Source organism: Ovis aries, chromosome 9 (assembly GCF_016772045.2).
Source record: "Ovis aries strain OAR_USU_Benz2616 breed Rambouillet chromosome 9, ARS-UI_Ramb_v3.0, whole genome shotgun sequence".
Lineage (NCBI taxonomy): Eukaryota > Metazoa > Chordata > Mammalia > Artiodactyla > Bovidae > Ovis > Ovis aries.
Window position 1 is genome coordinate 82,633,027 of NC_056062.1, and position 133,864 is coordinate 82,766,890.

Genomic DNA, 133,864 nt, shown 5'->3' on the forward strand with positions numbered 1-133,864 from the left:
AGCTAGTGAGATTTCAGTCATCAGTTTACTAACAGAGGAGAATTTCTTCACTGCTGTCCTAAAAAAAATCCTCCCTCGATTTTCACAGAGGCCACCCCTTTTCTCTGCCTGTACTTGTTTCTGGATTCCTTCCAACTCTCCTGGGAGGTTCCCTCTGAAGACTGTTCCTCTCTAGTTGGGACCCCCAGCCCTCAACCCCACTTAATATATGTTTAAGTGTCCAGGCTTAGAGATTCTAGTGTGCAGCAGCTATACCTTGGGTCCCCTTATCAGAGGCACTGCCAGGCTCTGCAGATGGGTTGGGCCCTTCTCACCCTGCCTCTCAGCAGTGTTCAGCAGCCCGCTGCCACCTCAGCGTTATGCTCCCGGTCCATCCACACCCTCGTATCCACCTACCAGCTCTGCTGAACCCATATTTCCTGTGCGTTTTCTGGCCTCTCCTTTTTCTTGCTTTTACGCTGGCGAGATGCCTAGGTCGTCCTCCAGCCTCTCCATTTCTGGAAACGTTCAGCCATTGCTGCTGCTCTAACTCTGCCCCCTAGTAGCTGAAACTTGCAAACACGCATCTCTGATGGCAGCGACAACACTCAAAATCTCCCTTCCTCCTCGGCTTCTGTTCCCAGAGGGACCCACGCCCTGGCGACTCTCCCTGGGGCCGGGTTGAGGGGACCTGGCTTTCTCTGTGGGGTGGTGAAGCCAAGGTGTTTCTTTGTTCAGTTCCGCTCTCCCTTCACCGCTTTGAGGGCACGTGGCCTTTTTCCCCTCCATGCTCCTTATTCGTGATACAGAGGGCAGTTACTCCCAGAGCTGGGCTGAGAATTTGGTATCCTTTCAAATAACAGATATTTTGCAAATGTTCAACCTTTATTTAGTGAAGGTGGAGAGAAACTAGTTTTCTATTAATAAGAATGACTCAAACTAAAGAATTCATAATATGCGTGATTTTCCAAACTTCTGGGCGAGAAGAGTTTCTTTGCCCTTCTGAGATCATATCATACGTTAGATTTGACTGTTGTTGAACTTCATATAAACGGAATCAGACAATGTGCGCTTTATTTTGGGGAGGGGGAGGGTCTGGCTTCTTTCACGCAGCATGTTTTTGAGGTTTATCCATGCAGTAGCATGAAGTCCTCTTTACTGTTGAATGGTATTTCATTGTATGGATATACCACGTTTGTTTACCTCCACCCCACCTCGCTCTTTTTTTTGGCCATGTGACATGGCTAGCAGGATCTCAGTTCCCTTACGGGGATGGAAGCATGGAATTCTAACCACTGGACCACCAGGGAATTCCTCCATTCCCTATTGATGGACATTTAGACTGTTTCCAGATCTCTTCAGGCTATTATGAAGGAAGCTACTCTAAACACTTGTATACAGCTCTTCATGGAAGTATGTTTTAATTTCTTCTGGGGTGTTACTAAGAAGCAGAATTGCTGGGTCATAAGGCATATATGCGGAGAAGGCAATGGCACCCCACTCCAGTACTCTTGCCTGGAAAATCCCATGGACGGAGGAGCCTGGTGGGCTGTAGTCCATGGAGTCGCTAAAAGTCAGACACAACCGAGTGACCTCACTTTCACTTTTCCTTTCATGCATTGGAGAAGGAAATGGCAACCCACTCCAGTGTTCTTGCCTGGAGAATCCCAGGGACGGGGGAGCCTGGTGGACACGACTGAAGCGACTTAGCAGCAGCAGCAGCAGGGCATATATGTAATTTTATTAGAAACTGTCCATTTTCCAAAGTAGTTGTGTCATGTTAACATGTTGGGAGTCGTATGAAACCATTTAAACTTTAGATAATAAAATAACTTGTTCTCAGTGACTATCCCTACAATATGCTTTGTTCAGTATAAGAATTTTGTCAGTTGTGACTGCTAGACTCCAGGAAACTGTCTTGGAATATCTTGGAACTGGAGGCTTCTCTTTCAGTTGCATCAAACAAATCATGCATTCAGGTCACAAAATTAACCACCCAAGATTAGTCAAGTAAATTGAAAAAAAAAAAAAAGATTCGTCAATTCTAACAAGGCTTGGCTTTTTGGTTCTCTTGAAAAGTACTGTTTATCTGTTATCAGTTCTGTAAGGATTCAAGTGGAAAAACCAAGTTAACTGATAATATTTCAGATTTACTCTAGTGAATAAATGCGTTTCGTGCTCCGTACAAATCACTGCTTGGAAAATTCAGGGCATATGGGTATCTTTCTGTTATTATTATTACTATTTTAGGAGAAGTAAATGGAACATCTTTACTGCACCATCTAAAACCTAAAATCTTAAGCAAACATAATTTTAAAACATTTTAAAAAGCAAAACATAATATGTATTTTAATAAATTTTAAACAGCAAAACATAATATGTATTTTAATATTTTAAAAAGCAAAAGCAAAACATAATATGTATTTTAATAAATTGTTGTAAGGCAAATGCCCTATAACTGCCCTCCATGAGAGAAGACACTTGGCCAGTCACTCCAGAAGCCATTCCTATGCGCAAACCGCACACAAGTCCCCCACCCCCACCCCCCCAACCCAGATCCACAAGGAATGACCACCGCCTTCTGACTTTCATGTTCACTGTTACTTTCTCTTATTTGCAGTTTGATTATCCAACTCTGCATGCCTAAACATTGTAGTGTGTGTGGTAGGGTTGGTTTTTTTTTGTTGTAAAATATATGTCTTTTAAGTCTCGATTGATTCCCTTTTTATCTTTTCCCTCCTGGCAACTTATTTGTTGAAGAAACTGGATCGTTTGTCAGATAGGTTTCCCAGAGTCACAATTTTGTTGACTGCAACCTTATAACATAGTTTATCATTATGCCCTGTCCTCTGTACTTCCTGCAAATTGATGGTTGAATCTAGAGGCTTTATCAGATTCAGGTTTGACTGGCTGACAGTGGGGAGACTGCTTTGCCGATGGTGTTGTCTTCTTCCTCAAGAAGCACTTGGTGTCCAGGTGGCTCTTTTTGTGTTACTAGAAGCCACTGCAGCTCAGTTCATTACGGGTTGCAAAATGATGACATCCCAATTTGAGCATTCATTCCACGTGTATCTTTGAAATGCTTCTGTAAGGAGCAATTCTTCATCAGTAATTTGGCTACCTTGTGGTATAGAATTGATGCTTTTGAACTGTGGCGTTGGAGAAGACTCTTGAGAGTCCCTTGGACTGCAAGGAGATCCAACCAGTCATTCCTAAAGGAAATCAGTCCTGAATATTCATTAGAAGGACTGATGCTGAAGCTGAAACTCCAATACTTTGGCCACTTGATGAGAAGAGCCAAGTTACTAGGAAAGACTCATGCTACGAAAGGTTGAACACAAAAGGAGAAGGCGACAGCAGAGGATAAGACGGTTGGATGGCATCACCGACTCAATGCATATGAGTTTGAGTGAGCTCCAGGAGATGGTGAAGGACAGAGAAGCCTGGCGTGCTGCAGTCCATGGGGTCGCACAGAGTTGGACACGACTGAGCGACTGAACAACAGCAAATAGTAAGATTCATCTATTTTAGGTGTACAGTCTGATGTGTTTTGACAGATGTGTGTAGCTGTGTAGCTATGGCAACAGTCAAGGTACAGAGCTTGCCAACGCAGACTGGCTGCGAGCAAGGACTATACACGGGCGGGGATAATGGGAGGCGTCACTCACTGCGGCCATCTTTGGAGACTTACTCTACATCAGACTTGTGTTGGGGGCCCTCCTCTGCCCTTCTCACGCCACGTGCTCTCCCAGGCAATTTCGTCTATTTCCATATCTTTAATTACTGGTTTGTGATGACTCCCACATTCACGCATCCTGAACTTTAGACCTGACATGCCGACTTAGCCTGGCGAAGGTGCCTCATCACCGCTGCCCCTGCTCCTCCCATGCGCTTTATCTAACTTGTTGTTACCAGTTACCCAGGGATTTATCCTTTATCTTAGACCGGCCTACCTCACCCTCAGCTCTCAATTCCCACAGCCCATAGGTTTCAAGTCTGTCAAGTCCCTTTTGAAATGTCTCGACTCATTCCTTACCACTATAATTTTTAGACTTGGAGCCCTTGTCATCTCTCATCTAAATAACCTTTTTTAATTTCTGTAGGCTATTTTTCCTTCTAGGCTAATGCTTCCCTCCTCTCCAACCCAGCCCTTCTGCTCACACTGCACACTTCTTCCTTCTTCTCATTTCTTACCCTAATCTCAATGTTCTTCAGAGTTCTATGTGTAAATATAAATCAGGTCATTTAATTCTACTGCTTACAATTTCTTGAGTGCCTTGTCCCTTTTTCTAGGATAAAATGCAAACGTTTTTTGCATCCTCTAAAATATACTTGTAGGGAAATCCCTGTAGTTCCCCCAAGGAAGCCATGATTCTTCCTTCCTGCATAAGGTTCTCTTTTCTTGGTATGTCTTTCCACACTTCTCTATCCATAAATTCCTTCCTCTCCTTCAAAAGATGGAGGAGGAACTTCCTTTTCTGTGAGGTCAGCCTTGATTTTCCCAGATAGATGTAGGGTGGCTCTCCTATGCTCTCATTGTATCTTTTCCATAATTCAATTACATTTGTTTATATAATCCTCACCAGAACCCCAACCCCATTCTGAACAACATGCTTCTTCAGAATAAGAACCACCAATATTTAGCTGTACATTGTCACTGCTAATACAGGGACTGGCTGTATCAGCTGAGTCTTCTGCTATTTAATCAGAGGATATTTCCTGAAGGGATATCACTCACAGAATCAATGGGAAGGATGGGGAGCCAGATTTGGAAGTAGGAACTGTCCAGGGCTGTTCTTGAGAAAGAGGAAACAGAAGTGGACAGAACAGTCTTGTAGCTGGAGCAAACTAGATGAACATCAGCCATTCTCTGTCTCTTTGGCTGGGCAATATTCGAGAAAGGAATATCCAATTTTTCTAGCTATGCCCATCCCTAGTCACGAAAGCAGGGCCCCCGGTGAAGTACCATGGAACTGGTGAATGGGGATGAGGTAATTTGAAAGGAGATATGATGATTTGGGGAAAGGAAAATGGATACCTTGCTAAAAAAGACAACAACCATTCATTATACTAGCACATAGCAAGCACTTAATAAATATTTTAGTGTGAATCAATGAATACTTGACAATTTTATTTCCTTCCATATGAAACAGCAGCCACTCAACTGGACACCTCAGATAAACTCTCACTTCCCCTTTTCACCTTCGCAGTCACTGCCACCTCCATTGGGATGGTCCTTTCTCTTCCTCTCTCTGGAAATGTGTCTGTCTTCCAAGATTCACTTTAGATGAAACAACCTCTTGGGATCTTTTCGAATCCTTTCTCCATCGTGTGCTCTTATAGTCCACTCTGTTCCTCCGTCATATGCTTCATTGATTATGATTCTTTTTTTTTTTTTTAGATTTTAAAAATGTAAATATTTTCCAGAATCTTCATTGAATTTGTTACAATATTTCTTCTGGTCTTAGTATATTGGCCCTGAGGCAGTTCGGATCTTAGCTCCCCACCCGGAGATCAAACCCACAGCCCCTGCTTTCAAGGCTAAATCTCAGCCTCTGGACTGCTGCGAAGTCCCTGATTAGGATTCTTTACACTCCAGCCTCCCTAGAGTTGATTCATGTTCCTTTGTAGCAAAAGTATCCTTAATGATACACCAAGATAGACCCATTTCCTGCTGTCCTACCCCTTACATTCTAGAAGGCAGACCTATATTATATCAAAATTCAGCTTCTAGTATTGTGGGTTTGGCCACGGAACTCCCATTTTTAACACTTTGATCATTGAACCACCAATTTGAAAAGTTTCAAGCTTCCCTGGTGGTCCAGTGGTTAAGAATCTGCCTTGTAATGCCGGTGACACCGGTTCGATCCACCACCTGGGACGATCCCACGCGCCACGGAGCAACTAAACCCCTGCACCACAACTACCAAGCCTGTGCTCTGGAGCCTGCAAGCCGCAACTGCCGAGCGCGCGCTGCCACTCCTGAAGCCACGTGACCTAGAGCGCATGCTCGGCAGCAAGAGAAGCCCCTGCAATGAGAAGGCTGCGCCCTGACACCAGACAGCGTCCGCCACTCGCGGCAGCCAGAGGAAGCCCGCGCGGCAAGGAAGACCCAGCGCAGCCGGAAGACCCAGCGCAGCCGTCCATAAAGAAAAAGTTAAACATAACAAAATTTCCAAAAATAAATAAAAGTATCTCCAGGAAATCTTGTGCTGAGTTCCTGAAACTAATAAGTTAGTTAACTAATAAGTCCCTGAAACTAACTAATAACTAACTAATAAGCTATGGATGGCATCACTGACTCGACGGACGCGAGTCTGAGTGAACTCCGGGAGTTGGTGATGGACAGGGAGGCCTGGCGTGCTGTGGTTCATGGGGTCGCAAAGAGTCGGACACGACTGAGCGACTGAACTGAACTGAACTGAACTGAATAAGCTATAGAAGGGCTCTTCCCTGATGGCTCAGATGGTAAAGCGTCTGCCTACAATGTGGGACACCTGGGTTTGATCCCTGGATTGGGAAGATCTTCTGGAGAAGGAAATGGCAACCCACTCCAGTACTCTTACCTGGAAAATCCTATGGACACAGGAGCCTGGTAGGCTACTGTCCATGGGGTCACAAAGAGTCAGACACGACTGAGTGACTTCACTCACTCACTCAAGCTATAGAAACGCATGGTATTGTAAATAGTGGCCTATCTGTTTATATATGTCAATAAATATTTATTGCACTGTGGTGGATCTATGAAAGAATAAAGCCTGGTTCCTGGATAGTTTTTATTCCTATCTTCAGAAAGTTACATGTAGAGTCCATTGGGAGAGACAGATATCTAAATAGCTGATGATGCCAGAAGGGAAAACATACATACACAAACACAGGGCACACAGCTCTTGGGAAATGTTAAAAAAAAGTCACTTCTAAGGACCAAGAATTATGCTTTACTACATTTCTGTCTCTCATGATGTCTACTACTGTGGTGTACACGAAAGAGACTAATAAACTGTGTTTGATTGTTTCTCTGGTATACAGAAATTGAATGATAGTATAAAAAAGGAACCTCATCAGAGATTAAGACAAAGAAGATGAGTTGTGAATAAATATGTTCTTGAAATGACATATAGTAATAGATGAGAAAATACCTACTTGGTACCTTAAAATTTCAGCTGGAGATTCCTGTCTATGCCTTACATGTCATTTTAAAAAAATCTTAAAATTAAAAATAATACTTTTAAAAATTAAAATTAAATTTAAAATTAAAAACAAAACAAAAACAATTCCTGTCTATGCCTTACATATCATTTTATGTAGAAACAATTTTGTCCCAGTGCAGACTCAGGAGGAAATTTTGTTTACTGAATCACCTATATTGTGTTCCTGAGCACATGAGGTTTACCCTGAAGGTCTCCAGTGGTGTCCAGTTAGTCCTTCCTAGAAATGAAATTAGTTGGGAAGAGTAGCATAATAGATAAGGATCCATTTAGAATTTTTCTGTTTTTCATTTATCGCTTTTTTTTTCCCTATGGCAAACATTTCAAGAGAATTAAAATATTTTTCAGGAAGAGTATTTCTCGAAAGCATTGTTTTTAATTTTAAGATTTCTTTAAAAATATCTCTTTTCAGGTAAGAGATGGAGGAAATGAGTCATTAGGGATACAAGTCAATTATTGCAACCAAAAATACTTATACATGAAAATGTTTTATTGGAGGGTTATAAGCTCATTCTTTAGAGTTAAAATAGAAGGTTTCTCTTAAAATCTAACAATTCTAGCAAAAAAAAAGATATAAATAATTTTAGAAATCTTTTAAAATATAAAGTATATTGTTGATCTTCAAAATGCTCTTGTGCGATAGGATGGTGAATGAGACATGCAAGCTTGGTAATTTACCTGACTGCACACACCCAGGCATCTATTTTTGAAAGCTGGTGAAAGGAGTTTCACTGCAGATGCTTGAATAATTTTTTAATTATGTCATGCCCAGGTTAATTTCAGAAAACACTTAAATCAGGGTGGCGATTAACAAAGTAACCCAAAAAGATAAAAATGTAGAAGGGTCATGTCCAGATATGTTTCTTAGCACGCAATTCAGAAGCTTTGATTCTCACCCTCTCTTTTCTTCAAGCTGCCAAACTGGCTTTTCTGGAAACCTGCTTGATCCAGATGAGTGGCAGTTGGTGATATTTCTGTTCCGGTAAAATCGCCTTTGAATTTTTGGTCTCTCACTGCCTCCCTTTAATTCTTTAGTCTTTCTTTTCCTTTTGTCTCTTTGTTGTGCGCCTCTGGCTTTGCTTGGTTTGCTGGGCTTCGGCTGCCTCTCCAGTATTCCCCTCAGACCCTCTCCTGTCCCCGATAGTCCTGGGCGGTTTCTGGGGGCAGTCTAGTCCTGTGCCTGTTTTCCGACACACTGAGGATGGAACAGTAAACAACAAATTTTGCTTTTCAACTGTCCTGGGTCAATCATTAAGTTCTGTGACAAATCTTGTCGTTGTTGTTCAGTGGCTCAGTCGTGTCTGACTCTTTGCAACCCCACAGACTGCAGCACACCAAGCTTCCCTGTTCTTTTCTATCTCCCAGAGTTTTCTGAAACTCATGTCCATTGAGTCGCTGATGCCATCCAAACATCTCATACTCTGTTGTCCCTTTCTCCTCCCGCCTTCAATCTTTCCCAGCGTCAGGGTCTTTCTCAATGTGTTGGCTCTTCTCATCAGGTAGACAATGTATTGGAGCTTCAGCCTCAGTCCTTTCAGTGAATATTTAGGGTTGATTTCCTTTAGGATGGACTGGTTTGATCTCCTTGCTGTCCAAGGGACTCTCAAGAGTCCTCTAACACCACAATTCGAAAACATCAATTATTCGACGCTCAGCCTTCTTTATGGTCCAGCTCTCACATCTGTACATGGCTACTAGAAAAGCCGTAGCTTTGACTATATGGACCTTTGTTGGCAAAGTGATGTCTCTGCTTTTTAATATGCTCTGTAGGTTTGTCATAGCTTTTCTTCCAAGTAGCAAGCATCTTTTAATTTCATGGCTGCAGTCACCATCTGCAGTGATTTTGGAGCCCAAGAAAAGAAAATCCACCACTGTTTCCACTTTTTCCCCATCCATTTGTCATGAAGTGATGGGATCAGATGCCATGATCTTAGGTTTTTGAATGTTGAGTTTTAAGCCATGTTTTTCATTCTCCTCTTTCATCCTCATTGAGAGGCTCTTTGGTTCCTCTTCACTTTCTGCTATAGGGTGGTTTTTTATCATAGTTTATCATGCATGTCCGAGGTTGTTGATATTCCTCCTGGCAGTCTTGATTCCAGCTTGTGAGTCATCCAGCCCAGCATTTCACATAATTTGCTCTGCATAAAAGTTAAATAAGCAGGGAGTCAATATATACAGCTTTGTCATACTCCTTTCCCAATTTTGAGCCAGTCCATTGTTCCACATCCGGTTCTAACTGTTGCTTTTGGACCTGCTTGCAGGTTTCTCAGGAGACAGGTAAGGTCGTCTGGTATTCTCATCTTTTAAGAATTTTCCAGAGTTTGTTTCAATCCACACAAGTCAAAAGCTTTCGTGTATTCAATGAAGCAGATGTTTTCCTGGAATTCTATTGCTTTTTCTATGATCCAGTAAATGTTGTCAATTTGATCTCTGGTTCCTCTGCCTTTTCTAAATCCAGCTTGTGCATCTGAAAGTTCTCAGTTCATGTTGCTGAAGCCTGGCTTGAAGGATTTTGAGCATTACTGTGCTAGCATGTGAAATGAGAGCAACTGACAAATCTTAACAAACTGTAATTGTTTGTTAGTAGTGTGCTTACTAAGAATGCACAGGACATATAAAATGGGGTGACTTTTATACTAAGTAGGATGACTATGATAAAACAAAACAGGGACTTCCCTGGTGGTCCAGAAGCTAAGATTCAATCCCGGGGGCCTGGGTTTGATCCCTGATCAGGGAACTAGGTCCTGCATGCCACATCTAACAGTCTGTATGTCACAACTAAACATCCTCCTGCATGCTGCAACTAAGACCTGGAGCAGCCAAATAAAGAAATAATAATTTTTTACCAAACAAGAAAGAAAGTAAAAACAGTGTTGCCATGGACTGGGAGTAAAGAGATGTGAAGATTTCGTGTTTAATGGGTGTTTGATTTCTGTTTGGGATGATGAAAAAGTTCTGGAAATAGATAGTGGTTTTGATTACACAGCATTGCCAATGGACTTACCTGATGCCACTGAATTGTATAGTTAAAAAAGATTATAATGGTAAGTTTTATGTTATGTAAAAAACTAGTACTTTTTCCCAATGAGACCCATATTTGGGCTTTCTGACTCAGCTCTGTAGCTGCTCTGACTGGAAAGACCTAGAGGAAATTTAATCTGCCTTCCCTAACTTTTGCTTGTAGTGAAATTACTGTCATTAAGTGGAACATTTCTTAGAAAGCACTATTTAATAAGAATTAGAACTTTGAAAAAAGCCCAGAGCCGTGCATTACAACTGGCCATGATAAGGCACCTCTTTAGAGTTATACTGGAGAATATTAATTTGGAAAAAAAAAAACAATAAAAAACTCTTTCATTACTAAAATAACACCTATTTATTACAGAAAATTTAAAAAATAAAGGTGACCAGGGAATAAAAACCACTTATAATCCCATCTTCCGAAGAGAGATAACTGTAACATTTACTATACGTGTATCTTTTTGCTTACTTATACGTCATTTATAGTATACATATAGAACTGTTTTAAGTCTCCTTTTTTAAAAAATTTGACAATAAAAAAATTTTTTTGGTGGAAATGTTTCAAGTGTTTTATGGCTATTTAATTTAACTTGTTCTATTAAGCTTTTTTACTTTAAAATAAACGTTTATTCAGGAATTACTTTATTTCCTTTTAGTTTTAAATTTTAATTAATTTATATATTTTTGGCCATGCTGGGTCTTCATTTCTTTGAGTGGGCTTTCTTCAGCTGTGGCGAGCAGGGGCCTTGTCTTCGTTAGGGTGCTCAAGCTTCTGATTAGTGGTGAGAAGAACCACCTCTCATTTGTGGTGGCTTCTGTTGGTGTGGAGCAAGGCTCCAGGGTGCTCAGGCTCAGTTGTTGTGGGCTTGACAGGGCTTAGCTGCTCCTTGGCATGTGGAATCTTCCCAGACGAGGGATCGAACCTGTGTCCTCTGCAATGGCAGATGGATTCTTATCCTCTGTGTCACCAGGGAAGTCCTGGAGTAATTTTAGATTTACAGAAAAGTTACAAAGTACAGAGAGCTCCTGTATACCCTTCACCCAGCTTCCATTTTCCCTAACCTTGACACATTTGTCGGAAATAATGAATTCAGCTTGATATGTTACTAAGCTTCAGACTTAATTTGAATTTCACTGGCTTGTCAGTTAATCTTTCTATTCCAGAATCTGATCTGGGATACCATATTGCCTTTAGAACAAGTGCCATCTATCACATTCAAAACATTGTAGAGGATGCAAGTAAGTTGAAGGCTTGCCCCCAAAGAGTTTTTTGTCAACTGGGAGGGATTGGAGGCAGGAGGAGAAGGGGACGACAGAGGATGAGATGGCTGGATGGCATCACAGACTCGATGGACGTGAGTCTGAGTGAACTCCGGGAGTTGGTGATGGACAGGGAGGCCTGGCGTGCTGCGATTCATGGGGTCGCAAAGAGTCGGACACGACTGAGCAACTGAACTGAACTGAACTGAAGAGGTAATGTGTGTGCAGGTTCGGTCCCATCCGACTCTGCGACTCCATGGACTGCATTAGCAGGCACATCCTTTACCACCAGCACCACCTGGGGAGCCCACTAGGAGGTAATACAGGCACAATAGTTCAGGGCAGCTCACAGTAGTTGTATAAGAGGATAGCAAAGGGCTATAATGAGTCCATTTGGGAGGTCAGAAATGTTGAGTGAAAGAAGTGGGCTAGGCTTGGACCAGGCCATGGATGTGGGAGTTGGAAGGTTTGTAGAGACTGTGTCTTTGTGTAGAGCAGGCCATTGTGTCAGCCCCCTGTCACCTTTGCCCAGGCCTGATCATGAATCAAACTCATCTCTACTGCTTTTAAAAAATGCAGATATCTGAGCCCAGTTCCCCCATCTATTGAACCTAAAATTAAGAAGGCAGTGCCAAACCATGTTTTTTAAGAGTTCACGAGTGGGACTTCCAAGGTGGTCCTGCGGCTAAGACTCCGAGCTCTCAATGAAGGGAGCCTGGGTTCAATTTCTGGGGAATAAGATCCCACATGCTGGAACTAAAGTTTCCTCAGACTGTAAGGAACATCACAGATCCCGTGTGCTGCAACTAAGACTCCTCGCAGCCAAATAAATAGGTTAAAAATAAATAAATATTTTTTGAAAAGAGTCCACAAATGATTGGGGCATTAAGAGAGAATCCAGAAGACATGGCTAAAACAATTCATTGATTCACTAAAATTGAATTGACTCTATCAGTTTTTTGATAAATTTGAGCACAACCCTTTTAATAAATTCATCAACAGAGATATAAATAGAGGCACTGCGCCATGAAATCGGTTAGCCGATCATTATAAAATGACCTGTCAGCCTTACTTCTACCTGCTGGAATGAGTCCCGCTGCCTGTCAGGGGTCATCGAGGGCAATACTATCTGGAACTTCAGTACTTGAGACTGTATGCCCAAACGCCTCCCCTGTGAAGTGGCGGGGAGCCCTCAGAAGACGTTGGACTTGTCATTTTATGATTTAGTGTTGATGTTAGCATGGCTGAGGCACTATTACCTTCTCAGTATCCAGAGTCCCTAATTTTTTTTTTTTTCCCCAGCCGCTTTTGAGAGCGCTATCTGAAGTATAAAAGACGCACACATCGGTGTGGAAAGCTGAGTTCACGTTGATTCTCTGCCACAGGATCTGCTGGGGTACGCGTGCACACCGCAGTGGTTAGGAGTTGGATCCTCAGGACCTTGCTTGCGTTTAGAAAACTCACTTTGTCACATGGGCCCCGTAACCGTTTTGGTGGAGCAGTATGTACACTGATAAGGCTCCCAGGCAGTATATAAATAGATAAGGCTCTCCTTAAATTATATGAGGAGAACAGGACTCGGCTGCCGTATGCAATCTGGATACGTGTTTGCTTTGAGACAAGTCAGAGGCAGATTACAGCTCAAGAAAAACACCGTGTAAACTCTGGAGATAAAATAGAGCTTCCATAGTTTTGTCTCCCCCTGGTGGCCATATGGAGTCAGAACAGCAATTTGAAGAATTCAACTGCCTTCCCTCCCTGTCCTTTGCTCAGTTCAGTTCAGTTCAGTCGCTCAGTCGTGTCCGATTCTGCGACCCCATGAACCGCAGCATGGCAAGCCTCCCTGTCCATCACCAACTCCCGGAGTTCACTCAGACTCGCGTCCATCGAGTCAGTGATGCCATCCAGCCATCTCATCCTCTGTCGTCCCCTTCTTCTCCTGCCCCCAGTCCCTCCCAGCAGTAGAGTCTTTTCCAGTGAGTCAACTCTTCCCATGAGGTGGCCAAAGTACTGGAGTTTCAGCTCTAGCATCATTCCTTCCAAAGTAATCCCAGGGCTGATCTCCTTCAGAATGGACTGGTTGGATCTCCTTGCAGTCCAAGGGACTCTCAAGAGTCTTCTCCAACAGCACAGTTCAAAAGTTGCTTAAAACAGACATTCCTACCAAAGAGTTCTCCATAACCGGAGACAATAGAGCTCCTTAAAGCTTTTGTTTTTGAGTTCAAGAATTCTGTCCTGAAGGTGGGAATAATGTCAGCTACAAGGATATATTGTACAACACAGGGACTATTTTGTAGTAACTGTAAACAGTACACAAGCTTTAAAAATTGTGGACGGCTATATTGTACATCAGTAATGTACATGATATTGTACACCAACTGTATTTTATTTAAAATTAAAAAAAGGGAATACCTTAATTTGAAAACAGGACAATAACAATAGACAAATTATAGGTTCTAGTGAGTAAAATGTAGTTAACAGTTGAGGACAATGACTATTAATCAAATATGAAATATAGAGCAAAACAGAAACAGCAGTTCTGAAAGAGGAAAAAAAACTACTACTACATTTTCAAATATTCAGCAGATAGGTAAAACTACCTTCTTTTATTTAGGTAAAGCGCATCTGTTTAGGTGTCAATATGTGTAACAGATTCATGGGGAGAGAACATAGTTGCTCTTTTTTCTAATATTTATTTAACTGTCTGTGTTGGCTCATGGGATCTCCGTTCATTGTGTCACGTGGGATCTTTTGTTGCAGCACATCGAGGCTAGTTGTGGCACGGTGGCTTAGTTGTTCCATAGCATACGGGAATCTTAGTTCCCTGACCAGGGATCAAACCGGCGAACCCTGCACTGCAAGCCGGATTCTTAACCACTGGACCACCAGGGAAGTCCTTAATTGCTATTTTAAAATAGAATGCCATTCTAACATGTATACTATCATGTGAATTGAATTGCCAGTCTATGTCTGACGCAGGATGCAGCATGCTTGGGGCTGGTGCATGGGGATGACCCAGAAAGATGTTATGGGGAGGGAGGTGGGAGGGGGGTTCATGTTTGGGAATACATGTAAGAATTAAAGATTTTAAAATTTAAAAAAAATAAAAAATAAAAAAAGAAATAAATTAAAAAAAATAATAATAAATCTACTTGTCTAGAATGTTGTATACCCCTGAACTAACATGCAAGTCCAGTTTTTCCCTCCTACGTAGAAAAATAGACTGTGGAAAGACTCTGACCAAACTTGAGTGTTGCAGTCTGGCAACCTGGACAGGTGACGACTGAGAGCAAAGGCTCCCTTCTAATAGCCTTCCGCACTAGATGGATCTCTTCGAAGGGTGTGGCCTGGGTCATGGCCAAGTTGGGACAGGGGTTGGCCGTAGGTAAATACAGTCACCGCGGCAAGTCCTTTGTGGGAAAGGGAGCTTTATTCAGAGACTCAGTGGACCTCCAGGAAGCAGTCTGGGGTTGCCACAGCCTTCTCTCTCAGCGCTAGTCAATGCTGGCTCCACGTATGCTCTTAGTCTGGCCTTGGAGCCTGCTCACACAGAGGCCTCTGGCTGGTAACATCTTCCCCACCCCATCACAGCACCGGTTCCCGCTTCCTCAAGTCTCAGCTTCAGTGTTGCCTTCTTTTAAAAAAAACCAGTTAATTAATTTACTTTTGACTGTGCTAGGTCTTTTTGTCTGCATGCAGGCTTTCTCTAGGCAAGTCGGGCTCCGCTTGAACTGCGGTACTCGGGCTTATTTGGTCAGAAGCACGTGGGATCTAAGTTCCTGGACCAGGAATTAAACCCATGTCTGCTATGCTGGCGCGTGAATTCTTAACCACTGTATCACAAGGGAAGTTTTCAGTGTTATTTTCTTACCCACGGCTTCCCTGACCATCACACTTCTTCTCTATCAGGACGCTGTTTGTTTCCTTCCTAGCATCCTTCTCATTTTTAAAAAATTGCATTTATTGGTTTCCTTACTTGGCCAGTATCTCTCTTCCTCCATAGACTCTGACGTCCACTAGCGCAGGGTCTGCATCCATTTTCATCAACATTTGTCTAGCACGACACATAGCTCATAGGAAAAATTTTATAAATATACCTTGAATAATTGCATAAATGTAGCATTGACTGAGCTACTTCACTTTCATTGACTGAGCTGCTTCACTTTCACTTTTCACTTTCATGCATTGGAGAAGGAAATGGCAACCCACTCCAGTGTTCTTGCCTGGAGAATCCCAGGGACAGGGGAGCCTGGTGGGCTGCCGTCTATGGGGTCGCACAGAGTCAGACAGGACTGAAGCGACTTAGCAGCAGCAGCATCCGCTAAGAGGGGAATGGGCTTCCTTGGTGGCTCAACGGTACTGAATCTGCCTGCAGTGTGGGAGATGCAGGAGACTTGGGTTACATCCCTGGGTCGGGAATAGCCCCTGAAGGAGGGCATGGCAACCCATTCCAGTATTCTTGCATGGAAAATCTCCTAGGCAGAGGAACACGGTGGGCTACGGTCCATGGGGTTGCAGAGAATCGGACATGACAGAAATGACTGAGTACACACTCATGCAAAGATAGGAATATCGGTTTTATCTTCTCCTGACTTAGCCCTCTTGCTGTGAAGTCTTGTGTTAGGGACCTGACACCAAGTAAGACACTCAGTAAGAACTGAAAGATTGGCTGAATAGCAGCCTGAAAACAAATTATTTCTGGTATCTTCTGAATCTTGAGATGGAGAAAAATAGTATTTTTCAGGTCAGCAAATGTATTCCTAGATAGCATATTAAAAAGCAGAGGCATTACTTTGCCAACAAAGGTCTGTCTAGTCAAAGCTATGGTTTTTCCAGTAGTCAGGTATGGATGTGAGAGTTGGACTATAAAGAAAGCTGAGCACCAAAGAACTGATGCTTTTGAACTGTGGTGTTGGAGAAGACTCTTCAGAATCCCTCGGACTGTAAGGAGATCCAAACAGTCCATCCTAAAGGAGATCAGTCCTGAATATTCAGAAGAACTGATGCTGAAGCTGAAACTCCAATACTTTGGCCACCTGATGCGAAGAACTGACTCATTAGAAAAGACCCTGATGCTGGGAAAGATTGAAGTTGGGAGGACAAGGGAATGACAGAGGATGAGATGGTTGGATGGCATCAGTGACTCAATGGACATGAGTCTGAGTAAACTCTGGGAGTTGGTGATGGACAGGGAGGCCTGGTGTGCTGCCGTCCATGGGGGTCGCAAAGAGTTGGACACAACTGAGCAACTGAACTGAGATATATCTCAGGTGCTGAGATCTGTATAGATTTGCTCCAGTAAGTACACCACGTCTCAATGCCAGCTGTTAATGGGGTCAAAACCTTATTGACCGGGAGTTCCCTGGCGGTCCAGGGGTTAGGACTCAGTGATTTTCCTGCGGTGGCCCCGGGCTCAATCCCTGGCTGGGGAACTAAGATCCACAAGCTGCTCAGCAAACCTTATCGACTTTATGACAATTCACAGGTATTCTTCAAAATCAGTCCCTTTTCTGCACCTGCCACCCTGAAGTTTTAGTGGGAATGAGCTAAGTCTCCCCACTTCTTACCAGTTATTGACAATGTCATTGATTCTTCGGGAGATATGTTTGTTTGTTGTTAATTTGGAAACATTTTAAAATAGATAACACACTCATAAATACAAAGATTTAAAAGGTCCAAGAGGCAATACCATCACAGCCCTTCCCTCATCACCCAGTTTCTCTCCTCAGAGGATAGCAGTGTTTTCAATCCATTGGATATTCTCCCCCCAAATGTCTAATGTTTCAACCTCTATATATTCTTTTTTTCCTTAACTTTTTAGAAGATCAGCTTTGTTGAGACGTAATTTACATACAATAAAATGGACCCATGTTTGGTTTGATGAGTTTGACAAATGTAGACATTCATGTAAGTGTCACCCCAATCAAGATGGATAACATCTGCATGGCCTCCAAAAGTGTCCTCAAGTCTCCCTCATCTCCAGCTTCTGATTTCTGTCTCTGTAGGTGCGGTCTGCATAGTTTAGTTCTTTGCATCAGTGGAATAATACAGTATGCACTCTTTTGTTCTGATTTTTTTCATCTAGCTTATGTTTTTGAGATTCGTCTGTATTGTTCGTAAGAGCAGTTTGTACCTTTTTATTGTCAAGGACCTACTCTATTGAGGTGGCTCACAGAATACACCGGAATGCTGCTGCAGAGCCAGGCTCAGGGTAATACCAAGGCAAAGGAAGCATAGCTCAGTTCCTACTATAGGAATGGTCTTTTGGAGTTACTGCTGCTATCACACAGCTACAGGACACTCGCCACTAGACTGGTGGAGTCCACCTCCGTGGACAACCTCCCTGAGCCAACCTCTGTGGACAACCTCCCTGAGCCCCTGGATTCCTGACTCTGCAGGAGCTACTTGAATCTCTATCTCTATGTGACCCAGAGACTCTGGGTCATTCCCTCAAGAGTCAGAGCCCAAGCACTTAATCACATGCCCATACTTTCACGGCCAGGAGACAACAGCAGGGCCCTCTTTAGGTTCCATATTTGGCAGTGAAGCCCTGCTTCTCATTGGTCTTAAGATTGCTTCCAAGTAGGAAGGGTATTTAGAAGCTGGGCAACCAAAACGAATGAATGTCCATTACAGAATCTGTCCATCTTTCCTTTGAAATAGCGATTGTATTATGTTAGATTTATGTGTGTCTGTTTCCCCACTAAACCATCAGTTCCTTGCGGACAGTGAACTTGTGTTTCCACTTCTATGTTCATACCACCTAGCACTTTGGTTGGCACAAGTCTCTATAAAAGAATATTTATTCAATTTCATAATTGTGGAAAATGGAATATTTTGTTCTTTGTATGCCCTTCATAATTTCTTCCCTAGTGGTTAGTTTAATTAAATCGAGTCAGACCTAAACCTCTGCCACTTTCCTTTTAAGATCCTGTAGGTGTCTATCCCTTGAATAAAACTTTAATATTACTAAAGAAAGAATATTTGTTCAACAGGTCACTTAATGGATATGAACTATACTCTTATCTGACAATATGTTACATTACCTGCTTAGTGGAGTGTTGGATGTAGCCTTTCCTGTAAGCTGAAATATACATATATTTTAAAATACGCATATACTTTTAACCACTTTGACTCATAAGAATTTGCAACAAACAATTGGGTGAATGCATATGAGTTCCTATATGCATTCAAACAACTTCTCCCAATGATGATAAATGTAATAACTTTTTGAAAACCAGTTTTATTTGTTTACTCCTTTTGGGCTGGGCTGGGTCTTTGTCACGGTGCGGGCTTTTCTCTAGCTGCGGGGTGAGGGCTCCTCATTGCGGTGGCTCCTCTTGTCGCGGAGCACGGTCTCTAGGACACTCTGGCTTTAGTGGTTGTGACTCCCGGGCTCTTGAGCACAGACTCAGTGGTTGTGGCCCACAGGCTTAGTTGCTCTGTGGCACATCGGATCTTGCTGGATCAGGGCACAAACCCATGTCTCCTGCATTGGCAGGCGGATTCTTTACCACTGAAGCGGTAGCCCTGGGGAAGCCCTGGAGTAACTACTTTTAAAAATTTATTTCTTGACCCTGTTGACTCTTTAGTCACTTCTCATGTTGCGAGCTGATGTGAGTGCAGGGAACTCCCGCCGTGAATCAGTGTTTCCTCCACCATTTAGTCCTATCTTCCGATTTCCTCCTTTTTCTTTCTCGATACCTCTTTCTCTGTTTGCTATTTATGGTTATTGTCTTTAATCCTTCCCTTTTTGTTCTTCTCTTACTTTAATCTATAAAAATCTTGATTCCAGAGATACTTGGAATCATAATAAAGATATGCATGAGCATGAGTATGTTCACACACAGCTGAGCTGGTCATTGCTTGGGGGTGAAAGGAAAAGTGGTGTCAAAGCACAGGAGTTGGCCTCACGTGTCTCTCTTCTCCCTGGAGTCCCTTTACCAAGTCCACAGCCTCTCCAGTCTGGGCGTTCTAAGGCCCTAAAAGTTCTTCATCTGCTTGCCACGGCTTAAATATCCTCCTTGATTACAGACACATCTTCAGCAACTCCTGCTGGAGCAAGGTGCAGTTCACTACAAAGAGCAGTGTATTAGTCTGGTTGAGTGTCATAACAAAGTACCCTAGTTGGGTGTCTTAAGCAACAGAAGTTCATTTCTCACAGAGAACTTACTCTTGAAGTGATTGCATAGAGCTGAGTCCCTGTGTGACTGGAGACAACTATTTAACTGGGGATTCTCCCAATTCACTGCTAGCTGGAAAGCCCCATTGAGGTACCCCCAGTTTGGTCTTGGTGAGAGCGCTGTTGCTGGCTTGCAGATGGCTGTCTTGACATGTCATCCCATGGTCCTTTCTCAGCTTGTGAATGCAGAGAGAGAGAATGTGTCTTCCTCTTACTTCCCTTTTTTGGCCATGCCACTTGGGATCTCAGCTTCCCAACCAGGGACTGAACCTGGGCTCTGGCAGTGAAAGCACAGAGTCCTGACCTCTAAACCACCAGGGAATTTCCCATGTCTTCAGTTCAGTTCAGTTCACTCAGTCATGTCCGACTCTTTGTGACCCCATGGACTGCAGCACGCCAGGCCTCCCTGTCCATCACCAACTCCTGGAGTTTACTCAAACTCATGTCCATTGAGTCACTGATGCCATCCAACCATCTCATCCTCTGTCATCCCCTTCTCCTCCCGACTTGAATCTTTCCCAGCATCAGGGTCTTTTCCAATAAGCCAGCTCTTCGCATCAGGTGGCCAAAGTATTGGAGTTTCAGCATCAGTCCTTCCAATGAGTATTCAGGACTGATTTCCTTTAGCATGGATTGGTTGGATCTCTGGTGTCCAAGAGATTCTGAAGAATCTCCAACACCACAGTTCAAAAGCATCAGTTCTTCAGTGCTCAGCTTTCTTCATAGTCCAACTCTCACATCCATACACGACTACTGGAAAAACTATAGCCTTGACTAGACAGACCTTTGTTGGCAAAGTAATGTCTCTGCTTTTTAATATGCTGTCTAGGTTGGTCATAACTTTTCTTCCAAGGAGCAAGCGTCTTTTAATTTCATGGCTGCAGTCACCGTCTGCAATGATTTTGGAGTCCAAAAAAAAAAAAACGTCTGTCACTGTTTCCACTGTTTCCTCATTTATTTGCCATGAAGTGATGGGACTGGATGCCATGATCTTAGTCTTCTGAATGTTGAGTTTTAAGCCAACTTTTTCACTCTTCTCTTTCACTTTCATCAGGAGGCTCTTTAGTTCTTCACATTCTGCCATAAGGGACTCTAATAAGGCCACCAATCCTATTGAATTGGGACGCCAACCCATATGACCTCATTTAATCTTAATTACCTCCTAAAAGCCCTAGCTCCAGATACAATTACATTGGGAGTCGGGGCTTTAACATATGAATTTAGTGGGGTGGGGGTCACACAGTTCAGGCCATAGCAGGCAGAGTATGAGCTGGATAGTCGTATGCTGTGCACTTCAGAGATTGTTTAACATCACATTCTCTAGCTGTATTTTTGTTTATTTTCCCAATTGTTTTCTTGACTCTTTGGTAAAGACTTTGTCATGAATAGCAAGCTCAACAACAGAGCAAAGAAGCTGAAATTGTATTATTAATAATTCTTTGCAATAAGGGGGTGGGGTCCATTGCCTGTGTTTTTAAAACCAAAAATGAAATTTGATTGGAGTTTTGTTATCCCTGCTGCTGCTAAGTCACTTCAGTCATATCTGACTCTGTGCGACCCCATAGATGGCAGCCCACCAGGCTCCCCTGTCCCTGGGATTCTCCAGGCAAGAACACTGGAGTGGGTTGCCACTTCCTTCTTCAATGCATGAAAGTGAAAAGTGAAAGTGAAGTCACTTGGTCATGTCTGACTCTTCGCGACCCCATGGATTGCAGCCCACGAGGCTCCTCTGTCCATGGGATTTTCCAGGCAAGAGTACTAGAGTGGGGTGCCATTGCCTTCTCCTTGTTATCCCTATGTGCTAGTAATTTTAAACAATGTAAGCCATAACATACTCTTCTAAAAAATCTCTTGCTGCTCTAAATTTTAGTCTTGCTGCAGTTAATGTCAGGAGTTTTAACAGCTTCAAACTGAAACGTTACTATTAGTTATATTTTAATAGACATGGTATTCTACAAGGAAGTGAATCGGGAGAACTCCCAGGGAAATAGTTGGCTTCTGTAAAGCATACACTCAGCTCTGCCAGTTAATTTCAAGAGTAAGTTCATAGGAGTTTCCTGGAGGTTCAGTGGTTGGGACTCAGCGTTTTCCCTGCTGGAACTCTGGTCAGGGAACTAGGACCCCAGGAGCCATGTGATGTGGCCGACAAAACAAAAAAAAACAGAGTAAGTTCCTAAAGGATCAGAATGATCTGAGCTTACTCTGAGCTCAGTTCATGTTTCCAGGCCTTGTGTTATTACATGTTTTTGTGTTTAAAAAATATATTTAAAATAAATGATGATAGTACAGTAATTATACAAAGAATTTGAATTACTTCATTTCTGCCATTCCCTGTGATCCCTTGAGCTTATTATTTGTGTTTAATATTTAAAACAGTAAAATAGAGTGTAACCAAAGGATCAAAATGAAAACTGATAGGTAGATATCATCTTTGAATAAGCAGTTCTGCTTTTCCCCCTTTTTACTATAACATTAATGTTTTATTTGGCTTCCTTGGTGGCTCAGACAGGAAGGAATATGCCTGCAATTTGGGAGACCCAGGTTCGATCCCTAGGTTGGGAAGATCCCCTGGAGAAGGGAATGACAACCCACTCCAGTATTCCTGCCTGGAGAATTCCATGGACAGAGGAGACTGGTGGGCTACAGTCCGTCAGGTTACAAACAGTCGGACAGGACTGAACAACTAATACACTGGGCTAGAACAAGGACTTTAGAGTTCTGTCCCGTCTTGGCTTCCCAAAGACATCCCTAAGTACCTGATGAGGAACGTGAAGAGAGGCTGGGGATTTAGCAAGTTCTCTGCTGGCATGGGCTTCCTTGGTGGCTCAGCTGGTAAAGAATCCGCTTGCAATGTGGGAGACCTGGGTTCGATCCCTGGGTTGGAAAGATCCCCTGGAGAAGGGAAAGGTTGCCCACTCCAGTATTCTGGCCTGGAGAATTCCTGCAAAGAGTCGGACACGACTGAGCAACTTTCACCCACTCACTCACTGCTAGCGTGAGGCAGTCCTGGGGACCTTCAGTGCCCGTCATTCCCTGTCCTCAGGAACAGGCGTTATGATTCGAGGTAGACTTCTCTGGTGGCTCAGACGGTAAAGCATCTGCCTACAATGTGGTGACTTAGGTTTGATCCCTGGGTCTGGAGAAGGAAATGGCAACCCACTCCGGTACTCTTGCCTGGAAAATCCCATGGACAGAGGAGCCGGGTGGGCAGAGGCCATGGGGCTGCAAAGAGTTGGACACACAGAGGAGCCTGGTGGCTACAGTCCATGGGGCTGCAAAGAATCGCACGCGACTGAGTGGCACTCTCCACTGTGGTGCTGCCAGCAGTGGCACAAGGATTAAACTGCTGGTTGTGTCATGGGTGGGTTTGGGGATAAGCCTGGAGGGACCAAACTAAAATGACTAACGAAGGAGAAAAGAAATAAGACTGATGGGAGGTGGGGGATAATACGGACTGGTCAGTAGGGATAAAGCACATACCTACTTATAGGGACGTAGAAAAGGCACGGTAATCAGTGGATCAAACTGAAGGCTTACCCTGGGAAGGGAGACAAAACCCCTCCTTCTTGCTTGACTCCTCTTTACTTCCCTTCTTTGGCCTACACTATCTTGAGATAGCTCTCCAGTTGCTCAGTTAGTCCCCCAGGAAAGGCTAAGTGAAAGTTGCTCAACTGTGTCCGACTCTTTGCGACCCCATGGACTGTAGCCCGCCAGGCTCCTCCATCCGTGGAATTTTCCAGGCCAGAATACTGGAGTGGGTTGCCATGCCCTCTAGGGGATCTTCCCGACCCAGGGATCGAACCCAGGTTTCCTGCATTGCAGGCGGATTCTTTACCATCCGAGCCACCAGGGAAGCCCCTGGTGGGGTAAACCTCTGCCCGAAAGCGGGGTTGGCAAGAATACTGGTGGAGTAGGCATGGAACTGGAGGAAGCTGATGGTGGAGGCGGGACTAGAGCGCCTGCAGCTGGTGCTGTTCTCTACGGGCTCCCCCCGCCCCAAACCTCGTTTACACTTTGGATTCCATATATTAAAAAGGTAAGAGGGCAGGGAAATCGACCGAAACCTTCATAAAGCAACTATCACAACTGAACTACCATTAATTAAAGGACAAGGTGTAGGGGGACTAAGTGACAGGGGCTGAGGCCATCTGAAAGTCACAGGGGGAAAATGCTCCTGTGTGGATCAGCGTGAGCACCAGAAACTTGTCCTTCCTCCAACGAGATCCCAGCAGAGCCAGAGGTACAGGCAACCAGTGAAGATTCTCTGGAGGACTGTGGGGTCCACAGTCTTCCTCATTACGGGGGAAAGCTATGTAAGAGGCTGAGTGAGGGGAAACTAGGCCTTGGAAGATGTCCAGGGCACCCAGGACACTGCTTCTTCACCTCTTACACCTCTGCCCAGTTCTAACAACACGACTCCCACCTGGGGCCTGAGATCTTTCCTTCCCGGCTCACCCACACTTAGAAACACCCTCCACAAGGCCAACTCATAAATACTGCAGTGTTTTCAAATATGAGAAGCTAAAACCAAATAAAAGCAAAAAGGAAATGTTTCCTTACTGGCTCTGAGCTTTACTTCCCCCTGGGGTCTTCCTCAGTTCCTGGGTTTACCACCTTCTCCATCCCAGAAAGAGGAGGAAAAGGGGATCAGAATTGACCAAAAGGAGAAAGGGAAGGGGCCGGAGACAAAAGATATTTTCTAAAGAAATGAGGAGGAGGAGGAGGAAAGATAAGTAGATCACTGTCTTGTTCCTATCATGCAAAGTAAAGAAAGTTTGTTTTAGACGGTGAGTGCTGGGAGATCTGAACCCCAGGCCCCAGAGTATGGGTTGGAGGCCAGTGGCGACCGCCCTCTGGAGTTGTTGCTGAAGTGGTAGACAGTGCCACGATGGAGCGATCAGGAGGGCCGCCCTTGGAGTCAGGGCCTAGGGCACAACTAGCGCGGGGGCTGTGTGCTGAGGGGTGGGGATGGAACTAACCAGGTTAGTTCCTGGTTCTCAGGCTAGCTCGACACTTGCTTGCTGCTAGGACTCAACACTTTCCCTGCCGGGGCCTGGGTTCAAACCCTGGTCCTCCCACAAGATCCCAAAAGCCATGTGGTGTGACCAAAAAAAAAATAATATGTATGTGCGTGTGTATATATATACACACACATATACATATATAGGGATCTTCCCTTGTAGCTCAGTCGGTAAAGAGTCTGCCTGCAATGCAGGAGACCTGGGTTCAATACCTGGTCAGGAAGATCCCCTGCAGAAGGAAATGGCAACCCACTCCAGTATTCTTACCTGGAGAATCCCATGGACAGAGGAGCCTGGCAGGCTACAGTCCATGGGATCACAAGAGTCGGACACAAGTTATATATATATATAAAACTTTCTCAATTTTAAGACCATTGCAAACTAAATATTTTGTGAACTTTCTGGTCAAAATAGCCCCCTTATCCTAGTGAAGACACAGCCATATCAGAAAAAAAATGTAAAATAATAATTTAATTTTTAAAAAGTCATGTTCTCGTTTTATTAGTAAATCAAAAGGAAAAAAGATTAGGACATGCTAATACATGTTTTGAAAGATGTAGTTACTTTCATTCAGTTTTGTAATTTGATCAGTCACTAAAAATTCCTTAAAATTTATAGTTTCCATCTTTCTTTGGATTTTTTCGGGTATTTTAAAATAATCAGTGAATTATTTAAATTCCAGAATTAATTACAATTATTGTGTAGCATTATGCTTATGATATAAATGATAGTGTGGATCACAATAAACTGTGGAAAATTCTGAAAGAGATGGGAATACCAGACCACCTGACCTGCCTTTTGAGAAACCTGTCTGCAGGTCATGAAGCAACAGTTAGAACTGGACATGGAACAACAGACTGGTTCCAAATAGGAAAAGGAGTACATCAAGGCTGTATATTGTCACCCTGCTTATTTAACTGGAAGAAACACAAGCTGGAATCAAGATTACTGGGAGAAATATCAATAACCTCAGATATGCAGATGACACCACCCTTATGGCAGAAAGTGAAGAGGAACTCAAAAGCCTCTTGATGAAAGTGAAAGAGGAGAGCGAAAAAGTTGGCCTAAAGCTCAACATTCAGAAAATGAAGATCATGGCATCCGGTCCCATCACTTCATGGGAAATAGATGGGGAAACAGTGGAAACAGCGTCAGACTTTATTTTTTTGGGCTCCAAAATCACTGCAGATGGTGACTGCAGCCATGAAATTAAAAGACGCTTACTCCTTGGAAGAAAAGTTATGACCAACCTAGATGGTATATTCAAAAGCAGAGACATTACTTTGCCGACTAAGGTCCGTCTAGTCAAGGCTATGGTTTTTCCTGTGGTCACGTATGGATGTGAGAGTTGGACTGTGAAGAAGGCTGAGCGCCAAAGAATTGATGCGTTTGAACTGTGGTGTTGGAGAAGACTCTTGAGAGTCCCTTGGACTGCAAAGAGATCCAACCAGTCCATTCTGAAGGAGATCAACCCTGGGATTTCTTTGGAAGGAATGATGCTAAAGCTGAAGCTCCAGTACTTTGGCCATATCATGCGAAGAGTTGACTCATTGGAAAAGACTCTGATGCTAGGGAGGGATTGGGGGCAGGAGGAGAAGGGGACGACAGAGGATGAGATGGCTGGATGGCATCACCAACCCAATGGACGTGAGTCTGAGTGAACTCTGGAAGTTGGTGATGGACAGGGAGGCCTGGCGTGCTGCGATTCATGGGGTCGCAAAGAGTCGGACACGACTGAGCGACTAAACTGAACTGAACTGAACTGAGATGTATATTGAGCTATTGTGTGCTAAGAAAACCTACATTCATCAAATAATTAAAATTTTAGCATCTGAAACTGTTCACTAACTGATAAATAAGCCAGGATTTTTCGAGCCTTTATATGTGCTCAAAACGTCAAATAAGTGGCAGGTCTTTCCTGTTAAACTTGTGATTCAAGTTATGAAATATTATTAAGAGGTGTTTTGCTTACAGTTATAAAATATTGCAAGAGTTTGTTTAGTTAAAAGTCCAGAAGTCTGGATGTGTTTATAGTTAAAATGTTATATAAAGTTGTTTTGCTTACAATTATGAAGTATTTTAATGTTATTAAGTGTGGAAGGTTGGTTGTGTGCACAGTTATAAAATGGAGAAGGTTGTTTTGCTGACTATATCGTCTTTGGAAATAGTCTACTAAATACTCTAGATTGTTGTATTAGACAAAAGTTTTTCATTGCAAGTGATAGCAGTTCAGTTTGTTAGCCACTGAGCTCCTCCGTGTCACGTGCTTCCGGCTTCTCTGCCTCCTAGGAATGGGTAGTCATGGGCAGGGCTGTGGCTCTCCCTGGTTGAGCTGTGAACTTAGCTCTGAAGCAATCGTTGTTGCCGTGTGAATGAGTTAATCCAAAGGCATCCCTTAGGGGGTGGGGTTCAATGATTGCTTCCCACCTGGACCATAAGGAGGGGAGAATGGGTGGTTCCCAAAGGCAGGCATATTGGGCAAATAAATCACATTTGTCCACTCAAGTTTCCTTTCAAAATGATTTGTCATCTGTGAACAGCCTTGTGGGGCCTATGTTTGAATTATCCTCATTTGGAAAATGACAATATTGCGGAACTTATTCATTATTTTTGTGGAATCATAGAAAGAATAAAGTAGTATTTTGTATTATTATAGATCTTAGGGTTTGCAATGAAACTGAAGAGATTTTCTTACAGAATAACATTTATGTTTGGTAGGAATGGTATCTCCAACATTAATTATGCTTGTTATCTTATGTAGAAAGAGTGTATCTGGCTTTTTAACAGAAGAAAATCATAGTGAATTTATATAATGCTCTGCTATGTAAAAATTCTTGTCTGGAGTCTGTTAAGTTTTATTAGTTCCTATAAAAAGTTACTTGCAAAGTTTAATTTCATTTAGCAAATGTAACATTTTAAATTTAATTGTTTTATGATGATCAATCTCATAACCGACCAATGTTCTTGACCTTCCCGAACCAATAAAAATTGACTAGAGGCCAGACAAGAAATTCAGGCAAGGCTTTACTGGGGCCCTGCTGCAGCCAAGGGGAACGAAAACATAAAACAGATTCCCTTGATTGCTTGCTTGCTTGCTTGCTGGCTGAGGAGGGGGTGAGCTTGTACCTTGTATGGACAGGGTAGGGGTGTGTTCCAGCTTCCCTGGTAGCTCAGCTGGTAAAGTATTTGCCTGCAATGCGGGAGACCTCAGTTCAATTCCTGGGTCAGGAAGACCCCCTGGAGAAGGGATAGGCTACCCATTCCAGTATTCCTGGGCTTGCCTGGTGGCTCAGAAGCCACCTGCAATGTGGGAGACCTGGGTTTGAGCTCTGGGTTGGGAAGATCCCCTGGAGGAGGGCCTGGCCACACTCTAGTATTCTTGCCTAGAGAATCCCCATGGACAGAGGAGCCTGGCAGGCTGAAGTCTATGGGCTCGCAAAGAGTCAGACGTGACTGAACAACTAAGCACAGCACTGCACGGGAGTATGTCCAAGAGTCAGGCCAGAGGGGTGGCTTAGGAGGTTTGCCCACCCTTGGCAGTGTGAGCGCAGTGGGCACGCTCAGTGTCCTGCTTTTGGTCCTGCTTAAGGTCCATGTTCCTTAAAATTTCCTGGTTTTGCTCCATCCTCTTCAAAAGTGGCAGTTGAGTTTATTTATTTATTTTTGGTCTCTTTGTATCTTTTGTCCATAATTAGCCCCAACTGTGAATGCACACAATTATTTTAGTCCCATACAGTTTCTCTGTATTTTGTGCCTCATGGAGAGGTGTGTCTAGGCACAGCCCTGCAGCAAAGAGTCCCAAGTCCCAGCTGGTCTCAAATCTAGCTCTATTTTATCCATAAGCAATAGTTGAGGGTCAACTACAGGCCAGGGATGGTGCTGAATGCCGGCAGCACAAAGATGAACAGGGCGCAGTCTCTCCCATCAAGGAGCCAATGGTGAGAGGGAAGAAATGTACCCATAATTTTAATACTCTAGGTACAGTGCTAGAAGAATGCCCAGACATAGCGGAGAACTTAGACTACCCAGCACATTCAGCAAAGTCTTCGTGGAAGTAGTGAGCTGAACCTGGAGGAAAGAAAAAAGTTGACTAGAAGAAGATGCTGAGAAAGGCAAGCGTGGCAGAGCTTCGGACCCTGAACAACGACTCAGAGGTTTAAATTAATGTGATACATGCAGAAAGCCCAAGGGATGGGATCCAGTTAGAACATATAAACATCAAGGTAAAGAGTGATAGGAGACAAAGAGAGAGGAGTGTCTTGATCTTATTGACTATGATACCAAAGAATTTGGACTTAATGCAGGTTCGAGTGACCCTTGAGCATTAGGCAGTACTCTGTGCTGCAGTGTCTGAGGACTTAAAGAGGGGCAAGACTGGAGGGAGGGGTCTTCTAGTCAGAGTACAAACGTGACAGTCCGGTGAAAAGACGACCAGGGACTGAACTGGGTGAGACAAAATACATTTCTTATTCATCTTTGACTCTCTAGCGCCTGGTATAATTCCTGCTACATGGAACGTGTGTGAAAGTTGCCCAGTCGTGTCCGACTCTTTGCGACCCCAAGGACTATGCAGTCCCTGGGATTCTCCAGGCCAGGATACTGGAGTGGGTAGGTGTTCCCTTCTCCCAGGGATCTTCCCAACCCAGGGATCAAATCCAGGTCTCCTGCATTGCAGATGGTTTCTTTACCAGCTGAGCTACTAGGGAAGCCCCATATGGAATATATGGGGCCCCATAATATTTACTAATAGAGCTAAATTTATTTTTCTTCTTCTGCATTCCCACAAGAGCTCTATCTTTTGGCTTTAGAACCACATTTCTAGTGACCATCATAATACAAACTGGAGTTCTAAAAGCTAACTCCACAAATTGTAGTTCAGGTGCTAAGTTGTGTCCAACTCTTTGCGACGTCATGGGCTGGAGCCTGCATGAACAGCCTGAGCAGCCTCCTCTGTTCATGAGATTTCCCATGCAAGAATACTGGAGTGGGTTGCCGTTTCCTTCTCCAGGGGATCTAACCTTCATTTTCTGCATTGGCAGGCTGATTCTTTGCCACTGAGCCACCAGGGAAGCCCAATTTTACAAATACATCATGCAAAATACAGCAAGAATATATATGCTACTAAAGAAAATCTAAAAGGTCTTGTAGGTCTTCATAGAACCGTTCAACTTCAGCTTCTCCAGTGTTACTGGTTGGGGCATAGGCTTGGATTACCGTGATATTTAATGGTTTGCCTTGGAAACGAATAGAGATCATTCTGTCGTTTTTGAGATTGCATCCAAGTACTGCATTTCGGACTCTCTTGTTGACCATCATGGCTACTCCATTTCTTCTAAGGGACTCCTGCCCACAGTAGTAGATATAATGGTCATCTGAGTTAAATTCACCCATTCCAGTCCATTTTAGTCCGCTGATTCCTAGAATGTTGACGTTCACTCTTGCCGTCTCCTGTTTGACCACTTTCAATTTGCCTTGATTCATGGACCTGACATTCCAGGTTCCTATGCAATATTGCTCTTTACAGCATCGGACCTTTCAGTCACATCCACATCTGGGTATTGTTTTTGCTTTGGCTCCATCCCTTCATTCTTTCTGGAGTTATTTCTCCACTGATCTCCAGTAGCATATTGGACACCTACCGACCCAGGGAGTTCCTCTTTCAGTATCCTATCATTTTGCCTTTTCATTCTGTTCATGGGGTTCTGAAGGCAAGAATACTGAAGTGGCTTGCGATTCCCTTCTCCAGTGGCCCACATTCTGTCAGACCTCTCCACCATGACCTGCCCGTCCTGGGTGGCCCCACACGAAATGGCTTAGTTTCATTGAGTTAGACAAGGCTGTGGTCCGTGTGATCAGATTGGCTAGTTTTCTGTGATTATGGTTTCAGTGTGTCTGCCCTCTGATGCCCTCTCACAACACCTACCATCTTACTTGGGTTTCTCTTACCTTGGACGTGGGGTATCCCTTCACGGCTGCTCCAGCAAAGCGCAGCTGCTGCTCTTTACCTTGGACAAGGGGTATCTCCACACAGCTGCCCCTCCTGACCTTGAATGTGGAGTAGCTCCTCTAGGCCCTCCTGAGCCTGCCCAGCCACCACTCCTTGGACGTGGGGTTGCTCCTCTTGGCCGCCTCCCTGACCTCGGGTGTGTGGTAGCTCCTCTCGGCCGCCTCCCTTGACCTTGGACATAGGGTAGCTCCTCTAGGCCACTCTTGTGCCAACGCAGCCTGACATTCTCAGTTGCCGCCCCTGACCTTGGGCGAGGGGTAGCTCCTCTCGGCTGCACTTGTGTGCAGTCCATCTCAGCCAGCACTTGCCCACCTCATGCAAAGAGCTGACTCATTGGAAAAGACCCTGATGCTGGGAGGGATTGGGGGCAGGAGGAGAAGGGGATGACCGAGGATGAGATGGCTGGATGGCATCACCAACCCAATGGACGTAAGTTTGAGTAAACTCTGGGAGTTGGTGGTGGACAGGGAGGCCTGGTGTGCTGCGATTCATGGGGTCGCAAAGAGTCGGACACGACTGAGCGACTGAACTGAACTGAACTGAAAGAAAATCTGCTTAACATGACTCTAATTAATTCCTCTACATCATGCTTAACTTTGTTTTCCCTGAACCACAGGGGTTGTGGATAAGAATACAGATTTAGGACTGCTTAAATTATCATTGCAATTTAAAAAAAGCCAAATAGCCTATCAACTAAGCAATACTTTGTGCAGAAATAAGTAAATCTGCAGCTTTGTTGCCTATCAGTTCAGTTCAGTTCAGTCGCTCAGTTGTGTCCAACTCTTTGCGACCCCGTGGACTGCAGCACGCCAGGCCTCCCTGTCCATCACCAACTCCCAGAGTTTATTCAAACTCATGCCCATTGGGTCGGTGATGCCATCCAACCATCTCATCCTCTGTCATTCCCTTCTCCTCCTGCCCTCAATCTTTCCAGCATCAGGGTCTTTTCAAATGAGTTAGTTCTATGAATCAGGTGGCCAAAGTATTGGAGTCTCAGCTTCAACATCAGTTCTTCCAATGAATATTCGGGACTGATTTACTTTAGGATGGACTGGTTGGACCTCCTTGCTGTCCATGTTGCCTATAAAAGACCCTATTCCTTGCTGGGCACTTGACTGTTGCAATGCTTTGAAAAGTCTCTGAAATCAGAGTTTAGTCTGGTATTGGGCATTTTATAGAAATATATTACTGAAGACTGAGGTATCAAAATGAGGAGAACTATAGCTAGTGAGTGAGGGCAGGAAAGGAATAAAGAATCGTATGAGGCCCTAAGCAGGTTAGGTTATTAACCACTGAGAATCCAGCACCAGAATGGGTAGCCTTTCCCTTCTCCAGCGGATCTTCCCATCTCCTGCATTGCAGGTGGATTCTTTACCAACTGAGCTATCAGGGAAGCCCTCAGCCCCTACACTGCATATCAAAGGGAATTTCATCTGTGCCCACACTTCTACTTTTTGATAAAGAATCAAAGTTTTTGCATTTTTTTACATTACTCACTTTCAGACTTTTTTTTTCTCCAGTGCCCTCCAAATCCACGAGATATTTTAGGAGAAAGTTTGCAAATGGTAATGGCATATTTAGCACCTTTTTTTTTTTTTTAAAGGAGACATTCCCACAAAATGTTTTACCAAGTCATGGGTAAAATCTCTTCACTTTGTGAAATAGGGATGGGGTGGAGCAAGGGGAGTTATAAACAGGAAACTTTATGGGAATACGGGAAGGTCTGGGTGTCATTTTCCTGTAAAGCTCTTGTGATTGTAGAGTCTAAAATTGACCCTGTGACAGTGCCCTTAACAGGTTGCCATTCCCAGAGATAACTATTTAATGTTGTTTCATTTCTTTCTAACCACAGTGTCATAAACAAGATACAAGAGATTAAACATGGCAAATATTGGTAGACAATTTGTAAAATTATGACACTATAATCTCATATTGCTAAAAAAAATTGTAACACGACATTACATCCTCTGGTTGCAAAATCACTTCTGGCTCTGTGATTGTTGAGTTTGTGACTAAGTAGAAAGCAGTTGCAGCCACCAAAGACAGAGCCAAGTCTGAAGACATCGGACTTTTGCAATGACATGGTCTTTTCCAAAATATGTCGTATTGTTCCATGGCTGTTGATAGGTGTTACTCAAAAAGTTTTCTTCAGTTATATAAGCTTGTGAAACAGTTGACTAGGCAAAAGTTCATCAGCCTCTATGCTGAAGCATTTCTCAAAGCCTTTGCTATACTAATGCACAATGGGAACCTCTGAAGAGGGGGTTACAGTATTTATTATTTGCCAACTTTGATCTGAGGACTTTTTCTTTGAAGGACTAACATAGCATAACTGAGTGTGGGCTTTAGACCACAAAAATGAGATGGATTTCATAATGAGACTTTAAGATTAGTTTATGTAGTAGACTTTTGTCAGTTGCCTTCCCAGCAACATCCTCATCCTCTGTGTTCAGTCACTCAGTCATGTTTGATCCTTTGTGATCCCATGGACTGCAGCACACCAGGCCTCCCTGTCCATCACCAACTCCTGGAGTTTACTCAAACTCATGTCCATTGAGTTGGGGATGCCATCCAACCATCTCATCCTTTCTGTCCCCCTCTCCTCCTGCTCTCAATCTTTCCTAGCATCACGGTCTTCTCTAATGAGTCAGTTCTTTGCATCAGGTGGCCAAAATTTGGAGTTTCAGCTTCAGCTTCAGTCCTTCCATTGAATATTCAGGGTTGATTTCCTTACGGATTGACTGGTTTGATCTCCTTGCAGTTCAAGGGACTCTCAAGAGTCTTCTCCAACACCACAGTTCAAAAGCATCAATCCTTCCGTACTCAGCTTTCTTTATAGTCCAACTCTCACATCCATACATGACTACTGGACAAACCATAGTTTTGATTAGACAGACCTTTATTAGCAAAGGGATGTCTCTGCTTTTTAATACACTGTCTAGGTTTGTCATATCTTTTCTTCCAAGGAGCAAAGGTCTTTTAATTTCATGGCTACAGTCACCTTCTAAAGTGATTTTGGAGCCCCCCAAAATGAAATCTGTCATTGTTTCCATTGTTTCCCCATCTATTTTCCATGAAGTGATGGGACTGGATGCCATGCTGTTTGTTTTTTGAATGTTGAGTTTTAAGTCATGTTTTTTCACTCTCCTCTTTCACCTTCATCAATAAGTTCTTTAGTTCCTCTTTGGTGTCTGCCATTAGGGTGGTGTCATCTGCATATCTGAGATTATTGCTATTTCTTCTGATGATCTTGATTCCAGCTTATGCTTCATCCAACCTGGCATTTTGCGTGACATACTCTGCATATAAGTTAAATAAGCAAGGTGACAATATACAGCCTTGACCTACTCATTTCCCAATTTGGAACCAGTCCATTGTTCCACATCTGGTTTCAACTGTTGCTTCTTAAACCGCATACAGGTTCCTCAGGAAGCAGGTAAGGTGGTCTGGTACTCCCATCTCTTTCAGAATTTTCCAGTTTGCAGTGATCCACACAGTCAAAGGCTTTAGCATAGTCAATGAAGAAGAAATAAATTCTTTCCTGGAATTCTCTTGCTTTTTTGATGATCCAATGGATGTTGGCAGTTTGATCTCTGCTTTTTGTGTCTTTTCTAAATCCTGAACATCTGAATGAACATCTGAATGTTCACAGTTCACATACTGTTGATGCCTCACTTGAAGGACTTTAAGCATGACCTTGCTAACATGTGAGATAAGCATAACTGATGGTAGTTTGAACATTCTTTGGCATTGCCCTTCTTTGAGATTGGAATGAAAACTGACCTCCAGTCCTGTGGCCACTGCTGAGTTTTCCAAATCTGCTGGCAGACTGAGTACAGCGTCATCTTTTAGGATTTGAAATAGCTCAGCTGGAATTCCATCACCTCCACTAGTTTTGTTCATAGTGATGCTTCCTAAGGCCCACTTGACTTCACATTCCAAGATGTCTGGCTCTAGGTGAGTGATCACACCATTGTGATTATCTGGGTTATGAAGATCTTTTTTGTATAGTTCTTCTGTGTATTCTTGCCACCTCTTCTTAATATCTTCTGCTCCTTAGGTCCATACCGTTTCTGTCCTTTGTTGTGATCATCTTTGCACAAAATATTCCCTCGGTATCTCTAATTTTCTTGAAGAGATCTCTAGTCTTTCCAGTTCTATTGTTTTCTTCTATTTCTTTGCATTGTTTGCTTAAGAAGGCTTTCTTATCTCTCCTTGCTATTCTTTGGAACTCTGCATTCAAATGGGTATATGTTTCCTTTTCTCCTTTGCCTTTTTGATTCTCTTCTTTTTTCAGCTATTTGTAAGGCTTCATCAAGACAACCATTTTGCCTTTTTGCATTTCTTTCTCTTGGGGTTGGTTGATCACTGCCTCTTGTACAATGTTATGAACCTCTGTCCATAGTTCTTCAGGCACTCCATCTATCAGATCTAGTCCCTTGAATCTATTTGTTACTTCCACTGTGTAACCATAAGGGATTTGATTTAGATCATACCTGAATGGTCTAGTGGTTTGCCCTACTTCTTGCAATTTAAGTCTGAATTTTGCAATAAGGAGCTCACAATCTGAGCCACAGTCAACTCTTGGTCTTGTTTTTGCTGACTGTATAGAGCTTCTCCATCTTCGTCTGCAAAGAATATAATCAATTTGATTTTGGTGTTTTGGGCATCACCATCTGGTGACGTCCACCTGTAGAGTTGTCTCTTGTGTTGTTGGAAAAGGGTGCTTGCCCTGACCAGTGCGTTCTCTTGCAAAACTCTGTTAACCATTGCCTGCTTTATTTTGTACTCCAAGGTCAAACTTGCCTGTTACTCCAGGTATCTCTTGATTTCCTACTTTTGCATTCCAGTTCCCTATGATGAAAAGGACATCTTTTGGCCTTAGTTCTAGAGGTCTCGTAGGTCTTCATAGGACTGTTCAGCTACATTTTCTTCAGCATTGGTGGTTGGGGCATAGACTTGGATTACTGTGATATTAAATGATTTGCCTTGGAAACAAAAAACTCATTTTTGAGTTTGCACCCAAGCACTGCATTTCAGACTGTGAGGGCTATTCCATTTCTTCTAAGAGACTCTTGCCCACAGTAGTAGATATAAAGGTCATCTGAATTAAATTTGCTCTTGCCATCTCCTGTTTGACCACTTCCAATTTACCTTGATTCATGGACCTAACATTCCAGGTTCCTATGCAATATTGTCCTTTGCAACTTCAGATTTTACTTTCACCACTAGACACATCCACAGCTGGGAGTTGTTTCTGCTTGGCTCAGCCTCTTAATCCCTCCTGGAGCTATTTCTCCACTCTTCTCCAGTAGTGTATTGCACACCTACCAACCTGGGGTGGGGGTGTAGTTTGTCTTTCTGTATCATATCTTTTTTGCCTTTTCATACTGTTCATGGAGTTCTCAAGGCAAGAATTACATTTTGGGGTCCCAAGGTTCTGGGGAAACTGATCCTGCCCTGAATCCAGGGATGAAACATACGACCTAGGGAAAACCTGGAAATGTTTCCTCCCATAGGCTACAGTGATTGGTTTTGGGGTGGACAGGTATCAGAACTAGTCCAAACAACATTTTTCCTGAAAATGCTGATGGGAGAACTGTATTGGCTTCTTCCTGCTGGATGTAAGAAGGTAAGCTATCCCAGAAACTTTAGGCTACCATTCTGGAAATGCAAGGAGAGCCAGCTCTTCAAAGAAGGCAGTGTACAAATGAAACTGGTGCTTCCTGCTTCCTGATAGAGTTTGCCTACCACAGTAAGATATGTACTGTCTTATATACTATCAACATAAGGGATTACCACCGCTTTTAATAAAGCAAATATTGATTTAATCATAGAAGATTTTACTCCTCTTTTCCTTCCAGTTGAATTTCAGGGTCTCACTTTCCCTTGTGATCTGCAACTGTTTACCGCTGCCACGACAAAGATATTCCCGAAAAGTGTGCTGTTCCCATTTTTATGCTCCTACACAAGTGTAACCAAAACCTCCTGCTCTAATTTCACCAAAATCAGCAATTCTAGAACCCACTGCATACCAGGTCCAAAGGGTTCAAAGATATGACAGTTTTTGCTCTTCAAGAAACTCACAGTCTAAGTTTTCCAAATTGTACAAATAACTTTACTTGAAATTGTGGGAAATAAATACAGAAATTTGTAGCACTGTAAACAATCTGTTTTACAGAAATTTCCACATTTAACACAGCTAATCTCTTTCCATTCTGTCTGCTCTTTCAAGACATGCTCACTTTAGCTCCAAGAGTTGGCCCAAAGCAGCCTTGTTACCTCCCCTCCTGGCTTCTCACTTTTATCCCCATGGAAGAAGCCATCCTCATTTAATACCCGGAAGTAGCTTCCTAGGCATCCTGGTTTGATTTATTTCATTATTTTATTTTTTGAGGTAAAATTCAAATCACATAAACTAATCATTTTAAAGTGAACAATTCAGTGACTTCTAGTTTATTTACAATGTTGTACAACCATAACTTTTTCATCACTCCCAAAATTTTTCATCATCCCCTATCTAGTTCCAAAACATTTTCATCCCCTCTCAAAACACTTTGGACCTGGGAATTCCATGGCTGTCCAGTAGTTAGGAGTCCGCTGCAAAGGGGGACAGGTTTGATCCCTGGCCGGGGAACTAAGATCCCCCAAGCCATGCAATGTGGCCAAACCGCACCCCCCCCAAAACACTGTACCCATTAAGCAAGCATCCCTCTCTCCCTCTCCCCTCAGTCCTTGACAACCACCAGTCTGCTTCCTAACTCTGTGGATTTACCTACTCTGGATAGTTAATATAAGTGGCATCACGTGTGGTCTTTTGTGTGTGGCTTCTTTCACTTAGCATGTTTTCAAGATTCATTCATATTGTGGCATATAGTAGTACTTTTTTCCTTTTTAAGGCTGAGTTATATTCCCTTGCATGTAGGTACTATATATATATATATATATATATATATATATATATTTTTTTTTTTTTTTTGGTCACGCTGCACAGCTTGTGGGTTATAGTTCCCCAACCAGGGAATGAACCAGGGCCATGGCAGTGAAAGCTCTGAATCCTAACCACTAGACCACCAAGGAACTCCCTATAATTTGTTTATCAGTACATCAATTGATAGACATTTGGATTGTTTCCACTCTTGAGCTATTTAATAATGCTGCTGTGATCATGTGTACACAAGTATTTGAGTATCTATTTTTACTTCCTCGGGTATATACCTGGGAGTGGAATTTCTGGATCATATGGTAATTCAGGGCTTAACTTTTGGAGGAACCTCTGAACTGTCTCCCACAGTAGATGCACCGTTTTGCATTACTACCCGCAACCTATAAAGGTTCTAGTTTCTCCACCTCCTCACTTCATCGTACACGTGTTTTTTTTTTGATTATAGCCATATTATTAAGTGTGACGTGGCATTTCATTCTCTTTTTATTTGCATTTCTTAAGAGTCAGTGATGTTGAGTATCTTTTCATGTGCCGGTTGACCATTTGCATATCTTCAAAGAAATGTCTTTGCTCACGTTTTATTTGAACTGTTTTTGTTGTTGTTGCTGAGCTTTAAAAGTTCTTCATTTATTCTGGATAGTAGACCCATATTGGATATATGACTTGCAAATTATTTTCTCCTGTTCCGTAGATTGCCCTTTCACGTTCTTGATGATGTCCTAGGCATTTGACCCTTCATTCATCAAAACCACATTAAGGATTTATCTTGGATTGCCCTCTTTGCTTCAAGCTTCTGACTGAAAGCAGACTTCTTTCTTCATTATCTAACATCAGAAATGACCTCACCCTTCCTGGGGGACCTGCAAAAGAATGTAGTTTCATCCCTATTGTGTAATACTGCCTTAATATAAGAAAGCACAATAATTACAAGATTCACATAAGAGGGATTGCACATACAGACTGGTTCCAAATAGGACAAGGAGTACGTCAAGGCTGTATATTGTCGCCCTGCTTATTTAACTTCTATGCAGAGTACATCATGAGAAACGCTGGACTGGAAGAAACATAAGCTGGAATCAAGATTGCTGGGAGAAATATCAATAACCTCAGACATGCAGATGACACCACCCTTATGGCAGAAAGTGAAGAGGAACTAAAAAGCCTCTTGATGAAAGTGAAAGTGAAGAGTGAAAAAGTTGGCTTAAAGCTCAACATTCAGAAAACGAAGATCATGGCATCTGGTCCCATCACTTCATGGGAAATAGAGGGGGAAACAGTGGAAACAGTGTCAAACTTTATTTTTTGGGGGCTCCAAAATCACGGCAGATGGTGACTGCAGCCATGAAATTAAAAGACGCTTACTCCTTGGAAGAAAAGTTAGGACCAACCTAGATAGCATATTCAAAAACAGAAACATTACTTTGCCGACTAAGGTCTGTCTAGTCAAGGCTATGGTTTTTCCAGTGGTCATGTATGGATGTGAGAGTTGGACTGTGAAGAAGGCTGAGCACCGAAGAATTGATGCGTTTGAACTGTGGTGTTGGAGAAGACTCTTGAGAGTCCCTTGGACTGCAAGGAGATCCAACCAGTCCATTCTGAAGGAGATCAACCCTGGGATTTCTTTGGAAGGAATGATGCTAAAGCTGAAGCTCCAGTACTTTGGCCACCTCATGAGAAGAGTTGACTCATTGGAAAAGATTTTGATGCTGGGAGGGATTGGGGGCAGGAGGAGAAGGGGACGACAGAGGATGAGATGGCTGGATGGCATCATGGACTCGATGGACGTGAGTCTGAGTGAACTCCGGGAGTTAGTGATGGACAGGGAGGCCTGGCGTGCTGCAATTTATGGGGTCTCAAAGAGTCGGACATGACTGAGCAACTGAACTGAGCTGAACTGATAACAGAAGTTAAAATGGAGGTTATCTGTTTTTTCTTGCAGACCTCCTCAGGCAATAGCCATGGGTGGGTGGGGGGTTGCGGGAAACTATTGATCTGGAATCCTAGCATCTTACAGCTAGAAATCTTGAAAACTGTAGTGGGTGAGGAGGTGATATTGTGGTAATACAAGTTTCTAATATTTCATGAGGGCTTAGATAAGGAAAGTTCGTCATTGTAGCCCTATCCCTGCCTGGGGAATATGGTGTGCTGGCTGACAGACCACAATGTTACTGTATCTGTTAAGATGTTTCAGTTGCGAATAACAGAAAACCCAACTCAGAAGGACTTAAACAAAAAGGATAATGTAGTATCTTGTAAAACGAGATGTCTGGAAGAATAGCAGTATCAAGGCTCCTTAATTCAGGGACTTAACCATGTCATCAAAGAGCCCAGGCTCTGTCTTTCTGCTCTGCTCCTTTCAGAGTGTTGGGTAGTTCCCTCACGGTTGCAAGATGGTTACTGGAACTCCAGCAGCTCCGGGCATCACTCTACAGAAACAACTGGAGTTAGAAAAGAAACTGTTTCATCCCTGGGTCTTCTCTATCTTTTAAAAAATTGTGGCAAAATACATATAACATAAAATTCACCATCTTAACCACTTTTAAGTATAAGTTCAGTTGCATTGGGACTTCCCTGGTGGCTCAGATGGTAAAGCATCTGTCTACAATGTGGGAGACCTGGGTTCAATCCCTGGGTCGGGAAGATTCCCTGGAGGAGGAAATGGCAACCCACTCCAGTACTCTTGCCTGGAAAATCCCATGGACGGAGGAGCTTGGTGCAGGCTACTGTCCATGGGGTTGAAAAGAGTCGGGCATGGCTGAGCGACTTCACTTTCACTTTCATTACATACACTTCACTTTCACTTTGCGTTACATACACTCACATTTTGTGCAAACGTCATTACCATTCATCTCCAGAACTCCTTTCATCTTGCCAAACTGGAACTCTGTACGCTTTAAAAATTGAGGTATAGTTGCTGTACATTATTTCATAAGTTTCAGGGAGGACTTCCCTGGTGGCCCAGTGGTTAAGAATCTGCCTTCCTGTTCAGGAGATGTGGGTTTGATCCCTGGTTGGGGAACTAAGATCCCACATGCTGCAGGGCACTAAGCCCTTAGTGGCTACTGAGCCCACCTGTCACAACTAGAGAAGCCTGCTCACTACAATGAAGAGCCCACTCACTGCAGCAAAGACTCAGCATATCCCCTCAAAGTTAAAGAAAAGTTCAGGTATGCAACATAATGATTCACAATTCTTACAGGTTATACTCCATATTCAGAGAAGGCAATGGCACCCCACTCCAATACTCTTGCCTAGAAAATCCCATGGACGGAAGAGCCTGGTGGGCTGCCGTCTATGGGGTCGCTAAGAGTCGGACACGACTGAGTGACTTCACTTTCACTTTTCACTTTCATACATTGGAGAAGGAAATGGCAACCCACTCCAGTGTTCTTGCCTGGAGAATCCCAGGGATGGGGGGGCCTGGTGGGCTGCCGTCTATGGGGTCGCACAGAGTCGGACACGACTGAAGTGACTTAGCAGCATACTCCATATTATAGTTATTATAAAATATTGCCTATATTCCCTGGACTGTACAATATGTCCTTGTAGCTTACTTATTTTATATTTAGCACTTTGTACTTTTTTATCCCCTATCCCAATATTGCCCTTCCCCTCTTCCCACTGGTAACCAGGAGTTTATTCTCTTATATATGTGAATCTTTTTTGTTGTTTTTATATTCAGTAGTTTATTTTTTAGATTCCACATATAAGTAATGTCATACAGTATCTATCTGTCTTTATTTCACTAAGCATAATATCCTCCAAGGCCATTGGTGCTTTTGCAAATGACAGATTTCATTATTTTCTATGGCTGAGTAGTATTCCATTGTATGTATCTGTATACATGTGTGAGTGTATATATATATCTCATACCCTCATTATCTATTAATCTGTTGATGGACACATAAATTACTTCCATATCTTGGCTATTGTAAGTAATGCTGCTATGAACATTGGGGTGCATGCATCTTTTTGAATTAGTATTTTCACTTTTTCAGGTTTATATCCAGGAGGGGGATTGCTGGATCATATGGTAGTTCTATTTTTAGTTTCTTAAGGCACCTCCATGCTGTTTTCCATAGTGACTGTACCAATTTACATTCCCACCAACAGTGTAGAAGGTTCCTTTTTCCCCACATTCTTATCGATGTTTGTTACTTGCGGTCTTTTTTTTACAGTTATTTTATTTTGAAGGATAGCTTTATTAAGTAATACTGTTTCCTGTCTGCCCTCGTCATGCAGCATGTGGGATCTTAGTTCCTCACCCAGGCTGGACCCGTGCCCCCCTGCAGTGGAAGTGCAGAGACTTAACCACTGGACCACCCTTGCGGCCTTTTTGATAATAGGTATTCTGACAAGGGTGAGGTGGTACCTTGCTGTGGTTTTGATTTGCATTTCTTTGATAATTAATGATGGTGAGCATATTTTCAAGTACCTTTTTTCCCATTTTAAAATTGTGGTTTCGGTGGCTGTTAAATTGTATGTAGCTCCTTTTATATTCTGGATACTATTTAAAGATGCTTACTCCTTGGAAGAAAAGTTATGACCAACCTAGGTAGTATATTCAAAAGCAGAGACATTACTTTTCCGACTAAGGTCTGTCTAGTCAAGGCTATGGTTTTTCCAGTGGTCATGTATGGATGTGAGAGTTGGGCTGTGAAGAAGGCTGAGCGCCGAAGAATTGATGCGTTTGAACTGTGGTGTTGGAGAAGACTCTTGAGAGTCCCTTGGACTGCAAGGAGATCCAACCAGTCCATTCTGAAGGAGATCAGCCCTGGGATTTCTCTGGAAGGAATGATGCTAAAGCTGAAGCTCCAGTACTTTGGCCACCTCATGAGAAGAGTTGACTCATTGGAAAAGACCCTGATGCTGGGAGGGATTGGGGGCAGGAGGAGAAGGGGACGACCCAGGATGAGATGGCTGGATGGCATCACGGACTCGATGGACGTGAGTCTGAGTGAACTCCAGGAGACGGTGATAGACAGGGAGGCCTGGCATGCTGCGATTTATGGGGTTGCAAAGAGTTGGACATGACTGAGCGACTGAACTGAACTGAACTGAACTGAACCCTATTGGATGTAATGATACACAGAAATTTTAAATTTTGATGTAGTTCAGTTATCTATTTTTGTTCTTTTGTTACTTCTGCACTGGTGTTTTATCCAAGGAATCATTGCCAAATCCAAAATCATAAAGCTTTCCCTCCATATTTTCTTCTAAAAGTTTTATAAATATAGCTAAGACATCTTTTGGAATCCCACTTAGTCAACTTCTGAGCATGTCTCAAGGTTGATACTTTTGAAATGTGATGTTGGAGAAGACTCTTGAGAGTCCATTGAACTGCAAGGAGATCAAACCAGTCAATCCTAAAGAAAATTAACCCTGAATATTAATTGGAAGGAGTGATGCTGAAGCTGAAGCTCCAACACTTTGGCTACCTGATGCGAAGAACTGGCTCATTAGAAAGACCCTGATGCTGGGAAAGATTGAAGGCAGGAGGAGAAGGGGACAACAGAGGATGAGACGATTAGATGGCATCACTGACTTGATGGACATGAGTTTGAGCAAGTTCCGGGAGCTGGTGATGGACAGGGAAGCCTGGCGTGCTGCAGTCCATGGGGTTGCAAACAGTCGGAAATGACTGAGTGACTGAACTAAACAGCATGTCTCATTGGCCTGAGTGGAACCATATGCTTCTCCCTCAGTCAGTCACTAGCATGAAGAATGTGGCAGCCACAAAAGGAAATTAGGCCAAACAAGATGCATTCTCTTAGGCTAGAACTAATGCCAGCTTTCCTAAAATTCATGGTTTAAGGGGAGTGAGGAGCTGTATCCTAAACAAATCAGAATTCTCAGCACAAGAAGAAGCAATCATGGGAATTCCTTGGCAGTGCAGTGGCTAGGAAATTTTGTGCTTCCATGGCATGGGGCACAAGTTCAATTCCTGGCGGGGGAACTAATATACCACAAGCCACACAGCTCAGTAAAAAGAAAAGAAGGAACAATCATCTATTTCCACTACAGTCGTCAGCTCCCTTACTAGATACATCCCGACAGAGGAAAAGGGCATTTGGAGGTAGCTCATTCACACGGGGCGTTGGAGTTTCCTAAGTTCATTCATCACCTCCCACAACTGTGATTCCAGTGAGTTAACACATATGTGCCAGTTTTGCAATAAAAAATTAAAAACTCAAGATTTACTTATCAGTTTATTTGTGGGTGCGATGTTTTGCATTTTTATTTATTTACTTGCTTTTGGCTGTACTGGGTCTTGGTTGCAGCTCACAGGCTTCTCACCACTGTGGGGGCTTCTCTTCGTGCAGAGACTAGACTGTAGGCGCTTGGGCTTCATAGCTGCAGCTCACAGGGTCTAGGGTCCGGGCTCAGTAGTTGTGGCACACGGTCTCAGGTGTGTCTCAGGATGTGGGGTCCCTGACCAGGGATCGAACCCACATGTGAGAATGACTTAAACGGCTCTATGCTGATCATTCCTAAGGAAAACAGTCAACAAGAGTTGCTAATCCTACGAGGTCAAAGTTCAGTTCCTGACTGCAGATCAAGGATCTAGACCATGATCATGCTAAGATACTGCACATCACCGTGACTCTGGCCTCAAACGGCCACACCTGTTTACATTCTCACGTGTTCATGGCTAATATTCTGGCACAGACTCAGAGTACATGGTCTTATCTGGGAATATCACATAATGGAAAGATTATTCCTTAACTTGGTAAAATAAAAATATAAAGCAATATACGAAATCTCTCGCCACCCCCAGGAGCGGGTAGGTAGAAGAAAGAAAGAAAGAAATACTTACTGAATACATAACATTTGTTAAGCATCCATCTGGGATTTTAGTAATTCATGGAGAATAGTTGACTAGAATATAATAATAATTTTACAAAATTTTATGTGTATTTTAACACAGTAAAAAAGGAAACAAAATGATAGTCATAGTCAAGTATGACCCTTGGTATGTTGCTTTCTAGTCTTTATGTTAGTTAGTTGCACAGTTGTGTCCAACTCTTTGTGATCCCATGGACTGTAGCCCTCCAGGCTCCTCTGTCCTTGGATTTCTCCAGACAAGAATACTGGAGTGGGTTGCCATTTCCTTCTCAAGGGGATCTTCCCCACCCAGAGATCAAAACCAGGTCTCCTCCACTGCAGGCAGATTCTTTACCTAAATTTTATTTCATAGTTTGTAATCATAACACTTCTGCATTTTTCTAAACAAGTAATAAAATTTTCCCATGTAATTCTAAGTTATTCATGAATATCATTTTGATGACTGTAAAATATTTTGTTCTACAATCATAGCATTGTTTACAATTACTGTTTTATTAAATATGTATATCATTTCCAATTTCTTGTGATTATAAATGATGCAATACATGTTTTGTAAATAAAGGTATTTCACTATTTTGTGATTACTTCCTTAAGTTTCCAAAATGAAAAGATTTGGATCAAAGGGCATGAGTATTTTAAGAATATGTGTGTGGATCCAGTATTATCAGTACTAACATATCAATATTCATTTAAATGTAGACTCCTTCCATTAGGTTTTAAAGCATATTGGTACCATATGGCAAAAATAAAAATGTTACGGTATTGAATAAAAATCTTTTAAAATTTAAATAAAAATTGGAATATCATTTTGTAAAACCAATCTGATGCCTGGTACAAATAAGAGTATCTTTACCTTTCAACAAGTTTTTCTGTATTCTTTCTTACAATAACCTTATAAAAGCAACCAGAAAATTTTGCTGTTTCAAATCTTTGAAGTGAGGAAACTGTGGTTTAGCTGCTCAGTCCTGTCCTACTCTTTGTGACCCAATGGACTGTAGCCTGCCAGGCTCCTCTGTCCATGGAGTTTTCCAGGCAAGAACACTGGAGTGGGTTGCCATTTCCTTCTCCAGGGGATCTTCCCCACCCAGAGATCAAAACCGGGTCTCCTGCATTGCAGGCAGATTCTTTACCTACTGAGCCACCAGGATAAACCTAAGGAAATCCTAAATACCACACTGTAAATCAACCATGCTCCAATAAAAACTGATTAAAAAGAAACCAACGTAAGGAAATCCTAAAACCACTCAGCAATAGTGGAATTAAAATGGGATAAGACACCAAGCTTGACCAGCCAGTGGTAAGTTCCTGAGGCCCTTGATCTGATAGTAACACAACAATTAGAGTGTACAGTAAAGAACAGAAACAACTGTTATCATCCAGCCGCTTGACATTTAGATGACTGCTTAACGTTGTGACTTGAGTTTGCAGGTTTGCAACTAAGAGATTATCATCACTTCTCTGCCAGAAGGTGGCAGTAGATATTGTAACAGGGCCTTGGAGTCCAAAGTGTAAAACCTTTGCCGAAATCATACATTTTCAACATGACTTTTTAAATGTAAGTAATAACAATAATCCTTATTAAAATAGCTCATTTTGCATCCTCTTTATTTCTATCACTAGTAATGACCAGAATTTTAGAGTGTCAATAATCAGTAAACGCTGCTGCTGCTGCTCCTAAGTCGCTTCAGTCGTGTCCGACTCTGTGTGACCCCATAGACGGCAGCCCACCCAGGCTCCCTCATCCCTGGGATTCTCCAAGCAAGAACACTGGAGTGGGTTGCCATTTCCTTTTCCAATGCATGAAAGTGAAAAGTGAAAGTGAAGTCATGTCCAACTCTTAGTGACCCCACGGATTGCAGCCCACGAGGCTCCTCTGTCCATGGGATTTTCCAGGCAAGAGTACTGGAGTGGGGTGCCATTGCCTTCTCCAGTAAACACTGAATTCCATGCATTTATGTTAGGCCTTAAACACCATTATTTTAAGAAAATTTTATAACTTCTTTATAATGTCTCTTCTCATTTGTTTCCTTTCCATATACACTGCCAGCAATCTATATCCAGGCTTTTAACCCCCTCATGTCAATTCTTTTAAGAAATTTTCTTAATGACTTTTTACTTCTAATCTTTTATTTCAAATCATTGTAAACACCCCAGGAAGAGTAATCTTCGTGACACATCTTTTGAATAATTTCATCATCTTTTTTAAAAAGGTCACTACTCAACCTCAACTCCTCAGTTCACTGCCAGTTTAAAAACCAAATTCCAATATGGAATTCATGGCAATCTTCCACTGGACCTCAACCAACCTCCCATCTTTAGCTCCTACATTCAAACTCAACTAGTCACTAATTATACTGATATTTCTGCCTTGACTCAGATTGTTAAACCTACCAAGAACTCCCTCCCCTCCTCTGTGGCCATCTTAATCTTATCCATTCTTTAGAAACTACTTAGTTCAAATTCCATTTTCATAAAGAGTTAACTGACCATCCCAATTTTCATTTACTCCACAACCCATTCAATAAATATACAGAGAAGGTACTAATTGTGTTCAGGTACTATTAGGCAAGGAAATACAACCATGAAGACTGTGTAGCTCCTTCCTTCAAGGGGTTGCTGCTGCTGCTGTTGCTAAGTCACTTCAGTTGTGTCCGACTCTGTGCAACCCCATAGATGGCAGCCCACCAGGCTCCCCTGTCCCTGGGATTCTTCAGGCAAGAGTACTGGAGTGGGTTGCCATTTCCTTCTCCAATGTATGAAAGTGAAAAGTGAAAGTGGAGTCGCTCAGTTGTGTTCAACTCTTAGTGACCCCATGGACTGCAACCCACCAGGCTCCTCTGTCCATGGGATTCTCCAGGCAAGAGTACTGGAGTGGGTTGCCATTGCCTTCTCCCTTCAAGTGGTTAGCAGTTTCTAAAAGAAGTTGAATTATAATGCAGGAATAAGTGAAGTACTAAAGTGTAGGATCAGAGCATTTAAGAGCCCCTGCCTGTGATGAGTGTGGGAGTCAGAGAGAGTTCCCCAAGTCCTGAAAAATGAATAGGGAGTTAGCTGGCAAAGAAGGGACAAGGGCATTTCAAAGAGAGGAAAGGAAAGGAGCCTGACTAGAAGCACAAGAAAACTTTTATAATCTGAAGACCAAAATAAAAACAGAATAAAACCACTTAAGCATTCAAAACACTAAAGTAGTTTTAAATGCTCACTCTCCAATTCTCTACTGAAGCTAGGAAATCAGTTGGCTAAATCTTTTTTTTTTTTTTGGCTGCACTGTGTCTTACTTGCGGCATGTGAAATCTAGTTCCCTGACCAAGGATCGAACCTGGGCCCCCCTGAATTAGAAGCTTGGAGTCTTAGCCACTGGACCACGGGTAAAGTCCCCCAAATCTGTATTTTGAAAGATCCCTCGGGTGTCATTCTGGCAGGTGGATTGGATGAGAGCTCAGGCAGGAAGGCTGAGGTGAGCAGTATAATGGACAAAGGCGGAGGAGCTCAGCTCAGGCCCGGCAGTAAAGAGAGGAGGGGCCACGTGTGAATGTCATCATGGGGGTGAGAGGCTCAGGACTGACTCGGGGGGATCTGAAGGGCTACCTGGTCTCTGGATTAAGCAAGTGAATGAAGAGTGGTGGAACAAGTGGTTGGTGGTCTAAGAATCTCCATTATATGACACGGTGGGGCGTGGGTGCTGAAGATCACTGAGACGGAGTAACTCTCCCAAGATCACAGGGCGAATGAGTGTCGCGGCCCACAGCACAGCTAATTTTCTGTTTGCTGCTGCAGACCCATTTTCTGCCCTTCTCTGCCCTGCTCTGTGACCTGGCTGCCTGCCTGCTTTATTACCTGGACCTTTCTGCCCTCTGGCTTCTAACTGGCTTTGGTCCAAGGGAGAAACAGAGATCAGAGTGTGGGAGAAAAGAGAGACTGCTGAATGCATGTTCCCTAGCTCTCTCCTGAAGCGAGGGAAAGCTGAAGGTTTTTTTTTCAGAAGTTGGATTCCTCCAGATCAGTATTTCTCAAACTATCAGTGGTGAATGATCTTTTAAAAAAATCACCACCTACAACTGGTCAACAACTGAAAAAAAAAAAAAAAAGAATTACTAAAAAAGAGAAATTTAAAAGCCCCAAAGATATACAAAATATAAACCCTGGGTTTTATATTATTTGATTTGACAAATGTAACATTGGTCTGTTACATTGTTATGCGTGTGTGTGTGTGTGTGTGTGTGTGTGTGCGTGCGTGTGCTAAGTCGCTGTAATCAGATCTGACTCTTTAAGACTCTATGGGCTGTAACCCGCCAACCAGGCTCCTTTGTCTGTGGGGATCTCCAGCCAAGAATACTGGAGCGGTTGTCATACCCTCCTGCAGGGATCCAACGTCTCCTGCATTGGTGGGCAGGTTTTTTTTAACCACTAGCGTCACCTGGGAAGCTTCTATTAATATACTTACCTCCTTGGATGGTAACAATATTAATAGTTTGTGGACTGCTGGCCTCAAGTTTATGACTACAGCCCTGAAAAGTCTCTTTCCCTTGCTTCCTTAGCCCTGGGGCTGTAATTACATCTCAGGGCTGCTTGCCCATGAGTGTTTTACCCTTGATTCTGCTTATACCTGTGTAAATAGTTCTTTCATTAAAATTCTTTTTTCTTTTCTTGCTTTATGGAGCCATAATACATTCAATAAACTGGATATATTTAAAGTGTGTAATTTATTGAATTTTTTGGCTGCTGTATTTACTTATTTTAACTTTTAATTCTGTATTGGAGTGTGGTTGATTAGCAATGTTGTGATAGTTTCAGGGGTATAGCAAAGTGATTCACTGATACATATACATGTATCTATTCTTTTTAAAATTCTTCTCCCATTTAGGTTGTTACATCATATTGAACAGAGTTCCCTGTGCTATACATTAGGTCTTTGTTTAAAAACAAAATGGATAACCATTGGACTGTAGCCCACCAGGCTCCTCTGTCCATGGGATTCTCCAGGCAGGAATACTGGAGTGAGTTGCCACGCCCTTCTCCAGGGGACCTTCCTGACCCAGGGACTGAACCCAGGTCTTCAGTATTGCAGGCAGATTCTCTACCATTTGAGCTACCTGGGAAGCCCATTATTTTATTGTTATTATTTAAACTTTTTATTTTGTATTGGAGTACAGCCGATTAACAAACACTGTTGTGATAGATTCAGGTGAACAGTGAAGGGACTTAGCCATACATATATATGTATCCATTCTCCCGCAAACTTCCCTCCCATCCAGACTGCCACATAACATTGAGCAGAGTTCCAACAGTAGGTCCCTGTTGGTAATCCATTTTAAATATAGCACTGTATATATGTCCATCCCAACCCCTAACTATCCCTTCTCCCTATCCTTCCCCTCCCCCTACCCCCGGTAACCACAAGTTCCTTCTCTAAGTCTGTGAGTCTGTCTTGTAAGTAAATTCGTTTGTATTTCTTTTTAGATTCCTCTTATACGCAGTATCATATTGTCTGACTTACTTCACTCAGTATGACCATCTCTAGGTCCGTCCATGTTTCTGTACAATTTACTAATTTTTGACAATGTACACTGTGCAGCTATCACCACAATTCATATAATGATCATATTCATTACCCAAAGGTTTCAAACATTCTTTACCTTTTCAGTTTATTACTAAACATCCATGAACTAATCTTTTGAATGTTCCGTCTCTTTCCAAAACCCTGAGCCTCAGGTCTCAAGAACTCATGTAATCTCCTTATACCATACTCTACAGCTTTACAAAGTCATCTTTCTAATATTTGTTTCTTATTTCTACAACTCTATTAGGAATTCATTGAAGGTCATGACCATGTTTTATGTTGCTGCATATGTCCTACCAAATTCAGAAGAACACTTTTAGAGAAGGTATTTAAATTTAGAATTGTTTGATTGCAAGAAACAGAGACCCACTTAAGCTATTTAAATTCAAGGGGATTACAGTAAGAAAAACTAATCTCAAATAAGAGACATGGCTGGTCCTCCCTCAGTGAACCTGCTTCTGGACTCAAAGCAGCTCTAGGACCTCAGCAGAGCGGATCAACTCTCACTCTAGTTTAGTCCTTTGTCATGAACTTGACTCAGTGCCACTCCGTGAGTCTGAGCCCTTCTGTCGCCTACTAGCTGGGAGTTACACTCAAGTCTCTCACCTTTGGAGTCAGGCCACGTAAGTCAGAGGTTGCTGCCAACTGACGACTCCCCACGACCCACCTCATGCCTGGTGACTATCCTTGGCCAAGTCAGCTGGAGCTCGGAGAACAGGTTACAGCCACTGCACAATCCGAGGAAGATTTAGATAGGGGTGGAATCTCTGATGTGGAAACATGAGGGGCTCCAGGGAGAGAAAGAGAGAGAAGGAGAAAGGGAAGAGGGGAGGGAGAGAGGAATCTAAGTAACACTGGCTCATTGATTAACATAAAATTCTTACATAAAAGCAAGTTTCTAGCCAAGTCAATTCATTCAAACAATCATCTTCAAATTCACCTCACATTGTGCTTATGCCCTCGCTTAATTGCTAAAAGAAAGAGCAGCCCATAAGGCTGATGTCCTTTTAATAAATGGACGCTTAATAATCATGTCCATTATTTCTGTACTTTTCACAGAAATAATGAAAGATGTTAAGGTTCTAGTTCAGGATGACAACTTGCAATAATAGGGTCCTGAACTCAACTCCTCCCACAAACACATCAAATCTAGAGCTACATATAGAACAAATTCCTCTGAAATAAACCTAAAGTTGTCAAGACCAAGTTTGGATTAAACTGCAATGGCTGGTGAGTGAAGTGAAAGTCGCTCAGTTGTGTCCGACTCTTTGCAACTCCATGGACTACACAGACCATGGAATTCTCCAGGCCAGAATGCTGGAGCGGGTAGTCTTTCCCTTCCCCAGGGGACCCAACCCAGGAATCCAACCAGGGTCTCCTGCATTGCAGGCAGATTCTTTACCAACTGAGCTGTCAGGGAAGCCCTGATAAGTAGTTAAGTTTGAAGGTTAGAGAAGTTTCTTTTCTACATATACCTCACAGCTTCTAACACGCGTAGTAAAGCTATAAGAGAGGACTAGGGCATACAGAATTTCCCAAATTCTTTTTGATCACAGGAATCCTGTTCCATGAAGCTTCTTGAGGAAACATGCTTTGAGAGATTTTGGATTTGCTAAATACAGTACAGCAATTACAAAAAAGGAAAAAAAAAAAGTGCCGTATGTAAGGCTTATGGTCTACACAATGCCAGCTCTGTGCAACTGAACCACAGAGTTTTGGCTATTTGCCTGTTTTCAGAATAGACAGGATCCCAGAATGTTATGCCTTCATGGGGTCGGAAAAGCATCGGAGAATAGCTGGGGTCACTGAATCTTTCTGAACAACAGGCACTATTGGGTGTGCTTATTTGGAGATAGTTTGTGTAGGTAGCAGTTTGCAATCCGTGCTTCTCAAATCTTTAGGTAATCGCCAGAGCACATTTTGAGAAATGAGGTAGAAGTTTCACAGCAAGCCCTCGGCAGTAGGGAATTATCATGATAAAGTCTTGTGGAGAAAGGGCAGCAGCTGTTACTTTTAATCAGGGTGCCCAGAGAGGGAGGAAAATGAAGGCTTTTTGTGTTTCCACTGGCGGACGGATGTTGTGCAGTTGGCAGTTTGCCAGACTGCCAAACTGGTTGTTCTCCACATCCTTGATCTCTGGAGAGGCTGAAAAGCTTTGACAGTTCACTCCAATTCTCCCCCTGCTCTGTGTACTGATATGCATGTCCAAAACCTTGGAAAAGAGCTCCTCTGTTACCAAACATGCCCTTGTGGGCTGCCTGGCTCTCTCCCACCATCTCTGCCTTTTTGTCACGTTGTCCCTGGCAGGCGTTCAGATTCGCATAAAATGCTTTTTACGTTAGAGGCAATTCCTGTTTTCCTTCAGATGGCTCTTTTCACAGCAGGGTGGTGAAAATCAAAGAAGGAAAGACACTGTGGCGTGTCAAACAAAAATAGCTGTTGTGGGCTATTTACAGGTAGAAACCAGACAAGTTTCTAAATCTGATAACCAAAAGAGATAAAAATGAAAGAAAAAGAAAAGTACAATCTGAGCATTTGATATATAAAACAGGCATAATATATAATTTTATGTGTGATTTGAAATAGAGAAAAAAAAATCAATTCATTCTATAAACATGTTTGAGTACTCAGGGTATTATCACTACTTTGGAAGAAGCTCATAGGCTAAAAGGAGGACACTAACCTATGAAGAAATAAAGGCTAAAGCTGGTTGGGATCTAGAACTTAGTCTGTTGAATATACTCCAAAGTACAGATTTAAAAAAAGCAAGTCTGAGGAGTGGGGGAGCTGTGTGGCACATCCTTGTCTCTGCTAAACCCTAAATTCCAATCCTTTCCTCCTCTACCTTCCCCTTGGCAACCACAACTCTTTTCTCTATATCAGGGAGTCTGTTTTTTTTTTTTTTTTTTGTAGATATATTGATTTGTGTCATATTTTAGATTCCACATATAAGTGATACGGTATTTTTCTTTCTGACTTACTCAGTGTGACAATTCTTAGGTCCAGCCATGTTTTTGCAAATGGCATCATTTCACTTTTTTTTATGGATGAGTGACATTCCATACTGGGCTTCCGTGGTGGCTCAGTGGCAAAGAACCTGCCTGCCAATGTAGGAGACACAGGTTCAATCCATGGATCGGTAAGATCCTCTCATTACTCTTGCCTTGGAAACCCCATGGACAGAGGAGCCTGGCAGGCTACAGTCCATGGGGTTGCAAAAACAGTCAGATACGACTTAGAAACTAAACAATATTCCACCTGTTTGTTGGACATAGCACTGCTATGAACATAGGGGTGCGTGTATCTTTTTGCATCGTATTAGTTTTGTCTGGGTATATGCCCAGGAGTGGGATTCCCGGATCATATGGCAACTTTATTTTTAGTTTTTTGAGGAACCTCCATCCTGTTTTCCACAGTGGCTACACTAATTTACATTCCCACGAACAGTGTAATAGGATTCTCTTTTCTCCATACCCTCTCCAGCATTTGTTACTTGTAGACTTCTTAATCACGGCCATTGTGACTGTTGTGAAGTGGTACCTCCTTGTAGTTTTGATTTCTATTCCTTTAAAAGTTAGTGCTGTTGAGTATCTTTTCATTTCTGACTCAGTTCTATTCCATTGGTCTATATGTTTATCCTTATGCCATTACCACATTTATAATTAATTACTCTAGTTTTGCAGTAAGTTTTAAAATAAGGAAGTGAATATCCTCAAAATTGGCTCTTTTTTCCAAAGACTGTTTTGTCTATTTGGTACCCCTTGCAATTCCATATGAATCTGAGGAGCAGATTTTCCACTTCAGGAGAAAAAAGCCTGTTAGACTTTGATAGGGATTGCATTGAATTTCTAGATTGCTTTGGGTAATGTCATCTTAACAATATTAAGTCTTCCAATCCATGAACACGGAATGTTTTTCCAGTTATTTAAGTCCTCTTTAATTTTCTCAGCAATATTCTGTATCTTCCATTGTACAAGCTAGTCACCTCATTGGTAAAATTCATTCGTTAGGTATTTCATTCTTTTAGATGCTATTGTAACTGTACACAGGTTTTTGAAAGTCATATTGAGGAGGTCATATTGAAAGTAGAGGAAAACATGTAAGCAAGGGCACAGAGATGTAAAACACCTTTGGATTAAGGGAGCCATATCTGGATGGGAATTGTTGAATCATCAAAGCCGGACAAGGTGAAAGAGTGAGCGAGGAAAACTGAATTTGGGATCCTTCACACTGTGAGAAGTGATGGATGGCCAATCAGGGATTCTGGGCTCTCCCAGAAGTCTGGCTAATATATCTCACTGTTTTGACCTCCTATATATCTTTCATGCTCTCTCAGTTGTAGCTGATGATCACACCAAGACAGTAAAAATCATAAAAAAGGAACTCTCTTGCTTCCCCATACTAAACTATTACTCCCATCTGTTGTGAACCCATGGACTCCTTTTTGCCCCTGGTTCCCAGGGAGCAGGTATCCTATTAATAACAAAGGTTGCTTTCTACTTGTCTACCAGATACCATCCCTCCCATCCATGCAATACATTGTCCCCTCTCTCTTCACCATCAATGTTTCTCCACTGCTTCATATTATACTCCATCCTAAAAATACTCTTTGATTCCGTTTCCCTCCAACAATTACCTCATTTCTTTGTCCTATGAAACAAAAGTTCTCAAAAGAGTTGTTTATACCAGTTTTTTTACACTCCTTAATACATATTCATCTTGAAAATTTTTATTTTTTATTAGGAAATAAGTTCTATTTCTTGGTCATCAAGTTCCCCTCCCTGGAGGCAAAAATAATTATGTTTCTTGCATAATTATTTCAGAGATAATCTATAAATTCAAATACACACAGTGGTATATTCCTGTAACACAAAGATGGAAACATAAGGTAACAATGGACTTTAATTTATAATAATGTATCAATACTGGCTCATCAATTGTAATCAATGTACAGTCCTGGGAATTCCCTGGTGGTCCAGTGTATCCAGTGTTTAGGACTCAGCACTTTCACTGCTGTGGTGTCCTGGTTAGTGATAGGGGAATCCTTGATTAGTGAGGAGGTGATATATAGAGATAGGAACTCTCCAGGTAAGAATACTGGAGTGGGGAGCCATTCCCTTCTCCAGGGGATCTTTACAACCAAGGGAATAAACCCAGGTCTCCTGCATTGCAGGTGGATTCTTTACCGTCTGAGCCACCAGGGAAGCCCATAGATAGGAACTCTGTACTGCTTACTCAATTTCCCATAAAAGTAAGGCTGTTATAAAAAATAATTTATTATTATTAGGCCATATTGCTTGTGGGATTTTAGTTTTTCAACCAGGGATTGAATCCACATCCTTGTTGTGAAAGTGTGGAGTCCTAACCACTGGACAGCCAGACAATTTGCCAGATATTATTATATTTTTAAATCTACCTCACATTACTCTTAGGTCAAAAAGAGAATTAAAGTTAAGAAAACCAGACTACGTAAAAAATACCAATAATAAAACCATTATAAGGTATTAATATACTCAGTTCAGTTTAGTTACTCAGTCGTGTCTGACTCTTTGTGACCCCATGGACTGCAGCACACCAGGCTTCCCTGTCCATCATCAACCCCTGGAGCTTACTCAAACTCATATCCATTGAGTTGGTGATGCTGTCCAACCATTTTAACATCTGTCATCCCTTCTCCTGCCTTCAATCTTTCCCAGCATGAGGGTCTTTTTCAATGAGTCAGCTCTTCTCATCAGGTGGCCAAAGTATTGGAGTTTCAGCTTCAGTATCAGTCCTTCCAAGGAATATTTGGGACTGATCTCTTTCAGAATGGACTGATTGGATCTCCTTGAAGTCCAAGGGACGCTCAAGAGTCTTCTCCAACATCACCATTCAAAAGCATCAATTCTTCAGTGCTCAGCTTTCTTTGGTCCAATTCTCACATCCATACATGACTACTGGAAAAGCCATAGCTCTGAGTAGATGGATTTTGTCAGCAAAGTAATTAATATATTAGTGAAAGTGAAGTTGCTCAGTCTTGTCTGACTCTTTGCGACTCCATGGACTGTAGCTTACCAGTCTCCTCAGTCCTTGGAATTTTCCAGGCAAGAATACTGGAGTGGGTAGCCATTTCCTTCTCCAGGGGATCTTCCCAACCCAGGGATTGAACCCAGGTATACTGCATTGCAGGTAGACGCTTTACTGTCTTAGCCACAGGGAAGCCCAATTAATATATTAGTTACAGTTAAAGCAGAGCTTAGGAGGGGTTGATGGACATATAAAAGTAATACATATAAATGCAACAATTGACTCTCTGAAAGAAACAAATAGTAAAAGAGCTATCAGCAGAAACTGGATGGCTGAGGAAGGGAGTGGATAGGAGATTTACTTTAAAAACTTAAAAAAATAATTTCTTGTTAAATGTTTCAGACACATCAAAAAACATCAGCCTAAAAAATAAAATATCAAAGCTGATGAAGCTCATCAATTACATCTTTCTGTGGTTCACTGCTATCTTGAAATTTTAGTGTTTATCATTCCAGTGCTTTTCTTTTTAATTTTGTAACATATATATGCTCCTAAAAATTTGTTATTTTATATGTTTAGAACTATTTAAATGCTGTATACTTTTCTACATGTGAATGGGTATTTGCTTAACCATTTTTTAGATTATCCAAGTTAGTACACTCCAAGGAGCAGTGGCTGCCTGGGTGCAGGAGGACCTAGAGGAGCCATCCCACGTTGAAGGTCAGGAAGGGCGGCGGTGAGGAGACACCCCTCATCCAAGGTAAGGAGCAGCGGCTGTGCTTTGCTGGAGCAGCTGTGAAGAGATACCCAATGCCCAAGGTAAGAGAAACCCAAGTAAGATGGTAGGTGTTGCAAGAGGGCATCAGAGGGCAGACACACTGAAACCATAATCACAGAAAACTAGTAAATCTAATCACACTAGGACCATAGCCTTGTCTAGCTCAATGAAACTAACCCATGCCCGTGGGGTAACACAAGATGGGCAGGTCATCGTGGAGAGGTCTGACAGAACGTGGTCCACTGGAGAAGGGAATGGCAAGCCACTTCAGTATTCTTGCCTTGAGAACCCCATGAACAGTATGAAAAGACAAAATGATAGGAAACTGAAAGAGGAACTCCCCAGGTCAGTAGGTGCCCAATATGCTACTGGAGATCAGTGGAGAAATAACTCCAGAAAGAATGAAGGGATGGAGCCAAAGCAAAAACAATACCCAGATGTGGATGTGACTGGTGATAGAAGCAAGGTCCGATGCTGTAAAGAGCAATATTGCATAGGAACCTGGAATGTCAGGTCCATGAATCAAGGCAAATTGGAAGTGGTCAAACAAGAGATGGCAAGAGTGAACATTGACATTCTAGCAATCAGCGAACTAAAATGGACTGGAATGGGTGAATTTAACTCAGATGACCATTATATCTACTATTGCGGGCAGGAATCCCTCAGAAGAAATGGAGTAGCCATCATGGTCAACAAAAGAGTTCAAAATGCAGTACTTGGATGCAATCTCAAAAATGACAGAATGATCTCTGTTTGTCTCCAAGGCAAACCATTAAATATCATGGTAATCCAAGTCTATGCCCCAACCAGTAATGCTGAAGAAGCTGAAGTTGAACGGTTCTATGAAGACCTACAAGACCTGTTAGAACTAACACCCAAAAAAGATGTCCTTTTCATTATAGGGGACTGGAATGCAAAAGTAGGAAGTCAAGAAACACCTGGAGTAACAGGCCAATTTGGCCTTGGAATGCAGAATGAAGCAGGGTAAAGACTAATAGAATTTTGCCAAGAAAATGCACTGGTCATAGCAAACACCCTCTTCCAACAACACAAGACTCTACACATAGACATCACAGATGGTCAACACTGAAATCAGATTGATTATATTCTTTGCAGCCAAAGATGGAGAAGTTTTATACAGTCAACAAAAACAAGGCCAGGAGCTGACTGTGGCTCAGATCATGAACTCCTTATTACCAAATTCAGACTCAAATTGAAGAAAGTAGGGAAAACCGCTAGACCATTCAGGTATGACCTAAATCAAATCCCTTATGATTATACAGTGGAAGTGAGAAATAGATTTAAGGACCTAGATCCAATAGATAGAGTGCCTGATGAACTATGGAATGAGGTTCTTGACATTGTACAGGAGACAGGGATTAAGACCATCCCCATGGAAAAGAAATGCAAAAAAGCAAAATGGCTGTCTGGGAAGGCCTTACAAATAGCTGTGAAAAGAAGAGAAGTGAAAAGCAAAGGAGAAAAGGAAAGATATAAGCATCTGAATGCAGAGTTCCAGAGAGTAGCAAGAAGAGATAAGAAAGCCTTCTTCAGCAATCAATGCAAAGAAATAGAGGAAAAGAACAGAATGGGAAAGACTAGAGATCTCTTCAAGAAAATTAGAGATACCAAGGGAACATTTCATGCAAAGATGGGCTCGATGAAGGACAGAAATGGTATGGACCTAACAGAAGCAGAAGATATTAAGAAGAGGTGACAAGAATACATGGAAGAACTGTACAAAAAAGATCTTCACGACCCAGATAATCACGATGGTGTGATCACTCACCTAGAGCCAGACATCCTGGAATGTGAAGTCAAGTGGGCCTTAGAATGCATCACTACGAACAGCTAGTGGAGGTGATGGCATTCCAGTTGAGCTATTTCAAATCCTGCAAGATGATGCTGTGAAAGTGCTGCACTCAATATGCCAACAAATTTGGAAAACTCAGCAGTGGCCACAGGACTGGAAAAGGTCAGTTTTCATTCCAATCCCAAAGAAAGGCAATGCCAAAGAATGCTCAAACTACCGCACAATTGCACTCATCTCACATGCTAGTAAGGTAATGCTCAAAATTCTCCAAGTCAGGCTTCAGCAATACATGAACCATGAACTTCCTGGTGTTCAGGCTGCTTTTAGAAAAGGCAGAGGAGCCAGAGATCAAATTATCAACATCCGCTGGATCATGGAAAAAGCAAGAGAGTTCCAGAAAAACATCTATTTCTGCTTTATGGACTGTGCCAAAGCCTTTGACTGTGTGGATAAGAATAAACTGTGGAAAATTCTGAGAGATGGGAATACCAGACCACCTAACCTGCCTCTTGAGAAATCTGTATGCAGGTCAGGAAGCAACAGTTAGAACTGGACATGGAACAACAGACTAGTTCCAAATAGGAAAAGGAGTACATCAAGGCTGTATATTGTCACCCTGTTTATTTAACTTCTATGCAGAGTACATCATGAGAAACGCTGGACTGGAAGAAACACAAGCTGGAATCAAGATTGCTGGGAGAAATATCAATAACCTCAGATATGCAAATGATACCACGCTTATGGCAGAAAGTGAAGAGGAACTCAAAAGCCTCTTGATGAAAGTGAAAGAGGAGAGTGAAAAGTTTGGCTTAAGGCTCAACATTCAGAAAACGAAGATCATGGCATCTGGTCCCATCACTTCATGGGAAATAGATGGGGAAACAGTGGAAACAGTGTCAGACTTTACTTTTGGGGGCTCCAAAATCACTGTAGATGGTGACTGCAGCCATGAAATTAAATGATGCTTATTCTTTGGAAGAAAAGTTATGACCAACCTAGATATCATATTCAAAAGCAGAAGACATTACTTTGCTGACTAAGGTCCGTCTAGTCAAGGCTACGGTATTTCCAGTAATCATGTATGGATATGAGAGTTGGACTGTGAACAAGGCTGAGAACTGAAGAACTGATGCTTTTGAACTGTGGTGTTGGATAAGACTCTTGAGAGTCCCTTGGACTGCAAGGAGATCCAACCAGTCCATTCTGAAGGAGATCAGCCCTGGGATTTCTTTGGAAGGAATGATGCTAAAGCTGAAGCTCTAGTACTTTGGCCACCTCATGCGAAGAGTTGATTCATTGGAAAAGACTCTGATGCTGGGAGGGATTGGGGGCAGGAGGAGAAGGGGACAACCAAGGATGAGATGGCTGGATGGCATCACTGACTCGATGGCCGCGAGTCTGAGTGAACTCCGGGAGTTGGTAATGGACAGGGAGGCCTGGCGTGCTGTGATTCATGGGGTCGCAACGAGTCGCACACGACTGAGTGACTGAACTGAACTGAACTGATGTTCGTACATATAGCACTGGATATAGCATTAAATAAAGCATTCTTTCTGGAGAAGGAAATGGCAAGCCACACCAGTATTCTTGCCTAGAGAATTCTGTGGACAGAGGAGCCTGGTGGGCTGCTGTCCATAGGGTCGCCCAGAGTTGGACACGGCTGAAGCGACTTAGTGTGCATGCATGCATTGGAGAAGGAAATGGCAACCTACTCCCATTATTCTTGCCTGGATAATCCCAGGGACGAGGAGCCTGGTGGGTTGCTGTCTATGGGGTCGCACAGAGTCGGACACGACTGAAGCGACTTAGCAGCAGCCCCATAGCATTCTTTGTGCTTTATATATCCCATGGCATAAATATAACAGAATTTACTGATTTTTTTTCTTTTTGATTATTTCATATTAATGACAATTAAGCTTGCAGTTTTTTAAAAGTAAAAAGTGTTGCCATGAATACTCTTGTATCTGTACGTATTTCTCTGGGCACATGTGCAAGAAGTTTCCTAAAAGTGGGGTGTGTGGGTATGCATGCTCAGTCTCCGACTCTGCCACGGATGGACTGCAGCCTACCAGGCTCCTCTGTCCATAGAATTTTTCCAGGCAAGAATACTGGAGTGGGTTGCCATTTCCTGTTCCAGAGGATCTTCCTGACCCAGGGGTCTAACCGGAGTCTCTGGCGTTTCCTCTGTTGACAGGTGGATTCTTTACCACTGAGCCACCTGGGAAACTAGAAGTGGGGTGCGTAGGAGTGATTTTACTAAATAATTGCTAATTGCTCTATCCAGCAGTGGTGCCACTGTAGACTACTAAACAGTTCCAGTCGCTGCAGTGTTCATCAACAGGGAGCCAGGGAGGCTTCCTTTTCACTCTACGTGGTAACCGCTCATGGCATTTCACGTTTCACAATTTTTTGAAATTTATTTTTTAACAAATTCCACAATAAGCCAGTGGATTAGGTATTATGATTGACAACGGACAGTTTTCCAGATGAGAAAACGAAAACAAAAAACCTCTTCGTTTTGAAACAGTTTCATCTTTAAGAAGAAAAATGCCTTAGTTTTCACCCGCGCTGACTACACCTTGTTCTGCCAGCGCTGGAAAAGTTACTTGCTGGCCGTTCACCGGGACCGGGTATACTGACTTGGCAGGGCTCCCTAACTTTCCTCCGCCTCTGCGAAGCCCGCTCGGCACTCGGTCACCCCGAGGCCGTCGTGGCTCTGAAACGCGATGGGACGACGCGCTTTGGACCACCTGAGACCCCGTAGTACTCTCCCCGCCCACTCCTTCCCCCCCCCCCCCCCCCCAACTTCTTACTGCCCCCCCCCCCCCCCCCCCGCCCACATCTCTCGGCGCACGGAGAGCGCTCCCCACCGCCCCGAAGAAGGCTGGGCAGGCGACTTCCGGCAGCGCGACGCGTAGCGATAGGTCCAGGCTTCCGGCGCCAGCGCTCTGGTCACAGGAAGTACCGTCGTCTCTCCTTCTCCTCAGCCGCTGTCGCCTAGCTTGGAGGGCTGCCCCGGAAGTCCTCCCCCTTCCGCCGCCCGCGGCAAACATGGCGGTGGACTCGGCGATGGAGCTGCTATTTTTAGACACTTTCAAGCACCCGAGCGCCGAGGTACGTCTTCGCGACGTGATTCCGACCCTGTTTTTCGACTTGGGGACCCTTACCAAAAAAAAAAAAAAATCGTTAGGCGTGCCTCGACTTTTCCTTGTACCGATTGCCGCTTTAATTCATCGCACACTGTCCTCTCAGCCTGGGTGTGGGCGCCGCGTCTGCGGAGGGTGGCGGGAGCTCTCCCACCCCCTCCTCATTTCCCTGAGTTGCTTGAGGCCCCGCGTCGTCTTTGGTTAAGTTGGCTGCTCTACTTGGCTTTGCTTCCCCTCACCCTGCCACCAGTCCCCCCGGGTCCGCTGTGGGCCTTGAAAAGGATCCTGTCAGGTTTACTGCAAGTGGTGTTTCGAAAGGGGTCTCGGACAGCTTGTGTTTGACAGTAGTGTCGGTAACTCAGCGGGTCACGTTGGTTTTCTGGTTTCCAAATTCATGCTTCTAGGTCCCTTTTCTAACGGGAGTCATGCCACTCAGGTGTGACACTCATTCGGTTGAAGACTGCAGCGTTCTCCAGTTTGCTCTGAAAGTACTTATCTCTTGGAAAGATTTCACACGTAAGGACAAGAAGTACTCACACAGAACGTCCCTTGCATGAATACTTGTGAAGAGGAGAGATTTGTAGTCAGACTGTAGAGGACAATTGTGTTGTCTTGAGGGGTGAGAGTGGGCTGTTGTAATCGTTCTGTATTAACTTGAGTGCCCTTGAATGTATGACTGGCTCTGCCATATGTAAATTGAATAGTTAACCAAAAGTTCGCGAAAACCGGCCAACAACGAACAATGAACAATGAAGTCCGTAGAGAAACTCCAGAGCTCACATTTCTCTTTCAATGTAGACGTAATTTAGAGAACTTTTTTACAGAATTGGGGTATAGTTGATTTACATTATTAGTTTCAAAAGTACAACATAGTGCTTTACAATTTTTATAGATTATATTGCGTTTAGAGATATTATAAAGTATTGGCTGTATTCCCAGTGCTGTACAATATATCCTTGTGTGCGCTTCGCTGTATCTTACTCTGCGACCCCATGGATTATAGACCGCCAGGCTCCTCTGTCTGTGGGATTTTACCGGCAAGAATACTGGAGTGGATTGCCATTTTCTCCTCCAGGGGATCTTTTCCATTCAGGGATCAAACCTGCGTCGGCTGTGTCTCCTGTATTGGCAGTCGGATTCTTTTCCACTGCGGCCACCTGGGAAGCCCTTATCCTTGTAGCTTATTTATTCTATATGTAGAGTCGTTTGTGGACTTCCCAAGGGGCCTAGTGATAAAGAACCTGCCTGCCAATGCAGAAGACATAAGAGTCGCTTGGAGGAGGGCATGGCAACCCATTCCAGCAGTATTCTTGCCTGCAGAATCCCATGGGCAGAGGAGCCTGGCTGGCCACAGTCCACAGGGTTACAAAGAGTCGAACTCTGCTGAAGCGACTTAGCATGCCCACATGCACAGTCATTTGTACCTTGAGGGAAAACTTTTATTTCTTCAGATAGAGATGGTAGTGGGTAGCAGATGTACTTTGGAACTTGATAAAATAAAATCTTTGACAGCTTTGGTCTTACAGCATATCATGTGCTGTGTGTATGCTAAGTTGCCTCGGTCCTGTCCAGCTCTTTGTGACCCTATAGACTGTATAGCCTGTCAGGCTTCTCTGTCCATGAGACTCTCCAGGCAAGAATACCAGAGTGGGTTGCCAATGTCTTCGAGGGGATCTTCCTGACCCAGGAGTGGAAACTGTCTTTTATGTCTCCTGCATTGGCAGGTGGGCTGTTTACTACTAGTGCCACCTGGAAAGCCTCTTAGCATATCATACTAACAGTGAATTGATAGTGGTCTTTCATTTCATGTGGGTCAAATAGCTCTGTTTGTTCAAAGACCATACGTCTCTGAATATGGTTCCAGCTATGCTTTAGAAAACTCACAGTAGAGGCAGTAGTTGGATAAGAACAAACCTATCATGAACATAGAAATAGAGAACAGTTAAAAATGAAAGAAAAGAGTATGATGAATTAGCTTAGTAGTGTTCTAGTTTAGGAAAGTTAGCATCCATTCACTTAAGATATATTTAGAAATGTAGTCTTCATTCATTCTTAAGCAAGCATTGAAGACCATGGAGAGGATAGGACTACCAGAAGGTAATAAATACCTTTTGGCAATGATAGAGGAAGACTTAGTAGAGATCACATTTGAACTGAGTCTTGAAGGAGGAGTAGGGGTTTTGGAGGGTAGATGTTTGTCCTCAAGGAGTTTATAACTAGCATTGGAGATGAGACCCACAAAATTATGACTCAAGTTAAATAATGATGAGCACCTGAAGAGACAGAATGGAAATGCCTTGAGATTTCTTTCCTTTATTTCCAAAATAGCCATCAGTGTCTGGTATATTAGGACTCCAGCCAATATTTATTTAGATCCCTTTGATGGTACAAATAAAGGCTGTGTGATTTCAGGGGAGGGACAGATCACTTTCCATTTGAGAGTATCAGGGAAGACTTCATCAAGGTACGTGGCATTTGAACTTGATCTTTGGTGGATTTGTTGGAGAGGATATGTTGCACAGTTGTAGATAGGAAAGAAGGGTATTCTGGAGTAGTCATTCCTTGAGGAAGGTATGTTGAAGTAGCAGTTTGTAGTGGCCCCTGATGGACAGTTTGAAGCCATATCATGGAGTTCCTTAAATGGTCAGCAAAGGGGCATGGGCTTTATTTTGTAAGAAATAATTAGTTTTTGAGCAGGAGAATGTTGTGATTAGTAAAATTAAGGTAGACTTGTACATTAGTGGGCTTCCCAGGTGACTCAGTGGTAAAGAATCCGCCTGCAGTTCAGGTGACTTGGGTTCAATTGGAAAGATCCCCTGGAGAAGGAAATGGCAAACCACTCCAGTATTCTTGCTGGTAAAATCCCATGGACAGAGGAGCTTGGTGGGCTACAGTCTGTGAGATCACAAAAGAGTTGGACACAGCTTCATGACTAAGCAACAGCAAGTAACTTCAGTACATTGGTACATCAATCATGCCTAAAATGGTTCAGAATAATCAGAGGTGGCAAATCAAGAAGAAAAAGTGAGACATAATGAAAACTTGAGTTAATAGATGGCCAGTAATCATTGCTAGCATTTATTGAATGTTTATTTTGTGCAAGACTACTCCTTTGGTAATACAAATTTAAATACATTTAAAATTTAAATACAGTCCTTTTAAATACATTATCTCTAATCCACCCATCCTTTTGAAAGATAATTGTCCCCATTTGATAGAAAGGAAACTGAGCATGAGACTTAGCAAAGTTAGGTGACTTTCCTAATGTGGCATAGCTGAATTAAGACATGCCAACGCACATTTCCTGACTCTAAAGCTGTGCAATGCTGTGTCCCACTGGGACTAAGAAGGAAGGAATAGGTACATGATCAATTTTGGTTATAGAATTGACAGGATGGGAACTTCCCTGATGGTCCAGTTGTTAAGAATCCACCTTGCAATGCAGGGGATGAGCATTTGATCATTAGTCCAGTAACTAAGATCTCACATGCCAGTAACTAAGATCTCACATGCCTCGGTGCAACTAAGCCTGTGAGCCGAGACTACTGAGCCCGTGTGCTCTGGAGCCCTCATGTCACAGCTGGAGAGGCTATGCACTGCTGTGAGAGATCTTGAGAGCTGCAGCCAGGACTCAACACAGCCAAAATAAATAAATACGTAAATAAATATTAAAAAAAAAAAGAATTGCCAGGATTGCACCTCATCATGTAAGAGTAGCCAAAAATTCTCAATAACTGGAGAATTCTAGTTATAGAGAACTGGTAGAACTAGAGAATTGGTGGGCCTTGTTAGTCACAGAAAGACTTCAACACAGAAGTACTTCTTCCTTAGATAAATGTGGCTGAGTTGTGGAATCTAACTAGTCTGTTCTTCAGTTTCCTGTTACCTCTCTAGTCATAAACCTTCTGTGATTTCCCACTGTCAACCTGTCTTCCTAGGTATATGTACTCTTCTGGATATTTTAAGTGCCTACTACTTCACTGTAATATTTTTAGCTTTAAAAACACAATTCAGTCAACTTTTATTAAGCACCTGTTAAACGTCTTTCTTTCATTATGCTAAGCACTGTGAAGATGGTGATTGCAGCCATGAAATTAAAAGACGCTTACTCCTTGGAAGGAAAGTTATGACCAACGTAGATAGCATATTAAAAAGCAGAGACATTACTTTGCCAACAAAGGTCCGTCTAGTCAAGGCTACAGTTTTTCCAGTATTCATGTATGGATGTGAGAGTTGGACTGTGAACAAGGCTGAGCGCCGAAGACTTGATGCTTTTGAATTGTGGTGTTGAAGAAGACTCTTGATAGTCCCTTGGACTCCAAGGAGGTCCAACCAGTCCATTCTAAAGGAGATCAGCCCTGGGTGTTCTTTGGAAGGAATGATGCTAAAGCTGAAACTCCAGTGCTTTGGTCACCTCATGTGAAGAGTTACTCATTGGAAAAGACTCTGATGCTGGGAGGAATAGGGGGCAGGAAGAGAAGGGGGTGACAGAGTGAGATGGCTGGATGGCATCACCGACTCGATGGCCGTGAGTCTGAGTGAACTCCAGGAGTTGGTGATGGACAGGGAGGCCTGGCATGCTGCGATTTATGGGGTCGCAAAGAGTCGGACATGACTGAGCGACTGAACTGAAGACTTGTTTCTTGTCTTTTTGAAATACCACTGTAACAGGAAAGTTAAAAGAAGCAATTAGTTCAGTTAGAATTAAAAGAAGCAATTAGTTCATTGCGGCACTATTTACAATAGCCAGGATGTGGAAGCAACCTAGGTGTCCATTGAAGATGAATGGACAAAGAAATTGTGGTACATATATACAATAGAATATTATTCAGCCATTAAAAGGAATGAATTTGAGTCAGTTGAACTGAGGTGGATGAACTTAGAGCCTGTTAAACAGAGGCTCTGGCCAACATTGTAGGCCAGAAAGAGAAAAACAAGTATATATTTTTAACGCATATATATGGCATCTAGAAAAATGCTAGTGATAAACTTATTTGTAGGGTAGGAATAGAGATGCAGACATAGAGAACAGACTTGGGGACACAGTGGGGGAAGACGAATTGAGAGAGTAGCATTGAATGTATACATTATCATATGTGAAATAGCTTCTCACTAACTAGTGGGAAGTTGCTTTGTAACACAGGGACCTCAGCCTGGTGCTCTGTGACAACCTAGAGGGGTAGGATGGGGCCATGTGGTTCAAGAGGGGGAGAATATATGTATACTTATAGCTGATTCACATCGTTGTACGGCAGAAACCAACACAACATTGTAAAACAGTTATTCTCCAATTAATAAATTTTAAAAAGTGTGATCTACTATACAGTGCTTATTGGATGAATAAACATATAATATTTCTTCAAAAACAATTTGAACTTAGTTTGATAAGCACTCATCTAGACTTGATCTGACTTGGTTTTTAAGGGAAGGTTGACATCTGAATAGAGTTGGGAGAGGAATGTGGGAGAGTTCTAAGCAGAGACAGTGGCATGGATGAGGACATACAGATGAGGAATACCAGGGCATTTTGAGGCTGTACGTTTGGAGTGATAATACTTGTCTATAAGACCAAGGAATTTGGCCTAGTGTGTAGAATTAGAGAAGTGACCACTGAAAAGAAGGGAAATATTAGGTTGGTGCAAATATAATTGTGGTTTTGGACCTTGAATTTTAAATTATTATTAATAATTAGGCCCAAACAAATCTTTATTAATCAAAATAGGAACCATTAAAATCAACACTTTTTTGCCAATGAGAATTAAGTTTTGTTTATTCCTGTAGCATAAAAAAATCCATGCTTTGCAATTCTGTGAACTCTTGGAAAGCATTTTCTGGGTCCTACTGGTCATGGAAGCTTTTTCTTTGCAGAAAATTGAGATGCTTGGTAGTTGGTGAGAGGTCAGGTGAATATGGCAGATGAGGCAAAACTTTATTCAACTTTTGGTGTTGGTTGTGCAAAGTACAGTCAGGTGTTGTTGTGGAGAATTGGGCCCTTTCTGTTGACCAATGCTGACTGCAGGCATTGGCAGTTTTTCAGTGTAACTCATTGATTTGCTGAGCATACTTCTCAGATGTAATGATTTCGTCAGTATTCAGAAAGCTGTGGTGGATCAGACAGGCAGCAGACCACCAGACAGTGACCTTGACCTTTTTCTGGTACAGAGTTGGCTTTGGGAAGTGCTTTGGAGCATCTCAGTCCAGCCACTGAGCTGGCCATCGCTGGTTATCATATACAATCCACTTTTCATTGCACAACACAATTTGATCAAGAAATGGTTCCTTGTTGTTGCATATAGTGAGAGAAGATGGGACTTCAAAGTGACGATTTTTTTGATTTTTGATCAGCTCATGAGGCATCCACTTAAAGAGCTTTTTCACCTTTCCAGTCTGCTTCAAATGCTGAACAGCCGTAGAATGATTGATGTTGAGTTCTTTACCAGCTTGTCATGTTGTTGTAAGAGGATCAGCTTTGATGATGACTCTCAGTTGTTGTTGTCAGCTTCCAATGGCCAACCACTGTTCTTCTCTTCTTCAAGGCTCTGGTCTCCTTCGCACAACTTGTTGAAACATCACTGCACTGTATGTTCATTAGCAGTTCCTGAGCCAAATGTGTTGTTAATGTTACAATTTGTCCCCACTGCTTTATGACCCATTTTGAACTTGTAAGAAAATTGCTTGAATTTGTGTTTTGTCTAACATCATTTCCATAGTCTAAAATAAATACAAAATAAACAGCAAGTAATAAGTCAGCAAAAAGAAAAAGCCAGAAATGCACATTAAAACGATAACATACCCACATTATTAACAATGTATTCCAAAATCAAGCAGCAAATTTCAACAGTGCAAAAACTGCAGTTACTTTTGCACCAACCTAATACATAGATTTGAGAGCTGTTTAGAGGTTTAATCAATAGAACTTGATGTTTAAATGAAGAAATTATTTAGGTGCAAGAGAATGAGAAAAAATGTCACTCATATAGGACAGTTAGTTTTGGACTTGTTGAGCTTTTGGTGCCAGAGGTTCATTCAAATGGAAATGTCCAGCTGGCAGTTGGATGTAGTGGTCTGGAGCTCAGGAGAGTAGTCTTAATGGAGGTACAGATTTTTGGAGTTGACTTCCTAGCAGTGGATGGAAATTTTAGAGAAATGTAAAGGAGAAAGGGAAAGATACAGCCAACTGAATGCAGGGTTCCAGAGAACAGCAAGGAGAGGTAAGAAAGCCTTAAGTGAACAATGCAAAGAAATAGAGGAAAACAATAGAATGGGGAAAACTAGAGATCTTTTTAAGAAAATTGGAGCTACCAAGGAAACATTTCATGCAAAGATGGGCACAATAAAGGACTGAAATGGAAAAGACCTAACAGAGGCAGAAGAGATTATGAAGAGTTGGCAAGAATACACAGAACTATACAGAAAAGATCTTAATGACTCAGATAACCACAATGATGTCACTCACCTAGAGCCAGACATCCTGGAGTGTGAAGTCAAGTGGGCCTTAGGAAGCATCACTACAAGCAAAGTTAGTGAAGGTGATGGAATTCCAGCTGAGCTATTTCAAATCCTAAAAGATGATGCTGTTAAAGTGCTGCACTCTGCATGCCAGCAGATTTGGAAAACTCAGCAGTGGCCACAGGACTGGAAAAGGTCAGTTTTCATTTCAATCCCAAAGAAAGACAATGCCAAAGGATGTTCAAACTGTTGTCATTTATGCTCATTTCACATGCTAGCAAGGTAATGCTCAAAATCCTTCAAGCTCATCTTTAGTAGTACATGAACCGAGAACTTCAGATGTACGGTGGAGGAACCAGAGATCATGTCACCAACATCCACTGGATCATAGAAAAAGCAGGGGGATTAAAAAAAATCTGCTTCATTCACTATGCTGAAGGCTTTGACTGTGTGGATCACAACAAACTATGGAAAATTCTGAAAGATGGGAATACCAGACCACCTTACCTGTCTCCTGAGAAACCTGTCTGCAGGTCAAGAAGCAACAGTTAGAACTGGACATGGAACAACAGACTGGTTCCGAATTGGGAAAGGAGTACATCAAGGCTGTGTATTGTCACCCTGCTTATTTAATTTATGAAAGTGAAATTGCTGGTTACTCAGTTGTGTCCTACTCTCTGTGACTTCATGGACTGTAGTCCGCCAGGCTTCTCTGTCCATTTGATTTCCCAGGCAAGAATATCGGAGTGAGTTGCCATTTCCTTCTCCAGGGCATCTTTCCAACTCAGAGATCAGACCGAGTCTCCTGCATTGCAGGCAGATTATTTACCATCTGAGCCACCAGGGAAGATTATTTAACTTATACATCATTCTAAGTGGTGGACTGGATGAATCCCAAGCTGGTATCATAATTGCCAGGAGAAAGATCAACAGCTTCAGATATGTAAATGATACCACTCTAATGGCAGAAAGTGAAGAGGAGCTAAAGAGCCACTTGATGGAGGTGAAAGAGAAGAGTGAAAAAACTGGCTTAAAACTTAAGATTTGAAAAACTAAGATCATGGCAAATAGAGGGGGAAAAACTGGAAACTGACAGATACTCTTTTTTTGGGCTCCAGAATCACTGAAGATGGTGACTGCAGCCACAAAATTAGAAGACACTTGCTCCTTGGAAGAGAAGCCATGACAAACTTAGCATATTAAATAGCAGAGATATCACTTTGCTTACAGAAGTCCATCTAGTCAAAGCTATGGTTTTTCCAGTAGTCATGTACGGGTATGAGAGTTGGACCATAATATATAAAGTAGGGTAAGGGTTGAAAATTTGGTGGTTTCTAATTGTGGTGCTAGAGAAGACTCTTGAGAGTCTCCTTGCACAGCAAGATCAAACCAGTCGATTTTAAAGGAAATCAACCTTGAATATTCACTGGAAGGACTAATGCTGAAGCTGAAGCTGCAATACTTTGGCCACGTGATGTGAAGAGCTAAATCACTAGAAAAGACCTCAATGCTGGGAAAGATGGAAGGCAGGAGAAGAAGGGGATGACAGAGGATGAGATGGTTGGATGGTATCACAGACTCAATGGACATGAGGTTGAGCAAACTTCAGGAGACAGTGAAGGACCCGGAAGCCTGGTCGGACAGGCAGAGTTGGACACAACTTAGTGATTGAACAACAAGCTACTCTGCCCTACTTTTCTCCCACATTTTGCCCTCCAGTCTTTGTGAACTATGCCTGTAACTTCTTAAAGCTTCCCGGTTCTTATTTGCATTCCTTTTGTGCATGCTTCTCATTTTGCCTATTAAGCTTTCTCCCTCTGTTCCACTGATTCTTGTTTTCCTTAAAAATTCACTTAGATCAGGTAGTACTTCTTTTGGGAAGCCTTCCCTGACATTCTTCTTTTCCCCTCACAAATGTTTACCTACAATCTCATTTAGGTAAGTACTCCTTCCAATTTGAAGTTTTCTGTATGAGTCTGTATCATAGTAATTTGTCTGTCTGTCTACCACAATAGATTGTACCTTTATGGTAGGTCTTGTCTTTTTATTCTCAGGACCTAGCATACCTTGGGAGAAGGAAATGGCAACCCACTCTAGTGTTCTTGCCTGGAGAATCCCAGGGATGGGGGAGCCTGGTGGGCTGCCGTCTATGGGATCGCATAGAGTCGGAGACTACTGAAGCGACTTAGCAGCAGCAGCAGCATACCTTGATGGAGAAGGCAATGGCACCCCACTCCAGTACTCTTGCCTGGAAAATCCCATGGGCAGAGAAGCCTGGTGGGCTGTGGTCCATGGGGTCGCAAACAGTCGGACACGACTGAGCGACTTCACTTTCACTTTTCAGTTTCATGCATTGGAGAAGGAAATGGCAACCAACTCTAGTGTTCTTGCCTGGAGAATCCCAGGGATGGGGGAGCCTGGTGGGCTGCCGTCTATGGGGTCGCACAAAGTCGGACATGACTGAAGTGACTTAGCAGCAGCAGCAGCATACCTTGAAACATTATAAACATTTAATAAATGTTTAGAAATAAATATTGAATAAAAGTGATAGCAACTAATATAGAAACTCTTCTACTTACAAGCAAAATAGATTTTGAAAGGCTATAAAACGTTAAGTTCATTTTTTAGGTCCACAGTGACTATACCCTATCTACTACTAATACCCTTCATTAAATAACAGAGGGGCAGGGTGGAGGAGGATAGAATAAATAAAGTTTTGTTCTATGTTTCCTTTGTAAATATTAATGATCATTTTTAACTGTATAAGCAAAGGAGCTTCTATACAGTAGATTTTTTAAATAAAGGAGTTATTTACAGGAAGGAAACAGAACCAAAGTTTGAGGCAGAATGCTTATTTCTTTTATAAAAGTCTGCTGTAGTATTTATTGAATACCTACAGTATATTTGTAATAGTTAGGATACAATTTCGGCTGCTACCATCAAGTCAGGATAACGGTGGGTTAGATAAAATAAGACTGTCTCTCTCAATCTGATTGTGAGTATTCTAGGGCTAACGTGACAGCTCTGCATTGTCAGGGACAGGCTTTTCTGTTCTCTTTCTCTCTCATTCTTAGGGTATCTCCTGCATTGTCCAAGACAGCTCACTGTAACGTGTGTTCTAGAAAAGCAGCAGAGTATAGAAGAAGAGGTGGCAGGAGGTTCTGAAGTCAGGACTTTCTCTTTAAGGACACGACCCAGAGTTGCCTACATCATTTCCACTTACATCCCATTGATGGAATCTAGCAATCACATGTTCACACTGGCTTCCCAGAATCTAGGAGACTCAGTTCACTTGTGCCTAACTTTAAGAGAGTTGTATTGGAAAACAGCTAGCAGTCGGCCTCAATTCATGTTCATCTTGTTTCTTGTATATCTTTGCGAGTATAAAGTACATTTGAATAGTTAAATTATATTAAGATTTCTAGATCTACATATTTGGTTATACTCAATCTCTGAGTTTAAAGTGCAAAATTAGAAAGTCATCCTCTGTCCCATTTTAGGAAAGACTCGTTTGACCAGTCTTCTGGTCTGTTGAGAGACACAGTATTCTTTGCAGCTTCAAGAGCACTCAGGACTCAGTCCTTTTAGATGCAGATTATATGAACCATTTTTGTTAAAAATTTCAGTCACCAGGCAGTGATGGTTGGCTACTTGTTGCAGAGCATGAGCTCAGGGGCGTGGGGGCTTCAGTAGTTGTGGCTGGCTAGAGCATGGGGTTGTAGCTGAACTGCTAGGAAAACTTGATATAAAATAATAGTCCAAAAACAATGTGAAAAATTTCTTCTAAAATTATTAATCACAAGAGCTAGTTTGTCTGATCTTGTGTCAAGTGATACAGAGAAATAAATGTACACTAAATTTATGGTATCCATTTGTTATTATGATAAATTCTTTTTAAAAAATATTTATTTATTGCTTTATTTGGCTGTACCAGGTCTTAGTTGTGGCCCGAGGGATCTTTGATCTTCGTTGCGCCCCGCAGGTTCTTTAGTTGCTGCATGTAGGGTCTAGTTCCCTAGCCAGGGAGTGAACCCAGGCCCCATGCATTGGGAGCTCAGAATCTTAGCCACTGGACCACCAGGGAAGTCCTGAAAAATTCTTAAGTTTGTGGATTTTTTCCTCTTTTTTAGATTTGAGAGTGTTTACGTTATCTAATCAGTACCTGAATGACTTCCTTTGATCTCTTGATATTAGTTAGTATATAAGTTTGGTAAACTAAGCTAATTTAAGAGATTCGCTATCTATCATCTATAATTCAGAAATTGAAAAAATGGCAGGAAAAATCTGCCCTGAATTCATCAGGCCATATGCTGTGCTTTGAACTGACTTTATGCTTGTTATAATCTTTACTTAGTGTGAACGTTTATACGTTTGCTGCAGAAGTATTAATGTTTTGGTTACGAGTTACTGTTGCAGAAACTATTGGGCTGTTAAGTAATATGCAGTATTTGTATCATTAGTTTCTAAAAATCTTAAAAGTCAGGATTCTGAACGCCTCTGGCTCCACAGGTTTCCACTAAAGCAGCAGTCCCCAACCTTTTTGGCACCAGGGGCTGGTTTTGTGGGAGACAGCATGACTGTGGGTGGGGGGTCCTGGTCTGGGGACGATTCTCATAAGGAGCGTCCCTCGGTCCCTCACGTGTGTTGGATCCACGCTTCTATGAACATCGAATGCCACCAGTGAGCCGGCGGGAGGCGAGCTTGGGGCAGCGTGAGTGAGGGGGAGCTGCTGTCACTGCAGGTGACGCTTCGTTTGCTTGCCTGCCGCTCACGCCCTGCCGTGTGGCCCCTTCCAGCCTGTGGCCTGGGCTTGGGGACCCCTGCAGTAGGGATTATTGGTCTGTATTGGCCCGGGCAAGACACCCGGGAAGCAGATGCAGAAAATATTATACAAGGGGAGGGATTTAACTAGGTACATTTTATCATCAGCTGTTTTTTTTTTTTTTTTTAACTTTTGGCTGTGCTGGGTCTTCGTTGCTGCGTTGGACTTTCTGTGGTTGGTGGCCAATGGGGGCTGTTCCCTAGTTGCAGCGCCTGGGCTTCTCATCATGGTGGCTTCCCTTGTTGCAGGGCACGGGCTCTAGGGCATGTGGCTTCAGTAGTTGTGGCTGGCGGGCTCTAGAGCGTGGGCTTAGTAGAGGTGGTACATGAGCTTAGTTGCTCCGTAGCGTGTGGAATTGTTATCCGGGACCAGGGGTCAAACTATGTCCCCTGCATTGGCAGGCAGATTCTTAACCACTGGACCACTAGGAAAGTCCCTCATTGGCTATTTTTAAAAATGGTTTTTACACCATTTATAATATAATAACACTGTTTTAATGATAGTGTTTATTTAAAAATTATTTGTGACATTCTAAATGAAACAAATTGAAGGTGAATACATTTTGACTAGACAAAGTGTTTTGCTTACAGTATATTCTTCTCTTTTCTTAAAGCAAAGTTCTCATATAGATGTGGTTCGTTTTCCATGTGTGGTTTATATAAATGAAGTTCGAGTCATACCCCCGGGAGTAAGAGCCCATAGCAACTTGCCTGACAATAGAGCATATGGGTGAGTCAGTTTTCTTTTTTAAAAGTGTTTTTGACTAAAGATGACCTAGAAACATACTTCCAAATGCAAAAATATTTTGTAAGTTAAACTAACAAAAATAAAACTTTATTCAGTTTTAGTTATATTGCATTATAATTGACTTTTAAGTTTTCTGTATAATCCATATATTACTATAAACTTGAAAAGAGTAATTATTTGACCTAAGTACTAGATTAAGTTTTTCTTTCTTCATTTCTTTTTTTTTTTAATTGGTAGAAATAGGTTTATAGTTTCCAAACTATTGTAGGGTGGCACAGTATAGTAGACAGAGTATTTTTAATGTGCTGTTTTCCTTGAAAATAAATGCATCTGTAATATTGAGAAATATATCTTTTATTATGTTACATTTTTTATATTATAGTGTTAGTTTTCATGCCTTATTGGTGATCATCTTAGCCTGATACATGTGTCTTTTTGTAAATATGTAGCTTCACGTTAGCCATTAGTTGTACTGAGCAAGTAGTTACTTGAGCATCATTTCTCTTTTTTAAGGTCTGTGGGAAAGAAACCAAATGTAAGACATTGTTCCTAATGTGGAGTTGTTTTTTTTAATTATTCCTTTTTTTTTTTGGTTTTGCTGTGAGGCTTGCAGGAACTTAGTTCCTTGACCAGGGATTGAACCCAAGTCATGGCAGTGAAAGTTCTTACCCCTGGACTGCCAGGGAACTCCCTAATGTGGAGTTGTTGATAACTTTAACAACTGACACAAAACAGAGGAATTTGATCTTTGTTATAACGTGAATCATCATCATCATCTTTTGATTTTAATTACATGAATTGGAGATAAAAGCTAAATTTTGGTTATGGAAGCATAAATATGTGTAATAAATATATCGGTGGGTTCTTAGCTTATAGCCTAGGTATCAATGCCGCATTGTGACATGTCCATGCTTTGATAGCTCAGTTTCTGTTACATGAAAGAGTTAAGCCAACTATGTAGTAGTGGCTGGTACAGTACAGACTCAAAGTTAAGGGCTCATTTCTTCATAGTTGTGAAAAGTAGTTTGTTGTTTGTAGAGTGGATATAAAATTCTTCAGGTGTTTTCAGGTCATTCAAAGGTAAAACATAAAAACAAAGCAATAAGAATGATTAATGTTTATATGACAGATCATTATAGTTAACTTTTTTGCCACGTGTAAGGGAATAAAAACTCCTGTTTTCTTGTGTTTCTTTCTACTTTTCCTAGAAAGTAGAATGAGAAAGATGGAGTAATGATAGAGTATCCAGCCGACTTCTCTAATTGCACTGCTCTGGGGCAAGAAGGCGCTATTGTTACCTGCTGCTGTGTAACAAACCTCAGCAAATTTAGCAACTTAATCCCCCACTATTTCTGAGGGTCAGGAACTTGGGTGCTGCTTGCTTGGCTCAGGTTCCCTCATGAGGTTATAACCAAGTTATAGGCCTCGGGTTGCAGTCTCAGATTTGACTGAGGCTGGGGAATTTTAGAAGCCCACTCACATGACTGTTGGCAGGAGACCTTCAGTTGTTTGCCAGGAGATCCTTTCTGTGGGTCGCTGTGTCACAGCATGGGTTCTTCCAGGGTGAGTGATCCAAGAATGAGAGTGAGAGAGCATGCCCAAGAAGGAAGCCACAGTCACTGTATTTGTAACTTAATATCAGAAATAGCATATGTCACATACTTCCATATAACTGCTTTTACTGTATTCTGTTGACTACATATTCTGCGGGTACAGTGTAGGAGGGAACTATACAGGGGGGTGACTGTCAGGAAGCGGGAGTCTTTGGGGTCTATTTTGGAGGCTGGCTGTAACAGCGGGCAAAATGGATCTCTTGTCATTAGCTGCAGTGGGTAAGAGCATTACATTTCCCCTCTTCTCTCTCTCCTTTTTCTTAGCTGGGAATAAATGACTGTTCATGTTTTAATAATTCCAAACATGAAATTGTTACCAGAAACAGTGTTATACACAATATGTTATAAACCATAAGATGTTATAAACCATAAACCATTACTAATTCAGTAATACAGATGTATTGATTTGGCCAAAATGTTCATTCAGGTTTTTCTACTACATTTTATGGAAAAACCTGGAAGAACTTTTTGGCCGACCCAATAAGATATTGGGAAGCCTGGAATCTCAGGGTTGAAAGTTAATGTTAGAGGTCATATGTTTGTGCAGCACACTTTATGATCATACTCTCATTACAAAATTCAGAACTGTGTAAGGTAAAATTAAAATCCTTACAATCCCTCTATTCTGAGAGAAGCTTAGCATTTTGATGTCCTATGTTTTTAAATTTATATGTGAGCATTTGAGGGGGCTTCCCAGGTGATGTGAAGCATTTGTATGTGTGTATGTATATATGTATGTATATGTATATATTTTGGGGGGAGGATAGGTATATCTTATGTGAGATTAGGTTTTAGAGTCAACAATTTTTAAGGTGAAAATCTTGTAAAGTCAGACTACGTGAATTCATTTCAGCGACCAGGACGTGAATCTTTTTTGCCTCCAGAGGAAATAATTTGCATTTCAACCCATTTTCCTCTCCTTTTGGAGGCCAGGGTCTGGTTATAAGCCAAATGGTAGGAGGAGAGAGACTGGAGTTGTTGAGCACGTACGGTTCAATTAGGGTGAGATAAAGTGCATGATGCTGTTCTGACCCAGGCGTGCACTGTTCTGTGTATTCCTTTATTTCATTTAACATTATGTCAGGAGTACTTCACTGCATTTAAATTTATTTGAAAATATGATTTCTAATGACTGCATAATCTTAACAAATTACTGTACTGTCATTTATTTGGCTAGTTCCTAAAGTGGGGGCTGTTAGATGGTTTTTAGTTTTCAGATTTTTAGTATAATGAATCTCCTCTTGAAAAAAAAAAAACTTTGTATGTCAGTGTTTCCATAGAAACACTTTGTAATGAAAAGTATTTTTAGATTAAATGGTGTGAACATTTTCTCAGTCTCCTGAGTTGTATTGCCATATTGTCTTTCAGAATGGTTGTACCTGTTTGTATTTCTACCAGAAATACATAAGAGAATCTCTTCCATAGTACTTTGGGCATTACACTTTTTATCATTTAGATTTTTTGTGAATAAACAAAGTATGTGTTGTCTAAAAACTGATTTTAGTTAAGGCAAAGGAATTTCAGCCAAGGGTATATAGTAAGATTTCATTCTAATGCAAATTAAATAGGCTTTAAACTCTACTAGGTAAGTCTATAAAAAAAGATTTATGTAAATTAATGCTATACAAATTGGAGTTTAAGCTTTAAGTCACAGTTTAGGGCTCTGATGTTCAAATTATTATAGTCCTGTATGAATATGGGTTAAGCTGAAATTAAATGTAATTATTATTTACAACTTTAAGTTAACTCCTGATTCTTTTTTGCTAATAAAATAATAATATAAAGAATAAAAAACTATATATCTTGATTAATTAGCATTTTCTATTAAAATGTGTAAAAAAATTTAAATGTCTGTGTGTTTTAGAATGGTCCAAGCAGCAGGCAAAAGATACTTGATGGCTAAAAACTTCTCAGTAATACTCAAAGTGAATAGTTGACTACTTGAGAATTGGATTGTGAATAAAATGACAGGAAATATTGCAGTTAACTCTGTGTTTTATTTAAATATTGGGAATATTTTATCTTAATTCTAGACTTGCTCTTAAAGTTGTACTTACTTTGTTTTTTGTTTTAGTTTAGGAACTGGTTATTATAAAGGCTGATGTTTCTCCTTTGTTTCATTCACAGGGAGACCTCACCGCATACATTTCAGTTAGACTTATTCTTTAACAATGTCAGCAAACCAAGTGCCCCGGTTTTCGATAGGCTGGGAAGGTATGTACTTACTGGGTAATCTCACCAGACATTCATAAGTTAGTAAGCAAAACCTTTTTGTTCTTTCGATAGGTTGGGAAGGTATGTACTTACTAGGTAATCTCTCCAGACACTCATAAGTTAGTACGCGAAACCTTTTTATTCTTTTGGTAGAAGAAAAGGCTATATATGATAGTAGACCCAAGAATTTGGTTTAATTTTAACAGTTGACAATATTAAGGAAATGTCACGCTCCTAAGAACAAGTTGTGTTTATTTATAAAATAAAACTTTAAATGCGTGAAACATTAGCCATCTTTTGTTTGATTTTTATTGGTGTATGCATTTCTGATACATATCACATGATTTGGTAATAACCTTGTAATTTGGAAAATATTACTTTTTGATTCTTAAAACCCTCTATAAATGCATTGAGATTTTATCTGTGGTTTTTACGTCACACTGCTTCATAATTTAAAATTCCATAGCCGCATTTTTGTAAAATGAGAATTTTATTAATAGCTACCCCTACTTTGAATAATTTAATGCATACTGACTAGGTATAATTAACACTGGTTGTTTTCATATCTGCAGATTAATTAACCATTAAATGGTTTTACTCATTTATAAAATAAAAAATTTTAAAGGCAGCTTAAAAATGGAGATTTTCCTATCCCTGTCAGAAAGTAAATTTTTTAGACTTTGCTTATTCTTTTATTGATTCTCCATTCATTTATTATTAAATTACATTGATAATTTAACCTTTTTTTTTAAATGAAGGGAGCCTAGGTAATCTGATGTAGCTAATTTTTAATATATAGAATGTTTTTTTTAAGTTGGTACCTACCTGATAAAATAGGTGCTTTTTAAAAGCTTTAATCCTGGTATGCATTCTTTTTGAAGACTATAGGGCTATGGACCTCTGATCTGGCTGTGTGGTAGAATTACATGCGGTGCTTTTAAACAAACCTTGACATCTGCACTCACCTGAAAGCAACTGAACTAGAATCTGGGGGGTTTGTTTTATACTTGATATCATTTTGTGGGGAGTAAATTAAACCCAAACTTTGTAGTTTATTAAAATAAAAATCTAGTGTTTGATTGAAATATTTGAATCTTCATGAACTGTGATGTTCAGTGTTTGAACCTGTGTATTTGTTTCTCCTCTGTTAACAGCCTGGAATATGATGAGAATACTTCCATTATCTTTAGACCCAACTCAAAGGTAATTGTGGAAGTCAGTTTTCAGCTTGTTACTGCTATTGTTCTCACCTCCATTCAGAGTTTTTGATCCAGATGAACCCAGTGATGCAGAATGTTAGCTTATTTAGTTCTAGTTCTGCAGAATTTCATCATTTCTTGTCTGATTCCTTTGTATTCCAGAAGCTGTTTTCAAATGGAGCAAAAATATTGTAATGCTATTATTTACCCTATGTAGCTCTTCATTCTAATTTCATACTTGGGTCAGGAAAAAGCCAGCATCTGCTTTTCCTTCTTTTCATTTAGGTGGGTGAATTTTGAAGATGATGGGCAGGTAAATTATTAAACACCATTGTATCTTAATTAAGGTGTCTTTTTAAAAATTCATATTTCATACTTCTTCCTTGCATATCAGAAGTGTGTCTTTTTTCTTGATACGAAATGCCATTCTAAAAGCATCTAAAAGATCTGAATCATGAAAGAGCCAAAGTCTTAACTATAATGATGATCTAGTATGGGACTATTCAGCTTGCTGTTTGTTTTTGGTGAAGGAGTACTTAATATTCTGCACGTTGTTTAGACTAAAAATCATGTTCTCTATCTCTGTCTTCTTTCTAGTGATTTTTCTGTTCAGAGTCTGTCAGTCCATGGGTATAATCTTTGAGCCTTACTTCTGGTCCCTTTGCTGGAGTTTGCTAAGATGAGCAAGGAAAATAGTAATTTCTTTCTCTAGAAAGGATCCCATTACCACTTATTATTTCATCTTTACTCAACATTACAGAGTGGGAGAAGAACTCCGAAGTCAGGGACTTTGGTTTCGGGGTTTTCCTGCTGACACTCTCATTTTCTTATTTGTTGTTAATATTTCTGTTGTTGGTAGATAAGCTCTGAAAAATTTAAAATTATTTTATAAGGAAATATTGAGAGTTAATGGCCTTGATAAAGTCCTTGATCTTTTTAGGATAAAGTGTCTTTGCAAAAATAATTTGTTTAATGCCTCTGGTTACCCTTACTTTTTAAGTGCGGGATGGGTACATAGAATATACCTGATTTGCATGTATGAGTTGGACATTTATTAATAAAAAGAATGCCATATAATTTTATGGGCTTTATAATTCTTGAGACTGGACACAATTTGTACTTTTGTGTATCTTCATGACCCGTGTAACTATTTGGGTTTAATTTATTAATTGGCAGTAACTCCCTTCTAATTTCCTTTTTATTTCTCTTCTCTTGGTTAGGAATCTGGTTATGCTTTTTGAATAGAATTGACCTAAAGTTTAGGACTGAGGAGATATAGTCTTGAGACAGTTTTAGATATGATAACTCTAGAGGGCCATGTAAAAGTTGTGCCTCAGGGTGAATTTCCACCAATATTGATCTTTGCGTTTTCAGCATGCTTTTAGATATTAGTTGAACCCACAGAGTAATTTGATACCAGTTTACTTCTGACATATTAAAACATTAATTTGAAAGATATCTCTTCCCCTATCCCCCTCCCACCAAATCAGGTGAATACTGATGGTTTGGTGCTGAGAGGCTGGTACAACTGTCTGACGCTGGCAATATATGGATCAGTGGACAGAGTCATCAGTCATGACAGAGATTCCCCTCCACCTCCACCTCCACCTCCACCACCTCCCCAGCCACAGCCAAATGTGAAAAGGAATCCAAAGCATGGTGAGAATTTTAAATTTGGTTTTATCATTGAAACTGTCTTTCAGTACAGTGGGAAAGGTAACTCAAAGAACTCTTGTATCTTTTGAACCTTGTTTAAGGCTTGACAAGTTATCTGTCAGTCTTCCATTCTTTCTTAGAAGAGTTTCTTTTTCTGCTGAAGTGGTTGCATTTTATTTTCTTCCTGTACTTTCCAAAAATGCTTTTTTAATCTGAGTTTTTTGTTTGTTTCTTTAAAATATATAAATGATAATAGAATCCATGGTTATTTGTGATTTACTATGTAAATTATCTCTCAAAGAATTAGAGAATGGGGCTTCCTTGGTGGTCCAGTGGCTAAGACTGTGTGTGCCCAGTGCAGGGAACCTGGGTTGGATGCCTGGTCAGGGAATTAGATCCCACAAGCCACAACTAAGAGTTCTCATGCTGCAACTAAAGATCCCACATGGCACAATTAAGGCCTGGTGAAGCCAAATAAATAGTATTAAAAAAAAAGAGAGGAAGAGGGGCCAGAGCTTCCTCTTTCTGGCATGTGAGGACACATGCCAGAAGGCAGTTGTCTGCACACCAGGAAGAGAGCTCTCATAAAACACGAGCATGCTGGCATCAGATGTCAGACTCGTTGGCCTTCAGAAGTACACGAAATAAATGTTTATTGTTTATTAAAAAAAAGAAATAGGCAATAAATTTGGTATGTGTTAATGGCATTTCTTTTATCAGATTTCTTTATATGTCTAAATCTTAGCTAAAGGAGATTTTCCCCTTTTGGGAAAATAAAAACTCTAGGGACTTCCCTGGCAGTCCACTGATTAAGACTCTGTACTTTCAGTGTAGGTGGCAAGGGTTCAGTTTCTTTTTTTATTTTTTATTTTTTTAGGGTTCAGTTTCTGATTGGGGAGGTAAGATCCCACATACAATGAAGCATGGCTCCCAGAAAACGCCCCCACAAACCCACCCACCCGCCTGAAACAAAACAAAGCATAAGCCTTCTGATAAACTTCATTGACTTTCCTTATATAAAGCAGGCAATTAGGCTTATGTTTTCCAGGGTCTGGTTTCCTCATTTGGTATTACTCATTGTAAGAAGGAGATTGAACTAGTGGAACTAAGGAGATTTGGGAATACATTTTGAAATTACAGTTGAGGTCATAGGGAAAAATAGTTTGCTTTATAGTTAGCATTTTATGAGCACAAATAAAATGACCATTGTTTTTCTTAATCCTTATATAATACTGTAGTGTGAGGTCTTTGTCTTTGATGATGGACACACACTATAGTTTAATCTTTTTTCTTGGATCTTATCTGCTAAGCACAGTTAATATTTCACTTTTCTTTGTAGCCTTCATTCTTCTGTGCTCATTTGTCTTTTTTTCTAGACTGTGAGCTTTTTGTGGGCAGAGAAGTATATTTTACTTGTATTTGTATCTTTGGTCTTTTTTGTAAATTTTATTTATATAAAACAAAAACAGTTATCCATTTCACCCACCCCCATCCCCCACCCTCTGGAAACCACCAACCAGTCTCTGTGTCTATGAGCTTGTTATTGGTGTTCTTTTTAAACTTACTTTTTTTTTATCTTGCACATTTAAGAGAGATCATATAGTATTTGGCTTTCTCGGTCTGATTTATTTCACAGAGCATAATGCCCTTGAGGTCCATGTTGTTGCAGATGGCAAGATTTCTTTCCTTTTTTTATGGCTGAGTAATATTCCATTGTACTAATATGTGTATGGAATAACACATACACACCTTCCACATTGTCTTCAGTCTGTCATCTGTTGATAGACGTTTACCTTGTTTCTTGGCTACTGTACATAATGCTGCAGTGGACATGGGAGTGCATATACCTTTTCAAATTACCATTTTTATTTTCTGGGGTAAATACTCAGAAATGGAATTGCTGGATCATTATGTTGGTTCTACTTTTAATTTTTTGAGGAACCTTCATACTGTTTTTCTTTTATTAGCAGCACCAGTTTACCTTCTCACCAGCAGTACACGAAGATTTCCTTTTCTCCACATTTTCACCAACAGTTGTTATTTCTAGTCTTTTGGTAATAGTCACTCCCTGGTGGCCTAGTGGTAAAAGAATCCACCTGCCAAGCAGGAGATGTGGGTTTGATCCCTGGATTGGGAAGATCCCCTGGTGAAGAAAATGGCAACCCACTCCAGTATCTGTGCCTAGGAAATCCCATGGACAGAAGAGTCTGGTGGGCTACAGTACATGGGGTAGCAAAGGGTTGGACACAACTTAGAGACTAAAAAAGCAACAAATTCTGACAGGTGTGAAGTGATACCTCATTATGGTTTTGACTTGCATTTCCATGTTAATTAATGATGTTGAGCATCGTTCCATGTACCTTTTGTTTGTTCTAATAGGTTTTTGATGGAGTCTTCAGATATATCCGACTCTTGTGACTCCATGGACTGTAGCCTGCCAGACTCCTCTGTCCATGGGATTCTCCAGGCAAGAATACTAGAGTAGGTTGCCATTTCCTTCTCTAGGGAATCTTCCCGACCCAGGGATCGAACCTGTGTCTCCTACATTGGCAGGTGAATTCTTTACCATGGAGCCACCTGGGAAGTCCAATGGAATCTGTAGGGTTTTCTATATATTATACACGTTTTCCCTGCTCTCTGAAAGTGTGTTCCTGTGAAACCTTTTGTAAGCCAGAATGATATAAAGTGAAGAAACAATTACCTTAGGACACATCTTGCTACTGGATGTACAAAGTCAATTGGGATAAAGCACAGATGCTCACAGACATAATTCAAAGCTGTGGTGGCTTAATGCTGAGATGCTAAGTGTAGTTGCTGGGGAAGGAGCTTGGTGGTACCACTCTGACTTTTTTGGGGTTATGATCCCTCTATAACAGCTCACTGCAAAGGTTATTTGGTTAGTGAAAACAGGTGCTAACATAAAGTTTTTGTAAATGTAAAGTGGCATATAGTGAACTTCTAAAAATCAGGTCACATAGTTGGAGGCGACTGAACTGCTAAGAGCACACACGTGGTGTGGCACAGTCCCTCGGTGCCTGCTTTGTTGGGAGTGTTTATCTTAAATTGATTTCAGTTTTGTCAGATTATTTTACTGTATCTGTTGAGAATGATCGTATGACTTTGATCCTTCATTTTGTTAACATACCACGTTGACTAATGGGCAGATGCTAAACCTCCCTTGCATCCCTGGAATAAATCTCACAGGATCATGGTGTATGATCCTTTTAGTGTGCTACAGAATTAGGCTTGCTGATAGTTTATTGAGGATATTTGCATGTATGTTCATCAGGGATATTGACCTGTACCTTTCTCTTTTATTTTTAACTTATTTATTTTAAATTGGAGAATGTAACTTTCTTTTTGGGCTTCTCAGTGATAAAGAATCTGCTTGGGAAGCAGGAAACACGGGTTTTATTGTTGGGTTGGGAAGATCCCCTGGAGAAGGAAATGGTAACCTGCTCCAGTATTCCTTGCCTGGAAAATTACATGGACAGAGAAGACTGGTGGACCACAGTCCATGAGGTCACAAAGAGTCAGACACAACTGAGCGACTGAGCACGCTGACACAAGTTTGTTTTCTTGAGACACCCTTGTCTAGTTTTGGTATTAGTCATGCTGGCCTTGCAGATGAGTTTTAGAAAGCTTTGAGAAGAATTGGTATTAATTCTTCTTTAAACATTTGGTAGAATTCATCAGTAAAGCCATATGGTTCTAGACTTTTGTTTTGGGGAGGTTTTTGATTAGTGATTCAATCTCCTTATAGTAATTGGTCTGTTCAGATATTTTGTTTAATCATGATTCAGTCTTGGTAGGTTGTATGTTTCTAGGGCTATATCCATTTCTTCTAGGTTGTCTAATTTGTTGGTGTATAATTGTTTATAGTAGGTTCTTATGATCCTTTGTATTTAAGTGGTATTAGTTGTAATATCTCCTGTTTCATTTTTGATTTTGCTTGAGTTCTCTCTTTTTTTTCCTCAGTGAGTCTAGCTAAAGATTTACTAATATTATCTTTCCTAAGCTTGTAGTTTCATTTTATTTTCTATTGTAGTCTTATCACAGTGTAGTCTACTGACTTGTCAGAGACAAATACCACATGATATCACTTATATCTGGAATGAAAACTTGACACAAAGGAACCTATCTACCAAGCAGAAACACACAGATTCAGAGAGCAGCTCTGTGGTAGCCAAGTGGGGAAGCAGGTTTGGGGAGGAATGGAGTGAGAGTTTAGGGGTAGATACAAACTATTACATATAGAACGGATAAACAATAAGGTTCCGCTGTATAGCACAAGGAATTACATTCAATATGAGATAAACCGTAATGGGAAAGAATATAAAAAAGAATGTGTAAAACTGAGTCACTTTGCTGTACAGCAAAATTAACATGGCATTGTTAATCAGCTGTACATCAAATAAAGAGAAGTGGAAAAAAATTTACTGACTTTTAAAGAAAATTTTACTGGAGTATAATTTCTATTTACAGTGTTGTGTTAGTTCCAGATATACAGCAAAGTGAATCAGTTATATGTATTTCCACTCTTTTTTATATTCTTCTCCCATATAGGCTGATACAGAGAACTGAGTAGAGTCCCCTGTGCTGTGATAGGCCCTTACTAGTTACTTGTTTCATATTTACTAGTGTGTATGTGTCAATCCCAGTCTCCCAGTTTATCCCCGCTCCATTCCCTCCAGTAGCCATAAGTTTGTTTTCTACATATGTATCTGTTTCTGTTTTATAAATAAGTTCATTTGTGTAATTTTTTTTAGATCCCACACACAAGCAATATCATACGACATTTGTCTTTCTCTCTCTGACTGACTTCACTCTTACTTGCTTTAAAATGGACATCTGAGCTCATATATTGCATTTATATATGTGTGCATGTTTTTAACTTTTTGTTTTGAAATAGTTACAGATTTATAGAAGGCTGCAAAGAAATGTGTAGGGAAGTCCTGTGCACTCCTCCCAGATTCCCCTAGTTAACATCTTTGACAACTCTAGTACAATATCAAGACAATATTGGCATTGTTACAGTCTGCAGAGCTTGTTCACATTCACCAGTTTGTATATGTATTTGTGCATGTGTGTGTGTATATATGTGTAGCTGTGTGTAATTTTATGTCATGTATACTTTTGCATACCCATCATTGCAATTAAGATGCTTGATTGTACTATCACAGTATTCCCTGGTATTACCCCTTTCTAGCCACACTCATCCCACCTATACCTATTTTTGGCAATCATTATTCTCTGTCTCTGTAATTGTATTATTTCATAAATGTTACAAAATGGAATCATGAAGTTGGGATCTTTTTAAGATTGGCTTTTTCCATTCACTGTAATTTCTTTGAAATTTATCTACTTTCTCTGTGTATCAGATCATTCTTTATTGTTGCTGAGTAGTAATAAATAGTATGGATGTATTATTTAACTGTTCAGTGATTGAAGGACATTTAGGTAAGTTTCTAGTTTTTGACTTTAGCACATAAAGTTATTTATGAGCATTTGTGTACATCTTCCTGCAAGAAAATAAGTCTCCATTTCTCTGGGATAATTCCTAAGAGTTCCGTACATTATATTTTGGTGTATGGGATGTCAGAAATTTTAACTTTCCCAATATAAACTGATTAGCAAAATTTCTGTTAGACATCAGGAACAAAAAAGTTAATAAATTCTGAGGATGAAAACCCAAATGATCAATGGCAATTCTGTCATGTATTTATATTACTAACTTTAATAATTTTAAAGTTCTTTTTCTTTTTCTAATAAAATCAGCTGATGGAGAGAAAGAAGATCAGTTTAATGGAAGCCCTCCAAGACCACAGCCAAGGGGACCAAGAACTCCACCAGGACCCCCGCCCCCTGATGATGATGAAGATGATCCCATGCCGTTGCCAGGTAGAAATAATAATATTTTTTCCTCTCTTGATTAATGGTAATATAATAGTACTTTTTTATTAGAGGAAAAAAAATAGATGCTGGTAATCAAATCTTGATGAATGTCCCCCACCCCCATTCTGAGCAGTGTTTTCTTGTGGGTTTTTTTTTTTATTGTTATTGTTGTTGGCAAGTGAATTTGTTTAAAAGAGAAATCAGTTAATTTATTTGAAACTGAAGCAACATTGCTTTGAAAATAAAATGTTAATGTACTATAATGACAGTACAGAGAAGCACCAGTAAAAATAACCTGTATGTATTGGAAGAGATAAAAATCTGTAGTTACTTAATAGCTAAAAAAGAGGATTATTGTGTAAAAACATAAAATAGCATACTTTGTTAATTCACACTCTAGAAAATTGTGCAGTGTTTACTCTTAATATTTTTTTTCCCTCCCCCCTCCTTAATATTTTTTAAGAGCAAGTAATTCTACTACTTTTTTTTAAAGTGTGTTTATGAGCTAAATCATCCAAAATATTAAATAGTTACAATATCCAGTCCTTCTGCCTCTTATTATTTAAATAGTTAAAATAATCTGTGCCTTAAATATCAATTTTTCAGTGTCTGGTGACAAGGAAGAGGATGCTCCTCATAGAGAAGATTACTTTGAACCCATTTCTCCTGATCGGAATTCTGTTCCCCAGGAAAGTCAATATTCTGATGAAGGAGAGGTAGAAGAGGAACAGCAAGAAGAAGGAGAAGATGATGAAGATGATGTGGATGTAGAGGAAGAAGAGGATGAGGATGAAGATGATCGCCATACAGTAGATAGTATCCCTGAGGAGGAAGAGGAGGATGAAGAGGAAGAAGGTGAAGAAGATGAAGAAGGTGAAGGTGGGTGAATTAGCTAGGACTTCTTGCTTTTAAGTGCTGGAAACTAGCTTGATGTAGCTTTTAGCAATGCAGAAAAATTTATAGCTGACACAAGTGGCTTTCAAGAAACCCAAGAGTCAGCTGGGCCTTGAGACTTGACTAGACTTGAGGATTTCCATCTTTGCTTTGCTTTGTTTATCTGTTATTTAGTTAGAAAAATGAATTTAGGTGTTTTTTTTTTTTTTTAACTAACTATTATGTCTCTAGTTACCCCACATCTTTAATATCTTCTCTTTAACCAACCAATTTAAACTGCCTGTGTCTCAGATCCATTTCCAGTTTTCTGGGAGAGAGATTCTGTTTGCCTTGCTGTGGTATCAGCTTCCCCTTGATACCATTGGCTTTTCCCAGGGAAGCGAGGATATGCAGCAAATACATGGTGATTAGGGATTTGGTGATCTGTCTTCAGAGGAGTGGTGTTTTAAGCTGCCTAGAATCCCCAAAGATTTCTGTCACCTCAATATTTTGGCTGAATAATAATATCTAATTATTATTAGACATGCACAAGGAGAAAAAAATCTTAATTACAGAAGGACATAAGGCAGCCTGATGCAGTCTTTTAGTTCGGTCTTATTTTTCCTTTGAAAGCAAAAAGAGCTGTTCAAGCTAATTGACTCTTAATTTGTTGAGTAAATGGAGTGTAATGTTAAAGTATTTATGTAAAATGACAGATCATCTGCTTTGTTCTATAAGATATTAAAGAGGAGAGTCATTCTACATGAGAATGAGAACCATTTCAGTATTATAGGGGCCCTTTTACAAAATACAAGTAATTGAGTTATTGAGTGATAACTCTTTTAACTGACCCCATTTCTAGGATACCAATAAATCTAATAAATTTTAGATTTACTGCATTTGGTAGTAGTTAGATTTCAGGCAGGCTTTGTTAATCAGAGGACATTTTTAGAGAGGATAAGAGAATGAGGCTGGTTAATTTGATTCTTACCAAAAGACATCTGGGGGTTAGTCTCGAATCAAGTCTCTTTGCTGCTGCTGCTAAGTCACTTCAGTTGTGTCCGACTCTATGCGACCCCATAGACGGCAGCCCACCAGGCTCCCCCGTCCTCGTGTTTTAGGCCCTTTCTTTTCAAATATGAGTGTATTGCTGTGGCTAAGTTGTTTAGAGCTTAAGAATGTCCATAGAGGGCTGTTACTGGAGGAGTACCGTGGAAACATTTCCTTTTCTTTCTTAGGCTGTTGTTACTCATCTCTGTTTTACCACAGCCAGGTAACAGTTGTATTTAAAACTAACAGATTTTCTGTCTCTAGTCTTCTATTACTGAATAGAGGGAAAGCTGCACGTGTCATGATATGAAAACTCTGTTTTGGCAAAGATGGGTACTTTTATAAACATTTTCCATAAAAACATGATACAGAACTGGGAACTGGGTAACAGGTAAACACAGAGTAGTAGAAGTGAAGGAATATGAAATTCTAGAATGCTTTTCCTGACAATATTTGGTGTAACTTGGTAATTACAGTATTAAGTCTTAGTTAATTTAATAATTTTGGCCCATCAATTCATTTTTTCCATCTTAAAAATACTCTCTCACAAGGCAAGCTTAATTTCTTCCCTCCTGAGAGGTATTTTTGGTTCTTTTTTATTTTTTTGAGACATTTCTGATTTTAGTTCTATGAGGAAAAGATTTATAGCAGAGTTATTGTAAAGCTGAACAGATATAATAGAAGACTTTGCTTATGAAGTTTCTCTGTAATTGTTCTATTAGGAGTTATAAAATGTTAATAAGTGTTGATAAGATATTGAGGCAGAAGTTAATACTGTTGATAGGATCATTACTTTTCATATTTTTGCCATGTTACTAAATAATTTATTTTGAGTAACCAGATTGTTTTGTACTAAACAACAATGATGTAACAACTAAGTATTATTTAAACTGATTTTCAGGGGATGATGGTTATGAGCAGATTTCCAGTGATGAAGATGGAATTGCTGACTTGGAACGTGAAACATTCAAGTATCCAAACTTCGATGTCGAATACACTGCTGAAGACTTAGCTTCAGTCCCTCCTATGACATATGACCCATATGATAGGGAGCTGGTACCACTCTTACACTTCAGCTGTCCGTACAAGACTACCTTTGAAATCGAAATCAGTAGGATGAAGGATCAAGGTCCAGATAAAGAAAACTCAGGGGCAGTAGAAGCCTCAGTGAAGTTAACTGAACTGTTGGATTTGTATCAAGAAGATAGAGGTGCAAAATGGGTAACAGCTTTAGAAGAAATTCCAAGTTTAATAATAAAAGGACTAAGTTATTTGCAGTTGAAAAACACAAAACAAGATGCCCTTGGCCAGTTGATAGACTGGACCATGCAAGCTTTAAATTTACAAGTAGCCCTTCGCCAACCCATTGCCTTAAATGTCCGACAGCTCAAAGCTGGGACCAAATTAGTGTCCTCACTAGCAGAATGTGGGACCCAAGGAGTCACGGGACTGCTACAAGCAGGAGTGATCAGTGGCTTATTTGAGCTCCTGTTTGCTGATCATGTCTCATCTTCCCTTAAGTTAAATGCATTTAAAGCTTTGGACAGTGTCATTAGTATGACAGAAGGAATGGAAGCTTTTTTGAGAAGTAGGCAGAGTGAAAAAAGTGGCTATCAGAAACTTCTGGAGCTCATACTTTTAGATCAGACTGTGAGGGTTGTCACTGCTGGTTCAGCTATTCTTCAGAAATGCCATTTCTATGAAATTTTGTCAGAGATTAAAAGACTTGGTGACCATTTAGCAGAGAAGACGACTTCTGTTCCTAACCACAGCGAACCTGATCATGATACAGATGCTGGAGTTGAGAGAACAAACCCAGAATATGAAAACGAGGTAGAGGCTTCTATGGATATGGATCTTCTGGAATCCTCAAATATAAGTGAAGGAGAAATAGAAAAGCTGATTAACCTCTTAGAGGAAGTTTTTCATTTAATGGAAACTGCACCTCATACAATGATCCAGCCTCCTGTTAAGTCTTTCCCAACAATGGCACGTATTACTGGTCCACCAGAGAGGGATGATCCATACCCTGTTCTCTTTAGGTGAGACATTTTTGGCTTTGGAAAGTATATTTCACCAATTATTAGAGGCAGTTTCATGTGGTTGCCTTTTTTTTTAAGCTGCAAAGCTTTGTTTTACTGTTTTTATTTTATAATTTTATTTATTATTTACTTACATTTTGGCCATGCTGGGTCTTAGTTCCTGTGCTTTTCTCTAGTTGGGGACGAATGGAGGCTACTCTTCATTGCAGTGTGAGGGCTTTTCATTGCAGTGGATTCTCTTATTGCAGAGCACAAGCTCTAGGGCACATGAACTTCGGTAGTTGCAGTTTGTGGGTTTGGTAGTTGCAGTTCCTGGGCTCAGAAGCACAGGCTTAATAGTTGTGGTACACAGGCTTAGTTGCTGTGTGGCGTGTGGGATCTTCCTGGACCAGGGATTGAAGTGTCTCCTGCGTTGGCAGATGGATTCGTTACCACTGAGCCACCAAGGAAGCCCCTTGTTTGTTTGTTTTAAATTTGTCTATAGGTAATGTGTGTCTTGGTAAGGATGCCTTGATATTTCAGGATAGGTCATAGTGAGAAGTGTGTTACTGTATGTGAGCTATATTTTGTTAATACTTAAAAGTAGTAATAGCAACTTAAGTTAAAGATATAAGTAATAACCAACCATAGTGCTTATATTAGCATATCTGTGAGCAAGAATAAAGGAGAAATTACCAGGTTGCTTCTGGGAAGGTGAAGCAGAGGATGGCATAGGAAGGAGAGAGCTTTTCTGTGTAAGCTCTTTGTACCTTATGATTCTAAAACATTGTAAGTGAAGTTGGTACTTTACTAAGTTAATTTTGCAGTCCTTGTTAAGATATATTAAAGGTTCAGTTGTCACTTGTTTCTCCCTTCTAACCCTCTAGTTATCTATTGATACAGTTTTGCCGTTTTTAGGTACTCACAGATTTTTAAAATTTGCTTTAATTTTTGAGAGTTTCTTTTTTTTTTTTTTTTGGTATTTTGCCTCTAAATAATTTTTTAACAAATATAAAAATTGCAGTTTTATTATTTTATTCCTTATTTCAGTGATTTTTTTTGCCTGGCTTTGGAGCATAATGTATTAACAAAAAAATCAATACTCTCCATTCTAAAATCTGTACCTATCCATTCTTGTTTTTAGCTGAAACTCATATTTGCCTTAGCTTGAATTCATACAGGAGTTTAAGATGATAATTGCTAGAGCAAGGTCTAGTAGGAGATGAGGCCAAGAGTACAAGTGTAGCAGTTTCGCTTTGAACAAGAGAACGGAAATGTTTGAGTATACAAATACAGTTATCTTTGTAGTATGGAGACAGTAGAGGAGACAGGTGCTTCTCACTGGTCATGTTTTTGGTAAATTAAGACTTAAAGTAATGCCCTGAGGGTGACTGAGTATAAGAAAAGAGATGATGCTCCCAAATAGTTGTTGAGGGGAAACCAGTAATTAATGGCCTATAAAGTATTGTTGGTTTTTCTCCTCCCATAATTGGAGATCGTACATTTGGGTGTCAGATTTTAGGAGATAAAGGGTTTTGAATGCTGGGCTAAGGAATTTTTTTTTCTGTTTTTTTTTTTGGCTGTGCTGCTTGGTGCATGGGATTTTAGGTCCCTGATCAGGGGTTGAATCCAGGCCCCTGACAGTGAAAGCACTGAATCCTAACTGCTGGATGGCCAGGGAATTCCTGGGGATTTCGTTTTTAGAATGTGGAAGATCTTGAATATTTTAGAGTAGCAGATCTGATATGATCGAAGTAGTGTTCTAAGATTATATTATATTATAATATAATTATATTGAGAGTTTGTGGTGGAGCGTTACTTGGACTTGGCAATTGGACCTGATAAGAGAAAGTAAGAAGGAGCTAAAATGCTTTGAGGTTTCTAACTAGGGTAACTACTGGAACTGTGATTTTATGGACAGAAATTGATAAATTAGGAGGGAGAGTGAACTTTGAAAAGAGAAGTAATTACATTTTGGAAGGGTTAGTTTGAAGTGATGGCAAGGCTCTAATATCCCATGTTGGAGTCTTCAAGGTAACCCCCAGATTGACTAGCTGGATTCATAGGACTCAGTGTTGTAATCTCAATCAGGATTTATTACATCAAAAAGATATAAAACACAATCCCCAAAGGGAAGAGATACATGAGACAAAGCCTGGGAAAATGAGTCATAAGCTTCCAGAGTCCTTTCCTAGTTTAGGCACAAAGGATCCCCTTAAGTCCCCTGACAATAAATTGTGACATGTGTGAAATGTTGCATACTGAGAAAGTTCATTAGAATCTCAGCATCCAAGCTTCCTATTGGGGGATAGCCATGTAGGCACCCAGTGTCTTGCATGTCCCAGAATTTCAGACTGCCAGAGAGAAAGCAGGTATTCAGAATGAACCATATTATTTGCATAAAGTTTATTTGCAGTGAGTATTCTTATCAGTTGGTGGGTGGAAACTATCCCAAAATCCAAGTCCCTAGAGGCCAGCCAAGGACCAGCCTTTCTAAGAATAAGCATTCTGAGGCCTGCCATGTTAACTATTTTCTGAACATTCCATAAGGTGATTAAGGATGCTCTTAAGAGCATAGAAGTGTTTACCTTTGTGGTAAGCATTTACTGCAGGTGTTTTCCTCATGATATAGAAGCCTGAGTTTAAGCAGAAATATGATTGAAAAGGCAATTTTATGCTTTTTGATTACAACTATGTGACATTCTGGAAAAGGCAAAACTATGGAGACAGTAAAAAGATCAGTGATTGCCAGGAATTAGGAGCTAGTTAGGGGATGCATAGATGGACACAGAGTATTATTAAGACAATGAAAATACTCTGTATCAGTAGCAGTTGTGTCTATTAGGGGTTTTAGGTAAATTCATACCTTATCTACTAAAACTGTGTGTACTAAAAAATGGTTCTTGGACGTAATAAAAGAGTACTGTTATATTAAGTACTGAAGATTGATAATTTGACCTTTTTTTCTTCCTAGAAGTACCGGTTCAGATATACTACCTGTAGTAAATCTGAATATACCAAATGCTTTTTATAGTATATGCACTGTATTCTTCCTAGATGCATGGATTCAGATATACTGATATGCTATGAGTTGAGTAGGACCATAGTTAAAAAGGAAGGAGCCATTTCATAAGTGGCCTGGAAAGAAGGCCCAGAATTTAAAGTCAAGGTTGATTCTGGAAAGAGAAAATTTGTCAACAGTTACTAATTAAACATCTTTTGAATGCTAGGAAAAAGCCTTATAGAACTTTCACTTTCATTTGGTCCCGTGGAGAGAAGACTTGCTGTTCACATTATGTTTTTAAATAAAGCGGTATATTGCTGAGGATAAGGATTATTGCTATTAAAATTTTTAGCACTACCTGTCTAATGAAAACTGAGTAAATGAAATGTTTTGCGCTGACTTAACGTATATCTTGTTACTTCTTCTGCAGGTATCTTCACAGTCATCACTTCCTGGAGTTGGTTACTTTGCTCCTGTCAATTCCAGTGACAAGTGCGCATCCTGGTGTGCTGCAAGCCACGAAAGATGTTTTAAAGTTTCTTGCACAGTCACAAAAGGGTCTTCTTTTTTTTATGTCAGAATATGAAGCAACAAATTTGTTGATTCGAGCTCTTTGTCATCTTTATGATCAAGATGAAGAAGATGGTCTCCAGTCTGATGGTGTTATTGATGATGCGTTTGCCTTATGGCTACAGGACTCAACACAGACATTGCAGTGTATTACAGAACTGTTCAGCCATTTTCAGCATTGTACAGCCAGTGAAGAAACTGACCACTCAGATCTGTTGGGAACGCTGCACAACCTTTACTTGATTACTTTTAATCCTGTGGGAAGATCAGCTGTTGGCCATGTTTTCAGTCTTGAGAAAAATCTCCAAAGTCTTATTACACTAATGGAGTACTATTCCAAAGAAGCCTTAGGGTAATTTTATGCTTACTCCTTAAATTTCCTGTTTTATTGGAAAACTACATCACTAGTGGGGTAGATTCTTGAAAGAATGTATTGTTTTGAAAATAAAAACTATAATTTTTTGACATAGCCTATAACTTGTAAATCAAGGATTAGAATGATGAACTCTCTAAGATGTGGATATAAAGAAATGAAATAGGAGCTGCTTCAGTTTCCCTACAGAGTTAACAAAGATTGCAGCCGTAGTACTCCTGCTGATTTTTGTGGAGGGGAGACGTAAGACACAGAAATAATACATACAGCTTAAGAGTCATGAGGACTACCTTGGTGTCTCTGCCCTCACCTGCTAAGCTCTTCATGATGCTCTGACTTTAGAAGTGTTTTGACTGGATGAGGGAGTTTGAAAATGATAGTGGTTTTTGAAGCCCTTGCCCTGTTGGGCAGAGGGTTTTAGTCTATGAGAAGAGAAACTCGTTCCTCCTGGTTCATGCTATACAAAGCTGTGGTGTCCTTTGCATCTGAGTCTTGATATGACCCCTTGAGTGACGGATCTCTTGGGAGGACTTAAAAGGCAAACAAGAGTGCGTCTGTGCCTAGCTGTACCTTTACAGTTCTGTAGTGGAAGTCTGAATAAATCACGGTGGTAGGTTGATTCATCACACTTTTTCCTATACATCCAGAGTGAAAAAACATTTTAAAGGAGATTAATGAAGTGTATTTCCTAATCTTTCATTGCTGATGAAGTGTACTTATTCATATTTTATTGTTCTGATCATATTTCTTAAGAGAATTCCACATTCCATTTTGATGCATGTGCTTTGTTATTAATATACTTTAAAGTAGTGGTTTCAGGTGAATTGGAGGTTAAACTAAAATGTGATTTCCTGTTTTCAGGAAGTTGGTAATGTTTCATGGTAAAATTCCTTGAACTTCTTAAAACCAAGTGAAAAAAAAAAGTTAAAAAATTGTTCCTAAAAATTATTTGCATACCAAAACCTTTAAAACCTTATTTTGTTTCAGTGATTCCAAGTCTAAGAAGTCAGTCGCTTATAATTACGCGTGCATACTTATCTTGGTGGTGGTTCAGTCTTCCAGCGACGTCCAGATGTTGGAGCAGCATGCAGCATCTCTCTTGAAGCTTTGTAAAGCAGATGAAAATAATGCTAAATTGCAAGGTATGGCACTTGAACTTATTTTAAGCATTTATGATGCAGGAAGAAAAAAAGCCTTTGACTATCTGTAGTTCATATTTGCCATTTGGGACCAGGGGCTTTATCATGTTTGATAATATACCTAGTAACACCCTGTGTTAACTTTCTGTATAAATTAAAGCACCCTTTATGGAGGTATTTTATATGGTATTCTTAAAAAGATTTTTTTAGGAAGTTGTTGAAAATATCTTTTTCTGGAAAGTCATGGAAATTTGTGGGTAGCTGAAGTTCCTAATCAAAACAGAATTAAAGATGAACTCAGAAGTTCAGTTTTGTACAGAAGTTTAGAAGTACAGTTTGTAGGTGTGTGTGTTTTCTTTGAATATGTACTTCTTTCTGAGTACTACTTAGAAATCTATTTGTGGTTAACACATGTGTGCTATTCGCAAGTGAAAAATGATGAAAGAATATTATTTTCTAAGTGTATATTGAATGAAGTTTATTAAGTTTATAATAAGGTTTATAATAAGATGAACCTTATTGTAGTGGGTAGTCTTGAAAAGTTCAAGGTATTTAATTATAGTTTTTTATTATTTTATTTTTGTTCTTGGTTTTCAAACTAGCCAAATAGAAAATTTAACACAGTAAATGTTATGATAGCATGTGGCCACTTCTCTTTTTTGTCTTTTGTCCGTGCTGCACGGTATGTGGGATCTTAGATCTTAGTTCCCTGACCAGGGATGGAACCTGTGTCCTTTGCAGTGGAAGTGAGGAGTGTTAACCCCTGGACTGCTGGGGAAATCCCAGGCCTCTTTTCCTTTTAATCCTAAAAAGATTAAAGTTTAGGATTAATTCTAAAAAGATTAAAGTGTTACCAGTAAAAGTTGGATTCTAAACTCAGCTTTCCATATTGAAAATAGATTTTTTTCCCCCCTCAAAGTATGCCCTTACAAAAAGAGGGTATGTAGCATCTTCAAAGGTATTATTAATGCTTTAGTACATATTCTGGGTGATGAGTACACTTAAATTTATTATTCCTTTTATCTTTCATTTGAGCAATGTATATTCTATATACATGAAAGAGGTAATTTAAAAGTGTATAGGAAAAATACTTGGATGTAAACTGCTGTAATCCTAAAAAGGAGTGTAGTACCAAGGAGAGATGACTCCTATTTGCAGTTTCCGTCAGTTCTTCTTATAAAGTCTCTAGAAATTATTACATTAGAACGCTGTTAGAAAAACATTTTTGGTGATAGTCAGGTTCTATCCCTGGGCCGGAAAGGTCCCCTGGAGAAGGAAATGGCAACTCACTCCAGTGTTCTTGCCTGGAATACTCCGCGTACAGAGGAGCCTTGATGGGCTACAGCCCATGGGGTCACAAAGAGTCAGACATGATTGAGTGACTAACACTTTTGACTTCACTTTTACGGCATAGCTCTTAGGCAGTTCAGTTGCAGTAAATGGTGTATTTCATGTATTTCTTCCTCAAACAAAATTTCCTGTTACTGTTTTGGGGGTGAGAGTGATCACTTTAAATTTTGTAAAGGCAGATTAGGAAATTGACAAAATTTAAAATTTGTGTCATGGGAGAGGGCCCTCAGCAAATGTTCCTCCATGGGTTTGATCCTGTTAGAAATGAATACCTTTGTGTATGCTGTTTTGGGGTGTGGGAATCAGTGGTAGTATTAGGTGAATAAGCACTATGTAATTTTGTTTGTTTATCGGCAGTTAATTTTATAATTGTTTTAATGTTGTAAGTTGACTGCTGTAGAAAAATTCAGTTTAGTTAGATAGTTCCGTTTAATCGTATAAACATTTAAGTTTTCAGAAGCCAAATAACTAAGAGTGATACCTTCTTATTTCTAAACCAGTATAGTACGACATTTACATTTCATTTTAAGGCTTGTTTAAATAATTTAGACACATAATTCCTATATGAAATTCACTCCATTGAAATGAACATGGATTTTGCAATCTGAAAATGTGGCTTTTCTCTGGAAAAGAATACTTTCACTTCCTTTGTTATTAAGGCTTGTTTGTAAGGCTTTTATTTTAAAATATTATGTTGTAAATTACTGTTTTCATTTTTAAGAACTTGGCAAGTGGCTTGAACCTCTGAAAAACCTTAGATTTGAGATTAATTGCATCCCAAACCTAATTGAATATGTTAAACAGGTAAGTAAAATTTAAAAGTATCTTGATTTTATGGAATTGTGTGGTAGTATGTAGTAATGTTGTATTAAATCACTTGTATAGATAATGTAGTTAAGTATACTTGATTGATTTACTAGTCCTGTGGGTATAGATTGGTAGTGGGTATAGATGGATATGTAATTGTGTGTATACATGAACACAGATGCCCACAACGATATTGCTTTCTATTGCCAGATTCTGTCCTGTTTTTTTTCTTCTCAAATAAGAATAATATCACCTACCATTTTGGTGACATTTACAAAAATGTTTTAAAGTTAAATGCTATGATAATGTGATATATAATTATTTTAGTTAAACCTTCTGAAAAAGAATTTCCCTCAAACTTTTTAGGTGAAAATTGGTAAGAGTTAATTCTAGATAATTGGAATGAGGACTAGTTCTGTTTGTTCATTTGGGATGGTTAAATTACTTCAATCTACAATTGAAGTAATTCATGAGAGTTGAAAAATCATATAGTTCATAATATTACAGTTGAAAATTTCATATACAAATCAGGTAATTCATAATGCAAAAATTTGTTATAATCAAAACATTGTTAGTTGGGGAAGTTTCAAAAGTTTTCTTTGCTCCTTAGTTGATCCAGTATGTATCATAGGATGAAGGACTAAAGGTGCTCTTCTTTTTTTTAAAAGTGCTCTTCTTTTTAAGTGCTTTAAAAAAAAAAAGTGCTCTCTTTTTTTAAGGTGCTCTTCCTTCTTTTTTTCTTTTAAAATGATGCGTAAGAAGTTTTAAACTACAGGGGCAGAATGGACCTTGAATTATCTCTTTTTCCTCCATCTCCCCCAAGAGTACTTTTACCTCCTATAATGCCATCATATTCTTCTGTTCTTTATTTTATGCCTCAAAGACGATCTAGAGTTTTTCATTATATTGAGTTTTTTATTTAGCAGAGGTACATTAGTGTCCTGTAAATTTAGATGGTCAGGTATTTAGGGTGTGCATAGTTAGAAGAATATATTAAGTATCCAGTAAAATACCAGAGGACTTGGATTAAAGTATTTAACCAGTAAAAAGTTCAGTGCTAGAAATTTGAATTGCATGTTGTAATTAAATGTTTTAATTTTTATGTAAATCCTTGTCCTGTTAAGTATGGTTATTATAAATAACTCTCTAAGGTGTGCTAAAAACAGCTGATCTAAGACAGAAACGTCACTCTGTGACTCCCTGCTGCCTTAACTTGTGGGATAACTGAAAGGCAGCAAGGAAGAAGTTAGAGGGAAAGATAACCCAAGGTGGGGAAAGGGAAAGTGAAAGTTGCTTGGTCGTGTTTGACTCTTTGCAACCTCATGGACTGTGCAGTCCATGGAATTATCCAGGCCGGGATACTGGAGTGGATAGCCTTTCCCTTCTCCAGGGGATCTTCCAAACCCAGGGATCGAATCCAGGTCTCCCACATTGCAGGCGGATTCTTTACCAGCTGAGCCACAGGGGTGGGAAACATGAGGAAAAGGGTTTTCTTATTTTTAGGTTTCTCCTCTGAGGTTAAAGGCTGAAGTGGTAACATTTTAAAGTGGTATTTCTTCCAAGTTTTTTAAACCATCTATATGCTGCTCTTTGAAAATTACAAAAATAAAGCAGCTTAAGTATAACTGTTTGTGCCAGGAAAACATAGCCTGGGCAGGTGCTAAGGACATAGGTAACTGTATTTCTTCTTTCTCTCTTCATGCCCCAAATGGCCATCATAACTAGATTCCTGTGGTATTTGCGTTTTTTGAAATGTATGTTATGTAGTATTAAACCACTCCCTGATGCTTCATCAATTTTTAAAGAGGTTTTAGTACCCACAGGGCTCTGTAAAATCAGAATCCTTGCTTCCTTTTTGGAAAAACAGATATATAGAAAGAGTATCCAAAAAGGAGCTATTTTAAATTCTTAACACAGAGAGTTTCGTACCTGTCTGTATGTAGCCTTTGTTTTAGTCAGTACTTTTTAATATACTTGTCGTCAGTTATTCATTTTATAAACATAATGTCACATATGATACAACATATGCCAAAGATTGCATAACCTTTAAAACTTAATTAGCTTTATTCATGTTTTAAATGCACTAAGGAAGTTTAAAATGATGTAAGTACTTAACTTGAAACTCCTATTTTTAACCAATGCCTTCTCTGGGTCTGATAGGTAATAAGAAATTAAAGTTTCTGTTCGTTTTTATTTTTGAAGAATACTGATAACTTGATGACCCCAGAAGGAGTTGGCCTTACTACTGCCTTGCGTGTTCTCTGTAATGTGGCCTGTCCCCCACCCCCTGTTGAAGGTAATGTGGCTACTATACTTAGAAACTATTTTTTAAGCCTGGTGTAAATATCATTTATTAAATAAAATATTCAAAAATCTTAACCAGTGATTAATATTTAAGTAATTAGTTTTTTGTTTTTTTCTCCCTTATTTATGTAAAGGTCAACAGAAAGACCTGAAATGGAATATTGCTGTCATTCAGCTTTTTTCTGCTGAAGGAATGGACACCTTTATTCGGGTGCTGCAAAAATTGAACAGTATTCTGACTCAGCCATGGAGGCTCCATGTCAACATGGGGACTACCCTTCACAGAGTGACTACCATTTCGATGGCTCGCTGCACACTCACTCTTCTTAAAACTATGTTAACGGAACTCCTGCGAGGTGGATCCTTTGAGTTTAAGGACATGCGTGTTCCTTCAGCACTTGTGACTTTACACATGCTCCTGTGCTCTATCCCTCTCTCAGGTCGTTTGGACAGTGATGAACAGAAAATTCAGAATGATATCATTGATATCTTACTGACTTTTACTCAAGGAGTTAATGAAAAGCTCACTATCTCAGAAGAGACTCTAGCTAACAATACTTGGTCTTTAATGTTAAAAGAAGTTCTTTCTTCGATATTGAAGGTTCCTGAAGGATTTTTTTCTGGACTCATACTCCTTTCAGAGCTGCTGCCTCTACCATTGCCCATGCAAACAACTCAGGTATCACTTCCATATAACATGCATCTTATAAATGATGGCAATAACACTTTTTAAAAAACCAGTGGTTTTTCTTAAAAAAAAAAAACAAAAACAAAACCCCCTCATCTCCTTCCCCTAAGAAAGACATAAAATACCTGGATGAGGGTGAGATAAAAACTGAAGCAAGTTGGTCATTAAGGAAACATGGGAGTAACATTCTAAATAAATTTTTGTTAATGTGAATTTTATTATGCTGTTACATATACTTGTACTTTTGTTGTTTTTAAATCCTTTTCCCCCACCATTAACTAGGTTGCTTCATCAATGGACTCTGCTCTACTGACTGCTAACCTGAGAACAATAAGATTTTTTATTAGATGCGTTGAATTCAAGCAAATGTTTAATTGTACAACAGAAAATTAAATGTTTTAAGCATGCAGTAAAGATGTTCTTTTCATAATAGTTCTTCCTGAACAGTTTTTGTGATTGTAAATAAATATTTTTAAAAAAATCTACGTACACACACATTATACTTTTTTAACAGGTAATTGAGCCACATGATATATCAGTGGCACTCAACACCCGAAAGTTGTGGAGCATGCACCTTCATGTTCAAGCAAAGTTGCTCCAAGAAATAGTTCGCTCTTTCTCTGGCACAACCTGCCAGCCCATTCAACATATGTTACGGCGTATTTGTGTTCAATTGTGTGACCTTGCCTCACCAACTGCACTTCTGATTATGAGAACTGTGTTGGATTTGATTGTAGAAGACTTGCAAAGGTATTTTCATTTTGCACTAAAAATTTTTTTCCTCAAGGTATTTTTGACACAAATACTTTTTAAAAAAATTAACTTAGACTTTGGAAACCAGGCTTTAGAATGCGCAGATAATATGTGTACATATAAAATATAACACAGACACATGTATATGTGAATATATAAAGGTAAATTTTGATTAGGAAGCTATTATTTTATGTGCAAGATACCTTGAAGTATTTCAAGTTTTGGGGCACTGGAAAAGTGAACTGTGAAGTACTCTGATTTAAGAAAATATGTTATTGAAAACCCAAATTTATAAAATTTTATAGTAATTGTAAAATTCCAGAGTTGTCATACCCAAGGAATGAAATTTTTTACATAAGATTTGTATAATATGTGTTGAAAAAGCAAATGACTAAGTAGTGCCTTAAAATCAAGAATTTTGTTTACTAAATGTGTTGATTTTATTTCAGCACTTCAGAAGATAAAGAAAAACAGTATACTAGCCAAACCACCAGGTTGCTTGCTCTTCTTGATGCTCTGGCTTCACACAAAGCTTGTAAATTAGCTATTTTGCATCTAATTAGTGGAACTATTAAAGGTGATGAAAGATATGCAGAGATATTCCAGGACCTGTTGGTTTTGGTGCGGTCTCCTGGAGACAGTGTTATTCGTCAGCAGTGTGTTGAATATATCACATCCATTTTGCAGTCTCTCTGTGATCAGGTATTTATAGTTATTTTTATAAATTCTTTGTGTGTGTACATATTATTTAAAAACATATCCTGATGTAATTCTTGGCTGCTAACAAAAAGATCTCATCTGTTTCATTATTCATATTATTGTTTGGGGGGATATTTGACCACTGAACCAACAGTAAAATGATTTGGTGCTACATAACTTTCTTTGACCGTATACATCACATGTTTCTCTGAAGAGGTTTTTTCATTTTCTTTATGAGATACTGTCTTTGGATATTTATTCTGTGTGCCGTTGTATTCTTTGGGGTTGGTTATATCTAGTAGTTTCATTTTCTTTCCAATTATATTCTGTACCAATTCATTCTTGAATATTTTAGTTTTGTGATTGGTTGAATTACTACTATATTTTTTTGTTTGGGCTTTTTTTTTTTTTTTAATTAAAAAAATTTTTTTTAGCTGTGCGTAAAGGTATGTGAGGATCTTAGTTCTCCAGCCAGGAAAGTGCAGAGTCTTAACCACTGGGAAGCCAGGGAAGTCTTTGCGACTTTGGAAGGCATCACAGGCTACTACAGTTTTAGTGTGTTTCAGGCTACTGTGCTTATAGATGTTGACTAAAAGTAGTAGTACTTCTTCCTGCTGTTCCTATTATTGACTTCCAGTTTGTAGTTCCATGAGTTAATGAGAATTGCTTTAACTTTTAAAGCCCATTGTTGCAGGGATCATTGTAGATTTCTATGCCTGATAGAATTTTAGCTTGTCAAAATGCTCCTACTGTCTAATCGAATGTGATTTTTCCAGGCAGAGTATTTTTAATAGGATCCTATATTAGACGATTTGGAGGACGGCATGGCAGCCCACTCCAGTATTCTTGCCTGGAGAATACTCGTGGACAGAGGAGCCTGGTGGGCTACAGTCCTTGGGGTTGCAAAGAGTCAGACATGACTGAGTGACTAAGCACACATGTATTAGAAGCACACACGTATTATAAGCACACACCTTTTTCTAACTAAAAAAAAAAATCCAATTTGGTTACATTTAACACTCAAGTCAAGAAGGAGCATTTTTTGTGTGATTTGTTTTCACAAAAAGGAGATGTGGTAGAAAATAGTTTTGGACCTGGTAAAAAGGCTGTTTTAAGTCTTTATACCTCAAAATGTCCAATCAGCTGGTATTTGTTTTATAATTAATATTAAGTTGTATGATCGTGCTGAGTAACAGTTTAGCATCCTAGCTGCCCTGATCACATAAACTTCATTCTTGGCTGGCTTCACCTAGTTGTATTTCTTTTCTATTCAAGCTTTGTTTTGTAGTTTTAACCCAAGTTGAATAGTGGTTTCCAGTGTGTTGAAGTGGTTAAAGGCAATAACACATACCTAAAAATGTTTCTGTAAAGTCTGCTTTACTTTAAAAACAGTAGTGTGGGTTTTTAGTTATTGTTAGGTAAACTTGCTGACATTGAAAAACTTGAATTTAAGATGTATATAAAAACGAGGGGAAAATATTTGAAGATTATGCCTAAATGTTTTTTTGCTTCATCCATTTCTTTTTGTGATGTTTTAAATTCAAGTATGGATATATTTATTAAAATTTATCTCTCTGAATGCTTTCTTTATAAATTTAAAAATATTCAGATGAATAAATAATATAATAATTTAAAATATTTTCATACCCAAAGTACTAACCTAACCATTTGAAGATAGAAACTACACTTAGTATAAACCAGAAGGAAAAATTTTTCAAAGAGATGTTCTTTTAAAGTAAGAATACTGTGAGTCAGGATCCGTTGCCAAGTGGTTAGGTGTCAGTCTTACAAAGTAAAAACACTGTGAAGCAGATTCTTTAGGTGCGTGTCTTTGTATTAACCTTTATAGCAGGGCAGAACAACTCCTTTGTATTTAATGTGTTTCAATCTGTGTTTGGGATGGGATAATAACTATAATATTTTGATAACTACTAAGTATTAATTGCTGTGTATTTCAGAAGTAAAAGCTCGAAGTGATAGTGACAATCATTTTAAAAAATTGTTTTTTCCCCAACTCCCCTCCTCCCTCACAGGACATTGCACTAATTTTGCCAAACTCTTCTGAAGGTTCTGTTTCTGAACTGGAGCAACTCTCCAATTCTCTACCAAACAAAGAACTGATGGCCTCAATCTGTGACTGTCTCCTGGCTGTGGTAGCTAACTCTGAGAGCAGTTACAGCTGTTTACTGACATGTGTCAGAACAATGATGTTTCTTGCAGAGCATGATTATGGATTATTTCATTTAAAAAGGTAATGCTTTATCTAATTTAATTCTGTTACTTAATTGCTAAGTTGTGACCGACTCTTTTGCTGCCCCATGGACTGTAGCCCGCCAGGCTCCTCTGTCCATGGGATTTCCTAGGCAAGATTACTGGAATGGGTTGCCATTTCCTTCTCCAGGAGATCTTCCCAACCCAGGGATTGACCCCACGTCTCCTGCGGTGGTAGGTGGATTCTTAACCACTGAGCCACCAGGAAGTGGTAAAAATTTACTATTTTCTTGTATTTTAATCCCCCCATATTAATTAATTCATAGATGTTGTAGAAGGTGGAAGGCATGATTTCTTTCACGAAGAGAAATTTCGAATTTGTGGAAAAGATTCATTAGCAATGAAATGTACTAGTAATAAAATCTTTAGGTAATGTAAATTGAGAAGGAAATCTTATCATTCCAGGGTCATTAATTCAGTGCTCGAAGATACTTGTTTGGTTGGCATAGACACCTCTGGTTCTTCAAAGATGATGGTAGTGTGGTATTCTGGACTCTGAAGCTGAAGGTGCTGATTCTGTGTCTTTTATTCTCTAGAGGAGTGGCTGATCTGCAATGGATTTGAAATTATGTAAATCTCATGCTGCTCAGACTCTCAGGTGTAATTTCTGCTCCCCGTTGCTAGCCATGCCCTCGTCTTTTTCTTCACTAGGGAGATAGATAGCTACTACATAGTTTCCCTGGGAATTCGTAGAAGTATGTAGGATTATGAGATTGAAAGGATTAGGCAACATGTTATGTGTGCCTCTCATCAGTTCTTATAACATTGGTTGAAAACATATGTTTCAGGTAGAGTGCTTGGTGCTGCTTCCCATCTTTCCCCCAGCTGAGCCTGTTTTGTACTCTCTCTCAGTTAATGGTACCTGCTGAACATCCAGCTTCTCCCCCTGCCACCTCCCAGTATTTTGCTGAAGTCTTTAAATTTTATTTCTTAAATGTCTTTTTTTCCTATTGCCCAGATATTTACTGTATATCCTTTAAAACTCACATACTACATATCCAATTAAACTTAATTTTTAAAAAAAGCATTCCTTGGTTCTGGGTTAGGTGCTCTCACAAATACCCTTTGCATACCATTTCCACAGCATGTTATGCGACGTTGTTGGCTCTGCTAGGTTCATGTAAGTCATTGTAACCTATTTGTTTTTGTTTCTTCAGCTTGGATCTTTCTGCTGAGCTCCATGTAACTTATGTATCTATTTGACATCTCTACTTAGCCATCTAATGGGCACCCAAGCTGAACCAAAGCAGAGCTCTTGATATTCTTGCCTCAGACACATTTCTGTCTTGCTTAACTTGGTAAATGTTAAACGCAAAGATTCTTGCTGCTTCTCTTTTCCTTTCTCCCTGCCTCCAGTCTGTCAAGAAGTCCAGTACATTATGTTTTCAGAACATCCTGAATCTGATCGCCTTTCTCCACCTCCACTGTTAGTGTGCCCTCGACTGTATTTGCCTATATGACCCATTGCAAGAGCCTCCAGTCTTCTCTTCTTACTTCTAGCATTGTCCCCATAAAAAATATTTTCTTAGCGCTCAGATTGATCTTTTTAAACTTAAAACAAGGTATGTGTCATTATTATTTTGCTTAAATCCTTCTGTTGGCTTTCCGTTGAACTGCAAATAAAATTCAAAGTTGATCTCTAGGGCTCTTATACAGTCCAACTCTTGCTTATCTTTCTGACTTTTTTCATAGCTCTTTTATCCTCTCTTTGACTCCCTGTCAGGCTCATTCCTATTTCTAGACCTTTTTTTTTTCTTTCCTAAAATGCTTTTTTTCTAGTTTCTTCTAGGACTTTTTTTTTTTACTTCACTCAGGTATCTGTATCAATATATTTCCTGCCTAAATGCCTGCCTAAAATGCGTATCCTGTGTGTCCCCATTCCTTATACCCCTTTATATTTTGACATTATGTCATATAGACTTACTGCTTATTTGGTTGTCTCCCTCAATAGAATATAATCTGCACAAGGACAGGGACTGTCTTTTCTTGACTGTACTCCCTCCAGCACCTAGAAACCTGGTTCATGGTAGGCATTAGGAAGGAATGTTAGAGTCCTTTAGTTCACAGATATTTGTTGAATGCCCTCCTCTGGGCCAGACACTGCTCTAGGTGCTGGAGATTTAATAATTAAAAAAAAACAAACCCTGTCTTCTTGATACTTTCATTCTATTAGAAGTAGACAGATGATCAGCATGTAAATAAAATACACAGTGTGTTATAAAACAACATAAAATAGAGCAAAGGAATGGCGAGTGCCGAAGTGAGGGGGAGAGTTGCCATTAGAAGTCTGAGGAGGTAATCAGGGACGTCCTCACTGAGAGGGTGGTCCTTGAGCAAAGAGCTGAGGGAGGCGAGTGAGACATGTTAATGTGCTGGGGGAGAGCGACTGCGTGTGGTAGGCCTGGCTTGTCTGAGAAAGGGCCTGCAGACCATGGTGGGGGCTCTTGAAGTGAGTAAGCACATTGGAAAATGACAGGGCCCCGGGTCAGAGAGGTAGTGGGTAGGTGAGGGAAGGGCAGGTCATCAGGGGACTTTAGAGTTACTTATAAGGGCCACTGTGGGCTTTCCTGGTGACTCAGATGGTGAAAAATCCACCTGCAATGCCGGAGATCCAGGTTTGATCCCTGGGACAGGAAGATTCCCTAGAGAAGGAAATGGCTACCCACCCTAGTATTCTTGCCGGGGGAATCCCATGGACAAAGGAACCTGGCAGGCTGTGGGATCACAAAGAGTTGGACACATCTGAGCGACTAACATACACACATACACGCAAGAGCCATTATGAGGTTTTGAGCAGAGGTATAGTGTGATCTGGCTTTTTAAATAAATAGATCACTATATCCTCTAGTCCTGAGACAGGCCTCACTCAAAAAAACTTTTTTTGAGATGATTTTAGACTTTCAGAAAAATTACAAAATAATAGTACAGAGCTCAGATACACCCTTCATCCAACTTACCTTATCCCTGTCCTTATGTTGGTGTCTTGAATAACCATTGAATATTTGTCAAAATTAAGAAACTAAACTTGACATAATACTGTTAACCAAAATACAGAACTTGCTTAGATTTTACCAGTTTTTCTAGTAATGTTCTGAGTACATCATATCAGGAAATATATCTGCCTTACTGATGATGCTAACCTTGGTCACCAAACTGAGATGCTATCTGCTAGGATTCTGTACAGCAAACTTACTAATTTTCTGTTTTTAAATACTAAACATTTGGAATAATATACTTCAAGACTATGTAAATGTCCTATTTCTTTACTTACAATTTTCATCCAGTCGTTTTACTGTCCATCAGTGAATCTTGGCACATGTCAGTTATTACCGTGGTGTTCTAATGTGTGTGTGTGTGTGCATGCACGCTCAGTCATATCTGACTCTTTGCAACCCCATGGACTGAAGCCTGCCAGGCTCCTCTGTCCATGGATTTTTCCAGGAAAGAATACTGGAGTGGATTGCTATTTCCTTCTCCAGGAGATCTTCCCGACCCAGGGATCAAGTTGGTGTCTCCTACGTCTCCTCCTTCGGCAGGCGGACTCTTTACCAGCTGAGCCATCAGGGGAAGCCCGTGGTGTTTTGATAGTGATTTCCTATTTTTCTTATTCCTTTTTCACTTCATTATCCTCTGTAAGGATGAATTCATCACTTTTCCCCATTTATTTACTTATGTGGGTATTTATATCCATACGGACTTGTGGACATTAAGTTTTTTTGTTGTGTACTAATTGAACAGTATGTCATTATTTATTTTGTTGTTCAACTTACATCACTAATTTTGGTTTTTCTCATTGACTAGGGCTGGGAAATATATGTGTCCTAACTCATGCATTTACCAAAAAAATCTACATTTTTTTTTTCCATCTATTTATTGTGTGTATGTATTTTAAAGGGCTTCCTTGGTGGCTTAGATGGTAAAGCATCTGTCTACAATGCAGGATACCCGGGTTCAATCCCTGGGTCAGGAAGATCTGGAGAAGGAAATGGCAACCCACTCCAGTACACTTGCCTGGAAAATCAGTATTTTGATTCTAATACAGTATCAGAGGATGGATTCTAACTTTCCCCCTTTCTTTGTAACCTCATCCATGTTTTGTGCTATACAGTTCTGTGGATTTTGACCGTCATGTATCTACTATCACATTTCCATGCAAAGCCATCACCCCAGCAGTCGTGTGCCACCCTTTTATAGACAACTTTGCTACAAGTTGATTGACAAAATTCCAGATTTTAGTATTGCTAGTTTCCTTTTTAATTGTAGACATTCTAAAGGGTATGCAGTGGACCCCAGTTTTTGATAAACCATCTAAATAAGGCTCATTCTCTTAAAGTTATAAGTAGAGACTAGTAATTGGTATAATCCGATTTTTAACCTAAGCTTTTTTCGTTGATTGTACTCTTTGTTTAATCTCATTCCGTTTGTTGTGCTTTGTCCGTTTCATTATTTTTATAAAGTTCTCATGAGCACAAGTCCTATCTTTCTCCATTTTGTATTGCTTTATCCAAGTCTTGAACTTTTATTTTGATCAACTAAGAACTATGTAAATGCATAATTTTAGCAGCACTATGTATTATCATGATTTTGGACACATAGCATGATTATTTCTTACGCTGAAACCTCTCTGTGTAAGAGGTTGGTAAATTGTGGGCCACAGGCCAAATCCAGCGTTTATTGGAACATAGTCAAAATTTATGTGCTTTCCCACTACATTGGCCATTGAGTAGCTGTGACTGAGACTACTGTTTTGTATAGAGGGCAGATTGAGTTCTGTATAACCCTGTAAAGCCTAAAATATTTATCATTAGGCCTTTTACATAAAAAGTGTACTGATGCTTACTTTATACCTTTGGTTTCTTTCTGTCAGATTACAGTGTCATAAAGATAATCATCCTTTGTAGTTATTACATAAGTTAGGCTTTCGAGCGGAGAAGGCGATGGCAACCCACTCCAGTACTCTTGCCTGGAGAATCCCAGGGATGTTAGAACCTGGTGGGCTGCTGTCTATGGGGTCGCACAGAGTCGGACACGACTGAAGCGACTTAGCAGCAGCAGCAGCAGCAGCAGCAGCAGCAGCAGCAGCAGCAGCAGCAGCAGCAGCAGCAGCAGCAGGCTTTCGAGACAGCTATAACTTCCTTATGTTAGATAAATCCCCAGGTTATAAAAAAAGTGTTCTAAAAGGAACCTGAGAATGTATTTGCTAAGTTTTATAGCTTTGTTATTTGGGGGAGTTTTTTTCTTTCTGTGGTTTTAAAGTTTGTGTACATGCATGCCTATTATGTCCAGCTCTGTGCGACCACATGGACTGTAGCCCGTCAGGCCTCTCCTCTAGACTCGGGGAGCAGACCTGGGCCTCCTGCATTGCAGGCAGATTCCTTACCACTGAAGCTATGAGGGCATCCCTTTTGAAGTCTATCTTCTTCAAAAGGAGATGTCAACTATAAAAAGAAATGCTTTGTTACATGGTTTGTATGACAGATAAACCAAAGTACTTGGGTTTTTTTTACTCTTCTTGAAATGTAACATTTTAATTTACTAAATTTTGTTTGTCAGAACTGAGATAGTTCATTTCTCATGCCATATTTATGTGCTCAAATTTTAAAACATTGCCTCTCTATTTTCTTTGTTTACAGTTCTTTAAGGAAAAATAGTAATGCTCTGCATAGTTTACTGAAACGAGTGGTCAGCACATTTAGTAAAGACACAGGTGAACTTGCATCTTCATTTTTGGAATTTATGAGACAAATTCTTAATTCTGATACAATGGTAAGTGTATATATATGTATTTGGTATTTCTCATATTTACAAACTTATGCATATGTTAGAAAAATCACTTGGGTTCAAAAATATCTTGGAATGATGTTATTTGGAACTTGGAACTTAAATACTATTTTTTTCATATGTCCTCACTCCACTAAAAGTATGGGTTTTTGATTTATAAAAAAAATAGATTGTTAAGAGTAGAATTTATTAGGTATCATTCTTAATTCTTTCAGCTGTTTGAATATGTTTTCCTGCTGCGTTGTGGCTTCCATGGTTTTTGACAATAAATCACTTGTTAATCTTTTATTAGTTGAGTCACCTCTCTTACTGCTTTCAAGATTCTTTGTTTTTAGCTCTTGATCATGTGTTAAGAGTGGATTAAGTTTGTTCTACTTGGAGTTTGTTGAGTGTCTTGAAAGTGTAAATTAATGTTTTTCATCAGATTTGTAAAGTTTCTAGTCACCATTTCTTTAGATATTTTTTCTGACTCTTTCTTCCTCTTCTGAGACCCTTTATTACACGTGTTTTGGTACTCTTGATAGTATCTCCACAAGCATCTTTTGAGGCTGTGCTCATGGTTCTTCATGTTTTTCTTTCTGTTCCTTAAAATGGATAATCTCAGTTGACTGTGTTCAAGTTCACAGATTCTTTTTTTTTTTTTGCCAGCTCAAATCTGGTCTTGAGCCCCTCTAGTGAATTTTTTGTTTGATTTATTGTCCTTTCCCACTCCAGAATTTATGTTCAGTTTTTGTATAACTCTTAGCTGTCTATTGATATTTTCTTGCAGAGTGCCGTATCAACTCTCTTTCCGGTTTTTCCTTCCAAGCATTTACTTCTTTGGTACATTCTGAATAGTTCTGTATGAGTTCATAACTTCCTAAAGCAGACAGCAGATCATATCAGTCTACTCTCCAGTAACTTCTGGTGTCTATAGAATAGATTCCAGACTTTTCAGCATGGCATTCAGGACTATTCACTGTAGGGCAAAAAGCTACTTTTGCAACCACTTCTCCCTTAGTGGGAGGCGCCACCCATAATCTCCTCTACTTACATGTGTCTCCTTGGCCACGCTTCTGTTAGTTTGCTGTTTTCTCTCTCTGTCTCTCTTTCTCCTGGCCACACTGTCATCTGCTTATAGTACCTATTTGAATACAGCACAATTTGCGAAGCCTGTTAATATTACTTTTCTTTCTGTATACTTCACATCATGTTACTGGATTTCTTTTTATAGATCATTTATATGCCTACTTAGCATTTCCTCTTCCACTACCTGAGTGTTACGTCACTTAGGTCAGAGACCATGTCTTACTGGCTTTTTCGTAGTGTAATTGCATAGTATCTTCTATAGTTTAATAGTTAAAGAGTTTGACAAATGATTATGGAGATTTGAAGTGGTATCACATATTTTGACAGAATTTTCATTTTCCTGAAATCACTTTGTAGATTATCATTTAAAAAAATCTCCTTAGAAATCCTTTTAATACTTTTCACAGTAATGTATGTGTATATATATAGAGAGAGCAATCTTCAAATTAAGCTAAATTTGACTCTAGATTTTCTAAGGTTGTTTTTAATAACAAGTAGATAAGAATTTAAAATGTATTTTATTTTGTTCAATTTCTGTTTATAATAATGAAGAAGCAAGGTAGGAGGGAGAGGTGAAATTTTACATCCTTCCAAATATTTTATTTTTTAATTTTATTCCAGATATTTTAATTCATTCATAGTTTTTCTCTTTCAAAATTTGATTATTTTATTCTGCCTTTCCTGACCTTGAAAAATAATAATCGTTATAATGTTTCCCTGGTGGCTCAGACGGTAAAGAATCTGCTTGCAATGTGAGAGACCTGGGTTTGATCCCTGGGTCAGGAAGATGTCCTGGAGAAGGGAATGGCTACCCTCTCCACCATTCTTGCCTGCAGAATTCCATGGACAGAGAAGCCTGGCGGGCTGTAGTCCATGGGGTCACAAAAGAGTTGGACATGACTGAGCAGCCAACATTTAACATATAATACTTTTTGATTCAGCTGTACTGAACTTCCCACCCATTTAAAGTGGTATGAATAAATGAGAAAAGAAGTCAGATAGATGCCTTAATAATTTGTAATCTCATTAATGTACTTCTTTCTGTAAAATATATTTAGTCTGTTAATTCATACATCTAAAAAAAAATAAAGTATAAGGTAGACCATCATCAACATACCCTTTATCACCGCTTCCAAACAGAGCAGGTAAAACCCTTGTAGACATATGGTTTATTGAATTTCTCATTAAAATTGCATGTCCTTTTCCTTAATGTCATGTAAATGACTCCTTAGTCTAGTGTTTACTGAAAGGAGCAAGTGTGTTTCAGGCACTGTATCAGTTTGAGTGGAAATCTGTGGAGAATAATTTTCATTTAGTTTTCACTGAAATGTGTCCAGTTAAAGGAAAAATGGTAAGAGCCACAAACAAATTTTAATGTTACTGTTAACTTAAAAATACTAAGTCCTGAATCGGAAATGGTGGGACCAATATTTATGTTGAGATGTTTAAAATAGGACTGTGTTCTAAAGATTTGAAACTACTTAAGTTTTCTTTCATATATGACAATACGGATGGATTTATTGTTATGAACTGAGATTTGCTTTGTGTGGTGAATTTTTTTCACCATTCCCACATTCACTTTATTATGTGGCATATTTTTTAAAGCAGAAAATAACTTTATGACATCTGTAGACAGCACATAGTCTTAAATATATGGTTACTTTTTCTTTAGTTGTTTGCCTTGTCTCCAGAAAAGGAAGTTCAGCTTTTTTTAGCTGTTGTAGCAGGCATTCTTATTAATTTGAGTATCAATTAGTATATTCTGTTTCCTGCAAGTGCCAGTGTGTTTGTCATTGGATACTTTTGTTGAGAAATGTGTTTACTTGTTTATTTTGTGAGTTGTAAAGAAAAACTTGTTTCGGCTTTGAGCTGACTAATTCTTAAAACCAGCCGTTTGTACTGATGTAAAAACCAAAACACTGAGGGGAAGATTGCCGCAATCTTAAATATCTGAGAAATTTTGGAAGCATTTTTGCAAATTTCTCTGCTCTCAAATTTAACTTGTGTGTGACATTTACAGGGATGTTGTGGAGACGATAGTGGTCTCATGGAAGTAGAGGGAGCTCATTCAGCACGGACGATGAGTATTAATGCTGCAGAGTTAAAACAGCTTCTACAAAGCAAAGAAGAAAGTCCAGAAAATTTGTTCCTTGAACTAGAGAAGCTTGTTTTGGTAAAAAAAAGAAAAACAAAACAAAACAAAAACAAACAAAAACAGCTCCTTCCTAAGACATACTTTCTTCTCAATTTGACTAGTACAAGTTTTCCTAGTGACTTTTAAAAATAGTGACCTCTCAGTTGGGTGTTTATACTCTGAGTTAATGATTTGGAGTGAAGTCCTCCATACTATTATAAATTTTAAGGAGTATATGAAGGCAGTACTTTTTGAATGATCTATTGTTTGAATGCAGAGTGCCCCCTGATACCATTACTTAGAAATAAAATGGCAAGTGTTTTTGGTGTTTGTTTTACTTTAATATGTATAATATTGCTAATTTCTTGATGGTGTTCCAAATTTCTTAGTAATGGAATACCACCTTTTCTACTAAAGAGTCAGTAGATTATGGGCATACATGTTCAAGTTTTACCTGCATTTTCTTATTCTGCTTTTGTTTGTATCTAGGAGCATTCAAAAGATGATGACAGTCTGGATTCTCTGTTGGACAGTGTGGTTGGACTTAAGCAGATGCTAGAGTCATCAGGTGATCCTCTGCCTCTTGGTGACCAGGATGTGGAACCAGTACTTTCAGCTCCAGAATCTCTCCAGAATCTGTTTAACAACAGGTGAAACAAGCAGTGTTTTGTGGTTGAGTAATAGTGGGAAACATGCAAATGTCTGGGATCTAGAAGAGGCCAGCAGATTACTTTCTGTAGGGGCTTCCCAGGTGGCGCAGTGGTAGAGAATCTGCCTGCCTGTGCAGGAGATGCTGGAGACAGAGTTTGACCCCTGGGTCAGGAAGATTTCCCTAGAGGAGGAAATGGTAACCTACTCCAGCATTCTTGCCTGGAAAATTCCATGGACAGAGGAGCCTGGCTGGCTCCGGTCCACGGGGTCGCAGAGTCGGAAACAGCTGAGCACACGGCACAGCACGCACACGAGGGCTGGTGAGAAAAAATCTAGACTTTGCAGGCCAAGCTCAGTCTCTGTTGCACACACTTCTTTAGCTTTTTGCTTGTTTCTTTTGATTTTCTTTAAAAAGCTTTAAAAATGTGGAACCCATTCCTAGGTTGCAGGCTGTACAAAAGCAGGTTGGCCGAATAGGGTCATAGTTTACTGATCCCTGGTCTAGAGGCTATGGCTCTTGATCTTTGGAGCACTGTCCTTCTAGAGGTAATGAGTGTTTAATGTGTTGAAATTATTCTCTAAATTTAGAAAAATTGCACATTGGTATACTGTTATAAATTTGGCTTTTTGGAAAGAAAGCTAGGTCTCTGTTTTATTTTATTGAAAAATCAAAATTTGTTACAAAAGGATTAATTTCCAAGTTGCTAGTTTTTAAGGATACTTAATTCTTAAGTAGTTTTTTTGAAGGAGTCTTTTTAAAAGTGCTAATTTTGCTAATATTTTAGAGGGTAATATTTTTAATTCTGTTGTTCACAGGTTTTACTTAAAAGTTAAGCCAAAATACTTGATTTTGGAATTCTGCTTTTTAAGAAATACTTTTTCTATTCTAGAACTGCGTATGTGCTAGCTGATGTCATGGATGATCAGTTGAAATCTATGTGGTTCACTCCATTTCAGGCTGAGGAGATTGATACAGATCTGGATTTGGTATAATTTTATTACTAAATATTTCGGGGAAAATTGTTGATTTTTTTGTTTCTTTGCATGATCTTAGCACTAAAATAGATGACATATTATATGGCTGTCAAAAGTCTGTCTCAGGACTATACTGCACTGTTTTTATGTCAGATGCCCACTTAATGGTGTCCAGGACTATTTTTTTTATGCTACTGATTTTGCCTCTTTTTAATTAATGGTCTGTATATTTGAGAATGAGGGGAAAATCATGTTTTTGCATAAGTACTCTGAAGCACTTTGGTTTCTTATATTTGTAGGATATAGAATAGTATCCAACAAAATTATAATTGATTTCTGTATTTGGGTTTAAGGAGAGGAATAGGTTGTGGTATCTGCTGTTAATTTGGGGAAATGTAAAAAAGACATTTGCTAAAGGAATATAGTGCGAATGGGAATTGACATTCTTTACCTTGATACTGAATAGGTGAAAGTATAAATAAAGATTTTAATGGAGTCTGTTTTGTGCTTCTCATAGATGTATTAGGGAGGATGATGGCAGCCACAACTTTGGTATTTTAGGTTTAATTAATTTGGATAAAACCTAAGTTAAACATAATTTTCATTCTTCTGAAAGTTGACTTCGGTTGGAACCTCATTAAATTCATAAAACTGGGGATCTGTGGTACAGAATTCTTTTATAACATAGTGACTATACAAGGCTTGTGGAGTATGTTATTTCAGATTCTTTTGGAACAGTTCTGGAGATACTCCATTGTTAATTTATATAGAGAAACCCTGAGTTCTTTGTCAGGGAGCAAAGATCTCAGACTAATAGCCCTCCTTTGAGTAAGAATGCTAATTTCCCACTCCCAACCCCTGAATTAAAAGCAGCTGAATTCCTAAGACTTTTTTTTAAAACTACCAATGATGTTGCTTTTTGAAAAGATGAAGGAAAGAGGCTGACCTGTAATTTCTTATGAGAATCAAATATAGTTAATAGGAAATTGGAATTGCTATATTCAAATGTTATATTAATAGTTACATTTAAAGTATAATGCTGCATGAACAGCTGCATTTAAGGTCATTTTTCATTTTGTTTCGTTTTTATGACTGCAGGTAAAGGTTGACTTAATTGAGCTTTCTGAAAAATGTTGTAGTGACTTTGACTTACACTCAGAATTAGAGCGCTCGTTTCTGTCAGAGCCGTCATCTCCTGGAAGAACCAAGACAACTAAAGGATTCAAACTGGGGAAGCACAAGCACGAGACCTTTATAACTTCAAGGTAAAATATACTTTGCTGAAGATCTTGATTGGAATCAAGTAAGGTTATTTATTTTAGTGTAATTTAAAGCATGTGACTATTAAAGGAAAAAGGACACTGATGTAATACTTGAGTCATAGGTATCATCTTGAATTTTTTTTAAAGATAATAATTTGGCCAGGACATACCTGGTCCATTTGTTACATTATTATACTTTATGAGAGTTTAGAAGAGTTGAAAAAGATTAAACTGGGTTATTTCTTAAAAATTGTTAGTCATGTCAGTAAAATGTTGAGTACCATTCTTAGCTCGTTTTGTTGTGTTTCCCTGGAAGGTGGTAGGGATATTTGCAAGTTTAATACAATTAGGATAAGAAATATTTGATAGTACAGTTTTCAATATTGGCAAAGATTGACTTATATTTTCGCTGGAAATGTGTAAAAGAGAGGTGTTCATGGAATGTTTTTGTTTTAATAGTGGAAAATCTGAATACATTGAACCTGCCAAGCGAGCTCATGTTGTGCCACCACCAAGAGGAAGGGGCAGGGGAGGATTTGGACAGGGTATACGACCCCATGATATTTTTCGTCAGAGAAAACAGAACACAAGCAGACCACCATCTATGCATGTGGATGACTTTGTTGCAGCTGAAAGTAAAGAAGTGGTCCCTCAAGACGGAATACCACCACCAAAACGGCCACTCAAAGTGTCGCAGAAGATCTCATCGCGTGGTGGATTTTCAGGCAATCGGGGAGGACGGGGTGCTTTTCACAGTCAGAATAGGTTTTTCACACCACCTGCTTCAAAAGGTAACTACTTTTTTTTTTTTAACTTTGAATTTTTTATTTTGTTTTGAAGTGTAGCCGTTTAACCATGTTTTGGTAGTTTCAGGTGAATAGCAAAGGGGCTCAGCCATACATAGACATGTTTCCATCCTCCCCCAAACCCCTCTCCCATCCAGGCTGGCACATAACATTGAGAAGAGTTCCATGTGCTGTATAATAAGTCTTTGTTGGTTATCCATTTCAAATAGAGCAGTGTGTCCATGACCTTCCCAGAGTCCCTAACTGTTGCTTCCCCCGGCAACCATAAGTTGGTTTTCTGAGTCTCCTGTTTTGTAAGTAAGTTCATTTGTATCATTCCTTGTTAGATTCCCCATATAAGGGCTGTCATATGGTATTTCTCCTCTGTCTGACTTACCTCACTCAGTATGACACTCTAATTCCATCCATGTTGCTGCAGATGGCATTATCTTACTCCTTTTAATGGCGGTAATATTCCATTGTGTGTATGTGTGTGTATGTGTATATGTATGTGTATGTATATATATGTGCACACTATGTGTATATATGCATGTATGTGTATATGTGTATGTATGTGTATGGGCTTCCCAGGTGGCGCTGGTGGTAAAGACCCGCCTGCCAATGCAGAAGATACAGGAGACACAGATTCAATCCCTGGGTCAGAAAGATCCCTTGGAGTAGGAAACGGCAACCCACTCCAGTATTCTTGCCTGGAAAATTCCACGGAAAGAGAAGCCTGGAGGGCTGTAGTCCATAGGGTTGCAAAGAATCGGACGCGACTTAGCACGCGCACACACACGTACACATACGTACCGCATCTTTATCCAGTCCTCCGTCGATGGCCATTTAGGTGGCTTCCGTGTCTTGACTATTGTAAACAGTGCTGCAGTGAGCATTGGGTGCACGTGTCCTTTCAGGTTGTTTTTTTCTCCAGATATATGACCAGGAATGGCATTGCAGGGTCAATGGAAGCTCTGTTTTCCATTTTTTAAGGAACCTCCATGCTGTTCTCCACAGTGGCTGTACCAGTTTACATTCCCGCCAGCTGTGTACGGGGTTCCCTTCTCTCCACACCCTCTCCAGCATTTGTTGTTTGTGGATTTTTTGATGACAGCCATTCTGACTGGTATGAGGTGATACCTCACTGTAGTTTTGATTTCCATTTTGCTAGTAACTAGTGATGCTGAACATCTTTCTCTCCATGCCCGTCAGACATCTGTATGTCCACTTTGGAGAAATGTCTCTCCAGGTATTCTGCCCATTTTTTGAGTGGATTGTTTGTTTTGATGTTCTTAAGTGTCATAAGCTGTTTGTAAATTTTGGAGACTAAGCTAAAGGTTAATATATGTTTTCTAATGAGTTCTATCAGTATTAGACTATTAAATAGAAGTGATTCAAATAAAGTATTTTTTTGTTGCTATAATTAGGCTAACTCTAGACCAGTGGTGCCATTGCAAAGTACTTTATTGGATAGAAAAAAATCTTTTTTAGAAATTATTTTTTAATTGAAGGATAATTGCTTTACAGAATTTTGTTGTTCACTGTGAAAAAAAAATTTTTTTAATTAACTTTTGATTAATTACATAATTGCTATTGAACTTAAAAAAATCTTGCCTAACTCTTTTCCTATTTGCATTGAGAATTGTGTGTATCCTTTCTAAATAATATGCATACATTATTTTCACAGTTGTGCTTATCAACAGTTCCCTTACGATTGTTCTGTGTAGTTCACCATTGATTCTTTTATCTTCGTGCTTCCTAATGTTATATTTAATCTATTTTCAGTGTTTCAAGATTTTAGAAGCTGAATTTCTACAATATAAACTTATAGAAATTGTATTCTACTAGTGGGTTGATGACAGGTTTTCACACTTTTGAGTTGAGAGGATGAGAGCCAAAGAGAATAGATATTTACAGTACTAGTAAACACACAGCTGTGTTAGGAACTATTTTAAACACTTGACATATAATGCTCTCATCAACCTCATGAAGTAGATTCTTTTAGTACCCTCAGTTAACAGAAGAGAAAACTTGTCAGTTAGCTGACCAGGACACATAAACTATAACAGGCAGAACTAGTATTTGAACCCTGGCAGTCTGGTTCCAGAGCCTCTCCTTATAATGCTGCCACTCGTAACCTGTATTTCATGTACAAAATTCCATATTTTCTCTTCCATTGCTTTTGAAATTTTAAGAAAAACATGTCATATCTTCTTTAATCCAGTTGAGTTGTGGTACAAGTACATTTTGATCGTGTTGTCTATGTTTAGGAAACTACAGTCGTCGGGAGGGAACAAGAGGCTCCAGTTGGAGTGCTCAGAATACTCCTCGAGGAACTTACAATGAAAGTCGTGGAGGCCAGAGCAATTTTAACAGGGGTCCTCTTCCACCATTACGACCACTTAGTTCCACAGGTACACATTCTTCCTTCTTGGTATTGCTGAGGTGGAGGGAGGCGAATTATCCTTTCCAGATTGTTGAAATTCATATATTCTCATTCTGGGAGAGAATATTTTAGAACGTAGGCATATAATTCTGAAGTCTATGTAATTTTATGTCTGTGAGTGAGTGCCCAGTGTACATATTCTGTATAAATTCTCAAAATTTTAGATTCTGAACTGTGTGTATAATCTGAGTGGTTTCATGTTGACTAAACTGAGATTTCTTCTTGGAGTATACAGGTTGATTCTTGAACAGCACAGGTTTGAACTGCAAGGGTTGTCCATTTTTATAGGCAGATTTTTTTTTAACAATAAATACGGTTCATGGTTTGAAATAAGGATGCAGAGGAACCTCTGGATAAGAGGGCCAACATAAATTATATTGGATTAACCCTCAAGTTGTTCAAGGGTCAACTGTATTCTTTTCTGTTATAGGATTATCTTATGTATGTAAGTATATAATCTTTTTTTTCCCCTCTAAAACATTCCTATATCAAGTTTGAAATTCTCTGGTCAGATGTAGCTTTTGGTTTCAAATGCACTTTTTTTTTTTGACCACACCATAAGGCACAGGAGATCTTAATTCCCCTACCTGTGCCCTTGCAGTGGAAGCGCAGATTGTTAACCACTGGACTGCCAGGGAAGTCCCAAATATACATTTTTAAAATAATAGCTTTATTTGAGATGTAATTCTTAACGTTTAGACAATTTAACTATTTAAAGTGATCTTCAACACAGTCACAGAACTTGCACTTGAATATTAAAAGGAGCAAGCTGTAGTCTTGGTTTGAGCTTGGTGTTCCGGGTTCGTATTTATATGATGGGAAAGGAAAGGATGTTGCAACTGAAAATCATATTCTTTCTTTTACAGGCTACCGCCCAAGTCCTCGTGAGCGTGCTTCCAGAGGTCGTGGGGGGCTTGGGCCTTCCTGGGCAAGCGCAAATAGCGGCAGTGGGGGGTCGAGAGGAAAGTTTGTTAGTGGAGGCAGTGGTAGAGGTCGCCACGTACGGTCCTTTACACGATAAATATTCTTGGGAACATCCTAAGTGCATATGAACATTTCATGAGGACAGTAAAAAACAAGACATTGGAGGACCAATTTAGGCTTAGCAGTTACCTGGATACATCTGAGAGAATATTTTTATCTGAAGAAAGCAAATTTTGTTTGATACCTAACACAAGATTTCAATAAAAATCAAAACTTTGTATGTATGTTTGTATATATTTTGTCCTCTTCTTAAATGGCTGTTTAGAAAATTTCCTAGGTTAAAAATGAACAGTGAAATGACAGTTTTGTTTTAGTGTATATCTTGCCTATACCACAGACGTCCTCAATACTTAATCAGCTTATGGTCCCCTTTACTGTTTCAGTTGTATTACAGTATACCTAGGCCAAAAGAAATGTCTGATAATTCCATTTATTAAGCTATTAGGTCTGAACAATAAGAATTTATGTTGTGACCACAAGTAATTGTGGTTGCTGCACAATTTCTCAAAGCTTAGAATCAGCTTAAACACTGCGAGTATTCTGTTCCACTATGCTTTTTGTACAGTACTTACCTCAGCTGCTGAAAATGCAGTTTTGCAAAGACATACTGTCATGGAAAGGATGCGGTCTAATACTGAAGAGGTCAACTACCGTGAGTTACCATTTTGTGTCATGTCCAACAGCTGTGTTCTACGCAGAAATTTAAAATGTCCTATGGCACACCTATTAATTTCCTAGGGTAACTGAGTGCACAGTTTTGGAAACCTTTTGGCTTCCAAAAAAGAAACACGACATTCTCCTTTATGCTAGTCAGAAATACATACATGCTTTGTGTTTTAGCTTTATATCTACTTATACTATTTTATTCGGAGACGGCAATGGTACCCACTCCAGTACTCTTGCCTGGAAAATGCCATGGAAGGAGCAGCCTGGTGGCTGCAGTCCATGGGGTCGCTAAGAGTCGGACACAACTGAGTGACTTCACTTTGACTTTTCACTTTCATGTATTGGAGAAGGAAACGGCAACCCGCTCCAGTGTTCTTGCCTGGAGAATCTTAGGGATGGCGGAGCCTGGTGGGCTGCGGTCTGTGGGGTCACACAGAGTCGGACACGACTGAAGCGACTTAGCAGCATACTATTTTATTATGCAGTTTTTTAGAACCTAAAATAAGGCACATCCTAATACTGTTATTTCGGGAGTCAGACATCTAATAAAATCTGTACTTTATATATACAGAAATAAAATTTACACTTTGAGAAAATGGTCATATTTTTCCCAAGAGATAACATACTGAGTTTATATAATCTGGCATAAAATACAGAGTTCCCTTAAACAATGAAGGAGTGTATGAGTCTCATTCCATCCCTTTCTCACACTGTTTTGTCAAAACTTTGTGAGTGAATAGATAATTTGCTTGCCAGGAAAACCCTGGAGTAAAGCTCAATTCTAAAGATATTTAGATGAAAGATAATGGAAATCTTTTCATAACTAATGGCCTCAAAAACCCAAGATAACCTAAACCCCTTTAATCCTGAAACTAATAAACTCATCTTCTCTAAATACACATTTTTCACATTAGATAGAAATTGAAGTTTGTCCCTAATGTCTGACACAAATATATGTAAAAATAATTGTTTAAATAGTATTTCTTGGAATTCCTGGTGGTCCTGTGGTTAAGAATCTGCTGGCCAATGTAGGGGACATGAGTTAAGTCCTTGCCCCAGGGCAGCTAAGCTCATATTCCACAACTGCTGAAACCCTTACACTCTCGAGCCCATGCTCTGCAACAGAGAGGCCCACACAGTGAGAAGCCTGCGCACTGCAGCTAGAGAGGAGCCCTCACTGGCCACAAGTAGAGAAAGCCTGTGTGCATCAGTGAACGCCCAGTGCAGCCAAAATAAGAAAAGGGAGAGAGAGGTGCTGGGCGATGGTTCTTGTCGTATACATTTAGATTTGTGTGTAGGACCTCGTACCTTCAAAAATGAATGGCAGTTTTATAAGTACTTTGCTAGAATGGTTTTACGTGTTATTTGTATAACTTTTTTACATAAGAGATTTTAGAAGAAGTTTTAGTGTTTAGAAATTAATGAAAAACTTGAAATACCTTTGAGGATAAGATACTCTATTAGTAACACAAGGAGTTGACAGAATGATTTATACTTGTTTTGTAAGAAGAAGAAAAAAATGCCCCGAAATGTTGCTCTGCTTTATTTAGAAGTGGTGTTGCTGGTAATAATGAGGGTGCGTGAAGCAGCACGAGGTCCAGTTTAGTTTTATTGCTTAGTGTAAAAAAATGGCAGAAACATCGAGATTCAGAATGTAGGAACAAGAGTATGTTTTCTAAGTGTCTACTGAGTTCCATGTTCCCTAGTACAGTCTAGGGAATATAAGGACGAATAAAATGCAGTTTCTGCCCCCCAGAAGCTCATAATCTAGTAGAGAAAGCAATCACATAAGCAAGTTTGTGTGTGTGAAGTTTTTGTTCTTGTCTTTAAAAAAGTAAATAGGTGAGTGTATGAACATGAAACCAGTTCAATTCAGTTCAGTTCAGTTCAGTCCAGTCGCTCAGTTGTGTCCGACTCTTTACGACCCCGTGAATCGCAGCACGCCAAGCCTCCCTGTTCATCACCATCTCCCGGAGTTCACTCAGACTCATGTCCATCAAGTCCGTGATGCCATCCAGGCATCTCATCCTTGGTCGTCCCCTTCTCCTCCTGCCCCCAATCCCTCCCAGCATCAGAGGTGGCCAAAGTACTGGAGTTTCAGCTTTAGCGTCATTCCTTCCAAAGAAATCCCAGGGCTGATCTCCTTCAGAATGGACTGGTTGGATCTCCTTGCAGTCCAAGGGACTCTCAAGAGTCTTCTCCAACACCACAGTTCAAAAGCATCAATTCTTCGGTGCTCAGCCTTCTTCACAGTCCAACTCTCACATCCATACATGACCACAGGAAAAACCATAGCCTTGACTAGATGGACATTTGTTGGCAAAGTAACATCTCTGCTTTTGAATATGCTATCTAGGTTGGTCATAACTTTCCTTCCAAGGAGTAAGCGTCTTTTAATTTCATGGCTGCAGTCACCATCTGCAGTGATTCTGGAGCCCCCAAAAGTAAAGTCTGACACTTTCCACTGTTTCTCTATTTCCCATGAAGTGATGGGACCAGATGCCATGATCTTCGTTTTCTGAATGTTGAGCTTTAAGCCAGCTTTTTCGCTCTCCTCTTTCATCAAGAGGCTGTTTATCTCCTCTTCACTTTGTGCCGTAAGGGTGGTGTCATCTGCATATCTGAGGTTATTGATATTTCTCCCAGCAATCTTGATTCCAGCTTGTGTTTCTTCCAGTCCAGTGTTTCTCATGATGTACTCTGCATAGGAGTTAAATAAGCAGGGTGACAATATACAGCCTTGACGTACTCCTTTTCCTATTTGGAACCAGTCTGTTGTTCTGTGTCCAGCTTTAACTGTTGCTTCCTGACGTGCATACAGATTTCTCAAGAGGCAGGTTAGGTGATCTGGTATTCCCATCTCTTTCAGAATTTTCCACAGTTGGAGTTCTTGAATAATCCAGCTAATACATTTCAAGCTGGTTTTATTATGGAGTTTTTGAAGTAAGTATATGTTTAAAATAGCCAAAGGAACAAGAGAAAAGACTTGATATTACAGTTATACCTTGTTAGACCATACATAACATCTTTGGAATTGTTTTTGTATAAAGACTAGTTAGGATGGAAAAGTTATATGCATGTGATTTTTATTTTTAAATTAAAAGGACAGATTGGGAAGTAATGAACAAGACCTTACAAACGTTTATCCTGTAAATTCATGAGCTAGAGAAAAGGATGCAAACTCTTAAGTATTAGCAGTGGCCTTGAAAGTAACAGAAATGAGAGAAGAGGACCAGGTGAAGAAGAGAGAACTGGGGAAGAGTTGGCAGTTGACACTTCGGCCTTGGCACGAGGGAGAAAGCCAGGAGAGTTAGTTGGAGGTGGTGGCCCTGGGGAGGGCCTGCTGTGTTAAACTACTCTTCAGCTTCAGCTGGTTGCTGCCTTGGAAAACTGACAGATCCAAAGATGATGCATCTTCTAAAGAAATTTCTTTAATGTTTTAAATTTTCAAATTAAAAAAATACTATTTGTGTTTAAAAAACACAAAATTTAGCATCTTAACCATTTTTTAGTGTAGAGTTACATGTGTGTGCTCAGTCGTGTCTGACTCTTTGCGACACTATAGACTAGCCTGCCAGGCTCCTCCGTCCATGGAATTTTCCAGGCAAGAATACTGGAGTGGGTTGCCATTTCCTTCTCCAGAGGATCTTCCCAACCCAGGGATGGAACCTGCTTCTCTTGTGTCTCCTGCATTGGCAGGCGGATTCTTTACCACTAGCGCCAACAGGGAAGCCCAGGACCTTTTTTTTCATTTTGCACATGTGAAACTTCATATCCATTAAACAGCTTTCTCATCCCTTCTTCTAGCCCCTGGCACCCACCATTTTTCTCTTTTGTCTCTGAATTTAGCTCTGTAACTTATATAAGTGGCATTTGTCTTTTTTATTTAGCATGATGTCTACAGTGTTCATCCTTTGTGTAACACATAACAAAATTTCCTTCTGTATAAGGCTGAACAATATTCCATTGTATGTATATGCCACATTTTGTTTATTCATCTGTCAATAAGACATCAGAGTTGCTTCCACTTGGCTATTATGAATAATGCTGCTGCTGTGAACGTGGGGATACAAATACCTCCTCAAGGTATACTTTGAATTCTTGACTGTATACACAGAAGCAGGACTGCTGGGTCATATAGTAGTTCTTTTTATAATTTTTTTAGAGCTCTCCATACTGGTTTCCATAGTGCCTGTAACCATTTTGCATTTCTACCAACATGAAGATTGTAATTTCTCCACATTCCTCACCAAGACTTTAAATTCAAAAGACCCATTTATTATCTACTTTTGCCAACATGGGGACACCCTCCTTGACAAATGCAGGAAATCCTTCCATTCATTGTAACACTTTGTGCTGAAAACATGTGTTCCCAAGTTTCAGCTGTGAGACCCCTGTTCTCAGCCCTAATTCCTGAACCTCATCTACATTGTCCTGTTGGCTAGGGGCAGATAATCCAATTACAGCTCAGGACTAGGTTGGGCGTGCCCACAAAATGCAGCTCCCCGGACCTCTGGGCTGAAGGACTTAGGACAAGGACCCCAGATGGACACCACTGCCTTGGGGTGACTTCCTTCTCACTGCAACCCCCCTCCCCCACCCCATGCCTGTCCTCTGCTGGACTTTCCATCACCCTCGGGTTCCCTGGAGCCTCCGGACCCCACACAGTTTCTGCTCACACTTCTGTAACACACTCACCCACTGCCTTTGCACTGCTGATTCACACTCACACTACTGCTTTTCAACGCACCAAAGTGTCACACAACATCATAAGCCTAAAGATCCTTCTTGATCAGAGGACACTCCCAAGGCCACGATTTCCCAGGCTCTGCACTGCCCTTGCAGAGAAGGCAATGGCACCCCACTCCAGTACTCTTGCCTGGAAAATCCCATGGAAGGAGCAGCCTGGTGGGCTGCAGTCCATGGGGTCGCTGAGAGTCGGACACGACTGAGTGACTTCACTTTCACTTTTCACTTTCATGCATGGGAGAAGGAAATGGCAACCCACTCCAGTGTTCTTGCCTGGAGAATCGCAGGGACGGGGGAGCCTGGTGGGCTGCCGTCTATGGGGTCACACACAGTCGGACACGACTGAAGTGAATTAGCAGCAGCAGCAGCAACAGCGCTGCCCTTGAGACCGGCCGAGCTCGGCTGCTGTGCTCTTGGGCAGGCGACCTGCCTTCACTCGGGTGCGCTCGGCTGGAGGACAGTGTGCCAGGCTCCCCAGCAGGACTCTCATCTCTGCTTGGAGACCTCATGATAGCAGCGGGGTTCTGGAATGTTCTGTCCTGACACGGGTTCTGACGAACCACACCTACAGGTCTCTCCCACTGACCAGCCGCGTAGTACAGAGCCGGGTGCACGGATCTTGGTCTGGAGTGTGATGGCTGCTCCTTCTCGCCTATGTTCACAGGCTAATTCACTGTCCTTCACATGGGAACCACCGAAGCCTCGCTGTGTTCTCGAGGCTTCGAGGCCCGAAAACTGCGGCGAGCTCTAGGGGCCGGAGGTGGACTCTAAGGCAGGCTGTACAGGCCTGTGGCCAGAAAGCAAGACTTTCTTTTCATTTAATAATATCCATCGTAATGGATGTGCTGGTGACACTTAAAGAGAAAGCCAAAACTCTAGATTATTAATGCATAATCAGTTTTCAAGTATGGCAATTCAAATTAAATAATTTAAAACATTATTTGAGCCTAACTAATGTCTTGGGAAATGGATGGGGAAATACTGTCAGACTATTTTTGGGGGCTCCAAAATCACTGCAGATGGTGACTGCAGCCATGAAATTAAAAGACGCTTACTCCTTGGAAGGAAAGTTATGACCAACCTAGATAGCATATTCAAAAGCAGAGATGTTACTTTGCCAACAAATGTCCATCTAGTCAAGGCTATGGTTTTTCCTGTGGTCATGTATGGATGTGAGAGTTGGACTGTGAAGAAAGCTGAGCACCGAAGAATTGATGCTTTTGAACTGTGGTGTTGGAGAAGACTCTAGAGTCCCTTGGACTGCAAGAAGATCCAACCAGTCCATCCGAAAGATCAGCCCTGGGTGTTCTTTGGAAGGACTGATGCTAAAGCTGAAACTCCGATACTTTGGCCACCTCATGTGAAGAGTTGACTCATTAGAAAAGACCCTGATTCTGGGAGGGATTGGGGGCAGGAGGAGAAGGGGATGACAGAGGATGAGATGGCTGGACGGCATCACCAACTCGATGGACATGAGTTTGGGTGAACTCCGGGAGTTGGTGATGGACAGGGAGGCCTGGTGTGCTGCAATTCATGGGATCGCAGAGTCGGACACAACTGAGTGACTGAACTGAACTGAACTGAATGTGCAGGACAGGATGCTGTACAGAAGTACTTTGGAGTTAAATCTGTCTGCTCTGCCTACCTCATTGGATTTTGGAAGTTAAGGTACACATTTGACGTTTAAAAATATATGTAGAGCAATATTGTTTCAAATGTTCCAACCTCTACTACCTGGAAAAAAAAGTGTATCATATATGACATACTTGATATTTTCTGGAGTCATTGGAATTAGTGCTTGCTTGTGTGTGAGTGCAGCCTAAGTCGCTTCAGTTGTGGCTGACTCCTTGGAACCCTGTAGACTGTAGCCCACCAGGCTCCTCTGTCCATGGGGATTCTCCAAGCAAGATCCTGGAGCGGGTTGCCATACCCTCCTCCAGGGGATCTTCCCAGTGCTTGCTTGAGATAATGTGTAAGTTAAGGAAATAGACATATTAAGTTATAGCTCCACGAGACAATTTAGATGTGTTTTTTAAAAGGGAAATTTTTAGTTTGGGGACACAATTTTATAATGGTCTTGTTGACATAGATTGTAAGTGAAGATAGTCTACTTTCTGTCTAAGATTTCCATGATACTTTGGCACATATGGTAAGTAAGTAAGTCTTAGTCGCTCAGTCGTGCTGAACTCTGCGACCCTATGGACTGCAGCCCAGCAGGCTCCTGTATCCATGAGGTTTTCCAGGCAAGGATACTGGAGTGGGTTGCCATTTCCTTCTCCAGGGGATCTTCCCAACCAAGGGATCAAACCTGGGTCTCCTGTACTGCAGGCAGATTCTTTACCGACTGAGCTACAAGGGAAGCTACGATAGGCTTGGTGCATGTGGTACTGTTTTTAAATAAAACATTTATATTTTAAAATATAAAAGGTTATAGGTGGTATGACAATGTAGGGAACAGTGAGTAGTCTACTTTGGCCAGTGTAGAATGCAGGGGTGGGAGTAGAGGAAATAGGAAGGTGGACTTGGAAATTGGGCCTAAATTATGAAAATTATGGAAGGTCTTACTATTTGCTATGCTAAGCCATAGGGAGTAACTAAAGTTTTGTTGTTAATATAAATGGCATTTTAAAGTTTGGGACATTTTTATGAGCATCTACGGTCTACTGTTAACATTACTTCATGGGAAATAGACGGGGAAACAGTGGAAACAGTGTCAGACTGTATTTTTGGGGCTCCAAAATCACTGCAGATGGTGACTGCAGCCATGAAATTAAAAGACGCTTACTCCTTGGAAGGAAAGTTATGACCAACCTAGATAACATATTCAAAAGCAGTGACATTACTTTGCCAACAAAGATCCATCTAGTCAAGGCTATGGTTTTTCCAGTGGTCATGTATGGATGTGAGAGTTGGACTGTGAAGAAAGCTGAACACCGAAGAATTGATGCTTTTGAACTGTGGTGTTGGAAAAGACTCTTGAGAGTCCCTTGGACTGCAAGGAGATCCAACCAATCCATCCTAAAGATCAGTCCTGGGTATTCATTGGAAGGACTGATGTTAAAGCTGAGACTCCAATACTTTTGCCACATGATGTGAAGAGTTGACTCATTTGGAAAAGACCCTGATGCTGGGAGGGATTGGGGGCAGGAGGAGAAGGGGACGACAGAGGATAAGATGGCTGGATGGCATCACCGACTCCATGGACATGAATCTGAATGAACTCCGGGGAGTTGGTGATGGACAGGGAGGCCTGGCGTGCTGCAATTCATGGGTTCGCAAAGAGTTGGACATGACTGAGCGGCTGAACTGAACTGACTGTTAACACCAATCACTATGAAAAGTGTTTTCCATAAAGTAACTTGTAATCATCTGGTTTAGGAAGATTATCCTTCTGGTGCAGAAGGGAGAGTGGATTAGAGAGGAAAGAGTCTGAGGCAAAAAGAGCAGTTAAGCAATTACAGCAAAAATCTAAATCAGTGATCTTCAAAGAGTGGCTCTAGACCAACAGCTCAGCATCACCTGAGAATTTATTAGAAATGCATATTCCTAAGCATCACCCCAAACCTCAGAAACTGGAGGTGGGGTGTAGCAATGTGTGCTCTCACAAGCCCTGCAGGTGAAGTTGGATCCACCCCAAAGTTTGTACATCAATGGTTTTCAAATTTAGGAATTATCTGGGGAGGTCATTAAAAATGCAGGTTCCAGACAGAATCGATAAAAAAGATGTGGATAATATATGTGTATATATATACATAACTCAGCCATTAAAAAGAATGAAATAGTGCCATTTGCAGAAACATGGAGACCCTGTAGAAATTGTCATACTGAGTGAAGTCAGAGAAATATCATATGATATTGCTTATATGTGGAATCAAAAAAATGATACATATGAACATACAAATGATACTTATTTACAACACAGAAACAGACTCACAGACTGAATTTATGATTAGTGGTAGGGGAGGGTGGAGGGGAAGGATATTTAGGGAGTTTGGGATTGGCATGTACACACACTGCTGTTTCTTAAACATTTATTTTTTAGCATGCTGTTTTCTTTTTGGCTGCATTGTGTCTTCCTTGCTGCATGTTTGCATTCTCTACTTGTGGGAAGCAGGGGCTGCTCTCTAGTTGTGGTGCAGGAGCTTCTCATGATGGTGGCTTCTATATTTAAACTATATAACCAACAGGGACCTAGTGCATAACAGGGAACTCTGCTCAATATTATGTAACAGTCTAAATGGGGAGAAGAATTGGAAAAAGTAGATACATGTGTATGTGTAACTGAATCACTTTACTGTACACCTAAATTAACACAACATTGTTAATCAACTATGCTCCAATATATAATAAAAAGCTAAAAAAAGGCACGTTCCAAGGGCCTAAAAATCTATTTTTAAAAACTTCTCAGCGGTTCTCATAATCAGCTGGGTTTGAATCCAATGGCCTAGATGGAAAATAATGTCCTCAGCTAAGACAGTGGTAATGAAAATGGAGGGATCAACTAGAAAAGGTATTTCTCAGACACTGTAATACCTCTAGAATTACATTAGGCCGTGACGGCATAAAATTAGCCAAAGCAATTGCTGATTTGAAAGTACTTTCTAGTGGGAAAGAGAGGGGTAGGTGCTTCAGCATGACTAGGAGTAAATTAGTATGGCTGTAAAGCAGAACTGAATAACAAGAATCAGTGATCAGTGTAAAGAAATAGAGAAAAACAATAGAATGGGAAAGACTAGAGATCTCTTCAAGAAAATTCAAGATACCAAGGGAACATTGCATGCAAAAATGGTCATAATAAAGGACAGAAATGGTATGGACCTAACAGAAAGAGAAGATACTAAGAAGAGGTGGCAACAATACATAGAACTATACAAAAAACATGTTCATGACCCAGATTACAACAATGGTGTGATCAGTCACGTAGAGTCAGACATCCTGGAATGCGAAGTCAAATGGGCCTGAGGAAGCATCACTACTAGAGGAGGTGATGGAATTCCAGTTGAGCTCTTTCAAATCCTAAAAGTTGATGCTGTGAAAGTGCTGCACTCAATATGCCAGCAAATTTGGAAAACTCAGCAGTGGCCACAGGACTGGAAAAGGTCACTTTTCATTCCAACCCCAAAGAAAGGCAATGCCAAAGAATGCTCAAACTACCGTACAATTGAACTCATCTCACATGCTAGCAAAGTAATGCTCAAGATTCCCCAAGCCATGCTTCAACAGTATGTGAACCATGAACTTCCAGATGTTCAAGCTGTATTTAGAAAAGGCAGAGGAACCAGAGATCAAATTGCTAACATCTGCTGGATCATTGAAAAAGCAAGAGAGTTCCAGAAAAACATCTATTTCTGCTTTCTTGACTATGCCAAAGCCTTTGACTGTGTGGACACAATAAACTGTGGAAAATTCTGAGAGAGATGGGAATACCAGATCACTTGACCTGCCTCCTGAGAAACGTATGCAGGTCAGGAGGCCACAGTTAGACCTGGACATGGAACAACAGACTGCTTTCCAAATTTCCTTTCCAAGACTCCTTTCCAAATGGGGATATTGTCACCCTGCTTATTTAACTTATATGCAGGGTACATCATGTGAAATGTCCGGCTGGATGAAACACAAGCTGGAATCAAGATTGCCCAGAGAAATATCAATAACCTCAGATATGCAGATGACACCACCCTTACGGTAGAAAGTGAAGAGGGACTAAAGAGCCTCTTGATGAAAGTGAAAGAGGACAGTGAAAAATTTGGCTTAAAGCTCAACATTCAGAAAACAAAGATCATGGCATCCGGTCCCATCACTTCATGGCAAATAGATGTGGAAACAGTGGAAACAGTGGCTGACTTTATTTTGGGGGGCTCCAAAGTCACTGCAGATGGTGATTGCAGCCATGAAATTAAAAGACACTTACTCCTTGGAAGGAAAGTATGACCAACCTAGATAGCATATTGAAAAGCAGAGACATTACTTTGCCAACAAAGATCCATCTAGTCAAGGCTATGGTTTTTCTAGTAGTCATGTATGGATGTGGGAGTTGGACTATAAAGAAAGCTGAGTGCTGAAGAATTGATGCTTTTGAGCTGTGATGTTGGGAAGACTCTTGAGAGTCCCTTGGACTGCAAGGAGATCCAACCAGTCCATTCTAAAGGACATCAGCCCTGGGTGTTCTTTGGAAGGACTGATGTTAAAGCTGAAACTCCAATACTTTGGCCACTTAATGCAAAGAACTGACTCATTTGAAAAGACCCTGATGCTGGGAAAGATTGAGGGCAGGAGGAGAAGGGGACGACAGAGGATGAGATGGTTGGACGGCATCACCAGCTCGATGGACATGAGTTTGGGTGAACTCTGGGAGTTGGTGATGGACAGGGAGGCCTGGTGTGCTGCAGTCCATGGGGTCACAAACAGTCCGACACGACTGAGTGACTGAAATGAACTGAACTGAACTGAAATATGCGGCTGCCTGCTGCTGCTGCCTAAGTATCCTCAAAAGAGTCAGAGTCAGACACTTCTGAGAGACTGAACTGAACTGAGGTATCCTCAAAGTGTTATTTTGTAATGACCCTATTCTGGCTAGTGTATTTGTCATATATTCTTGTTTTTTTGTTTGTTTGTTTGTTTTTATTTATTTTTTGCCATGCCATGTGCAGGACCTTCATTCCTTGACCAAAGATTGAACCTGGGCTACAGCAGTGAAAGCACCAAGTCCTAACCACTGGACTGCCAGGGAATTCCCTAAGGGTTTCAAATGGAAGAGCATTTGGCAGTATTAATTTTGAAGAAGATAATGCTGAATTGCAAGGTTTTAATTTTAAAGCAAAGGGCGAGACTATAATAACCACATGAAAATTCTTGACTTTTTCAAGTTAATAAATCTTAACAAATGATTTGTGTTGACAAACTATATTATTCCTCAGAGTGAAGGTCTCTTTGTTTGCTACAGAGAGGCTTTGGGAGTATTTTGGTAAATGTTTGAAGTAGAGCAGGCCCTAAGGGGCTCTTAAGTCTGTAGCTGCTTTAAGTTTAGGGATGAAGCTTTTTTTCTGGTAGCCCTGGAATAGTACAGTTGCTATTTACTCTGACTAAACATTTC

At 40.3% G+C, this 133,864-nt stretch overlaps 1 protein-coding gene across 3 annotated transcripts; it reads left to right on the forward strand.

Moving 5' to 3' along the window:
* The first annotated feature begins 61,600 nt into the window (after positions 1–61,600).
* Positions 61,601–121,580, forward strand: VIRMA (vir like m6A methyltransferase associated). 3 transcript variants are annotated; one of them, XM_004011833.5, is made up of 24 exons: positions 61,601–61,741; positions 74,658–74,773; positions 78,532–78,618; positions 79,773–79,821; positions 81,308–81,476; positions 87,252–87,374; positions 87,975–88,247; positions 90,193–91,333; positions 94,747–95,238; positions 96,247–96,401; positions 98,470–98,552; positions 100,758–100,851; positions 100,994–101,538; positions 102,062–102,297; positions 102,750–103,002; positions 105,033–105,250; positions 110,904–111,036; positions 114,140–114,292; positions 114,743–114,903; positions 115,795–115,891; positions 116,978–117,144; positions 117,601–117,932; positions 120,197–120,340; positions 121,239–121,580. In XM_004011833.5, the coding sequence occupies exons 1-24, from the start codon at positions 61,679–61,681 to the stop codon at positions 121,391–121,393; spliced, it is 5,439 nt and encodes a 1,812-aa protein (XP_004011882.1). In that variant the 5' UTR covers positions 61,601–61,678; the 3' UTR covers positions 121,394–121,580. The 3 variants fall into 3 exon arrangements, with proteins under 3 accessions (XP_004011882.1, XP_012039505.1, XP_060249928.1); XM_012184115.4 differs by lacking the exon at positions 114,140–114,292; XM_060393945.1 differs by lacking the exon at positions 74,658–74,773.
* Positions 121,581–133,864: the final 12,284 nt, after the last annotated feature.

Excerpts from the sequence above, each read along its gene's own strand:
- VIRMA (XM_004011833.5), top strand. The coding sequence starts at position 61,679 with ATGGCGGTGGACTCGGCGATGGAGCTGCTATTTTTAGACACTTTCAAG. Across the intron at positions 96,402-98,469 it reads AAATAATGCTAAATTGCAAG|AACTTGGCAAGTGGCTTGAA; the intron begins GTATGGCACTTG and ends TTCATTTTTAAG. Across the intron at positions 105,251-110,903 it reads GGATTATTTCATTTAAAAAG|TTCTTTAAGGAAAAATAGTA; the intron begins GTAATGCTTTAT and ends CTTTGTTTACAG.